Source organism: Hibiscus syriacus, unplaced genomic scaffold, assembly GCF_006381635.1.
Source record: "Hibiscus syriacus cultivar Baekdansim isolate YM2019G1 unplaced genomic scaffold, ASM638163v2 tig00111392_pilon, whole genome shotgun sequence".
NCBI lineage: Eukaryota > Viridiplantae > Streptophyta > Magnoliopsida > Malvales > Malvaceae > Hibiscus > Hibiscus syriacus.
Window position 1 is genome coordinate 1,250,265 of NW_024063078.1, and position 119,297 is coordinate 1,369,561.

General features: G+C 34.2%; 9 protein-coding genes and 4 pseudogenes across 9 annotated transcripts; 7 read left to right on the top strand and 6 right to left on the bottom strand.

Moving 5' to 3' along the window:
* Window positions 1–6,198: 6,198 nt before the first annotated feature.
* LOC120160398 (VQ motif-containing protein 10-like) lies at window positions 6,199–6,693 on the bottom strand. Its single transcript, XM_039170814.1, has one exon. It carries the CDS (start codon window positions 6,623–6,625, stop codon window positions 6,335–6,337), a length of 291 nt encoding a protein of 96 aa, XP_039026745.1. The 5' UTR covers window positions 6,626–6,693; the 3' UTR covers window positions 6,199–6,334.
* A 3,586-nt stretch (window positions 6,694–10,279) lies between these two features.
* Window positions 10,280–13,386, bottom strand: LOC120160195 (polyadenylate-binding protein-interacting protein 9-like). The gene is made up of 11 exons (XM_039170611.1): window positions 13,099–13,386; window positions 12,706–12,816; window positions 12,571–12,615; window positions 12,084–12,156; window positions 11,876–11,988; window positions 11,665–11,724; window positions 11,514–11,561; window positions 11,337–11,405; window positions 10,641–10,702; window positions 10,475–10,554; window positions 10,280–10,420 (listed from the first exon to the last, which is right to left on the bottom strand). Exons 1-10 carry the CDS (start codon window positions 13,369–13,371, stop codon window positions 10,497–10,499), a joined length of 912 nt encoding a protein of 303 aa, XP_039026542.1. The 5' UTR covers window positions 13,372–13,386; the 3' UTR covers window positions 10,280–10,420; window positions 10,475–10,496.
* Window positions 13,387–15,173: 1,787 nt separating this feature from the next.
* Window positions 15,174–17,036, bottom strand: LOC120160584 (receptor-like protein 33). The gene has a single exon (XM_039170968.1). It carries the CDS (start codon window positions 17,034–17,036, stop codon window positions 15,174–15,176), a length of 1,863 nt encoding a protein of 620 aa, XP_039026899.1.
* Window positions 17,037–25,359: 8,323 nt separating this feature from the next.
* Window positions 25,360–26,886, bottom strand: LOC120160585 (annotated as a pseudogene).
* A 12,455-nt stretch (window positions 26,887–39,341) lies between these two features.
* Window positions 39,342–41,585, top strand: LOC120160143 (9-cis-epoxycarotenoid dioxygenase NCED1, chloroplastic-like). Its single transcript, XM_039170579.1, has one exon. It carries the CDS (start codon window positions 39,478–39,480, stop codon window positions 41,248–41,250), a length of 1,773 nt encoding a protein of 590 aa, XP_039026510.1. The 5' UTR covers window positions 39,342–39,477; the 3' UTR covers window positions 41,251–41,585.
* Window positions 41,586–45,247: 3,662 nt separating this feature from the next.
* LOC120160144 lies at window positions 45,248–48,272 on the bottom strand (annotated as a pseudogene).
* Window positions 48,273–50,393: 2,121 nt separating this feature from the next.
* LOC120160247 (probable transcription factor At1g61730) lies at window positions 50,394–51,867 on the top strand. The gene has a single exon (XM_039170659.1). The coding sequence runs from the start codon at window positions 50,501–50,503 to the stop codon at window positions 51,668–51,670; it is 1,170 nt and encodes a 389-aa protein (XP_039026590.1). The 5' UTR covers window positions 50,394–50,500; the 3' UTR covers window positions 51,671–51,867.
* A 5,598-nt stretch (window positions 51,868–57,465) lies between these two features.
* Window positions 57,466–58,388, top strand: LOC120160757 (ATP synthase subunit delta, chloroplastic-like). The gene has a single exon (XM_039171110.1). The coding sequence runs from the start codon at window positions 57,567–57,569 to the stop codon at window positions 58,287–58,289; it is 723 nt and encodes a 240-aa protein (XP_039027041.1). The 5' UTR covers window positions 57,466–57,566; the 3' UTR covers window positions 58,290–58,388.
* Window positions 58,389–59,708: 1,320 nt separating this feature from the next.
* LOC120160759 (CASP-like protein F16) lies at window positions 59,709–60,942 on the top strand. Its single transcript, XM_039171111.1, has 3 exons — window positions 59,709–59,991; window positions 60,381–60,498; window positions 60,596–60,942. Exons 1-3 carry the CDS (start codon window positions 59,741–59,743, stop codon window positions 60,866–60,868), a joined length of 642 nt encoding a protein of 213 aa, XP_039027042.1. The 5' UTR covers window positions 59,709–59,740; the 3' UTR covers window positions 60,869–60,942.
* A 2,511-nt stretch (window positions 60,943–63,453) lies between these two features.
* Window positions 63,454–65,280, top strand: LOC120160586 (annotated as a pseudogene).
* A 9,123-nt stretch (window positions 65,281–74,403) lies between these two features.
* On the top strand, window positions 74,404–84,077 carry LOC120160761 (molybdenum cofactor sulfurase-like). The gene is given in 24 exon segments (XM_039171113.1): window positions 74,404–74,640; window positions 74,800–74,898; window positions 75,321–75,379; window positions 75,626–75,786; window positions 76,000–76,157; window positions 76,561–76,687; window positions 76,854–76,956; window positions 77,086–77,131; window positions 77,621–77,659; window positions 77,733–77,889; window positions 78,165–78,187; window positions 78,190–78,216; window positions 78,219–78,265; window positions 78,617–78,733; window positions 79,059–79,136; window positions 79,251–79,352; window positions 80,167–80,266; window positions 80,726–80,836; window positions 81,434–81,498; window positions 82,607–82,758; window positions 82,913–83,145; window positions 83,252–83,388; window positions 83,536–83,646; window positions 83,740–84,077. Coding segments are annotated over 24 exon segments (2,499 nt in total). The 5' UTR covers window positions 74,404–74,504; the 3' UTR covers window positions 83,851–84,077.
* A 1,648-nt stretch (window positions 84,078–85,725) lies between these two features.
* On the bottom strand, window positions 85,726–87,227 carry LOC120160335 (transcription factor JUNGBRUNNEN 1-like). Its single transcript, XM_039170760.1, has 3 exons — window positions 86,978–87,227; window positions 86,282–86,625; window positions 85,726–86,192 (listed from the first exon to the last, which is right to left on the bottom strand). The coding sequence occupies exons 1-3, from the start codon at window positions 87,168–87,170 to the stop codon at window positions 85,821–85,823; spliced, it is 909 nt and encodes a 302-aa protein (XP_039026691.1). The 5' UTR covers window positions 87,171–87,227; the 3' UTR covers window positions 85,726–85,820.
* Window positions 87,228–103,873: 16,646 nt separating this feature from the next.
* Window positions 103,874–106,942, top strand: LOC120160709 (annotated as a pseudogene).
* The last annotated feature ends 12,355 nt before the right edge of the window (window positions 106,943–119,297 follow it).

The window sequence follows — 119,297 nt, forward strand, 5'->3', positions numbered from 1 at the left end:
GGCCTCTTGAACGGTGGGGGGGAATCTTGAGGGAGAATAGGGGCCTCTTGAATGATTGGAGGGGACTCTTGAGGGATGACCGGTGAGTCGGGCTTCTTCTTGCGGAGTCTTCGCACTATTGGGGTGAACGGAGACGTAATAGCATGTCCACGCCGTCTGATGCGTGAACTCCGTCGTGCAAGGAAAACCCGACGTAAAGCATCCACCTTATCGGGCCGCTAAAAAAAATTAATACATAAATCAGTAAATAAACAGACATGATATTAAACAAAGACAAATATGTTTCAAACTAGCATTGTATTCACCCAAGTCATTATTCTATCATAGTTCACAAAATGCTCAGATAACATTCCAGAAGTAAGCACTTATATAAACATTTCAAAGGACAACATATATAAACATTCCAGAAGAAGAATAGTTTACTTTCGTAACACGAAACTTAAAATCGCAATGCGAAAATGTCTATCGCAACACGGAAATGGCTATCGCAATGCGAAATGAAAATCGCAACGACAAAATCGCAACGCGAAACATAAATCGCATTGCGATTTTCATTTCACGTTGCGATTTTGTCGTTGCGATTTCATTTCGCATTGCGATTTTGTCGTTGCGATTTTCATTTCGCATTGCGATAGCCATTTATGCGTTGCGATAGTCATTTTCGTGTTGCGAAAGTAAACTATTCTTCTTCTGCAAATTGAAACTTGAATGGATTGCATTACTTCAACCAAAAGACAAAAACAAAATCAAAAACAAATACTAACAAAAATAGTTAGGAGTATTGGCAGCAACCGAATGAATTACGAGTATGAAAAATCTTAAACTTACCTCGTTGTGTAGAGTATGAACCTCATTCTGCAACGATGCTACCATCTCACGTAGAGCGGCTACCTCACCGCGTAATGTAGACACCTCAACACGCCATGCACCATCGTCTTTGCGTAAAGTACCGACCTCCTCACGCAAGGCATTGACCTCATCACGTAACTCCCCTAACTCATCCCGTTGAGGTGGAGGTGGAGAACAGGGAGATAAACGTCGTGGCATCTTTGCCGGTCGCCTATCTTGCGGTGATGGTGGAGAAGAGGCTCGATGATGTGACAGAATAGGTGATGGCTGTCGTTGTGGAGGTGTATAGCCGGGTCGATCAGATGATGGCTCTGGGTGAGGTGATAGCTCTGGGCGAGGTGATGGCTCCCGAAGTGGAGGCTGCTCATCAACCGTTCCATCAAAAAAACACTTACTAGCTTGCCACCAATCAGTGGCAAGCTCAGCTTCCGTGGGTGTCAGCCTCTGTAGAGGAGTGTTGGCCTCCTAACAATATAAAAGCTCAAACAAAGTTAAACGTGTACTAGTAATAACTTGTTTATAAACATATGGTAGTATTTATGTTAACTTATATTATTTATTGTCGTATACCGTAGTAAATCTTCCCATTGCAAGGTTCGTTTCCTCTTCCAGGAAATAGCCCTGGGAATATCATTTGAAGTTTTTATTGCATATGTCTTCATGGCGGGAAAGGCCTCAAATATCCAAATCTACAAACAATATAATAACAAACATTAGTAATTGTTAAATAATTACTTATAATTTTGGAAACATCATATAAAAATTCTTACCTTAAAGGCCCAAATAAAGCCTGTCAAAGTGTATTTGGAACCATCGCCATGCAAACTTTTTCAATCATCCAAGGCAGACGATAACTTATTCCATGTAGCTTTCCATAAATACGAGCCCCACGGAAATAGGTTCCACGCATTTAGGTCTTCTACCAATTTGATTAGATCATTTGGAATAGGTTGTCTGGCCTCTCTGCCTAAAAAGCCGGCATGCAAAATAATTAGAAGGCATACTCGGACAACGTCGACGTCATCCATCCGAGTAAAACCGTCTTTATTATTCAACAATCTTGTCAGGTCTTCTACGTGTAGACTCGGCCTCTCCAGCTCAGGAAAAACCCGGGATAGCCATGATGGACGGGTAATGTGTCTAGTGTACCGACCTACATTATCGTGTCCGAAGCGTAGACCGGTGATTAAGCAAAACTCCTCCCGCCCAAAACACGTATACGCCGGTGGAAAATCAAACCATATCTCTTCATCACGATGTTGTATAGTCTCTGGTAGATCGCTAGTCATGGTTTGAAGAAACAGGTGTGTCAACATCGCATCTCCACCGGGATGTTGTACTTTCAGCCATGGCCCGAAGCATGTATCCTCAAACATTTTTCTTTGTGCAGGTGAAAGCTTCGACACAATTGTTTTGGCCAGGCTGACTTTATTTCTCAATGTCAATTGAGCCGAATAAAAGTTCTACAAAAAACAATAAACATACTAAATTAGATATACCAAAAACTACACTGTGAAGATATACCAAAAACAATAATAAACATAAAGAGTAGTAGTTTATTCTTCAAACTTAAATTTGCAACACTGTGAATTTCGTATTTGTCTTTGTTTTTTTGGTTGAAGTAATGCAATTCATTCAAGTTTCAATTTGCAGAAGAAGAATAGTTTCTGAAAATGAAAATCGCAACACGAAAATGACTATCGCAACGCGAATTTGATTATCGCAACGAGAGAATCGCAACGCGAAACTAAAATCGCGTTGTGATTTGCATTTCGTGTTGCGATTCTCGGTTGATTTAATAAGCAATCTAAGTGAAATGGTTAATCTATTATTGAAATTACTAGTAAACTTATCATCAATTTCAATATGAAAAGCCTAATAATAATGCAAAAATTTCAAAAAAGAAAATAATTAAAAAAAACTAACCCTCGTTGGTTGATTTGGTTGATTTTCCATTTCTGATTGTGAGGGTGGCTCTGAGAGATGGAGATAGACGGATTTCGCCGGAGATGGGGACGGATTTCGTCGGAGATGGGTGAGAGAGTGAGAGATGGAGATGGGACTGAGTTGTGATTTTAGGTTTTAGGTTATGAGTTGCGATTACGGGATATACTGTGGACGGTTCAGTGTTCCAATATATTAATATTCGTGTTTGGAATTTAAAAATAAAATACTTGGCCAGGATACTAATGGCGCTTTGAAAATCGCATTGCGATTATGTATTATCGCGTTGCGAAAGTCAGTATCGCGTTGCGAAAGTAAGTATCTCGTTGCGATTTTGTATTATCGCATTGCGATAGTCAGTATCGCATTGCGATTTTCCCAATTTGCGTTGTAATTTACTTATTCGCATTGCGAATTGAGAAAATCGCAACGACACTGTAGACCATCGCAACGCGATTTTCAACTATCGCATTGCGAAAATACAACGCGAATTTGCGATAATGGAGATCGCGTTGCGAATTAGCGATCGCATTGCGATTTTGTTGGTCATTTTGGCAAATCCGGAAAAAGTTGGTTAAAATCATATATTATATGTGATTTTTGGTCACTGAAGTTATTTTCTCTTAAAATAATTGAATATGAATAAAGTAAGCATTTATTATGGTAGCTAGTGTGGTAGATCACTGAGTATGTAACATGCAAGTGCATGTAATGCAACTATATGATCACTTGATAAATATTATAGCATTGAACCATAAAAAATAGCATAACATATTAATTATTTTGGAGCTTTATTAATATTCATAATTGCTATGAAAAAAGTACTAAAATACCATGAAAATTAAATATAACTGAATTAAAAGGGATTGACACATTTAAATTAAATATTCAATTCCAATATTTTCTTCTATATATTTGCCTACTTTGGTCCTCCTTTAAAGAAGGCCATCTGTTGCCAATGGCGATGTACTTGAATAGTCCATATCAACAATTAATTGATTGCTTTATACATTTAATATTTTTCTATTAAAAAATCAGTTATATATTAATAAAACAAATCATTATTTTATTATCATTAATATTTAACTTATTAATTGATTATTATGAATTTAATGATTTAAAAATTAGTATAATCTTAACCTATTACGTAGAATGAGAGATAAACACTAACATATTAACCTATTACGTAGAATGAGAGATAAACACGAACATATATTACTATAAGTCTGTCTGTATAATATGTTTTCTTTTGTCTTTCTGACATTTGTTTTGCCTTTTGGCATTTTTTGACCGTTTGATCATTGTTTTCATTTATCTTTTTCAAATGTTTGATTAGACATCGTCATGACTGATCAAGAAGATGCTTATTTGTTATATTGTTGATCTTCCCTGCTTTGGACACTCGAATTGAATTTGGATACTCGTTATGCTTTGTGGATAGCTTTTCATGTCGCTCGAGTCTGATTTGTAATTTGTCGGTGGTCTTTCAGTAGCTTGATCCCTATTTGTGAATCGTTTGCCGATGTGATCAGATTTGTTTGTATCTATCTTTGCTTGAGTTTTCTTGGTTAGATTTTAATCTTTCATTGTATAGTCCTTATGTGATCTTAAGTTGCTAGTTTTGTTTCAATGATTATAGGAAATTGTCCTAATTATGTGTTTAATTTACGATTATGATTGTAAATATTTATTGTAATTTAGTATATTTCTTATTTTGAATAAAATTAGTAATTTATTTTTAAAAAATATTACTATAAAAATTAAATTAGATAGTATGTATGTTAAAAAAATAAAAATAACAAAAAGAAAGTGATATTGAAGACTTATAGTAGAGTCAAAGTGTTATTGGAGCTTTGAATATTTTATGGTCTTATTAAATTTAAAATATGATAACCTTATTGTTATTGAAATTATTCAAATTACAGAAGGAATGTAGGTCGATGTGGTCCTTCATATATATACATTATTTTTATGAAAAAAGAGGAGGCCAAGTTATTAATAACAAAGGCTAGTCCATGACAAAGCATGTGAAATCCAATACAAGTTGATGAGCTTACCTTGTATCAAGGGAAGACGCTGCATGTGAAATTTAATTGTTTTTCTCTTAATTTTTCAACTACTCTTTGGGCTAAGGATCCTCCCCCAACTAAATTTTTAATGATGAGGCCCACAGTTGACCATCAGGATCGAACAAGATAGATCCAATGGTGACTATACCATCTAATCATAAATAGTCGGTGATAGAACCAAGATTCAAGGAAGGTAATATATAATTATCATAGAAAATAAAGGGGATGAAATCAAAATAAAATTAAAATTAGGAGCTTTAATTTATGATTTACCAATAGTTTTTTTAATAATAAAAAATTTGAGGGACGGTGACTCCTTAAGGATAAGCTATGCTTCGTCCCTGTAAATATTTCTATTTAATAATTATTATTTTTATAAAAATATATAAGTTTTAATCCTTAAATTTTATAAATTTGTTTATCTTAAAATTTTTAAGTTTCACATCAACTTTTACGCTCCCCTACTTAATAGTGTTCTGACGGGTCTAGGTGAGTCGGCTTGGTTTAGGATATTTGGGCCTTTTATTTCTGGATTAATTTTGTTTTGAATTAATATGGGCCTGCACAGAAATTAGTGCCCACACTCCTGGTTCAACACCTTTTGAAGAACTCAGTGCTCACCTTTTATTTTAGATTATTTTATGTATTTTTTTATTAAAACTTTATTTTCGTCCCTAAAATTTTATAAATTAATTCTTCTTATAATTTTAGAAATTTATTTTTTAATATAAAATTATACATCCGTTCCTGCGTCACTTCATCATCATGAAGTTCAGGTTGCCTCATTCTAAGTTGCGCTTCTACGCCGCATTGTTCTTACTGCCAAATTTAAATAGAAAAATAAATCTTTTTTTCTACGTAACGATAACTATAGGATTTATGATTCGCAAAAGGATGAAGTGCGTCTAAATATATATATACGTAACGATAACCACCTCGATCCAACAGTACTCGAGCACTGAGCTTTCAAAACTTTCATTTCACAATTGAGCACTAGCTGAAGAAGGCAACTCATGAAGTAAAGACGAAGACCTTTCCTAGTATCTTCCTTTTCTGAGGCCAAGCTTTGGTATATACTACTTTTAATCAGAATAGATTTTTTAATTCATTCACCTTTCAGTTTGGAACAAAGGTGATTATTGTTGGATTATAATGAAAGCTGGATCATTACGAGTGGCCTGGATTGGCTTATATGTTCTTAAAGGTGATCATACCTGGTAGGCTTAACCCCTTTCATGGCACAACTGAGCTTGGGAAAAGCTACTTTAAACTATAGATAATGAATGAATAATACAAGGATAGTCATTACCAAAACATATATGGGATAAACATGCATGTATAGGTAAAAATAATAATGAATGAATAATACAAGGAATAACTAAATCAATCCATGTCAAGAATGGTCTGCAAAGCCTGCATTTATTAGCGTAAAAAACGCACCATTGCAGCAGCCATAGAAACTATGGGTTATTTCACTCCATCCTCCACCACAAATCATCCGCCGGAGGCATCTCCTTTAGCAGCCTTTCGAACTCCTTGAACTCCCCCGACCTAGAAGAAGCACTTCCAACCCTGGCAACCTGCACTTCTTTCTTGTTTATCTCTTCATGGTAAAACCGGCTCCTCCGCCTCAGCGGATTGCTTGTAACTTCCGAATCTTTTCCGGTCAGCTCTTGTACGACGGACTTAAAGCTCGTGGCATCCGTTTCGACGTACTTTGTGTTGATGATCACCACCTTCACTGGTTCTCTTTCTTTTGACATATCAAAATTAAAGGAAGAATAAAAGAAACCAATAATCCGATTACGCTAAAGGGTAGTTTTGTTTTAATGATTTTGTGTTAGTGTATGCTGTTTCCATATATATAGAGAGAAGTAGATCACATAAGCAATGAAAATTGTACGGATGCATTGGTAGAAGCTGAAGCTGAAGCTAAAACGAGACATGAGACTGTTTGACCGTTATGTTTACAGGCAGTCTAGATGGATAATTTTCTTTTTATTTTATTTTTTTGATTGGGTCAAAAGCGTATATTATTAAAAAGGGCGATTTGAATTCAATGACACATTAGAGGAAATTGCATGTTGAAATGCATTGCATTCGTACGTATGTATACGATTACGAGGTCAGTCAAAGGGCACATGCGTGCCATTGTGGACCCAGCATGGCCCCTTCTGCTTTGACGTTAATACATTTTCAAGCTTCGGCTTCAGTTTCTGTGGTTGGTGAAGGACAGAATTGGACGTAGTAATGGTTAATCAAGTAACGTAAATGATTCAAAATTAGTTACTTTTTGTATAGTATATCAATCACTGTTGATGTCTTCATTTGGATTTTATTTTCTTGTGATTAAATATAAGTTTTGATATTTTTATGATTATAATCATATGGTTGGTCGTTATAAAGTTTTTGTCACTTGTGATTTAAGTAATGTAAAATTTAAACTTGGACAGGTAAATGGTAATTAAAAGTTTTAATTTTGATGCCACGTGTTTGCAGCCCCATGGTAAAGATTTCTTTGAAAGGACAGTCAATATAACATATAATTGTTCCTTTTGGTAATATTAGAAAATGGCAAAAATAATAAAAAATGATTTGAAGTTTGACCACAAATGTTGACTTTGGATGGATCAGAAAAGGTCACTTTTGGCTTTAGCTTGATTTGTTTTCTATTTATACACACATTTTCAGATAAATTCGGATCGATCTGTTACACACTTAATTTTGGTGAGTGAGTCTTTCAACTGAGATTTTCTATATACACAAAGACTCAAACTTAAGATCTTGTTTAAACGATATCAAACTGCTTACCACTTAAATCAATCTATATTGATAAGATTTATATTTTAAAGATTGATATTATCTCTTTCACCTTGGTAAAAAAACATAAATAGCGAGTGTTATGTCATATGTAAATTAATTTAGGTTTTAAAGTTAGAATTAGATTTTTTTTTTTATAAAAATCTTAAAATTAAAATATTGTTATTTTTTAGAGATGTCTTTTGAAGATATCTTTCGGATAGGAGTGTTCATCGTCGGTTAATCGTACCATTTAGTTTAAGTAGTCGGTTAACTGTTAAAAATCGTAATTTAATCATTGAGAAACGATTAACCACTAATGGTTAATCATTATTAGTTATTCGGTTCGGTTAAATATTAACTTATTACAATTTTTTTTAAAGACAACACAACATAAAAGTTTCAAAGTTTCATAAAATTTACGATGATATAAACATGTATATTTGTAAAAATCTTATTTATTTGTAGATGCATTTTATTTTTATAGAAACATATACATTAAAGGAGGTATATTCGTTTTTAATTAAATTTAAAATCTTACGTGCATATCTGCTAATAAACATACTAAGATTAATTTATGATCATAGGTCTGATACCAATCACCCTCTAGTTGAAATATTTATATCCAGAAGAAAGATCGAAAGAGAAGATTCCCTCCGCTCTTTTCTCATTCTTTACTCACATCTTTTTCCTTATATTTTTATCACTCTCACAGAAAAATACTGACTAACAACTATTATCTCACTGATTGACTTTCTATCTAAATTAGAAAATGACGGATACAATTAAACTATTCCTATTAACAAACATATACTTTTCAGTGATCAATGAATATCAATACAAGGGATCAGTTAACATTTACTTGACAAAAGCCTAATTCTCGTTTAAAATATTTCCTTTTGAACCGGCAATTGTAATATTTAATTTGGACAACATAGTCTAAATCTTTTACTTTATTTCAAAGGGTAATTTTCTTCTTCTTTTGTTTGGTTAGATATTTTCAAAGGTTTTGGAAAGCCGTATATGGTTGGTCCCAATTCAAGGATGTAGGGAGTGTCCCACCGTTTCAACTCAAAGATAGATGGATGAGAAACGATTTGGGGTCTTTCCAGGATTGTTCGATTGAAGTAGGTTAACTCTAGGCTGGTGTGTTCATTTCATGGATGATTCAGCATTTATTTACGTTGTTGGACCTAATCATGCAATTAATAAGGGAAAGAGAAAGGAAGAAAATGATAGTTGCCAAGCTTGACCGCTGTTGGGATAGGGACAACATCAAACTAAACTTATTGAGTTTTAGAATGGGTCATTATTCCCGGTATAATCATTTGTTTGAATTTGCATATTTAATTTGTATTTGTAAATAGTTTTTTTTAAGATAATTAACTTTGATTCATGTCCGTGGATGATTGTTTTTCAGTAGTTTAATCAAATGTTGTGATTCATTTACTTATACAGTCAGGTCTATTCATATATATTCTTTTTCGAGTTAATTTCATCACACGTCCTCAAAATATGACCATTATGTTAATTTGGTCCTTAAACTTTTAAATATTCCAATTACATCCCTAAATTATGACTATGATTCTAAATTAGTCATTAAACTTCTGAACATTTCAATTTCACCCCCGAACTATGACTTTCATTCTAAATTGGTCCCCAAACTTTGTAAACACTTCAAGTTCATCCCAAACTATACGTATATAGTAATCACATCTCTTGTTAATAAAATCGTCAGGACAATTTATATTATCATATGTTTTAAAAAATAAATTGTATGTTAAATTATTGTTGAAACCAATTACATATTTGGATGAATTTAGGGATAAAATTGAAATATTCAAGAGTTTGGGGACTAATTTAGAAAGAAAGTCATAGTTTAAGGATGAAATTAGAATGTTCAAAAGTTTAAGGATTAATTTAGAATGAGAGACATAGTTTGGGGATGAAATTGGAATATTTAAAAGATTAAGGACTAATTTAAGATGAAGATTATAGTTTGCGGAACATATGATGCAATTAACTCGAGTTTTTTTTGGATGAATTTTTTAACTTTTCCTTGTATGATTCTTATATGATCTCAAATGACTAGTTACTTGTATCAATGGCTATATAAGAATATCTTAGTCATACGTTTAGTTTATGATTATGATCGTAAATTTTCATTATAATTTTAGATGTTTTCTCTTTTCAATAAAAATAGTTACTTCTATTTAAAAATAATATATTTTGATAATTTAAAATTTAGTCTATCAACACCACTCCCCCACAGCAACAAGGACCTGGCTTTACCTCTAGAAGGTAATGCATCAAAACACAAAAGCCAAAGAAGAAATCACCTTTGGGGGAACCAAACCATTTCATTCTCAGAGCCAGAATAACCCAAACAAGCCTGTACAATTTTAGAAAAATTTAGGGCAAAAGTAGAAATTAAAAATATTTTAATTTGAGTGCCACATCATAAAGATTTCTTAGGAAGGAAGATATCAATAGGAAAGTCAGCATCGCTGTATAAAGATTACTCGTTGCATTGCTAATATTAGGAATGACAAAAATAATAATAAAAATAATTAGAAGGCACACAGTATGCTTAGCAAATATTAGAATATACGGAAACTCTGATATGGGATTGTCAAAACAAGGGCAAAAATCTCAAGGTGAAGCTTCAACCAGAAGCATCACAGTATCTCGTGTCGAAAACAAAAAGGCGGCGGAAAAAGATAGAAAGGATGAAACAAAGGGAAGTACTTAACCATCCCCTCGACACGACAAGGTTTCTTTTGATCGGGAGATCATCTAGTTCCATCCCTCTTAAAAGGCTCGGTTGACGATTGATTAAAGCAATGTTGGACGGGTAACTCGCGGCCTCACGGGTGTTTTTGAAGGACTTACCCTGAAAATTAAGAGTTCAAACATAGAGACATTGGCTTTTAAAAAATGACAGTCATGGAATTTAGTGCAACAAATTTGGAGACATACCTGATGGCCTGGGTTCCTAACACCATCCTGCTACAATTCAGAGCGGTTATGGCACTTTCCGCCTGTACATAAACAGGGAAGACACAAAACATCATGCCGAAAAATTATTACTTGGGAAACAAGTATTAGACTACAAGTTCCTAGCACAATATATGTATAGATGCATGTATAGATCTATTGTTAACAAACAATCAGACAAATGGAGTAAAAGACAGTTTGATCATGCAACATGTTGCTGAAACATCTGTGAAGCTGTTCTGCAATATTTTTTGTAAACTGCGATGGAAGCCACTCAATTCATACGATCACGATCCTACATCCTTAAATCCTTTACGAACAAAAGAAAGAAAATCACTTATATAAATATATATCTCAAAGGGGTAGAGTTATCAATTTCGGCTTTTTACGAAGACATGTCAACTTGTAACATGACATCAAGCAAAGGCTATAGCAAAACATGCTCAATCTCAGGATATTGTAGCATAAACCTTTGTTTGTTAATTAGTTAATAACAGATAACAGCTCTAGGAGATTATCAACTAATTTCAGAGTCTAATGGCTGAAGTCGAGATTATGCTTCTTAAAGCCACAATTCAAAGACTAAAATCTCATAGGTTTCAAGGTATCAAAAACATAATCTGAAATAATTTGAGCCTAGATCTTTTCCAACCTCAGTCCTGAAAATATGAAAATTACCATGGCGAATTCAATAAAAGCAATATGGGTTGAATGCACATTATCCCCTAAAAGCCTCAATCGAGTGACCTGAGAATCGAAAGAAAAACAACGTCGACCTTCAAAACCACTCTACCTTTAGTCTTCTAGTAAGAAACAGATGGAAAAGGGCATGCATGGTGTTGATACAATACTAACCTCACCACAGGCTGATTCGAAGAAATTATTCACTTCAGCTTGAGAAAGCTTCAAATAAAGTAAAAATGTTCCAGAGGATTAATTTGACTACGTTACAGCAGTGATAAAAGTCCAGAACTCAAACATTCACGTAAGCAAACACGGGGTTTACCTTCTTGTCAATATTTGTACAATAAACCGTCCTGGTACACATCTCCCTTTCATCTTCCGACTGCAATTGTAGTTATTATAATGAACAGCGAGTCTAGAAAGAACACTGTAGAGAAACCTCAATAGCTATTTAGCAATGGTGAATTTCATTGGAAACTGAAGTTTTATGAAAAACTGAGATAGCTAAGAGCGAGAATGGTATTCATACATACCCTCGGGAGAAACGTGGGGTTCACAGGGAGGATGGCAGTTTTTGAAGGCAAGACCCTAACTGGATAAAACCCCAACATTATCCCATTGAGGTTCAAAGCAGCCCTTGCACCTTCTGTAAAACAATGTACATATAAAATGTAACATGTGAATAACTGTGCATTGATTTATAAAACAAAAGTTCATGTCCAGTCCATAGTAGCTGCTTACCTTCATCTGCGAATTCCACAAATGCAAACTGAAGAACTGAATGTGGATCAGCACAAACTCGGCAATCAACAACCTTCAATAATAATTTCCAACCCACTTCAGAATTGTCATACGGATATCAGCCTCATAAGCTATCAAAGAAAGTAATTCTATCAAGCAGTATCAACCAAAGACACAACATCCTTTCGTTTTCCCGAGAAGAAAGGAGATACTCAACCCTCGAAATCAAATTTAAATTGAGGTTCTAAATGAAAAAATCAAAATCTGAAATCCAGAACCATGCCTTAATAAGATACAAAAGTGGAAAACAGTCTTGCAAATATCACAGACATAGCTGTTCCATAGACCGAAACGATAAAAGCTAGAACATTATTGTAAATTGTTCCATATGTCTTATGAGAGAAGGAATGAAGTTGTGCAAGAAGCAGAATCACTGAGGAATAAAAAGAATAATAACAAAAACTTTAAAGTCGGCATTTTAACTCACTTGTCCACAATTACTAAATAAGCCAGCAAGTTGCTCTTCAGTAACCTGAAAGAAGTGATTTTCAAAAGTGACTTCACAAATCAGAATGAAACCGAGAAAAGGAAATCACTAAATAGTACTACTGGTTAAACTTACATTCTGATCAATATCAGAAACATATACCGTTTGCCTGATACTATCATCTCGCTGAGCTCGAAAAGCTTTACCATTGAGCCTTCTCCTACCTTGGTTGAAGTTATTTCTTCTCTGAAAAAACACAACTATAACCATTTACCAAATGTAACGGAGAAAATTTAAAGAACAAATGCAAGATCATCACATGTCAATATTGATCTTAACCTTCTTTTTCCCACTAAGTCAGTTAATTTCGTTAATAGAGATCAAACCCTCACAGAAAAGATGATCATTTCCCCCCAAAAAAATAAATAAAAAACACTAAGAATTAGCAAGAAACCATCGTTCAGCCCGTAAAAATAAATAAAAATGCAATTAGAAATAGATGTAATTCAGTTGGTGTAAAAAATATACCCTTCTGTTGGAGTTATTCTTGTTTCCAGCTGATTTGTTATCAACAGGCACCAGATTAAATTTACTCTCATTGTTGGTCTCATTTTGGTGATAGGATGATGGGAAAAATTCTTTGGCCAAAGGATTCAACTTTGTGAACATATCAACCAGATTCTGCACATTGAATTCCTTTGGTTCTGATTTGGCTGTTTCCACCTCCGAATTGTTCTTCTTGTCATTAGCAGCCGCCTCTACTGGCGCTGCTTCACCTGACTTGTCAGCAACTGCAGCCATAAAAACAACCTGATTTGTTTTTTTTTTGTATTTGCAAATTTATTGCCTTTATTTCTTCTTTCTCACTACAGAGCAAAAAAGTTCAGAGCTTAGAGAGAGAGAAAAATTAAGATCGTTGATAATGCCGTATAACAGATACCCATTAAAAATGTCCAGAAATGGAAATAACAGTGAAAATGCAGATTGTGTTTTCGTTTTCTGGCGGGTGTGATTTAACTAAATCAACAAATATATTAAATTTAAGAAATACAGATAGAAAGCAACAAAGTTAGGGTTTTGGAGAAACTGGCATTCAAAGATCAAAGGAAGGAGGATATATATATAGAGAAGAACACAGATTTTTTTCTTTTAATGATTTAAAAAATAAATTGGCAGAGAGAGCTAATGAAGTGAAGAACGTTAAAAATGGGAGAATAACCAACTTTTACAACATAAAGATTATTTTAATTTTTTTCTATTAAAAATATATTTTTCATAAGATGTCAATAATAATTTTAATTTTCTAAAAAAAGTATATTACAAAATATAAAAATATTTTTAAAATTTAATATCAGATTAAGAAGGAGAATATTTAACTCCTACCTTCTTGGGTGGTTACGATTATAAATTAATATTTATATATTTTTAAACTTTTTAATAGATTTTAACTTTTTAATAATCATGCATCACTTCTTGCCAAATAAAATTGAATTAAATATTGTGAAAATTTATTTAGGTTAATTAATTAGTTTATTTAACTACATTCTAATCGAATATTTAAAATTTTGTATTATATATTTATATTAATTATTAAAATTTTGATAGAGTTTAAAGTAAATTCAAATAGAAATATATATCCTTATTTTAAATTATAATAAAAATATTATAAAGTTATTTTATATCCCAATAAATATTATTATAAAAGTGTTTTTAATTTTTTATATTTTTTACAAATCTTCAAATAAATGTATATAAGAAACAAAAAATTAAAAATTCAACTAAATAATTTAGACAAACGATAGATAAAAATAAATATTATTTCGATGATAGGGTAAAAACACCATTAATACTAATGTAAAGATACAATGATAATCATAATGACTTGTTAACAAACTAACATTATTACAACCAGGGATGAAGTTAATATTAAATATAGACAGGGGCTCGGAATATTAAATTATTTAAGAAAAATAAAATGACTTATTAAGGATTCATACTCAAAATTCAGCACGAACCAAACGACTTTGATGATTAAGGAATTATTGTTATCCTTGAGGTCCTTAATTTGAGCATTGCATATATAAGAGTATGAGCATTTATTGCCAAATAATTGAGAGTATTTGTACATATAGTACATTGTATTCACCCAAGATTTATATATATATATATATATATATATATAACTCAAAATTCACAAGACAACACCCGATTTATCTAATATTTAAACTTACAATGACATAAATTGTTACTAGACCAAAAATTTAAGAACACGAGGTTATCATTCTTTAGTTTGACCCCTGCTCGATTAAATATTTAATAAATTCTTATATATTTTTTAAATTTAATATTCATTTTTATATGAATCAAAATAGTATTAAACTAAAATTATATCGAATATACTAAACTTTTAAAAAGGGTCGAGTCCCTTTTAGCCCTAACACAGCTCCGCCATATAGTACACATTACACAACTCTAATAAGAAAAATCATCTATGTTCAACACAATACATACCACAAATATCACAAGCAAATAGTACACAACATAGCAGAAAGACCAGTTACCACTAAATCGTAAACACCAAATCTTCTTGAATTACTCTGCAACTAGTTGCTTCTACGACAGCGTCTACCACTGAGTTTTGACCGTTTCAGCGTTCGGGGTTGAAGTCCTTCAACCATCAGCAGCAGCCATTGAGGTTTCCCAGTTGAAAACACCACATACCCCATAATCAGTCCAAAAATGACTCCACATCCATACCCTAACACTACTACTTTCCACCCGAACTCAAACATTGAACCTGATGAAACATTTTGTTGTCGTGCTGGAGGATGCTGGGTTTCGCTTTGGTTGCACACTCTGGACAATGGAAATCCGCATAATCCCGAGTTTCCTAGATAGGACTCGTTTGAAAATGTATTGAACTGCTTCCCCTGTGGGATTGGTCCCTCAAGTTTGTTGTATGAAAAGTTCAAGACTTCAAGGAATGTCAGATCCAACAACTTTTGTGGAATGCTGCAAGTAAGTTGATTTGAAGAGAGGTCTAACCATTCCAAGTCTGTCAAGGACCCAATTGATGATGGAATGCATCCCATAAGATTGTTATGGGAAAAGTTGAGCCCTTTAAGCGACTTAAGCTTTCCAATGTTGCTTGGAATTTCCCCACTGAATTTGTTGTTGGATAGATCAATGGTGGTCAAGATGGTAAGAATTCTTGTCAGCTCAATATCCATCCCTTTCATGGTAATCTTCACATCATCCTGATAGTAGCCGTCTTCAGGTCCCACGTATTGCAGTTCCCGTAGTTCATAACTGCCCAGGCTCAACATAGCTTTTAAATTGTCGAAGAACCTGGTAGGCAATGAGCCTGTGAATTCATTGTGAGAGATGTCCATGATTCGCAACATAGGAAACCAAGGTTTAGTTTTATGGCTGACTATGGCACCATGGAACTTGTTAGATCTTAAGACAAGAACCCGAAGCTTCGGAAGAACTCCCAACCAATGGGGAAACTGACCACTAATTTTGTTGTTACCAATATCAACAACTTCCAATTCTTTACAATTATGCAGAGAACGTGGCAACGATCCCTCCAATTGATTTCCGTTCAGGGAAAGAGTCATTAAGCTTCCACATTCAGCAAACTTCGTAGGTATTACCCCATGAAAGTTATTCGTTCGTAGATCTAAAACAATCAACGAATCGCTGAATTCTCCCAAACATTGTGGAATTTTGCCATTCAAGTGGTTATCAGACAAGTCAATAATTGAGGCATGGCTCGCATTGCAGATCGAAAGAGGAATCTTTCCAGTCAACTTATTTGTTGACATTAAAACTACTTCTGGCCAATACACTGCATCTGGAAGTGACCCTTGAAGTAAATTTGAGTGGAGATCAATTATGGATAAGCTCTGCCATGGAAGAAATCTTTGGAAACTTGTCATAAGGTTGTGTGAAAGATTCAGATATTCCAACGAATCCTCTCCAAGTCCCCAGAACCACTCTGGTAGACGCCCATGAATTTTGTTGCTCGAAAGATCTAAAGTTTGCACATACTTTGAATCTCTCAAGAATGTTGGGATTTCTCTTAGGTTGCATGAGGACAAAAGTAAGGAATTAAACATGGGGAAGGATAAATTCTGGTTGCTACTAGGAAGGCTCAAGGACAAGTTGTTGTATGAGAGATCAAGAGAGGTAAGATTCTTGAGTTGTGAAATCATCTCTAGATCAAGAAAGCCTGTCATGTTATTTGACGAAAGTATGAGAGTATCCAGGTGCAGAAGCCCAAAGAGTGACCTTGGAATTGGGCCATCGAGCTTGTTGTTGCTTAGATCAACGTAAGACAACTGTGATTTACTCGCATGAAAGTCATCAAGATGGCCATCAAGTTGATTATAACTAAGATCCAAGTATTGTAATGATGGGATAGTAAACAAGTCAGGAGGTACTATTCCATTGAAATTGTTCATCCGAAGATTTAGGACAGACAACTTGGTGAGATTAGTGAATGCATTTGGAATTTGACCAGTGAAGTTGTTACCTGAAAGATCTAAAGAAGAAAGATGCTCAAGTTTACCAATTGAAAAGGGAAGCTGACCTGTGAAGTCCGGACTGGCGAGGTGAATATCGGTGATTTGTGTAAGGTTTCCAATGGATGCAGGGATAGATCCTGTGAAAGAACCTCCTAGAGTCAGGGACTTGAGCGACACTAAATTTCCAATGGAATCGGGCAGTTCTCCTGTGCCTTCAACATTCAGATATTCCAAAAACTTCAAACCCCCAATAGAATCCGGCAATCCTCCTAAGAATGATCTTGTGGCAATTACTTGTAAGAACTTGAGGGGAGCAGTCCAATTAGACTTGGGGAAATGTACTCTCATCATAGGATTGTACCCTAGCTGGATTGATTCCAAGTTTGGTAATTGAAATATATGAACAGGAAATGTTCCTCCATTAGTTTCGCCCAGATGACACGAGTCTAGATTGAGAGACACCAAAGAAGAAGACAAATTGGCCAGAGAATGAGGAGCAACACTATACATGTCCACCTCATTGAGCAAAAACTCCCTTAAATTAGTCATGTTTCGAACCGATCTCTTCATAGAAGCATTCTCCAAGTAGAGACCCCAATTGGAAGAGAGGTCTAAAGAAACAAGTTTGGATAAATGGGATATTTCTTGTGGGACCGAACCAGAAAGATCAGAATCAGATAAATTGAGATGTGTCAAATCAGCTAACTGCGAGATTGTTGAGGGGATCTCAGACTCGCAAAACTCATTGTGAGCCAAGTTAAGCCATCGGAGATGAGAAAGAAGAAAAAGAGTGGTGTCGGAATTGATGGTGCCATAAAGCTGGCAATCCTGAAGGTCGAGGCCAATGACATTTCCGGTTACATTATCACAGGAAACTCCATCCCATAAGCAGCAATCACTTCCTTCCTTCCAAGAAACAATCTTTCTTGGTTCGCTCATAAATGGACCCTGAAAAGAACAGTTATTTAAAGAAATTGTATCCTTGAATTGGAGCAATGCAAGGCTCTGATCTGGAGGACACTGATATGATGAAGAAGAATGAGACACAGAAAAAGCAACTTGAGAGACTAAAATTATCAATAATGGAAAGTTGAGAAACTTAGTGGGAAGTGGTATCAAGATTTCCTCCATCTTCCCCTGAATTGAACAAGAAAACTGTGCTGTGCATATGATTTTGTAATGATTCTATATTTATTAACAATTTATTTATTTAAATGCAAATTTTAATATTGCTAATATATATTAAAATATTTTAATTTAATGGAAAGTATCTTCGTGGACTATGAAGCAAGAAAATAGGAGGTCTTTGTTTAGCTCCCTGAGTCTTCCGGAAATTGTGCAGTTCCGATGGAATCGTCTTCATTGGGCTGCAAATTAGTTCTTTTCAATAAACTTAAAGACCCGCCATTTATCTTGAGCAATCGACGGCTAATAGAGATTTGATAGCAAAGAATTTAAATGTTATCATAGCTCAACACCACAAAATCAATCAATGATCCATCACACTGTTACATTACAGCAACATCAGTAATAAATAAACTAATTATTTAAAGACTTTGCTTTCAGAGTAAACCTTTTTCTTGATCATCTTGATTATGTCTTCAACCCTGCACTAAACTAAACTCAGAATCAGAACGCTTTAAACCCAGTACTTGTAGACTTTGCTAGTCCACTACACAAGCATCCGGAAATTCCTAATGTAATGACGTGAGACAATATGCATATGATGGATGTGATGGTGGTAAATTAGACCCTATTGTACCAACAATCAATTGGTCTAATGAGATGAGGCATTAGATCCTTTAAGTAAGATAAGGTGTTCAAGTCCTGACATTCTAAGATCAATAGATCAGTTACGTATAGTTATATATAAAAAATTAGACCCTACATCTAACTCTTAAATTGAAGTATTCAGTTTGGTTAACGTATAAAACTACGTTGGCAAACACATCTCTTTTAAGTCATTCGGCTCTTTCAAACAAAATCTTCTTCGGCTAAACACTTAAAGTCACCATTGATTCGTCTTCTTTACAATGGGTGGTGCTTTGATTTAGGGTTGAGGTTACATGGATGAAACTTAAATCTATTTCATAATCATGAGAATTGTTAAATATTGACTAAAATTTTAATTTATAATTAAGTTGAATTTTTAGATGAGGAGTTTCATGAAATTAGGTTTTTTGATGATTAAGTATTTGATTCTATAAATATAGAGAATATCTTAACATTTAGAATTATGAGAAAAATAGAGAATTAATGAGAGAAAGGGTGGATGGAAGAGCAAAGGGGAGATCGAGGAATTATTTGGTAGGGAAATAACCTTAGTTTAATTTTCATGTAGATTTCATTTTTTGAATATATATAATATATGGTTTTTTAAGAAAATCCAATTGCATTCTAGTTTATTAGTTTGATTGTGCAGTTATCTTCCATGTATATATCAGATCGTCCAGGAGACACAGAATACAACAAGAACCCATATATGACGGTGATGAGGTCCACTTAAGAACATTAGACATAATTCTACTAAGAACAATCATCTCAGCTCAACACAATACAGACATCACAAATATCACAGGCCAGTAGTACACAACAATATATCAGAAAAATCAGTTGCTACTAAGTCTTATAAATTACTCAGCAACTAATTGCTTCTTCGACGGAGTCTACCACTGAGTTTTGACCGTTTTATCTTTCGGGGTTGAAGTCTTTCGACCAACATCACCAGCCATTGAGGTTTACCAGTTGAAAACACCACATACCCCATAATCAGACCAAAAATAACTCCACATCCATACCCTAACACTACAACTTTCCACACGAATTCAAACATTGAACCTGATGAAACATTTTGTTGTCTTGCTGGAGGATGCTGTGTATCAGTTTTGTTGCACAATTTGGACGATGGAATTCCGCATAATCCCGAGTTTCCTAGCTAGGACTTGTTTGAAAATGTATTGAATTGTTTCCCCTGTGGGATTGGTTCCTCAAGCTTGTTGTACGAAAGGTTCAAGACTTCAAAAAATGTCAAATTCAACAGTTTCTGCAGAATGCTGCAAAAAAAGTTGATTTAAAGAGAGGTCTAACCATTCCAAGTTGAGGCCTTTAAGCGACTTAAGCTTTCCAATGTTGCTTGGAATTTCACCATTGAATTTGTTGTTGGAAAGATTAGTGGTGGTTAAGATGGTAAGAATTCTCTTCAGCTCAATATCAATACGATAGTAGCTGCCTTCAGGTCCCATGTATTTCAGTTCTCGTAGTTCATTGCTGCCCACACTCAACATAGCTTTTAAATTGTCGAAGAACCTCTAGGCAATGAGCCTGTGAATTCATTGTGAGAGATGTCCATGATTCGCAACATAGGAAAGGAAGGTTTGGTTTTAGTTGACTATGGCACTATGGAACTTGTTGGATCGTAAGATGAGAACCCGAAGCTTTGGGAGAGCTCCCAACCAGTGGGGAAACTGACCACTAATTTTGTTGTTACCAACATCATCAACTTCCAATTCTTTACAATTATGCAGAGAATGTGGCAACGATCCCTCCAATTGGTTCCCGTTCAAGGAAAGAGTCATTAAGCTTCCACATTTGGCAAAGTTCGTAGGTATTACCCCATGAAAGTTGTTCATCCGCAGATCTAAAACAATCAACAAATAGCTGAATTCTTCCAATCATTGTGGAATTTTGCCATTCAAGTGGTTATTAGACAAGTCAAAATTGAGGTAGAGACCATGTTGCAGATTGAAAGAGGAATCTCTCCAGTCAACTTATTGTTTGAAATCAAAACAGATTCTGGCCAATGCATTGCATCTGGAAGTGATCCTTGAAGTAAATTCGAGTGGATATATATCAAGTACAGACAAGCTCTGCCATTGAAGAAATCCTTGGAAACTTGTAATAAGGTTGTGTGAAAGATTCAGATATGACAATGAATCCTCTCCGAGTCCCAAAAACCACTCTGAAAGAGCCCCTGAATTTTGTTGCTCGAGAGATCTAAAGTTTGCACATACTTTGAATCTCTCAAGAATGTTGGGATTTCTCTTGGGTTGCATGAGGACAAAAGGAAGTAAACATGGGCAAGGATAAATTTTGGTTGCTAGTAGGAAGACTCAAGGACAAGGTGTTGTATGAGAGATCAAGAGAGGTAAGAATATAAGATTGTTGAGTTGTAATTTCATCTCTAGATCAAGAAAGCCACTCATGTTATTTGACGAAAGTAAGAGAGTATCCAGGTACAGAAGCCCAAAGAGTAACCTTGGAATTGGGCCATGGAGCTTGTTGCTGCTCATATCAACGTAAGACAGCTCTGATTTACTCACATGAAAGTCATCAATATGGCCATTAAGTTGATTATAACTATGATCCAAGTATTGCAATGATAGGATAGTAAACAAGGAAGACGGTACTGTTCCAGTAAGTTGTTAGATATGTCAAGAAGATCCCAGCCTGAATGACTACTTATGCTTGTTGGAATAGGACCTGTCAGCTGATTATTTGAGAAGTACACTGAAATAGGCTGTGTCAGGTTGAATAAAGAAAAGGGCAACTGACCATTGAAATTGTTCATCCCAAGATCTATGACAGACAGGTTGGTGAGATTAGTGAACGCATTTGGAGTTTGACCAGTGAGAGATACAAAGAAGAAAGATTTTCAAGTTTGCCAACTGAAAAGGGTAGCTTACCTGTGAAATGCCCGTTGGAGAGGCTAATATCAGTGATCTGTGTATGGTTTCGAATGGATGCAGGAATAGATACTGTGAAAGAACCTCCTAGAGTCAGGGACTTGAGCGACACTAAATTTCCAATGGAATCGGGTAATTCTCCGGTGCCATGGACATCCAAATAGTCCAAAAACTTCAATCCTCCAATAGAATCCGGTAATCCTCCTGATATTCTTGTGTCCTGTACAACTAAGAACTTGAGCGGGGCAGTCCAATTAGACTTGGGAAAATGGCCTTTCATAGAATTAGAACTTATTTGGATTGATTGCAAGTTCGGTAATTGGAATATATGAACCAGAAATTCTCCTCCATTAGTTTCTCACAGACTACACGAGTCCAGATTGAGAGACACCAAAGAAGAAGACAAATTGGCCAGAGTAGGAGGAGCAACACGAGACATGTCCACCTCATTGAGCAACAATTCTCTTAAATTAGTCATGTTTCAAACCAACCTCTTCAAAGCAGGATTGTCCACGTAGAGATACTGATTGGAAGAGAGTTCAAGAGAAAAAAGTTTGGATAAATGAGATATTTCTTGAGGGACCGAAGCAGAAAGATCAGAATCAGACAAATCAAGATGTGTCAAATCAGCCAACTGCGAGATTGTTGAGGGGATTTCAGACATGCAAAAGACGTTGCCAGCCGGGTTTTGCAATCGGAGATGAGAAAGAAGAAAAAGAATGGTGTCGGAATTGATAGTGACATAAAGCTGGCAATCCTGAAGGTCGAGGCCAATGGCATTTCCGGTTATATTATCGCAGGAAACACCATCCCAGAAGCAACAATAATTACTTCCTTCCTTCCAAGAACTAATCTTTCTTGGCACGCTCCTAGATAGGTTACGTAAAAATGGACTGTAATTAGAACAGTTATTTAAAGAAATTATATCCTTGAATTGGAGCAATGCAAGGTTCTGATCAGGAGGGCACGAGTGTGAAGATGAAGAAGACAAAAAAGCAACCCGGGAAAGAAAAATTATCAAAATAGGAAAGTTGAGAAACTTAAAGAGAAGAGGCATCTCCATCTTCCCCTGAATTGAACAAGAAACTAGTTTATGTCTATAATTTGTAACGAATGTATATTTATAACCAAAAAATGAAGTCTTCGTAAGCTATTCAACAAAGAAAAATCATCAGTCTTTCTCTGCTCCTTTGCTTGGTTTTCCATGCATAGACGTATTGCTTGGGTCGGATTTGGAATTTCCCCTTTTTTTTTATTTAACTCAAATATATTTAATTAAAAATAATATGTTTCAAACACCACAATATAATTCGGGAATTTTTTTAATAATGTGAATAAAAAAAATCATAAAATAACATGGTTCTGAAATTATTTGTTTAAATAGAATATTTGTTATAGGGAGACGCATAGACCATCATGCGACCTTCAAACTTGAATAAAAAAAACGTCAAGATTACAATGCGTCTCCACCAACTTAATCATATAAAATATTTACCATGTATAACATGATAATAATTTTGAAAAATTACCAATCTTTCTACGCCAATATCTCCATATATTAGGTTAGATATTTTGATTGCAATGCAAAACTTTGAGAGTGCAATGCGACTCATGAGAGTCGCCGGGAACACAATGTGATTCCGATTCCTACTATAACATTCATTCTATCCGAACAAATAATCTAAAATAGACATTATTTCAAAAACTAAAAAATCCCATAACATTATTTAAAAAATTTTGCCCAAGGTAATTGTATGAGAATATAATTATTTATGTAATTACTTGAAAATTTTGCCCAATAATCTAACACTTAATTAGAGTGATTAACGGATAATTTATAAACCGCATGGTACTCAGAGTTTGATGTTGATGTTTATTAATTAGAGTAATTGACGGATAATTTATAAATGACTAAAAGAATGATGTAACGAGATTAGAAGGTTTAAGTTCGAGTTTGAGTTTCAATCTAGTTAAGTCTAAGAATGGTTCGTGTTCAAGTTTTTTCGAACTCGAGTTGAACTTCAATTTTTTATTTCGAGTTCGAGCATATCTTGTCAATTTTAAGTTTATGAGCTTTCGAGTCGGTATGAAATAGCTCGTGAGTTTTTAAGTGAGTCGAATTCAAAAATTTAAACTTTATGAATTTATAAATCGAGTCGAACTCAACATGAAAATTTTTAAATCAACTTAAACAACAACTCAACTCTTTATACTATTAGAGCAAGTGGCCGATTCGGTAGCCCGTGAAGCCTCTGTTGAGATAGTCTAACTCTAATCATGTTCTAAGCACACACAAAAAGAAAAAGAAAAAAAGGGAGAGAGTACGTTCATTAAATAAATATGAATTTAATATTTTATGGAAATTAAATTAATATTTTATTTAAAATATAAAAATTAAAATAAACTAAAATCTTCAATGAAATTATGTAAGGTTAGTTGTTTCATTTTGCTGTTGTACAAGAAACCTCTACAAAAAATCATTTGCCGGTTTTTATTATTTTGCCCCAACTTCTCCATTTTCCTTTCAAATGCTCTGCTTCAGCCTGCCATATGCACAGGGTACAGGCTACCCCATCCAAGAGAAATTCTTTCATGCCTTTCATTTTCCCCGTCATCGGTCCGTCACCGTCCGGAACTCTCGTCTGTGTTTAAATTGCCTAAAAAAGAACTCGAGGCTCCAGAAGATCCGATAAAACACTTCTCATCTTATCAAGTGAAACAGGTTTCAATATAACACCATCCATACCGACCCTCGTGCACTTCTCTTTTGTCACTTTGTCTGTGTTTCCAGTGAGCGCTAATATTATCGGCCTCTCGTGACTTTTTGTAAGCTTCTCGTGTATGAGGGTCGCGATTTCGTAACCGTCCATACTTGGAACACAAATATTGTCCATGAAAACAACCTTGTGCTCGTGAGAAACCACATGCAAACACTCGTCACTGGAGCTTACCATTGTCACATCGCACCCTAGATGCACAAGAAGCCCCTTGGTCACCTTCCGGATAACCCTGCATTACAACATAACAACTAAATGTTCATACTCACTTGGCGTGGAAGAAAGAAGTAACCATTAATGCATAGAATATGGCATACATGAAAAGAATTTGTAACTAAACGAGCAACGACCACCGGACATATCTTATTACCCGTAACTACATCCATAACCAGAACTTTAAGCCCAGGAAAAGCTGTCGGACCATGATTTGGTGGTACTTAAGGCATCAAAGCAAGTTTGGATTCATTCAACCTTTCCAGGATGACGAGTTTTACCATGAAGATAGCAGTACATCCCTTACCAAGACCTTCACTCTCGATCCAAATATGTCCTTCCATTAGATTTATAAACCTGATCACATAATGAGAAAAGGCAAAACATTATATGGATAACTAAAAACTCGAAACACCAGTATAGGGGTTGGCCTGAAACCGAGATGCTAAGTACTTGGAAAAAATTGTATATCTCTTGCAAATTGCAAGGCCTAGATCACTGCCACCAGAATTTCGTGTTGCTGTTGATTGAGTTTGTGCAAATTTGGTAAATAACTTGGGGGCTAATTCCAATGCCTGAATCTTTCACCTACACCAGAAGCAAAGAAGCATAAACATCATCGACCTATAAGATAAAACAATTACAACAGGTACCAACGAAACTAACCTGTTGGCGCAAATAAAAGTGATTATCGCTAGGCATGGGGGGAAATTCAGTGGTTCGAGAATCTCTTAGTAACTCTGCTTTTGCAACAAAAGCTGTGATCTAAATGCTACCGTCATTTGAAAACTTCACAGCATTACCAACAACATTTAAAATCATTCGCATCAGCGCTTTTAGTCACCAACGGCGTATTCAGGCAAGTCAGAAGCCAGATTTAATGAAACATGAAGCTTTTTAACAGACGCAATGGGTTTGATCAAGTTAAGAACCTAACAACACAATAAATGCATCTTACTAGAATGAAAATCACCGAGCAAAACCTATAAAAAAATTCAAAATTCAAAATCCGAAAATGAAAATGAAAATCTACCTCTCTAAATACAGCACAAAGGTTAAAAGTTCCAAGGTCTAGTTGAAGGCTGCCATCTTCCAGCCTTGAAAGATCCAATACATCATTTATTAGGGTAGAAAGAAGTTTACTACTCTTGAGAATTGTTTCAACCATCAGACGTTGTTCGGGTGTTAACTCAGTTTCTTGCAACAAAGAAGATAGAGCAATAATAGCATGCATTGGGGTTCTCATCTAATGATTCATAACAGCCAAGAAATAGTTTCGAGCACGGATTGCCGTATCTGCTTCTCTTCTGGCCAAATCAAGAGCAACATTCTGCTCCATAAGAAGATCCCTAGCCCTCATCGACTCTTCTAAAATTGCAGCATGCGAAAGAGCAACTGCCACCTGAGATCATTATACAAATTATGTGCTTTTAGAAACACTAATATCCAGAACATAAGCAGCAATCGAAGAGCGGCATACAATTCCATAAATGATTTAGTGTAATAACAGTGTCAAAAATGAGAAGGGGTTGTAGAAAATATATAGTTTAGAAGCAAAACAGGACAACTATACCTGGTCAGAAACTACTTCAACAAGTTCCAGCTCGTGGATATGACATTGCCTGGAGCTATCTGAAGGAAGCATCAAAACCACCAAAGCATATCGTTTTGTAAAAAGTTCTGGCCAATCATTAATTTGGAAGTTAGAGAGATGCAGGAGCGGGACACGAACAGCAACCACCTCCCCAGGCATGTACTTCCCTGCAGGGCGTATTCTTGCCACCGGACAGTTCGGGGATATTTTTACCGCATGACTGCTACTAAATACTTTATTGATCATAGGGTGATGGATTGGCACTCTATATCCAACCGGATTCTGTTGACGGAGAGTGTAAGAAAGTTGGAGCTCGAGCCCAGTACGTGTCGGCATCCACAGGGCACATTCTTCTAGTGCCAAAGTTCGACCCAATTCAACTAGAGCGGTTTTCAGTATTGTATGTCTATCCAAAGTGCTCCTGATCTCATGAGTGAACATCCTGACATGTCGACCTGTTTCCTCTTGTGTACGAATCTGACCCATTTCTCTATCAAGCTACGCGGCCTTATTTTTCAAAAATAATTCCAAAAACTAAAACTTACCCAAAAAAAATAATCAACCAAGTAAAAAACTCAAGTTGAAGCGTCAAATCAAATTTTACCAACAAGCTGTCCCACAAAGAAAATGGATGTCAAAATTGAAAAAACTATATCCAAATAGCAAAATTACCTTGTTGAATTATGTCTTTTTAGCAGCTTTATTGCAACTTTTCCCCCATTAAGACAACCTTTGACAAGCTATATATATACGGGAACTTGTCTTTGTAGACAAGGAGCAGAAACTCGAATGCAGACACACCAGAAAGAAGTATGCGGCGTAATGATTTGTCCCTTTTTTTTTTTTTAATATTTTCTGTTAAAACCGAAAATGTTACCAAAAAAAAATATAACATTTCTGGTACCAATAAAAAATATTAAAAATTTACGTTTTAGGTTGCACAAATAACATCTTAAGTCGTGCTCAACAAAAAAATATTAAACTTTTTTATAATATTTTTAATTATATTTTTCTTTAGCTTTAATTAAACCGTCGTTCCTCATACATTCCCTTATCACTTACTCGCGAGTTTTGGTTTGGTAATTGACACTCATCAACGAGGTCATGATGAATGGTGGCGATTACGTTTGACCTTGACAGTTGAGTAATTTTAGATTATTTTAATCTCCCTAAAACGAAATGGATTGGATGACAACTTTATTTTTTAATTTCATTTAGATTATTTATTATCTTTGCATTACTTATTTAATATAAGTTGAATTTCTATTGTATATTTGTTATAGAACACCTTGGAGTATTTCTTTTCTTCTTTGTGAAGATAACCAAATATAGAAGGAAGTGATGTTGTGATGTATGTATTTATAATTTTTTTTGTTTAATCATATACTTAAACTTGATTTATTGTTTTAAATTAGATTATTTTAAATTTAAATTTATTTAAGTTCATGAACACTAAAAATTTCAATAGTTTTAAATATTTATAAAAAATTATATTTTTATTTCAAATATAATAATTAATTAGACAAAAAATCATAAGTATCAAATTGAACTAAAAAAATCAAATTCAGATATTGATTTGAACCAATAAATCAAGTTCTTAAAATAAATAAATAAAAACTAAATTTGAATATTTAATTTGATAAAAAAATCTTAAAATCAAATTTAGATATTAGAATATATATATATATATATATATATATATATATATATATATATATTGATATACAGATTGCATTAAATTTCTTTTACATAACTTATCTATTCTACTTCTAAAACCTAAAACAATAAAATACTTAAAATTATAAACTTTAAATAATACACACAATATTAAATATATATATATATATATATATATATGACATACCAAATTAGCTAAAAATAAATTGGGTTTTTTTATACTGAAAACAAAATATTTGAAAAAAATGGGAGACGATAGGCCCATTGACCCAACAAATCAAACTCATAAAACTATTATTCAACCACACAAGCCCAGCAAGCTCTAAAATAACCCTTTTTAGAGCCTTTATGGACTTGGTATCTCAGCTGTGCCGGAACCCAACTGCATTGATTTTGAGACTTTATAGTTTTTTTTTTAAATTAATCTGAGGTAAATATAAGGTAATATATGTTCAAAGGTCAATCATTTGACATTGAACGCTCATACCCTTAGCATTTATGATGCTTGAACCTGGAACCTCAAAGAATAATAATAATTCTTTTACCACCAAGATCGTTTGGTTCGTACGTCTTTATAGACTTCATCTATTTATTTTGGGATTCTTTTTAATATTAAATTTATATTGGGGTCTATAACAAAGTTCATGTGGGTTCACAAAATATATTATGACACGCAGATTGCGTGATAAATTTAGGCACGAAAAATCGTATTCCAATAGCATCTTAATGATGATGCGTAACTTAATGCGTCACTACAACGTACCATATACGTCCATCCTTTAGAGGTAACCTCTTTTCCTATTAAAATTTTATCAATGATTATCAATATCAATAACATAATCATTAGCGATAACTAGTTAATCTTGTGAGACAAGATACTATATCTTTTAAATAAGATTAGAGGTTTAAATCTTGACGTTTACGAATAAAACAAATTATATTAAAAGAGTTATCTTTATATAGTATTCCACCTGAATTAATTGCATAAAAATAGAATTAGATATTGGTGACAAAGTGTAAATCAAAAACAAAGTGTGGATTGGACAAAAGCAAAAAGTATTGAGTTTGAGAATTATAAATGGGAAGTGGAAAGACAACAAATCCGTGTTGAGTTTCTTTTTTTTTCTTTTCCATATATTGAATCTTAGAAATTTCCATAAGCTTCAGTCCAACGACTATCAACAACAAATCAAGAGGAAAAAATGATGAGAAATTGACAAGTCTTTGAGTTAGGCAATGCCATGAAGGATTCTCAACAAATAATCTCTGTTAACTTTACATCTCAATGCTACACATGTTCCCTGTCTGTCACAGTCAATGTCGTGTGCAGCTTTCCAAAAGGAAAGAGCACCAACTCGTAGTGCGGTTAGTTTTAGATGGTGTTTGAGTTGACTGGCTCGGCATGAGTCGCTTATTACCAAGTCAAAACTCGAGGCATTTTGACACGTTTCCATCCATGTGTGGCCGAAGATGCATGGATTTGTTGGAATATCCCAACATGGGATTACATGGCGATAGATGAACGGATTACTGTCGTTGGCGGCAGGGTCTTTTGGAAAATGTAAAAATGGTTTTGTCTGGTTAGGGTTACTTTTTATGACCAAAACGTGACAATTAAAAGGAGTAATGATGGGCTATCATTGGTTATTGAACTTAACCTAGAAGTAAAGGAATGACGGTGGTTGATTGGACACATGTTAGGAGGATTTGAAAGAATAAAAGATAAAGTTATATAGTTCATCATTTAATTATCTTTTCACTTATACTTGGATCACTTCAATTTTAAATTTTCAATTAAACATTTAATTTTGTAATTATTATTATTTAGTCACTTTAGGATGACATATGTTTTATTTTATTAATATTTTATGACATATTCTATTAATATTTACATATGACGTAACATAATCTTATTAATATTTAATGTCATGTAAGATTTAAAATAAAAATAAAAAAATTTAAAATACTTAAATTTCAAACTTTAAACTGCAAATCAACAGTCTAAACCCTAAATCAGAATCTCAAAACCCTAAAATTTATATGGCATCCAAGTTGATACCCTTTCATTTCCAACCATCCAAACTTATAACCCTCATGTTCAGTGCAATGAGATAAGGGTTAGAACAATGAGGGTGCAATCGATAATGGTGAAGGTTAAGGTTTGGGGTGTGACCGACAAGGGTGAATATGACTATACGAGTGTTTGAGATTTGCAGATTAAAGATTAGAATTTGTAGATTAGGGATTGAGATTAATGCATAAATTTTATTTTAAACCTTACATGGCAAAAATATTGATAAAATATATCATGTTATAGGAAATTATTAATAAAAAATTTATGTCATTCTAGAATGACTAAAAATAGGGGTGATTCGAAGGTTGAATGATTAAATTGATTTTTTTTGAACTTCAGTAACCAAAATAGAAATAAGAAGATTAAGTTTAGTTAAATATAGGAATATGGAGAACTTTTGATAACGAGGATTGCATTTGCACAAGAGACCTCAAAGTTTTGACAAATTAAATAAAATATTAACCAAAAGTGATCATCTATGAATGATCACTTTAGAAGCTCTTAACTTGAACGGCTTGTTTTAGCCTTATCTTTATCTTCTCATTCAATTAAACTAAAAATAATTAATTAATACATAGAATGTGTTAATCAAGTCTAAAGGTAAAGATTCTATAATACCAAAACTATCCAATCCCTAATCACTTATAAACACGAAGATATTGCAATTTTAAGTATAAATATTTTTTTATAATTATGGGGTGAATATAAGATAATATATGTTTGAAGATTTTCAACTATTTGACAATAAAGACTCATACCCTTGGCATCAGGGCGGAGCTTGAAAATTTATTTTGGGGTGTCAAATTTTTTTAAATCGTGTGAATAAATTATTTTTGAGTGGATAAAAATGAACAATGAGTGTCAATTTATGTTTAAGGGTGTCAATATTCTTTTAAAAGTATAATAATTTTATATATTTTTAAATATTTTAAATTTATATTAAAATTATATTCATCGTAACTTGGTGCCAATGCTCGACATATGCGATGATCAAATCTAGAACTTCAAGGGATAACAACAAATCTCTTAACTACTGAAGTCGCTTGGTTCGTATAATTTTAAATTTACCTAAATTCATGTTTTTATATGTTAAAACATCAAGGATGTAAATTAAATTAAGACGTAAATGCCGTATCAATGAATTTTTCTTTGTTTATATATATATGACATAAATTTTAATTGTTTATTTCCATTTAACCAATGTATTTTAAAAATATATAAAATAAAATAAAATTTACATAAATATAAATTAATCCTAATCATATATGCATCAACTTATAGAAGGTTTCTCATATAACATTTTACACGTGGCATGAGGTTTTTTTATATATATAAAATATTTGTAAAAGCTCAAAGAATTGGTGACTGCGGGCAGCAACCAAGAAGTCATATAGGGACAAATATAATAACGGCCTGTTTGGAGAAGAAAACAAGGAAGAAAATGGACCAGTGAAATGAACCTGCCATGGTTTCTATCCAAACAGGCGTGCATGATTTGAACATAATGTGGATTGATTTGACCCTTCCAAACACGTCCCAAATAGTTAACCGCTTATAATCTATGCTGCTTTTTGCCGTCTCCATGCCCATTGGTAGGACGGCTTCCCATCCAACAATGTGGGTCTACACTTTTGTTTTTCCAAGCCCATTTTGTCACTATTCTAAATACAAATTCCTCATTTAAAAATATTATCAATTAAATTTAGTTAGATTGACATCGTTGTTAATATATTATGTATAAGGTTATACGATCAAATAAATGTAGACGTTTAATATCTTTTGAACAAAAATAAAAGCATGAGAAGCAAAGCAAGAAGGACATCACTTTGCACCAGGGGAAACAAAGGGAAGGTACGTCTATGACTTGAGATACGCATTTTACTACAAGTGGGAAGGGTGGGAAAGTTCAATGCAACCAATCCAAGTCATCGCCTCGTCCACGTCAGCCGGCCGACATTTTTTGACACGTGAATATGGTACATTCTAGATGTTCCGTCTTATATTCTCGTATATTTCGTAAATATGTATCGTAGTGTTTTTGCTTTTAATTTCGTTTCACACACTAATTATATGTGCACATTAGTTGAATGGGATTCAGATATTCAAGTACGTCACGAAATTGTTTTACTTTTACTATTCTACTATTAAAAGAAATTATGTTAATTAATAAATTAATAGGAATAAAAATAAACACTTTCGGTCATCATTAGCAATAACATAACTCGATAAAAAAATCACTATACGACACTAATATTTATCTTGTAACATAATTTCAATGCATTACTTGTATGCAATAAAAACAAAATGAATGTTTTTTTCTTTTAAAAATGTCTCTTATTAAATGCGTGATGGTACACAACATAGCACAAACTAGCGCCCGCCAATTTTGTTTTGGGTAGCCACCCACCTCTCCTTTTGCTACCAAACCATGTGCCCTCCATGTGCCTTAATTCAACACACCCCTTTCATATGGGACCATATTGAAGACCAATCATCAATGCAGCTGCCTTTCCCTTCTCTTAACTAATTTTTCTTATCATTCATGTTCATCTCGTCGTATATTAAGGTCACCTAAACAATATATCGTAAACGGTCCGCATAAATATTGATTCAAATAATTGAGGCCTACACATGCTACTTTTTAATTAATGTAGTGTTTGTATTGTGTGCGCGTTATCAATAAATTTAAAAAATTATGAATAGTTCATTTTTTGTTTAACAGGTTAAAAAATATAGCATCTTATGTATTTATATATATAATATATTTTATATTTGTTTAACAGTTCATATTTAAATTTTGAACTTAAACTCTTTTCTTAAGAGTGTAATGTGTCTTACAATTATATCTAACATTTGTTGGTATGTACAGAGACGAAAGTACATGGAGAGTCGAGGGGTTCTTGGCCCTTCCAAATTTTTTGATCTAATAGTATTTTAAGTCCTTATCAGTTTAAATTTAAGTAAGATTAGACTTTTGTCCCTATATTTTTTTAGACTAAATGCCTAATAAGTTTATATTATTAAATAATAAGATAATAGATTAATCTTATAGCACTTATTAAGGGCAAGTTTTAAAAAAATAAAGATGGGATTAATGATAATTAGTGTTTCATAAACTTTTTATTAAAGTGCATGCACTTTGTAATTATTCAAGCTTATAGGCTAAGCATTGGTGGGTACATAGAAACAATATATAATTATTTGGTATAGTATTAATTAAGGATAATACACACAAAAGGGAAGGGATAGTTGGCAGTTGGCCGTTTATTCAGGTAAAGTCTGTTGGTCGAATAGTTTTTAAATTGAATTATTCTTTGAAAGGATTTTCTTCCATCACCATTGGAGACACTAAAAGACTATGTTGTTTATTCACCAGCCCCTTTAAGTTCAGATATTTTTACCTATTGGTAATGCAAGTTGCACAACATGTCAAATTAATTAATTCCAATTTCAATAGTGACAACTAAAATCACATGTATCCGATCTATTGATCGATTAATTCGGATCGGATACTGCAGAGGCGAGGACGACCCTCTCAATCCAGTTTGCTCCATTCACAAACGTCATAATTCGAACCTCTAACCTTGCTTAAGGGATCTAGTGTCTTATCTCACTAGACCAACTAGTTGTTGGTTTGAAATTTCTATGATAACTTGATTCAATTTTTAATTTTTTTATATTAATTTTGAGTTTTAAATGTTTTGACATTTTTTAAAAAATAAAACAACTTTATTTTATTGTTTTTAATATTATTTGATAAAGTTTTAAAAAATATTTAAATATTTTTTAAAATAAAAAAATATTTCTCAATATTTATTATTTTTTGTCAAATTGGTCCTATATAAAAAATTATCTCTCGAAAGTTAAATTGCTCTAAATTAAAGAAGATAATTTAATTTTGGTATAATGTTAGAATAAGTCCCCCAATGTTTATTGAAATAGTCATTTTGGTCCTTATTTTTTTGGGAACATTTTGACTTCCAACGTTTAATTTTAGGGGGAAAATGCCCATAATATTTGATTAAATAGCCACATTGGTACTTATTCTTTTTTTATATAGCATTTTGGCCCATGACGTTTCATTTTAGGGGTAAAAAACTCCCTATTTTGAGGCATTAACATTTCGTTAATTAACGGTTTCCATCCACATATGAGTCTTTTTATCTTAAAATGAAATATTGAGCGAGGGCTAAAATGTTCTAAGAATAAGGCCAAAATAACTTTTTAGTCAAATATTAGGGTTTTTTTTACATTATGCCTTTAACTTTTCATATATTTTTTAAAAGTATTAGTTATTGGGACGAGACATTAGACCTTTTAAGTATAATCGTATATTTTAAAAAAATGAAGGTTGAAAATGAAGAAAAATATTTTTATAAAATTTAAAAACATGTAACACACTTTCTAATATTTTCATTATAACATTTTTAGCAAATATAATATTCTATACCATTTTTTTCTTATTTCGATATCTATTTTTTAATATATATATATATATATATATATATATATATATATATATTAACCTAACTTGTTAGATAATAAATAATTTTAAATTCTTAAGCTTATTTTTTAAAAACAAAAGTAATACACTCAACGTGCCACATCCGACAATGATAACTAGAATCTCGATTTTCTCGTTATCTATCGTCAATCATATAACTAACAAATAAATTATGACCATAAATAATTTTTTAAAAACCCTAAATTTTAATAATTTATTTAGATAAGATATCGTGTCTTCATATAGAAATAATTACAATCAAATAAACAGAAATCAACATTCCGTTTGAAATAGGAATTATTAAATAAACAAAATTAATATCTATAATTAATTTAAAACAACATTATTTTTTCCAACATGATTTTGCGTGACGACTTCATACACTAAAGCAATCAATAATGTTTCTATTTGCCAAAAATATAACATGTGAGTGCTTTACAAATAAACCCAAAAAATGAAAGACGTGCACGTGTATATGCTCTACATAATTTATATAGTGGGTTGAATAACATGGCTTTAGGTGGTAATTAACATAATTTAATTCCTTAACTTTCTACTTAATTAACCAAATTATTGATGGACACGTTAAAGTGTTTGAGAATGCTGTATTTTATTCTAAATTAACCAACCGTCAGCTTTTAATTAAGTTTAATAATATTATCATAAAGTGAAAGAATATATTATTAAATTGTTAAGTGGTTTACGAGACAACCTCCCATTAAATAAATAAATAAATAATTTGCAAGAAGATGAATGGAGATGTGGTTGTTACATGTTAGCCTGTTATTTGAAGTTTTATGTTAAAAAAATATTTACCGCTTTCTTGTTAATGGTGGAAAATAAATTGGAAAGAAATCTTTCCTACCTGTAATTATAAAAAAAATAATTAATTGGGTAATATTTTATTTGTAACCAATAATTAAAAGATTATTTATTAGCAAAATCTTTCTCCAAAAGATATGCTGATTAATTAATATTAGAATTCAGACTTGAGACACCAAATATTTCAATATCTCAATTAGGGATGAGCTTGGCTTAAGGTCATGCGAAATTTTCGACATATCCGAATATAGTCGAGTATTGTATCCTTCATTCATTATCCGACCCAAACAGTGGCGGAACTTGGTGATAAAGTTTAGGAGAGTCGACTTAAAACTTTACAAAAATTTAGAGGTTTGAATTAAAATATTTAAAGAGTTTTGTTTCCATTTTTTTAAAGATTGGGGTCTAATTAAATTTTTTAAATTTTTGAGAGGCTTAATGAGAATTTTTAAAAATTATGAGAGGGGTTTAATTAAGAATAATAAAAATTTAAAGCTTAATATGAATTTCTAAAAATTCTATGAGGGCTAATTTTTTATAAAAATTTTAAGGGTCTAAAATTGAAATTTCTAAATTTTTTGGGAGGCCATGGCCCTCACATGTCTCCACTTAGTTCCGCCTCTGGACTCGAGTTTAGAGAGGCTCCAATCGATTCAAAACTTGACCTAATTCTTGAGATTAAAACTCGCTCACAATCAATCCAACACATATATATATATATATATATATATATATATATAATGTTATTCGGTGAAATAAAGACCTAGTTAAAAAATATAGAACAAGGGAGATTATTATAATTTTTCTTATATGTAACGGGTGATTACACTATAATCCCAGGCCAGAATGAGATTTTTTCACCTAAATTTGAACCATACCTAGCTCAACTTTATCCTAAAAAAATTTAACTTGACCCGGCTTGAACCTAATTTTATTTTAAAATAATTGATCTTATAAAATTTAATTAAATCGAAGCTCGACGAATCTGAATTCCTCGTCCATCCCTAACCTCAATCCTAATTTTAATAACATTATTGTTAAGATTTAAATTTCAATCTTATTTTTAAAAGAGCAATAGTTTCAACCCTAAAATTAAGTAAAAGATGTATATACAAGGACAGTGCCGTCAAATAGGATACCTAACTATTACCTGTCTGCCGTCCCCCCAGTTTGGATTAATGGATTAATTTAAATAACTTAGGTAGTGAGTGTCTGAGTGATACACAACAGCAAATATTATAGGGTTTTTGGGTAAAATTGTTTTTTTACTATACTATTTTATGAATTGACCCAACTTAATGTAATACTTTATGTTGTCTTACGTAGGCTAATATTCTATGTTTTTCCACTTAATTTTTTATACACAAGTATTTCTCCACTATCACTTATATGGTCCTTGCTGCCACGCGTGTTTTGTTAATTAGACAAATTGAAAATTATCTATTATCTTATTTAGTTAAAAATACATATTTTTTTTGTAAATTTACTTTTATTTTCAATAGGGTCAAATGTAAATTCATTGCTCAATTTTGACTATATTCATGTTTAGATGATTAAATTTTAAAATCTTCATTTTAATCATTATATTTTTTATTATTTTATTTTTGTCACTCATGCATTAAATAAAAAATAACAGGGTGACACAGTCAGTTTTATGCTGACATTGACTAAATTTTATTGACATAAAAGTCGGTTATTTACCACGTCACTTTTTTTCTTTTTTTCCCCTTTCTTTTTTTTTTCTCCACAAAGATGAAAACTCTATTTCTCTGTCACGCCACATTGAAATCATCATTCTCCAACATTTTTGTCAATCACATAAGACACCAATGAATTGTCTCATTGTGCCCTACCACTCTATCAGTTAATTTTTTCTCAAAAATCTCTTTAAAACTCTAAAATCTCAACCCTAAATTCACATAAAAAACAACTATGATGTACAATTTTCATCATTTCGATCAATGTAAAATCAAGATATATATAGCTCATCTCATAATTTACCGACCCTTCCAATGTTAGAATTTTGAAGAAGATGTTTCATCATTGGGAAATCAAAGAAAAACTAAAACTATGAGTTTTTTTCACACAAAAAAAACGAAAGAAGTTTTGAGGTATTTTCATATTTTTAAAAGACAAATATCAATTCATAACACTGTTAATTATTAAATAATAAAAAATTGAACGGTTCAAAACTTCATTAATCAAATTATTTTTTAAAATTTAATAAATAAAACAAATTTATAATAAAAAATGAATAATGAAATTTATAATTTATCTTTTTTATTTTAACAACCGGGTAATATTTCGGGCTTCTCAACATCTTTAATTAACAATAATTACAAATAAAATTATTTTATGATTAATTAAACTTGTCCCATTTCACAAACAAATATGCCTTCATTTCTCATGATTTATTCGACAAATTGAAATATAAATTCATAATTACAAACATAGGATTACTTACATGAAAAATATCTTTATTTTTTAATCAATATCGATTGGAAATATCTGTCGATGGAGCACAATACACAACCATTTCAACACGACAGAGAGTTCATGACTTCATGTTTAAATTGTTGAAGAGCAACGATTAATTATATTGATTAGCATTATATATTTGATGTAACACATGTCATTCTCCTTATAAAGAACTCAACCTGAGTCATCACTGCTTCATACTTATGGATTTTGATATTTTCGATCACTAACAAATAATATAAATAGGATTAAAAATAATTTGAATTTAATTTATTAATCCTTTTTTTAAATTAAAAAATTAAAAATTTATAATAAAAATAATTCTTTAAATTCAGTTTTTTTTTCATAAGATCAGAACTTAAATTTTTAATATTCTTTAAATGATTTAATATTTCATTTCGATTAACTAATAAAAAATAGTGTTTGTTTTAATTAATTTAATTAATTGGTATTGTTGGAGAAGAAGAGGGGAAGCGTGTGGGACAAATGATGTGACTTAGATTTGGGACTTGAAAAGCAGCAAAGGCCACGTGTTGCCCTAAACCACTCCCGTTTGAGGATGAAACGCGCTCTGCCATCCCTACCTATAATGCCATTCTCTAATATTCCATTTCTATTTTTTTTAAAAAAAAGATAAAACGAATTTAGGATATAAGAATAAAGATAAGTTAATAAAATATTTTAATTCTATGAATTATATTTTTTTTCTTTTTAGTTCTCAAAGTTTCGTCTTGATTAATCTAAATCGACCTGAGTCAGACATTTGATTTTGGTGAGTGAATCTCCTAATAGGGATTTTCTGCATACATAAGGACTCAAACTTAGATCTGCTTAAGCGATATCAAGTTGCTTACCAATTTAACTAACTCTGTTGGTTACAAATACTATTTAAATATTATTATACGACAATAGTAAATATTAAAAAGATTAATATTTATTAGTTATAAAATAAATATGAACAAATTTGAACTAGATTTGAGATGTACAACCAATTAGAATTTGAAATTGATTTAGTGATTTTAGTGATAAAAGATAAAAACACTCTCCCTTAAGGATTCATATTCGAACAATTATGCTTATAGAAGATGTATACGTTATGAATAGACTAAGAAAATTTTGAAAGAATAATATTTTATAGTCAATATCGAAACTATTAAATAAAAAAAAGAATTTGAGGAGTACTTAAATTCCATTCCCTTTAAAACTTTGGGATGTTTATAGAAAATAAAGAAAAATAGATTAGAAAAAGTGGGCGATCGTGTCAAAGGATTAAGCAAATATGTCCCGCAAACCCGCACTGGTCTTCTCCCCAACTCAAATGTAACACGTGGTCTCCTCTTACATGTCTCCACTGGATCTCTCCCTCCTTTTCTTCTCTATATATACCTTCTTCTCTCTCCCCGATTTCCCTCATCACTCACTCCACTCAACATTTTATCTTCAACCAAACATCACCTAAGCACACATTTCTCATAATCTCTTATTTTTCAAATTTGTTATTCTTTTCAAGAGCCAATCAAGTTTCACCATTCATTGCAAAGAATAGTGATTGGCCCTATGGCTTCTTCATCAGCGTCATCAGTTGCTAGTGGGAGCTGTTGTCTTAAGGATACTAAACTTCCTGTTTCCAAATCTTCTTCTTCTTCTTCTTCTGTAGCGTTCAAGAGATACATTTCGTGCTCTCTTCAAACCCCTTCGATTCTTCATTTGCCTAAGCAACAATCACCGGCTTTCCCTCCGACGAAACACACTTCTTGTGATGATGAGAAAGCTCAATCCCGGCAATGGAATTCTTTGCAAAAAGCGGCGGCTATGGCTTTAGATGCAGTAGAGAATGCTTTAGTCTCTCACGAGCGTCAGCATCCTTTGCCGAAAACAGCCGACCCCAGGGTTCAAATTGCAGGTAACTTTGCTCCTGTTCCTGAGCAGCCAGTCAAGCAGAGACTTCCCGTTATCGGTACAATCCCGGAATGTATACAAGGAGTCTACGCTCGAAACGGAGCTAACCCGCTTCATGAGCCGGTGGCCGGACACCATTTCTTCGATGGGGATGGGATGGTTCATGCGGTTCAGTTCAAAAATGGCTCGGCTAGCTACGCTTGTAGGTTCACCGAGACGAGCCGTCTTGTTCAAGAAAGATCTTTCGGTCGTCCAGTTTTCCCTAAGGCTATTGGTGAACTCCATGGCCACTCAGGCATAGCAAGACTGTTACTTTTCTACGCTCGTGGCTTATTCGGACTAGTCGATCCGAGCCATGGGACCGGCGTTAGCAACGCCGGTCTTGTTTACTTCAACGGCCACCTCCTTGCGATGTCGGAAGACGATTTGCCTTACCATGTTCGTATCACACCGTCCGGTGACTTGAAAACCGTTGGCAGATATGATTTTGATAGCCAGTTAAAGTCTACAATGATTGCTCACCCCAAAGTTGATCCACAAACGGGTGAACTCTTTGCTCTCAGCTATGATGTTATCCAAAAACCATATCTTAAGTACTTTAAATTCGCACCCAATGGTTCGAAATCACCCGATGTCGAAATCCCGGTCGACGGTCCGACAATGATGCACGATTTTGCAATCACCGAGAATTTTGTGGTTATCCCGGACCAGCAAGTAGTTTTCAAATTGGGTGAAATGATTCACGGTGGTTCACCAGTTGTGTATGACAAGAACAAGGTGGCAAGGTTTGGGGTATTAGACAAGAATGACATTGATGCTTCCCGGATTAAATGGATTGAGGCACCTGATTGCTTTTGTTTCCATCTTTGGAATGCATGGGAAGAGTCGGAGACCAATGAAGTCGTCGTGATCGGCTCTTGCATGACGCCACCGGATTCGATTTTCAACGAATGCGAAGAGAATCTCAAGAGCGTTCTCTCCGAAATTCGATTGAATTTGAAGACCGGAAAGTCGACTCGTCGAGCCATTATTTCAGAATCCGAGCAAGTGAATTTGGAAGCAGGGATGGTGAACAAGAACTTACTCGGAAGAAAAACTAAATTCGCATATTTGGCACTAGCCGAGCCTTGGCCTAAAGTGTCGGGATTCGCCAAAGTCGACCTCTCCACCGGAGAAGTTCATAAATATATCTACGGAGATCAAAGATACGGCGGCGAGCCTTTGTTCTTCCCTCGAAACCCGGATTCTCCGAATGAAGATGACGGCTATATTCTAGCCTTCGTTCACGATGAGAAGACATGGAAATCAGAGCTGCAAATCGTGAATGCCATGGATTTAAAGCTCGAAGCCACGGTTCAACTTCCGTCTCGAGTTCCATACGGTTTTCATGGAACATTCATAATCTCAAAGGACTTGGAAAAGCAGGCCTAAAGTTCATCAGCCATTTTAGATGATTAAAAAGAAGAGATTTACCAGAGGGATGCTTTACACATGATTGTCCCCGGAATCTCTTCCTCTGTTTTTAAATCCTGTTTTTAGGGTTACTCCACTTCCATAACTCTTTTTTTGTTACCATTTTACAGTGAAAAAGATTTAGGGAAACACAGCTCGTAGCTTTTGACTCGAAGCTCAGCTGGTTTCTGCATATTATTTCACTTTGTGTTCATTAAACAGTACATAAAATTACAGGAAAAATAGTATTTCCTCTGTAATTCTCTGTTTCCTTGTGAAGACTTGAAATTTACAGTACATTTATATATTTTTTAAAGACATTTACTTTGTGTATTACCATTGAATATATACCCTGTACGAGGAAAGTGCCTGGATTGTATTTATATTTGCATAGACAGCCGACGTGACAGGTCCATTTGTTCAACATATCTAATGGTTAGGTCAATTTTTGACAAGAACAATTAAGTTGAATTTGTTAGAATCAATGAACAAATGAGAAAGAGTTAAATGTTAAATCATTCAAGGAAAAACGACAGATTGGACATTTTTTTAATGTAATTTTTCTGAATAGCCCATTTTTTAATCTGAATTTAAGGTTTAAGGTTTAAGGTTTAGAGTATTATATATATAGATATCTTGTAATCGTGTCGTTGATTCTCGAAGGAAAAGAAACTCGGACTGTCGTATGCGATGTCCCGGAACCAGATTTCGTTCTTAGATTAAGATTCGAATATCAGACTCATTAAATATTAAATAATTATCTAAATTAAACTTAAATTTGTTTGGAAAAGAAAACTTATATTTGTCATGTTGAATGTTTTTATGAGGGGCTGCATGAGAGGAAGGAAACACATACCCTACATATATTAAATTATGGTGAAAGGAAATTCAAAGGCTGCCCTACTTGGGGGCGAAAAAAAAACAGAAAGCAATTTCCAATTACAATGAGTCATGGTTTATTCTTCACATAAAGGGATGGTGTACCCTACATCTTAAGGGTGTGAAGTCAATTTCTTTGATTAACAATGCCTGATTGCCAAGGGACAACACATAATCTTTTTATTGTGGTATAATTATCGTCGTGCATTTTCAGATTGTTTTTTGCTGTTAATCTATATACATCGTTAAACTATCTCATCATTTTCTTATGATTTCATAGAATTAGATTTCCTCAGAATCATTTTACAATTCACAAAATTATACACAAATATCTATTATTTTTGGAGTTTGAAGACTTTCTCGATTTTGTGAGGTTTGGGTGTTTGTTCTAAAACTCAAACGATGAGAAGATTCTTTCGAAAAGACGAATAATATATCTTGAAATTATCCTCATCAAACGACCATTAGAGGAGATTGGAGCTTTAAAACATCAAACGTTAAGATGGGTTTTTGTCGGCGTTTAGTTGATTTCGTGAAAAAATAATTTGAGAGGAAAAATTAGTGAAATATAAACATTTTGATATCTATCTTTTTATAAATGATGAGCAATGTTAAGCGACGATTAACCGATAATGAAGACTAAAAGAGTTGATGATTTTTTACAAAAAAAGAGGAAGAGACGAACACATCTCGAAACAACAATGATTTAACAACCCAATGACAAAAAAGTTAATGTCGAAAGTTTAGTGTTAAAATTGAAACGTTTTAAAATCTAATGACTAAATTGATATATAAACTAAAATTCAAGTGTTAATAGAATAGTTTACCCCTAATTTTAATACGATGGATACTAAACATATATGAATGCATAATTCCAAAATTAAACCCAATGTTTATTAGAATAATTATTTTGACTCATATTCTTTTTTTGGAATATTTTGACCCCAACATCTCATTTTAAGATAAAAAGACCACTAACGTTTGACTAAATAGTCACTTTGATCCTTATTCTTTTATTATGGAGCAATTTGACCCCGAATATTTCATTTTAGGATAAAAAGCCCCTATTTTGGAGTACTAACAGTTTGTTAACTAATGGTTTCCATCCATGGAGGGATCTTTTTGCCTTAAAATGAAACGTTGGGGGATCAAAATGCTAAAATGATAATTTTGATAAACGTTGGGGATAATTTCAGTATTATGCCTAAATAAAATAAATGAAAGTGTACAAGTGAAAGATGATCATCAATTCAAAGGTGGGAACGAAGTTGAAATCGACTTGATATTGATATGGAATTATAGATAGCGTACCAGCCAACATTTCTGTAAACCTCAATTACAAAATTAATCACTTTATACCAATTAAATTGTCTAATTTCTGCTGCTAAAATATCCCCTTAATCATTTTTACCTATTCTTTTTGTTTCAATTATACATTAGAATATGGACAGTAATTCTCTTTGTATCATGACATATATATGTTGTGGCCAATAAAAAGATGCAAATGAACTGTTAACTTCAGCTGCCATTGTCATCGGTTGAATCCTTATCCAGAAGTTTGCCTGGCTGATCGGAAACCTCTTCGATTCGAACTAAAGTCGATCCACGTAATATATAATTCGTTTTCGATCTCCGGATCACGACATTTTAGGTATGGTGATATTACATCTTTTATACTAAAAAAACAAAGGCATCAATTAATTTACAATGGACCAGGGAAGGAGCCGAAGGAAAATGAAAGAGATAATATTTCAGGTGAAAGCAAGTGATGAGGAATAAGGCAATGTAAAGAATGCCTTTTAAGGGAGGGTATATCCTAATATATATAATATGCTTTAATGTTAATGGTCCTAAGACTTTCAAATCAGTTTCTATTTCTTTCTTGTAGGCTGGAGCATGCGTACAATACAGCCTAATATAAAGAGACAAATTTTTGGTATCATTTGTCCACTTAATGTACAAATAATTGGTCCCCTCTCCCTTAAAATCAATGTTGACATGCAATGACATAAAAAGAAATTTTCAGAGCCCTTTTCATATTATTGATGAAATAAAATAATTATATTGGTCGTTAACGGTTTACTCCTTTCGAAAAACTATAGTCAGTAATTTTATGGTGATTTAAAGAAGGATTATTATAGGAAGTGGCACCCTCAAGAAGAAGATTCAAAAGCCCCTTTTTAATCTAGCGAAGCGGAGAGGGTTTTATAGTGATCATTAGTGTTAGTGTCAAGTCAAGGGTTATGATGTGTATCTATAGGTTAACATAGTCAATGGATACGATTGTTAGATAACAGATTTGACAGATGACGTAAACCTATTTGTGATTATATCAAGGGATCGTGGTTGCTCAATGGATGTAAAGTTCTGGATGCTTCAAAGGATTTCAGATATATGACACATAATTCATAATGTGTGATCTCTTGATTGACTCAAATTTATTCGGTCTTTAAGAATTTTTTTTAAGTAAAATTATTGCAATGTTGCTTGCATCATGCAAGGCTCACCCACATGGTTGGCTGCATTAGTAAATGTTTAATTTTGTACACAAAATGAATGAGAACAAATTCTTATATGCTTTTGGCATTTAATGAATGAAAATGATGTTTGAAGGGTAAAGCGATCCAACGTGAGGAATAGGTGAAGGAAATTGCTAGCAAATGGAAACGAGAAATCGACAAATCGATCGGAAACCGCCGCCTACCCGAACGCGAAGCAACTAAGCTAAGAGGAAGGCTTAAATGCAGACTTCAATGGTTGATGAAGACAAGTTTATGCTTTTCTATTAAGTGGGTGCCTTTGATGAAATGTGTTTGATTAGTGATCTCAAATTAGTGAAATACTTTTAGAGGCATTCGGCTTTTTATTTGATTCGAGATCTTTCGGTTTTTTGCAGTATCGTCCGTAGGATAGTCGATCGATTTTTTTAACAATAATTGATATTATATTCTTGGAATACGTATATGTGTGCTTTGACAATTGATTAAATTTTAATTTGTAGGTTTGATTCATTTAAAAATACACGAAGTAAAGATGATGAATATGACATAAATGTTTCCAAAGAAAAAGACAGTAACATATGACATAGGTGCAATGCAAATGCTAATTCTCTTGAGCCCCGACTAAGATCGTTGTGCGGTTTGGCAGGCTAAAGTTTCAGGCCCGTGATGTATTGCATCTAGCCGTCTATAGTCTCGGAACCGGACGAGGAGCATCCCAGTCGGTCGTGATGTGCTCACGAGTGATTTCTTTGAGCGAACGACAACCGCTAAGGGCCATGGTTAGTTCGAACTCCTTGCGTAGCATCGGAATTACTTTCCTCACACCAGCTTCTCCTTCAGCAGCCAATGAGAACACAACTGGCCGGCCAATCTGAAATTTGAACACCGTTGGCGATTTGTCATAACATGAGTAGCATGTAGACTTTCAACTATTGCAACTTTGTGTTTCAGCTGCAATATGCCTGTCCATGAGGCAATTGTAATGTTGCATACTTACAAATATACCAGAGGCTCCCAATGCCAAAGCTTTGAAAACATTGGTTCCACGTCGAACACCGCCATCCAAGAAGACTGGCACCCGGCCTTGTGCAGCTTTGAAAACCTGATAGTTTGTGAAACATGAAGTTTTTGACATTGTTGTCCCATGGCGAAATTAAGTCTGACACCGTTGGCTTACCTCTTCCAGGGCCATGATAGTGGCAGGAACGTAATCGAGCTGGCGAGCTCCATGGCTGGAGACGATTATCCTGGCTGCTCCAGCTTCTACTGCTATCCTTGCTGCAAGAGAAGCATATGTATAGTTCGAAAATCGGTATATGTTATCGGAATGGCCTGTGGAGCAGAGAGGAATTTGAGGTTTTTCTTCTTACTATCTTCTGCAGTAAGCACTCCCTTCACAAGAATTGGCAATTTGGTGATTGTCTTAATCCATGTCACATCCTCTGCATAGACAAAAGAGTTCACTTAATGCCATTTTAATTTAAAGAATCTTCGAACACGACTACCAACAACTATAGCATATAGACTCGAAGATAACCGGGAAAAATTTCCGTATCGACTCATGCATACACATACCTTCCAGCTAAGGGTGCGATCAATTTGTCCGGCAACATACGAAGAAATCCCAAGTCATCAGCCTGTATGGCTCAAAATAGCAAACTAAGCATCAGAGGAAACAAAAGCTCATCTCATTAGTAGATTGATTAACTGTAGAGTTAAAAGGACCACTCACTTTATCCATCTTGCCAAGGTCCAGGCCTTCAAAGTTCTTCAATGTCAAAAATGGTGGTAAAGTGAATCTGCAAGGAAATATTGAAACAGAAAACTGTGTGTGTGTAACTTGAATATATACAGATTAAAAATATTACGAAGAATGCTTTTGAGGGCTCCGAATACTCCGAGTGTTAATACGACCTGTTCTTGATATCGGTTTCCCTGCGACCGAGCCTTGGAGTATCAACTGTAAGAGCAATTGCCTTGAAGCCGGCCCTTTCGGCTCTTCTCACGAGCTGCGCAACCACATTCCTGTCCTTGTATACCTTGACATTGGAGACCAGTCATATGAAAATGTGTCAAATTGGTCTTAAAACATACAACAGCAAAGTATCATGTTCTAAACTTACATAGAGTTGGAAAAACCGAATGCCGGGTCCGGTCGAAGCAACCTCCTCGACACTAGAACTAGCCCATGAGGATAATGTCTGAAATGATCAGCAAGCAATTAACGAGTGAGTTAGATTGGATAATCTGGTTCGATCATGAAGAACACATGAAACATGAACATATCATGTAAATGAAGAGATTCTATTTAAGGTACTAAGAAACAAAGATGGTTATTCTAGACTGCAAGTTCATAACTAGCCATAGCAACAAAACTGCAGTAAAATAAATGTATTTTCCTTCTTTTTCACAAAAAGTGTTGGTATTGGATTAGCTAAGGATAAAAGTTCATATCGAAAGTCCGGAATGAGAAATCAAACCATGATTGTTCCAGCAGCTGATGCAGCCCTAGCTGTTGCACACTCCCCTATCACAGATTGAAGGATCTCACCATTAGAGACTGTCAATCAAATTAACTTCCATGAAACTACAAAGCTTCGTTCCAAATTATGTCTGCAAACAAGTTTAGTACTAATGATGGACAAATAAAATGGATCGGTTGCAGCAGCACTGATCCGATTACACCGCTTCCGGTAAATGCCATAGGATCTATCATGAAAGAGGAAAAAACTTTTAAAAGAATAGTTTCATACCTTCAGGATGAGCCATTTTCTGCATGGCTGTTGGGGCAAGCATGATGGGAATTGATATCTTGAATCACAGAACAGTTGTAGTCATGTCGATCTAGCTTACATCGATAAGAATGCGAGGACGGAACCTATGCATTATATGAACAATGAACTAAGAATGTCAACAACTTAAGGTCTAAGCTTTTTGGCAATGACAGGTTGAAGAAAAATGCTCACAGGATCCTCGAGAATGCATTTTTATTCTCCTGCGATGTCCACTGGTCCTCTGCACCAGATGCATAGTAGTCATATACCATTTTTGGTAACTTTTGCTTTGCGATTGCTTCATACTCGCTCACATTCGTTATCTCCATCTTCGCGGTGAAGCATTCAATCTTTTTTCTGGCCGGAAAACATTTTACCGGTTAGCATCAAGGACAAAAAGAATGTAAACGAGACTAAAGGTTTACTCATTAGGACAATTTTACAATCAAATGCTAGAATTAGACCTATCTATGTTACAAAAACAGATTGAAAACACATAGACATAAACTACATACTACATAGTAAACTGAGAAAAGTGTTGAGGATAAAACATTTATGTTACATGATTTTTTCGTTTCTCTAAAATATTCATATGCAATTCATATTCGAATATAGACACACACTCAATACTCGAAATAGATTTGAAATAATAACATATCGAAAACCGGATCAAATACTTCATATTTAGGTAACATAGTAGCACATAAACATGGGAGTAAAGAGAAAACCAATGAAATAAAGTAGAGAAAAGCATACCCTTAGGTTCCAAGACTATGCAGTAGAGTGCATGGAGAGAACTAAACCAGTTATAGATAAAACTCAGCTTATTTAACGTTAGAGAAAGGAAATGATTGGCAATGGAAAAGGATATATAAAAACGGTTTTCTATATTAAATAAGACATGTAAGAATATTATATATATATATATATATATATATATATATATATATATATATATTTGAAAGAGGGAAAACTACAAGTGGATGAGCATTTGGAGGTGAGAAATTGAGACCAAATCCTTGTTAAAGAGTATTGGGGAACTCTCATCCACTTGTCCTTTGGGTGTTTCACAGTGTTTCTTTCTCTATATTATCATTTCTCATCCAAAAATAAATAAATAAAAGGGAGGCGATCCTTTTAATCCGGTTTATTCAATTTAAAAATGCTAAAATCTGAACTCTTAACCTTACTTAAAAGATTAAATGTCTCACCGCACTAAATCAACTTGTTAATGATTTATCGTCACGTAATTCGATTAAATAAAACATCTTTTATGGTGTTATCAAATGGACTCGAAAGAAAGGATGGATAAATATAAAAAATACAAATATTACAAGGACAGGAAGCAATAGACCAAAAAGTAAAGCCCAACAGCCTAAAAGTGCATGAAAATATATAATGGACCGCTAGCAAAATGCTAAAAGCCCAACAATAGCAAAGATCCGCCCAACATCTAAAGCCCATTCTGAAAAAAGCTAACGGGTAAAATATGAAAATAATTCCCTTACTATAGGGCACTTTTTTTTTGTTTCTCAATTATAAAAAATTATAAATTGCTCATCCAATTTTTTTTAAAAACAAACTAATCTATTAAGAATTTAAGAAACATGATGTGACAATAAATAAAATTGACAATATAATAAATTTAATCACAATAAATAAAGTTGATGATTTAAACGATGATCATTATAATTTGAAAAAGAGTTAACTATGCGAATAATTCCTTTTGTTTAGGGTCTGACCAACTATGGTCTCCTATTTAAAAATTAAGGGTAAATGACCCTCACATTATCGGTCCGTCCGGTATAAGTCTCTCTGTTATTAATTTTTGTTAACCTCTTTTGTTTAAATCCCTTTTGTTTTGGTCTCTAACATAGCCGAGGGAGTAAAATCGAACGGGAGTTAACAGTTGGTGGACTAAAATCGAATGGATCCATAACGTTAGAGATCATTTTTCCTTATTTTTTAAATTGGTGACCAATTTCGGTCAGACCGAAAAATAGGGGTATATTCACATAGTTTACCCTTTGAAAGAAAATAAAATTTTGAAGTTAAAAGCTGATTAGTATAAAGAAAAGAATACATTTTCTTATTTAAAAGTGAATAATTAATTTATAATTTTTTAGAGGTTATCTAAATTTCTTATAGAAATAAATTAATTTATTATTAATTTTGAAAAAGAATGAAAAATTAATTTATAATTTTTTATAATAAGGGTAAATTACACTATTTCTCACTAAACTATACTCTCTCATATTTTTCTCATCCAACTTTCAATTTTTTTAATTTACTCACTGAACTTTATAAATTTAATCATTTTGCTCACTCTGCCATTATCTATTTAACGGTGTTATGGCATGGTACAAGAAATGTCATCGGCCACCATGCTATTTTCATTCTGTCCACCAGCTACCATCGTTGATGGTGGTCGTTCGATCCCAAATTTCATGGGTCGATTCATATTGACCCGCTGAGTTTGAATCTGGTGGTTAATTCATCGAAAAATATCACAAACTATGTGAATCTGGATTGAAACGTTTCGGCTTCCTCACTTTCAATCTCAAAATTGTGGACTTCAGAGCAAGTTACGGCAAAATGGATGTTGGATTCAGACTCACGGTATTGAGGTGAAGTGACCCATGAAATTTGAGACCGAACGATTACCATCTGCGGTGGTCGACAGTGACATCCTTAGTCTTTTTGTCAGTGACGTTAGAGAGATAAGAGGAGAGTTAACAAAATGATTCAATTTATAAAGTTCAATTAGTAAATTAAAAAAATTAAAAATTATGTAAGGAAAATAGGAGAGAGATTATTATTCAACGAGGAACGGTGTAATTATTCCTTATAATAATAAGAAACCGAAAAGAGGTACCTTGGAGATTATTTAAAGATTTAACACAAAGTTAATATAGGAAATCAAAATCGGAGGTGAGTTGGACTCGGATACTCCGATTGGATATCTATTTTCTTTTGTGCGTTCGATTCAACTTTCCACGCATCTATTCCCTATAAAACCATCAAACCGAAACCCTAATCAGCCTTTCTCTCCCTCTTTCTCCCTATTGAAAATCGATGGCACCGAAGCGTTCAAACCCCATTGAAGTCCCACCTGCCGCTTACTCTTCTGAGGAAGCTGAGGAGACTACCTCCGAGGACGAAGAAGTGGGATCTTCAGCCGAGGAAGAAGAAGAGGATGAAGAACCCCAAACCCAGTCTACTCCATTGATCCAAAAGAGCCCACCTTCCGGGAAGCCTGAGCCCGCGACAGCCGTCTTAGAATCTGAGGAATCCGGTACTGAGTCGGAATCCGAATCCGAATCCGACACGCTTACGCCGAATGTCAGGCCTCTTGCGACGAAACCCATGGAAGACATGAACGCGAAGAAACCCAGATCCAACAAACCCTTGGCTTCTCCCGTTAGGCCTTGTTCATCGAAGAGGCTTGGCGAGACGGAGCTAGATGCCAAGGAAGCGAAACGACCCAAGAAGAAAACCGTTGAAGAAGGGAATACCATTACTCCTTCTGTTGAAGAGGTGAAAAAAACTGGTGAAGATGCGAAGAAGCAGCTTTTCCAGCGGTTATTCAGTGAAGACGATGAGATTGCTCTGTTGAAAGGTATGTTGGATTACTCTGCTAAAAAAGAGGCTGATCCTTGTGCTGATATGAATGCGTTTTATGATTTTGTTAAGAAATCGATTCATACTGATGTTACGAAAGCACAGTTGATGGATAAGATTAGAAGGTTAAAGAAAAAGTTTGAGAACAATGCCGGGAAAGGTAAAAAGGGTGAGGATCGAACTTTCTCTAAAGCCCATGAACAGAATGCATTTGAACTGTCGAAAAAGATATGGGGAAAAGAGGGGATTAGTGGAAAAGTTGAGTCTTCAGCTGCTAAATCCAATGGGAAAGCCAAGGCAAATAACAAGGCAGTGGTTGCATTGAAAGCAGAGTTGCATTATTCACCTGATAAGAAAGTAGATATTGGGGTGCCAATGGAGGTCGATAAGGTGCCTAAGAGTTCGGTTATTAGTTTGTTTGATAAGAGGTTCGGTGTGTCTGGCTTAGAAGAGGAAGTTCTAAAGCACGGGTTAGATATGGTAGACAGCGAAAGTAAGGCAACTTTGGAGGCTAGATGGAGGAAATTGCAAATTGCCGAATTGGAGCTGTTCATTGAGCGAAGTGAATTGGTCAAGGAGCATGCCAAGTTGATTCTGGAATTTTACAAGTCCGAAGACAAATAGAGCGCTAGTATAATAAGTGATTGATATTTTTATGTGCATTTTGAAGAAAGCTAACTTATTGTGCTTATTAGATAAGCTTGATTTGAGTAGCCAATTGTGGGGTATCTGTAGCGCTTCTCATATGAATCTGTTTCTATGTTTTTCGGGTGCTTATATGCCTAATAGCATACGCACTTAAGCATATTTTGTTATGTTTGAATTTGCTTAATCTTTTTTATCCTATTTTCTTTGATGTGAATTTGTCTCATGATTTTTATTCCATCATATTTTATGGTTTTCTTGAAGAACAATGTTTATAATGTAGCGTGTTTCAGGATGGTGGCTTTTGATGCTTGACTATCGTCGTGCAATTCTTTTATTCCCTTTTCTTTGTTTACTTGTGTGAACTGATCCTTTCATGAGACTGCCATATTTTCCTTTTGATCCGGCATTCGCAGGCTCTTTGATTAAATTCTTCCGCTGTGAATGTATCATGCCATGCTCCTTATAGCCATTATTGTGTCTTCTTTTTTAAGCACGGTCTCGTCTAGTTTTTTCATTCGTGCCAGCATAGTTGTAAAAAGCACGCCTAAGGCGCGCCTGAGGCGCAGAGGCTCACTGAACGGGGCTTTTTCAACACTGAAGCGAGGCACGTAGCCTAGGCGCACCTAGGCTCAGTGAGGCACAGCAAGGCGCGAGGCTCAGTCGAGGCGCGATGTGGGCTTAAAACCTTGTGTTCCTTCATCGGAATCCCCATCGGGGTTTGCAAATCGGGCCTCGACTCAAAGAACTCGATGATTTTCTCTTGTGTTTCCCTGTTTTTCCCTCTCATGTAGCTCTTCAGGGAGGCTTCGTCAACCTCGAGTTTATTGGTCGACTTGGCGTATGTTAGCATGTTGAGTTGGTGTGAAGGTTGGAGCGGTAGAAGTGGGGTCAGGTGAAGGGACAGACACTGGATACGGCGGTTCACGACAGCGATGGATAGGTGTTGTTCATCCTCAGCTGTCTTATTTGGATTCATTTTCTACAAAGAACAAAAAGGTCGGTGAGGGGGATTTTGAACGGTGGTTTGTCTTCGTACGAATAAGAATGTGAAGAAAAGGAGAAAGTGACTAGTGAGTAATTTTAAACACAAAAGCTATGGTAACGTGTCGTATTTTGATTGGCGGGAAGAAAAATCTTTAGTTGTCGCGGGTACTTGTGGGGAATGGATAAAGTCATGACGTAGAACGTTTTGTGACCGGTTGATGTAGATATTTGTTTATATTAATTTAATCGTAATTAAATATTTACGTCTAACAACATTTCTATATTTTACCTTTTCTAAATAATGATTAATATAAAATTAAATGTCTAAATCATATTTAAAATTAATTTTTGATGTTTAAATTTTTTTATTAAAAATAAGTGTATAATGTTTCTTCCGTTACACTTTCAGGTTTCTACTGTTAATAAAAACGTGAGTGACATGTGTCATGTTTGATGATGATTATCACTGACTTTATTTGATGTTTTGTTTATGCATGTTGGATGCTTTTGTTAAATTTAATACTTGATTATGCTTGTTGATAGCTTTTATGACGTTAGGTTGGTATTTGAGTTTGAGAATGAACTCTATTTAAGCCTAATATTGGGTATCTATGATTTGAGTTTGATTGCATTAATATATACATGTATTATAATTTTTTGGATATCATGCGCCTCGCCTTTGTGAATTCCGTGCCTTTCATGCGCTTCGCGCCTCAAGGCTCTAGGACACTTTACGCCTCGATACGCCTTGAGCCCTTGATAACCATGCGTGCCGGGACCTTGATAATAGTTGATCCCTCTGATTATCAATATGGCTTCTAAAAATAAATGCTACAACATAAAAGGTTCTCTTAGCTATATGAATGTGTCTGATGATAGTTGCATTTGCTATGGTTTCGATTTTATTTTATTGTAGTTTATACTTGCATTTGTTTTGTCATATGCTCTGGCATATTACATTGTATCTATATATGCAATATTTATCTCCCTTTGATTTTAAAACTTGAACCATTTAGCTAATGCCTGGCCAAATCTTATGATGCAATCTGAAATGTCTTGGTTGTCTCCTTGTGATGCTTATTGAACATCATCATATCAAGTTGGGGCTTTTCAAGGTGAATATTTTAGTTTGCTTTTCTGGTGGCTGTTTGTGTTTTTTGTAGAGGAGTGTAGTGATATTTGAACCATAGGAAATGAGTTTATATTTGATCATCTCTCAGTATGTAAAATGAAGAGAAGTAAAAGAACTGGAATCTTTATTGCTGGTATCAACTCATGAAACTCAACATTAACCTCATCTGCAGTCAAGAAAATTTCCAGGAAAATTAAAAAAAAAAAAACAGATGGAAAACAATGTAAACAAGGCAAAAACATCTACTTATTCATGTCATTAAATTAAACCATTATTAAACCCCCTCAAGCAACCATTTTTAGTAACCAAGCTGTTCAGTTTCAATTTGTCTTAGCCATTTGCACGAGGAACAATAGCATCGAGCTTTCGAGTTGCCTCGAAAGACAAACTTTCTCTTTACCACACATTGGCGATGAACACGTCCGTGGTCCTTTAACAACTGCGTCGTCACCAAAATCTTTTTCTTCATCTGCTATGGTGTCCAACGTTTTCATCAGCGGACGCTTGGGAACGGAGATGAATCGAGGTGGAGCAACTTCATTTGTGAACCGTTCGAGGTTTCGGAACTTCCCCATTGTTGTTTCTACCATCTGACAGGTGAAAATACCAGCAGGTAAATGGATTGACGATGGATGAGAGTGGGAGAGAAAGGTATGGGAAATGAACATGTAGAGGAAGGCTCGTATAAGGTCATAAAATGTGAAGATAAGGGTTGAGAAAAGAAAGAATAATTCATGGAGTCCACAAGCACTAGAGGCATTGAATTTATACAGGAAGAATTGAGATGATGGAAGCGTGGCATTCGTAATTCCTCGTGCAATCCAAGCAATGCCTTTAAACGGCATGTCTATTGGCAATACAAAATTGACAATTGAACTATTAATTATAAAAGATATCGCAAAAGATTGTTTTGGCCATGGGGAAGGGACCGTCTTTCCTTCGACGAAAGGGCTTCTGTCACACAAAAACATCACGAGATTTCCTACATTTCAAATCCGAATCATAATATTTGTAATCATGTGACATTAACTTATGGTTACATGTCAACGTCACTATTAATTTTTTAACGATGAGCGATCAAAACAGAACAAAAACACCAGTTTAGGTATGATTTAAAAAAATATAATTGTGACTAAATATGTAATTTACCCTATTTATAACCATGATTTTTTATATTTGTTTTATTATTTATATTCTACATTTATAATTCTTTCTCCACACATTTATTGCAAGCATTGCTTAGATTATGGATGCAAATTAGATTGAATTTTTGTCTCATCCAAACCTGATACGAGTATAACACCCTTCACCTGTCTTTCGATATGAGTTCAGAAAAATCGCATTCGACTTGAAATCCAATCCAAACTTTAGCGTAAAAAACCAGCACAACACACACACACACATATATATATATATATATTATACATTTTTTATTTTTATTAAGTAAAATAGAAAACATAATTGAAAAAAAATACATAGAGATAAATATTAAATTAATTATCTCTAAATATATAAAGGTAAATTATACCATTATTTTTGGGTTGAGTATTTTTATCCTAAACTCGAACTCAACTCAATCTTACCCTTCAAAAAGACCATCCAACCTGAACTCGAATTTTCAAAAAGAAAATGGTCCTCGATTCGAACCGAAATCCATTGAATTCAGATCAAATACCCATCCCTAACTTAGAATTTTGCTTGAAAATTCTATGGCATGTTGCAAAAAGAGTGAAATATTCTTTTGATCCTTACAAAGTTTTTTGTTCACATTCTTTGAAGTGGATGACCCTTCTTATTTTGGGTCCTTTCAATGACATGATGTTATAAGAGTAAGTTATGCGACACACTTTCATAATATCATATTGTTAAAATAATTAAAAATAAAAATTCAAAAATAAAATTATCCCCTTGAAAAAGTAAAATAGAAGAGGTCATGAAGTTCTCTTATTGATGACCCAAGGTATCCCCAAAGGCCATTTTTGACGGGAGAAATTAAATAAATTTTCACATACAAGACTACTCATTATATAAAAAAGGATTGGAAAAGGGTAAGGATGGATCAAAGGAGGAAGAGTGGGGATAGTCGTCCTTATGAAAATTTTAAATTAATATATACCTTAGATATTTTATTTATATTTTCAAAGGAAAATATGATTTCGTCTCTATAAAACTTTATAAATTTGTCAATTCTTAAAATTTAAAAAATTCATCCCCTTAATATAAGATTTTACATCAATTCTTAAAAGAGGGCACCTTAGGTTGAGTCCACTAAGTGCAAAGGCATTGTCCTGTAATGTACAGAAATGAATTTCATTGGCAGAGATGACTGCAATATTCAACTGCAAGGACTGAACGGTTTTGAGTCTGGGCAATTTAGCAACCATCCAAAGGTGTGTGTGATAATGAGCCAATAGACAGAGGGACCAAAAACACTGTGGTCGAGAACTATGACTGCATCAACACGTCATTTGGGAGGACAAAAGAGGGGGTAGTGGGTGTGTTGGAATTGTCAATCAAAACGTTGGCTGTTTTGTACCCTTTTTTCTTATTTCAAATTGTTTTCACCATTGCGGCCCTTTGAATGCACATCATGGAGTTTATTTTCCATGCATGTTGGCTGTTGCAGTAAATGTTACGTAGGACAAAATCTTTTGTTGTTTAACTTCTGATTGGTTGCTACAAACATAGCTCATTGATCTTACACTTTCCACGCTCTATCGTTTTGTCTGATCAAATTCTTATTAACAATGGTATTAATGTAGCTTGATTTGGTGTGTTTATTTTAGAATCTTTTATTATGGAAATAGTTACTATAAGTATACATCACAATCAATTAGGTATAATGATAAAGTCTATAATGATAAAATTACTCTTAATATTTGCAAGAAATGTTCACTTTATATCTTATTATTTTTTTAACATTTTATTCTTTAAAATTTCAATTTCTTATCAAAATATTAGACAGAAACCATTAGTTGATTAACAATCAATCTATATTGCTTACATAATTTTTCTGTGTCTAATTACTAATGACACGTGCTACGTCATCATTTTGGTGATGTGGCACATTACATATTACACATCATCAATTGGACATGTGTAAATGTTTGGTCAATAATATGAGTTGGTCGTTAGTCAATTAACAATTTTCATTCAATAGAGTATGTTTTAACAAAAAATTGAAATGTTGAAGGTAAAATACTCTAAAAAAAAGTGATCATTTGTGTAAATGTCGGGAAGTATTTTAATCATTATGCAATGATAAAATTAGCCTCTATCGTTTGAACAAACTTTTATTTTGGTCCATATTTTCGTGAAGCACATTGACCCTCACATCTCATTCTGAGACAAAATATTACTTAATTGGACGAGAACTATAAATTTACTAACAACAAGAGCTAATCAGACACAACCATTTGATCTGCATACTATTTGCATTGTGCACCTCATGCTTTTTTTTGGAGGCTTAGACGCTTAGTAGGCTCTTTGTGATGCTTAAGCCCAAAATTGGGTCCTATATGGATCATATAAGCCCAATATAATAGAATTTGGAAATAATTTTATTTAAAATACAAACCAAGTGGCTCTCCAAGTCCAAGTATGTTTGTGGGAGTCAACATTTTATCTTCCACAATCCAATAAGTGGCCCTCCTCCTCGAATTCAAGATAACCAACCCCCACAAATCAAGATCCTCCCTTTTCCTCACCATCTCAATTCTCAATCAAATCTCATCCCAAAGTTTCAATCTTTCATCCATGGCTTCCCTTCAGCAACCTTCAATCTCCCTTCAATCAAAGCTCCTCCCATCTTCCCAACTCACCAGAGCCCTTCCCTCCCTCAACCTCTCCTTCTCAGCCACTTTCCCTTCACTCAAACTCACCACCTCTCGCCCTCTCCATGGCGGCGCTAAAATGTCCGCCACAGCCGCTTCCAGCTATGCCACCGCTTTAGCCGACGTAGCCAAGTCAAACAACTCCCTCGACACCACCAGCTCCGACGTCGAGAAAGTCGAGAAAGTCTTCTCCGACACTCAAGTCCTCGACTTTTTCACTAACCCCACCGTCGATATCCTCAAGAAGCGTCAGGTTTTGGACGAAATCGTCAAATCATCGGAGCTTCAGCCTCACACTGCCAACTTCTTGAACATCCTGGTTGATGCCAAGAGGATTGACCTCATCAAAGAAATCGCCAAGGAGTTTGAGATGGTTTACAATAAGCTGACGGATACTGAGTTGGCCGTGGTGAGTTCGGTGGTGCCATTGGAGTCTCAGCATTTGGCTCAAATTGCTAAACAGGTGCAGAAGCTAACCGGTGCTAAGAATGTAAGGATTAAAACTAAGATTGACCCAAGTTTGGTAGCTGGGTTTACCATCAGGTATGGGAGTTCAGGGTCAAAATTGATTGATATGAGTGTTAAGAAACAATTGGAGGAGATTGCTGCTCAGCTTGAAGTGGGTGATATTCAACTTGCTGTATGAGCTTTGCATTCTTTTTGAAAATTCGGATTGGAACTTTTTTGTTCTTATTGTAATTGAAATTCATACTCTTAATGTCAAATGTATGAACTTTCTCTAAGCCTAAGATTGTCTGATCTAGGAGAACTCACAGTGATTTGAGGTTAAGTGGTGCTAAAGGTGAAAACTTTGAACTGTAAGTTGTGGAGAATTTTTCAATTGTCAGCCATGGATTTCTACTTGAAGGTACGTAAGCTAGAAATTTCTTGATCAAGACTGTGAAAAAGTATTTGAAACCTTTTTGCTTCACTTGTTCTTCTTCTATCTCTTTATAAAGACATAAGATTTTGAATCATTAACTGTGGTTATCCACCTAAACCAGAAAAGATAAATGTCTATAATCGCCGTGCTCTACTTGTTCTCATTAACAAATCCTCATTACAGTGTGATATAAATAAAGAAATTTGTATCAAATAATGTTGAAGAACCAGAACTCAGTCACCGTTGGAATGCAATGCATGTATGGTTAAAGAGTTAAACATGTGAAATTGAGTAATGGTGAAGAACCTGTTTAGTATTGTCATTACATAAAACGTAGCTCTTAATCTGGAAAGCAGTGCCAACAATATTGTTTTATGAGTTCTTTGAAATGGAATCTTAGATTCCGAGCAACTTTCAATGGAGTAAGGATGAGAGAAAACATTGTGAAATCACCATTGGTTAGGCATCCTCGACACAAATCATGACGTCGAGGATGTTTTACCATTTTTGGTCTAAAGAACCTTAGCTCGTAGCCACATGGTACCAAATATATTCAGAATCAAATCAAATCAAATTTTTAAACAAGAAGTAGAGTTATTTTAATATTGTTTACTTCATCTATAAGATTCAAATTCGAACTTTGTTTAAAGAGTTATCAAGCTACGTATCGCTCGACCTAATAGACATAAGTAAGGATGATTGAGTAAGCTAATGGGTAACCGTAATCATGTCATGGGTCTGGGTTGGGCTTCCTTTGGCCCATGAATCATTATGTGATGGTTCTAGTGAGTCCTGAACTAGAAGAAAAAGGAGAGGTCAATGCCATATTGGAATGGAGACCATTAGCTAGATAGATTCCAATTGATAAGGACATTAAAGAAGTTACTTAGAAGTCATTGAATGCTTGAATTGGACACATGATAAATGGAAATGGAGAGCCGGTGGTAACATGAAATCTTATGCATTAATGGAAATTTGATGGGAGAAGGAAGAGAAGCATGGAAGATGGTAACTAAGCCATAACACCAACCATGTGAGAGAGAGAAAGGCTTGTTTTAGTTAATGCACTTAGGAAAGCGTGGCCTGCATGCCTTGAGTGCCATTCATTGATTGCAGCATCTACCTTACCTAAACCCCATTAATAAGGGTATTCATCCACAGCACTATACATATAGTTTCGGAACAAGGAGGAAGAAGAAGAAAAAGAGAGAATAATGGAGAAGAGTAGTGAAAAGGGTAATGGTGTTGTTGCTACTGCTGCTACAACAAGGTCTCCAATGGCTTTAATGGGGCCGTCTTCAAGAAATGGAAATGAAGAAGAAGCGAACACTAGCATGAGAACTGCCGAGACCATGCTGCGGTTGGTGCCCATGGCACTAGGGGTTGCTGCACTCGTTGTAATGCTCAAGGACTCTCAGTCTAATGAGTTTGGCTCGGTTTCCTACTCGGATCTTGGAGCTTTCAGGTTCTTCTTTATATCTTTTTTCATCACTCTATAAAGATAAGCTAAGATACATAATCCCTTTACAAATTCATATCATTCTCCGGTAAGTAACTAGCTAACACCATCCACTGCACTTAGCACCACCAACAACTTGAGTCTTTCTAAACAGAAATAGGGGATTCTAAACTTTAACTCAAGTCTTTCTCCAGAGGGTTAAATAAAAACCCATTAGGTCAAACAAAGTCAATAAGTGGCCAAATATACTATCCAATTTAGGGTTAAGATTAGGTTGAACAAAATTCGACTCAAGTTAAAAAACATGAAATCTTTTTTATTCAATTTGATGTTAAAAAATTCGATTAGACTAATAACTGGCATCAAAGAATTAACCGGGGTTTCACCATTTTCAGGTATCTGGTGCATGCAAATGGAATTTGTGCAGGCTATTCCCTTCTTTCAGCTATTATAGCAGCCATGCCTCGTCCCTCCACTATGCCTAGAGCTTGGACTTTCTTCCTCCTCGATCAGGTCATCTAATTCAACTTCTTTCTGAATAATTAAACCAACCGTTTATCAACTAAAACATCATAATGAATGTTTTTATCTGGTTTTGATGTTCCTGCAGATGCTAACGTACATAATCCTGGCTGCGGCTTCCGTTTCAACGGAGGTGCTGTACTTGGCAAACAAAGGGGATTCGGCCATCACATGGAGTGCTGCTTGTGGATCATTTTCCGGTTTTTGTCACAAAGCCACAACATCTGTGATCATCACATTTGTCACGGTGCTTTGCTATGCGGCGCTGTCACTGGTCTCTTCCTATAGGCTTTTCACCAAGTTTGATGCACCGGTGAACTACACCAGCAAGACAATTGAAACTACCGTCTTCCATGGTTGATTTATAATGTTATTATTACTGATGACTTAGTTTCACGTTCTGCTTGTAATAAAAAAAATAGTGTGTTTATGCCATGGAATTGTTTGTTTTGGAAGATTATCAAAAAATGAAAAGCAGACTAATATTCAAGGTTTATACTTATCGGCAGCAAAAGAAGCACCATGTTTAAATTGTTCATCTATTCAACGGAAAATTCTAAAATAGGATTTTATAAGGTAAAATTTATAAATAGATATTAAACTATATCAAAATAATTATTTTAATCACCAAACTTTTAAAAGTTATATAATAGGATTTTAAATTTTATTACAACATGAAAGAGATGATGTGACCTGCTAAATTAACAGAAAATATCTCATTGACCCTTTAATTGTAACTAAAATTTCATTTTACTATTAATTTTAATTAAAATAATTTTTATTATGTTCCTGATAAGTGGTTTATTTAGTTACTATTTTATCTTTAATTTGCTCCTTGATTATTACTTTATATTGTTAATTTGGCCGCTTTAATTCATTTTCTGTACAAGACATCAGATTCTAGAAATCGCACTGAAAGGGCAAAGTGCTATATTTTTTTTTGGATTTACTTTTGTTCTTTGCTTTGGGGTTTTACCCTGAGAGACTATTTATATCTTCCTAAAACCCTAAAAATGATAAAAGATAATTCTAGAAAAATATTCAAATTAAATCCTTAAAATAAGAGATAATTCCTAATTCGAATTTCAAAAATGTGGATGAATCGTTCGTCCTTCTAAAAGTGCTTAACTAGACCTTCTGAAAGCTGCTAACTGGATGCCACCTCAAACACATCATACCCACTAATTCAGGCTTGACTCCAAAATTAAAAACAACAGCAGAACTTCGCCCTTTTAATGCAATATCCAGAATCTGATGTCCTGCACAAAAAATGAATTAAAACGACAAAATCAACAACATAAACTAATAATCAATGAACAAATTAAAGATAACATAGTAACTAAATAAATCACTTATCAAATTTCCCTTCACTTATTCAATGTTTGTCCTCAAGCATTCCTCAATTAATACATCAAAATTACAAGTTGTCATCTTAAATCTCACTTTATTCCTCAAACTTCTAAATGAATTAAGACCATAACAATTGTCGAAATTAAGGTACAATCAAGCAAAGACGCAACTAATAAGAATTTTAAGCAAAGCAATATATCTCAATTATTTTCCAACATCAGTGAAACATAACTCAATATCTCACAAAGATTCACTCATTTAGTATGTCATGTCAACCCATTAATAATATTGCATGATCGCTACTTATTTTTAAATAAAATATGAAGTCTAATGTTTATTTTATAACTTTTAAAAATTCAATGACAAATTAAATCATTTAAATAAATTTAATGACCATTTATGAATTTTACTATATTATTATATTAGTAATACATATCAGTCCACATCATTAGTGGTGCACACTCACTCTAGACTCTTCCTATTCATCTCATTATATTTTTCAAATAGTGAAAAATAGGTTTTTTTATAGTGAAAGCAACAAATCGTTCCATTTTGGTTATTAAATTAAATATTTTTCAATTAAAAACATTAATGTTAAGAAAAAAACTTTTTTTATCAGGAAAGTGGCAAATCTTTTCATTCCGATCTTAAGCTACCATTCTCTCTTTTCTTCTTCCTTACTTTTTGTTTCACATGTTGAAGTCTTCGACGCCAAATCAATCTCTTAACTAATTAAATATATTTATTTATTTATTTTTGATAAATTTGAGGTAAGTAAGTCTAAGTTTATTTTATAAGTTTTCAAAATCTAATGACAAATTAAATCATTTAAATAAATTTAATGACCATTTATGAATTTTATCATATTTTTATATTAGTAATACATATTAGTCCACATTATTAATGGTGCACAACAGTGTGTCATTCACTATAAACTCATCCTATTCAACTCATTACTTTTTGCAAATTTATATTTTTTTAATTTCTAATTAAATATATAGTGAAAAATATGTTTTTTTATATAGTGAAAGCAACAAATCGTTCCATTTTGATTATTAAATTAAATATTTTTTAATTAAAAAAATTATCGGGAAAGTGGGGCAAATCTTTCATTCCGATCTTAAGCTACCATCATCTCTTTTCTTCTTCCTTAATTTTTGTGAAGTCTTCGACGCCAAATCAATCTCTTAACTAATTAAATATATTTATTTATTTATTTTTGATAAATTTGAGGTAAGTAAACTCTCAACCTCTCGATATTAAACGCTCACACTCCTGACATCTATGATGTTCGAAATTCTTTTACTATGGAGGTCACTTCGTTTGTGCATATATTTATATATAAACAATATTTAATTAGTGTTAAATAGTCTTTTACATCAAATATATAATTATGGAGTATATAATTTACGTGAATAAAATATAAGATAAACAGATGAATTATTAAGATATTAATAATAAAAGATTATGCATGTAAAACTAAAAGGTCATGATCTCTACAAATACACACCGTCACCTGGTTCCATTGACGAACAAGAACAGTTAGGTAATCACATAGTAGTATAATTTGTATCCTAACCATTATTTTTCATATTAAAACCATGCTCAAGAGAGAAAGCACTACTTCATTGTATATTGAAGACAATGAAAACAACCCAAGGTCTCTTCAAGCAGGATTCATCCATCCTAAGCCGAAGAAAGATGGAATCGGAATTGAAAATTTTCTTAAAGGAAAGGTTATTCTTATCACTGGTTCAACTGGATTCCTCGCAAAAGGTACGTAATCTTCTTTCTTTCTTTAATATAATCTTAAAGAGTATAACATTTGATGTATTTGAAATGCAGTCCTTGTTGAGAAAATTCTGAGATCGATGCCGGATGTGAGTAAGATTTATCTTATGATCAGAGGAAAAGATATGGAAGATGCACGACAAAGATTGAGGAAGGAAGTATGTTCTTTATTCAACAATATTTTTATAGAGTTTTTCCATTTTGAGAAACATTTGTTTAATCTGGGTTTTTTCAATTAGATTGTGGATATAGAGCTTTTTAAGTGTGTAAAGCAAAAACATGGGAAACACTACGAAGCATTTATGTGTAGTAAATTAGTTCCTGTGGTTGGAGATGTTGGCCTTCCTACTCTTGGGATACAAGAAGATTTAGCTGTTGAAATTGCTAAAGATGTCCAAATCATCGTCAACATTGCAGGTGACGCAACATTTGATCAAAGGTTAGATCATAAAAAGGGCATGAAAGATTCGATACGATATAAATTTTGGTAATAACCAAGTAAAATGATTCTGCAGATATGATGTTGCTCTTCAAGTAAATGCAATGGGACCTTGCAATCTATTGAACTTTGCCAGCAAGTGCAAAAATATCGAGCTCTTCGTGCATACATCAACAAGTATGAAGAAAAGAAATATATATTTTTTTGTGCTTTTGACATCTAAAAGTGGAACGTTTTTCGTTATGGGATATTGCAGACTCTGTTAAAAGATATTCAAGAGAAGGAAGATTCATGGAGGAAAAGGAATGTTTTAGTCCGAGAGATAGCATGGGAAGACAAGTCTGTGTTCTGTCTGAAACAGCCGTGTTGGAGAATGAAATGAGGTTGGCTTCGGATTACAAAAAACTTCTCAAACCCAACGATATGTCCCCAAAAATGAAACAATTGGGGTTGATAAGGTGATGATGCCTGCCTTCTTTGATATAAAATAATTTGAAAAACAAATTATAGGTATCGAAAAAACAGGGCAAAAAAATATGGGTGGTAGAATAGCTATGGGTTTACAAAGGCTCTGGGAGAGATGTTGATTGACAGTATGAGAAGCAAAACATCAGTGCCCATAGTAATAGTAAGACCCAGTGGAATCTTAAGCACTTACAAGGAGCCTTTTCCTGGTTGGATTGAAGGAATCAAGTACATATAATTTAATTAACACTTACTGTATATTCATTATTACTGTTTATATTAACTATCTTTTACTATTCTTTCAAGGATGGCCGATCCCATAATTATATACTATGGTAAAGGGAAGCTAACTGGTTTTCCGCTAAATCCCAACAATTCCATTGACTTTGTAAGTGATTTCTTCTGTTTTCCTTTCTTCTTCTCCTCCTTGCTTATTGTTTTCTTAATGAAAGAGTTTGTTGAAGTAGATTCCAGCAGACATAGTTGTTAATACAATGTTGGGAATAACGGCTAAGCATGTTTCAATGGCCAAGAAAGCAGAGACGAGTTTCTACCACCTTTGTTCTTCTTCTTCAAACCCTATAGTTTTTGAGGATTTGTTTTACTTAATCTACCAACAGTTCAAATCCCATCCCTTCTTCGATTCCAATGGTCGACCAATCCGAATATCAGAAATGATATTCTTTAACTCACTGCAACATTTCTCAAATCATTTGGATGTGATGTGAAAAGCATAGACTGGAAGGATTACATTGTGAATGTTCATATTCCTGGTTTAAGGAGGCATGTCTTAAAAGAGAAGCCCTCATCTAAAATATAAATGTATATATACTTTTAAAAATATCTTAAATTATTCTGATTTCATCTTTATCTCTGTAAACACTGTTAATCAAATTCATATCATGCTTGTGGCATTCGGCTTAGCTTATTTGGTGAGAAATGGGATTGTGGCAACTTCCTTGAATAATTAGATTGCTAAATTTCTTCAAAGATAAAATCATTGTCATGCCCATTACATCGTCTTGATGAAAACTTCAAATCCATTCGTCTCATAAGTCAAAAAGTTTTGGAATGGAAAGACTAACAGTGTTTCCGCTAAATCCCAGCGACGATGAGGCTCTTCACCAGTGGCCTGTAGAGTGCAGGTAATGAAACACACCTTGTTCCTTGCCACTTTAAAACTTATTTAGTAGAGATTGATGTCGTTATTAAAAGTAATTTCGTCCGAACTGGTATTATCACTATTATGAACATTGTCTTTCAAGATTGATATAATAAGCAAAATTCATACACCCGAAATGAAAAGTAAAATCCATTGTTGTTCTTTTCAACAATTTTTTTTCCCGAGAAGAACAAAATAATCATCAAATGTGTGAGTCAATAATGGAGAGGGACTATCCCTTTTATAGGAGTAGTAGAGAAGTAAAGTTGTCAAATGACAACTACACACTCCAATCACTCGCTAAATGTGGGTAATCCACCCCTAAGATTAATCTCACTATTTGCATTACTTACAATACCTTACTAATACAAATAAATAAAGAATTTTGAATGAGAGAAAAGAGCGATATTGAAATTAGTCACTTAAGTATTAGTGAAATGAACAATTCTTATCTTAACAAGTAAACTAATTTGGAACTTGTTAAAATAAGAGTAAACTCATAACACACAATTAACTTCTTCACAAAGGGAGTTCTGGATATATCAATAAAATTAGTCAGTATACTTCGGGATGCTGGTAAGTGATCTAGAAAGATCACACAAAGATTTTCATAAAAGGCGGCTAATCATTCACACTTACATATATGATTTTATCAAATCTATCTCAATATAGACAACTGAAATTAGGGATATGAAATCATTAAAACTACGATGTTAGATAGGGAAGAACTTAAAACTTTATGTTAGAGATACGGACATATAATATTTTATGGGGGTCAAACTTATAAAATTTTATGAAGATGAAAATAAATTATAAAAAAATATTTAAAATTTAAAATAATTTAAAAATTCCATGAGCGATCACCGCTCGATTCATGATTGATGCCAAGTGTGTAAAGGGATGAAAGATATTTTCCATTTGAATTCCTAATATCATTTAGCCATTGAGATTAAAGAGAAGAAGATATGCATGAGTTGAGTTATCAATATGTTACGCGAAAATCTCTACTTCTCCATGTCCAGTAACTCCTCGGAGATCTTTGACGTTAATTGGTTCATATAATCTTTGTCAAAACTATAAAGCAGCAGCTGCCAAAATGGGAAGGAAGAGTTGGACTCCATGCACCATGCGTGTTCCAAGGAAATGTAGTGTAAGATGCATGCTATACCAACGTCGTGTCTTGCCCGCCGTGGAAACCTTTGGATGGAAAAGAATAGTAGCTAAAAGGTTAAAACTTGGTGATGCATGGGAAACCTTTGCACCCATATGAACGCCAATCCAATCTCTTAACTAATGAAATATATTTATATATTAATTATATTTAATTAATGTTAGAAAGTCTTTTACATAAAATATATATTTTATTTAAAATTAAATACATTGTTGAAAATTGGCACACCAAATTGCATCAATTGTCAACATTATGGGTGGCAATTTGGTGGCATTAATGGGGTGACAAAATTGGTCAAATTTGGCCACCAAATTGTTGAAAATTTTGGATGGTAAAACTATGCAATTAGTCATTGTAATTTAGGGTATTTACAAATTAGTCTTTAAAGCTTCAACTATAAATACCCTAGCTCATTTAGCTTCAAAACCATCCCAAAGCATTCTAGCTTTCTTCTAATACTAGAGAGATTTTAGAGAGTTTCTTGAGAGTTGTTTTCTCCTTTTTTATATAGAGAGAATTATCATTGTTTTCTCCTTGGTAGATTGAGAGAGGTTGTAATTCCTATTTTCTCATAGTGAAATTCTTCTACCGTTGCCCGTGGTTTTTACCCTATATTTTTAGGGGTTTTCCATGTAAATTTTGTGTCTCTGTTATCTTTATTTTTATTTTCTCAAATTATCAGTTGCGATTTTGCTTTATCCGATAGCCGTCTTCCGCAACAATTGGTATCAGAGCTAGATTAGAGTGTGTAATATCTGCTTATTGACTTTGTGGTTGCCACCAAAAGGTGGATCCTCCAACATAAGAAAGTAAGAAGTTATTACCCATTCTTTGAAGGTTTCAAAGAACTATTCACGATAGTGAAATAGTGGGAGCTATCCGTAAACGAAGCAATGGAAACAAAATTTGATATTGAAAAGTTCAATGTGAGAAATTTCTCATTGTGGAAATTGAAGATGAAGGCCATCCTGAGGAAAGACGGTTGTCTAGCAGCTATCAGCGAAAGGCTAGTAGATTTCACAGATGACAACAAATGGATCGAAATGGACGGGAATGCTATGGAAAACTTTCATCTAGCATTAGCAGATGAAGTATTGTCAAGCATCGAGGAGGAGAAGACAACTAAGGAGATATGGGACCATCTCACCAAATTGTACGAGGCCACATCGCTGCACAATAAAATTTTCCTTAAGAGAAAATTGTACACTCTCCGTATGCTAGAATCTACTTAAGTGACGGAGCACTTAAATACACTGAATACTTTATTTTCTCAGCTTACATCCTTAAGTTGTAAAATAGGAGAACAAGAACGTGCTGAACTTCTACTTCAAAGTCAACCGGATTCGTATGATCAACTCATCATCAACTTGACAAACAATATTGTCACTAGTCTAGTCTTTGATGATGTTGCAGCTGATGTTCTACAAGAAGAAAATCGGCGCAAGAACAAGGAAGACAGAAAAGTAAATATGCAATAAGCAGAAGCGTTGACAACGATGACAACGATGAGAGGGAGATCAACAGAACGTGGCCAAAGCAGCAGTCACAAACATGGTAGATCGAAGTCGAGGAGCAAGAAGAATTTAAAGTGTTACAACTGTAGAAAGAAGGGTCATTTGAAGAAGGATTGTTGGAGTCTAAATAAAAACTTCAATCCACAAGGCAATACCGCAAACACTTCAGATGATGGAGATGCTCTATGATGTGAAGCGTCAACCACCGTGGAAGGAAGAAAACGATTTGCAGATATATGACTCATTGATTCGGGAGTAACATATCACATGACCTCAAGAAGAGAATGGTTCCATCATTATGAACCTGTCTCAGGAGGATCTATTTATAGTTGCAATGATCATGCCTTAGAGATCGTTGGCGTGGGAACCATCAAATTGAAGATGTATGACGGAACAATTAAAGTTGTTCGAGATGTGCGGCACGTGAAAGGCCTGAAGAAAAATTTATTATCCTACGGATTGTTAGATAATAATGCAAGCAAGATTGAAACACCATAAGGAATCATGAAAGTGTTCCGTGGAGCGCTTGTGGTACTGAAAGGCGAAAAAATAGCTGCAAACTTGTACATACTGAAGGGAGAGACTTTGGTAGAAGCAAAAGCCTCTGTTGCCTCATGTAGTTCAGATTCGGCAATGCTATGGCATCAGAAACTTGGACACATGTCAGAACAAGGAATGAAAGTCCTTGTGGAGCAAAAGCTACTTCCAGGCTTAACAAAGGTATCACTTCCTTTGTGTGAGCATTGCATAACAAGTAAGCAGCACCGGTTGAAATTCAACACATCAAATTCTAGAGGAAAAAGTGTTCTAGAATTGGTTCACTCTGACGTATGGCAAGCACCAGTAACGTCCTTAGGTGGAGAAAAATACTTTGTCTCATTTATTGATGACTACTCCAGGAGATGTTGGGTGCACCCTATTAAGAAGAAGTCAGACGTGTTTTTAACTTTCAAAAACTTCAAAGCGCGGGTGGAACTTGATTCTGGAAATAAGATCAAGTGTTTCAGAACAGATAATGGAGGAGAATACACAAGCGAAGAATTTGATGACTTTTGCAAGAAAGAAGGCATCAAAAGACAGTTCACAGTGGCGAACACTCCTCAACAAAATGGAGTGGCAGAGCGGATGAACAGAACCTTGTTAGAAAGAACAAGAGCAATGTTGAGGGACGCAGGCCTAGAAAAAATCATTCTGGGCAGAAGCAGTCATACCGCCTGTTTTGGTGAATCGAGCTTCATCAACTGCAATAGAGCTGAAGACACAAATGGAGATGTGGACTGGTAAACCAGTTGATTATTCAAACCTCCATGTATTTGGAAGTATTGTGTACGTGATGTACAACGCCCAATAAATTTCAAAGCTGGATCCAAAATCCAGGAAATGCAAATTCTTGGGGTATGCTGATGGAGTATAGGGGTATCGCTTGTGGGATCCCACTGCCCGTAAAGTGATCATTAGCAGGGATGTTATCTTTGTAGAAGATAAACTACAAAGAAAAGAAGACGATGATAGTGCTGAAAAGTCAGAGACTACTCAGATACATGTGGAAAAAGAGTTTTGAAGAAGCAGATTCTTCTGAAGCAGAACCAGCACATGATGAACAAGAACCAGAGAGTTCTGAAGCTCCAACAACTCGTCAATCAGATCGTGTGAGAAGATGTCCCAATTGGCACTCAGATTATGTTATAGAAGGTAATATTGCATACTGCCTTTTAACAGAGGACGATGCGCCATCAACATACCAGGAGGCAATAAACAGCTCAGATGCTTCACTATGGATGATGGAGATGCAAGAAGAAATCGAAGCCCTTCATAAAATAATACATGGGACCTTGTGCCACTACCACAAGGAAGGAAGCCAATTGGTAACAAATGGGTTTTCAAAATCAAGCGAAATGGTGACGATCAAGTGGATAGGTATCGTGCAAGACTGGTGGTAAAAGGATATGCTCAGAAAGAAGGTATTGATTTCAATGAAATTTTTTCTCCTGTGGTTCGACTAACAACAGTTCGAGTAGTCTTGGCAATGTGTGCTACATTGAATTTATATTTGGAATAGCTAGATGTTAAAACAGTTTTTCTTCATGGAAATCTTGAAGAAGAGATTTATATGCTCCAGCCTGAAGGTTTTGAAGAAGACGAAAAGAATAACTTGGTTTGCAGGTTGAACAAATCTCTGTACGGTCTAAAGTAGGCGCCGAGGTGTTGGTATAAGAGATTTGATTCCTTCATTATGTGCCTTGGATACAACAGACTTAATGCAGACCCTTGTGCTTATTTCAAGAGGTCTGGTGATAACGATTTTGTTATATTGCTGTTGTATGTGGATGGCATATTGGTTGCAGGACCCAACAAAGATCATATTGAAGAATTGAAGGCACAACTGGCTAGGGAATTTGAAATGAAGGACTTGGGATCAGCAAACAAGATCATAGAGATGCAAATTCACCGAGACAGAAGTAATAGGAAGATTTGGCTTTCACAAAAGAATTACTTGAAGAAAATCTTGTCACGATTTAGCATGCAAGATTGTAAGCCAATTTCTACCCCTCTTCCTATTAACTTCAAATTATCCTCCAGTATGAGTCCTAGCAGTGAAGAAGAGAGGATGGAGATGTCTCGAGTACCGTATGCATCAGCAGTGGGAAGTTTAATGTTCGCTATGATATGCACAAGACCAGACATTGCACAAGCAGTGGGAGTGGTTAGTAGGTACATGGCGAATCCAGGCAAAGAGCATTAGAATATTGTAAAGAGGATCCTCAGATACATCAAAGGGACCTCAAATGTTGCATTATGTTACGGATGATCAAACTTACTAATCAATGGGTATGTAGATTCTGACTATGCAGGGGATTTGGATAAAAGCAAATCTACTACAGGATATGTGTTCAAAGTTGCTGGTGAAGCTGTAAGCTGGGTTTCAAAATTGCAGTCAGTTGTGGCTACGTCCACAACAGAGGCATAATATGTAGCAGCTACACAAGCCAGTAAAGAAGCAATTTGGTTGAAGATGCTATTGGATGAGCTTGGGCACAATCAAGAGTATGTCTCTCTATTTTGTGACAGTCAAAGCGCCTTGCATCTAGTAAGGAATCCATCATTTCATTCAAGAACTAAGCACATACGAGTTCAGTACCATTTCATTCGTGAAAAGGTGGAAAAATGAACGGTAGATATGCAGAAGATCCATACCAAAGACAACATAGCAGATTTCATGACGAAGGCAATCAATGCTGATAAATTTACCTGGTGTCGATCCTCCTGTGGCCTGTCAGAAACGTAAGCAACATGAAAGGTACAAGGTAGAAAGAATGGTGTGAAGATATGATTGTTCCAATCAAATCTTCAAGTGGGAGATTGTTGAAAATTGGCACACCAAATTGCATCAATTGTCAACATTATGGGTGACAATTTGGTGGCATTAATGGGGTGGCAAAATTGGTCAAATTTGGCCACCAAATTGTTGAAAATTTTGGATGGTAAAACTATGCAATTAGTCATTGTGATTTAGGGTATTTACAAATTAGTCCTTAAAGCTTCAACTATAAATACCCTAGCTCATTTAGCTTCAAAATCATCCCAAAGCATTCTAGCTTTCTTCTAATACTAGAGAGATTTTAGAGAGTTTCTTGAGAGTTGTTTTCTCCTTTTTTATATAGAGAGAATTATCATTGTTTTCTCCTTGGTAGATCGAGAGAGGTTGTAATTCCTATTTTCTCATAGTGAAATTCTTCTACCGTTGCCCGTGGTTTTTACCCTATATTTTTAGGGGTTTTCCACGTAAATTTTGTGTCTCTTTTATCTTCATTTTTATTTTCTCAAATTATCAGTTGCGATTTTGCTCTATCTGATAGCCGTCTTCCGCAACATAATCAACGTGAATAAAATATAAAATAGTCACTTGGTTCCATTGGCAAATCAAGAACAAATAGGTAAGCACATGGTATTATAATTTGTATTCATACCATTATTTTCATATTAAAATCATGCTCAAGAGCGAAAGCACTACTTCATTGTCTATTGAAGACAATGAAAACAACCCAAGGTCTCTTCAAGCTGGATTCGAGCGGAAGAAAGATGGAATTGGAATTGAAAATTTTCTTAAAAGAAAGGGTTATTCTTACCACTGATGCAGCTGGATTCCTCGCAAAATGTATATAATAATCTTTGTTTCTTTAACATAATCTAAGAGATTTGCTAGAGTTATAACATTTGATGTATTTGAAATGCAGTCCTTGTTGAGAAAATTCTAAGATCAATGCCGGATGTGATCAGTAAGATTTATCTCATCATCAGAGGAAAAGATATGGAAGATGCGCGACAAAGATTGAGGAAGTATGTTCTTTATTCAACAATAGCTGTATAGAGCCTTTCCATTTTGATAATCACTCGTTTAATCTGGGGGTTTTCAATTAGATATGGAAGATGAAATTTGGATGTGATGTGAAAAGAATAGACTGGAAGGATTACATTGCAAATGTTTATATTCTTGGTTTAAGGAGGTATATCTTGAAAGAGAAAATCTGTCTAAAATATAACCCCAGATCCACCTGATCTCTGTTACATCTATCTTATGACACACTTTATATGATATAAGTATTAATTAATTAAATCGTTTCTCAAATCCATATCATTAAGGATAAATAAATTATATCCTAAATCATTACAAGTATTCAATAAATTCTTTAAAAAATAAGTTGAGGGTAAGATAATACGAAATCTTGAAATAATTTAGTTAAAACAATATGAGAGCTCCATTTTTAACGCTATCGTCTAAGATGGCAATGGCATCAAGGAAATAACATTATATTTGTTTAAAATTTTTAATTATTTGATATTGAACGTTCACATCATTGCATGTGTGGTGCTCGATCTCAAAACTTTAAAAATAACAGTAATTTTGTAATCATTCAAATCGCTTAATTCTCGCAAATAATTTAATTTGAATAAACGCAAGAAACGAAAATTAGTCTCCCAGGGTGCATGTGTTGACTGTTGACCCCATCTAGATTTTATGTGCTGATGGAGATCGAATTAAAGAAAAGACGTGCACGAATAGATTGTTAAATGGATGAGTGGTTGTTTATCCCTCGACGCTTTAGAAAAATTGTTTCAGTCTTTAGATTTTTTAGCCCAACTTTTATTTTATTTTATTTTTGTTAAATTTAATCAATCAACTAAAAAAGTAACATATATTTTTTAATATTTTTATACTTAATTTACAATTTTTCATATTTTCTACTGTTATAATTGTCTACAATTTATTTTCATTTTTTTTAAATTTTTAAATAAAATATTTAAGGGTAGATGAAAAATATTTAAGGACTAAAATGATATTCTGTAAAAAAGCTTGAGGGTTTAAAATGTGATTAAACCTATGTAATATATAAATAATAAACATTCTAATGAATTATTAAAGAGAAAAAAATTAGGGTAAAGTTTGCAAATGATCCCTTAACTATAGGGTACTATTTTATTGAGTCACTCGATTATTAAAAGTTATACAATAGTTATCTAACTATAGGGAATTTCTTTATTGAATCCCTTGACTATTAAAACTTACAAAATAGTCACCCGACTATTCATTATATTCCAAACTCGTCATTTTTCGTTAAAAAATTAACTGTACTCTTAGCTGAACATTAACATGCTGAGTGAGATATGATAAAATATGATCTCATAATCTCAAACTACTATCATATCTCAATCAACATATTAACGTCCAACTACAAAAAATGACGAGTTTAAACATAATGATTAGTTGGGTAATCATTTTATAACTTTTAATAGTTGAGGGACTCGACAAAGTAACATTTTATAGTCGGGTGACTATTTTGTAACTTTTAATAGTCGAGAGACTCAACAAAATAATTTTTTATAATATAGAAACTATTTTATAACTTTTAATAATCGATAAACTTATAACGATAATAACCTATAATTGAGCGATCATTTGTGTCAAAAAAAAAAAATATTGAGGTAACGTGCCTGAACTTTGAAAACATTAAAGAGCTCCGGAATCCAACAGGAAGAAGCTAGAGGACCGACTCCCTCACCTAATTCAATCCTTTTGCTGCTCAACATTATTGAATTTTTATCGCCATGTCTCTCCCTGAAAATTCTCTGCAAATGAACGACAAGGAAGAATTCCTCAAGGAATTCGTTGACTATTACGGATACCCAAACGCCTCTAAATCCATCGACGAAATTCGTGCCTCCGAGTTCAAGCGATTAGATGGTAGCTCTTTTCTTCTTTGATTCTTTTTTATATTCGTTTTATAGGATCCAAGTAAGAAATATTTTAACTTTTCGAAGATAGAAATGGAATTTCGAGTTTTTGTTTGATGCTTTTGGGTTGGGTACTTTGATTAGCTATTTTGAGCTTTGGGTATTGTAGATACTGTGTATTTGGACCATGCTGGAGCAACCCTTTACTCCGAGTTGCAGATGGAAGCAATCTTCAAAGATCTTACGACTAGTGTTTATGGAAATCCTCGTATCCTCTTAACTTGAAAACATTGTTTTTTTCTCTGAATTTGATCAAATTCCAACTGTTGCTATGCTTTATTCATTGGATTATATATGTTTCATGTTGACTAATATCTTCCATACTGCAGTTGTTTGGTTTCCATCTAAAGATGTAATATTTTTTTGGAAAGAGAAGCTAGAAATTAATTCTGTTATTCTGTTCTGGGAAGTATTCTCTTACCCATGATTCGTGAATAATAGTCCTTTTGAAATTTCCCGTACTGTATTTGTTTGTTTTGGATAATTGATGGGTTTTTTTTTTTGGCTGAAAAGGTAAAGGTACTACTGTTGTTTAAGATTTGGTCATAATTGGATTGTCTTACCCGTTCTTGGAAATAATAGGTTTCATATAGAACCATAGCTTATGTTCTTCTTGACTAATTTTGTAAGATAGCCAAAGCGATTCAAGTTCAGCCACCAGTGACATTGTAAGGGAAGCACGCCGACAGGTACCATGAATGTCACTTCACTCTGTTTTCTGTTGCAGTCCTTAGTTCTTTGCCAAGCTTTGTTTTAAAGGCCAAGCATTGTTTTAAAGGTTTTACATTTTGTATTGTCTATGAAGAAATAAATGATTACTTTATATATATTGGTAATCGTGCTCTAATTTTATGTGTGCCTGTAAATAAACTATCTTGCTGTGTCTGTGGTATCAAAATCATTGTCTTCTTTTGTTTATTTTTCTTCCTAAATAGGTCCTTGATTACTGCAATGCTTCTCAAAAGGATTATAAATGTATATTCACTTCTGGGGCAACTGCTGCATTGAAGCTTATAGGGGAGAACTTTCCCTGGAGCTGCAACAGCACCTTTATGTACACAATGGAAAATCATAATAGTGTACTTGGTCTTAGAGAGTATCCTGCCAGTTATACTTTTGGGTTTGCTATTATAAATTGAGTCTGGTGCACTCATGTTATGATTTTTCTTTTTCTAAATTCATCTAATATTTCCGGTGATATTAATAGTATATTGTGTTTTTGTTTGACTATATGACTGATCAGGATCGCATTTATGTTCTTTCCCTTGGTATTATTGAATCTATAACTTTGTCCTTAATAATTTATTAGATATGCTCTCAGTAAAGGAGCTGCAGCGTTTGCTGTAGATGTAAATGAGACTGTGGAGCAGGATGGATCACCTCAAAACTCTTCGACTTCAGTTCAGGTATCACAGCATTCAGTGCAGAGAAGAAATGAACGTAAAGTTTTGGAAGGGGTGATTACAGGTAACATTTTGATAAATATGTTAACTGAAAACTACATATACCTGTAAGAGAAATGATTCGGGATGAAATAACTATTTTTTGTACAATTAGCTGAAAGAAGACCTTATATAAAAGTTTATGGCTAGGGATCTTGATAAAGACATAAATATTGTTTTTAAAAAGAATTTCGGTCTTTTTTCTTTTCAGATTTTTGCTCAACCAAAAGATTTTTTAATAAACAGCAAATACAAAACATACAAGGTTTTCCTTGTTGGATGCATGACTAAAGAAAATGATATTGTTGCTTTCAAAATAATTATAATAATTCGTTTTCTTCTTGAAATATTAATGTAAGGAGGAGGAAAGCATATGGTGTCCTTTTCCTTGCCACCTTTTAGCTTCGTATCATTTTTTATTATTGCAGGTGATGCTTACAATTTGTTTGCCTTCCCCTCTGAGTGCAATTTCTCTGGAATGAGATTTAGCCTCGATTTGGTGGATATTGTTAAGCAAAATGCAGAAAATCTTTTGGAAGGCTCGCCATATTCAAAGTATGTAGTTTCCTTGAAATCATTATTTTTAAATGTACCCGTGTTTCTTTGATGTCTCTGTTTTAAATGTGCGTTTTTTATGCAACTTTTTAGACATTAGTTTTTAAGCATTGCTTCTTTACATTTCCATGGCATAGATTTGGTAATCATCACTTTGTATAATCAGGGGACGTTGGATGGTCTTAATTGATGCTGCAAAGGGCTGTGCAACACAGCCTCCAGATTTGTCACTGTATCCTGCAGATTTTGTTGTCATCTCATTTTATAAGGTAAATGGATGAGACCATTCAGGACTTTTTAGTGAGTATTAACTCTTTGTTTATCCTTAAATGGTAGAAATCAGAAGAAACTAATCTAACAACATAATGCTGTTTTGCAATTGCATTGTCATTTTGAAGTTGTTTGGCTATCCAACTGGACTTGGTGCTCTCATAATTCGAAATGGTAAGTGGCTGAGTCTGTAGATTACTGGTTACTGAAGTTATACCCAGCTGGAGTAAGGAGTTTTTTTTTTTTAACACAATAGTAAGATAGATCCGTCAGATATTTTGGCTATGTGCCTGTGCCTAATTGGTTTGTTGTAATGAAGAAAGGAATATGTTTTCCATTAAGCTTCATGATTTACACTTCTAATTCTTTGATTGTAAGCATGGACTTTCTTTCTTTCTGTTTTTTTTAAAGCATGAGTCATTGAGATTACTATGCATTTCAGGAAATAGAAAAGTTTCATGAATTGTGAAAGAAACAGATATGATGAATTTTCCATTTTCATTTCTCAATGTGTTTTGGCATTCATTGATTTATTGATTTATATTTCCCTGTCTTTAGATAGCCTTTAGAAAAATCCCGATTAAGTAAATCAAAGTTTAAGAACAGGAATCTTTTTTTTAATATGGTTTTCTAATATCCATTTTTCTTTTCTTTTTCTTTCAGATGCTGCTAAGTTATTGAAGAAGACCTATTTCAGTGGAGGTCTGTCCCTAGAAATCTTTTTGATGGTTACATATACAGAAATTGTTTTGTTAGTTAACTATAAGTGTTACAGGCACCGTTGCTGCTTCGATTGCTGACATTGACTTTGTCAGAAGACGGGAAGGTGTTGAGGAGCATTTCGAGGATGGCACCATTTCATTCCTTAGCATAGCATCTATTCGTCATGGATTTAAGATATTGAATACCCTCACTACATCTGCAATGTGCCGGTATGCAAATTTTTATTTCTATAACACTGCAAAGTTCAAAGATTTTATTAGGGTTACCGATTTTGTTTTCTATTATATATCTTACATCGTTGTGAATGTTCATATGATAGCATGTTTTCCTCAATTATTTTACTTTGTTCATGTGTATTCGGTTTCTGTTTCCCATGCTTGGTTATCTATTTTACATCCTTTGTTTCTTTTTGGCCAATAATGGTCATTTTTAACTCCTATTTACATATTGCTGCCTACCCTTTTCTAACTCCGTTCTCTTCTAGGCATACTATGTCACTTACCATGTTTTGAAAAAGAAGCTCTTAGATTTGCGACATGAAATGGAGCAAGTGTCTGCACTCTTTATGGCAATTGTGCTCTGAAGGTTAGTTACATAACTTAAAGGCAGTAGATGTCCCCAAATAAGCATTAATTATGACATATTATTACTGCTTCAGATGTACTTGAAATGGAAAAAAAGACGGGAATCTTCTCATGTTGCTTTTTTTCCTCTTTAAAATCTGTATCATGTAAAGCATTTCAAGATTTCAGGTTGAATAAGGCATATTACTTTCTGGGTGGGATTCCAAGAAGTTTTTAGCTTATATTTTCTTAGTCTGGTCTATTTGGATGTTTGAAGTTTTACACTATAAGTTGCTTTGATTGTGCTTTCCATTCTTTCCATTTTTTTTTAATTATTAACCTTCTTTTAAATGTTTTGCAACTCTTCTCATAGGTTTCTATGCATGAATCTGGCTCCATTGTCTCATTTAACATGAAAAGACCAGATGGCTCTTGGTTTGGATATCGGGAGGTGGAAAAATTGGCATCCTTATCTGGGATTGAGTTAAGGGTAAACTCTGAGAAAATGTCTAGAGCAAGCACAACTTTATAAACAAATAGTGATTTGTGTTATGGTTTAGTGATTGCTTGCTAAGTGCCTTTTTTTCATGTTTTCTTAAATATGTTGTTTATAACCTCAAAATGCTTTGTTATAATAGGAGGCAATTTTCTAGCTTTCTGCTACTGTGTCAATTTATTTGAGGTTTGCTTATACAATTTTCTAGGAAAACCGGTGTTATTGATCTTGATTCAGATTAAAGCAATAATTGACTGCACTTGTGTTACTAGCTTTGTGATGGTAATTCTTTTGTCCTTCCGTTGCTGTTTTGTTGTAGACGGGATGCTTTTGCAATCCTGGTGCCTGTGCAAAATATCTTGGCTTGTCTCACTCAGATCTTCTTTCTAACTTAGAGGTATGCCTTTCTTTTGCTTGGTTGATAATCTTTTTAATATATTTTAGTGGTTGAGTTATATGGATGTGGTTGATTTACGGGAAAGAAATACAATAACTTTTGCTTTGAGTTCAGGCTGGGCATGTTTGCTGGGATGACAATGATGTAATAAATGGCAAACCAACTGGAGCAGTTAGAGTATCTTTTGGTTACATGTCAACTTATGAAGATGCTAAGGTAGGGTTTTTTTTTTGTTACCTTTTGAATTCTGCCCTTTATTTTTATTCTAAAAATAATAGGTGATCTTTTTTTATTCTTTTTATTATATCCATGCATCAGCTGTCAAGTGAAATGGAACATAGACGGTTCCAACATAAAGGATACTGATCTATTAGAACTTCTGTCGGGACTGTTGATTTCCATAGATAATAAAATGTTTTTTTTTATAGGAATTGAGGCCTCATTAAAAAACCCCTTCATGATTTAAGGAACTCATATTGAATTCCTAAATCGGAGGAAGGAGGAAAAGAGTGCCTTAAACTTTATTAATAAAGATACATAAGATACAATAATAAGATAAAACCCTTACAAACAACCTAAAAACCCAAAATAAAATATCCCAACAACAAAGAAAAATTAACCAATACCAGACTTAGCCAACCCATCAGCCTCAATATTGGCTGTCCTAGCCACCCATCTAATAACTCCCTCTACTTCTTTGAGTTTAACAGCTACCCCACTAACAATGGAGGCATAGACAACAGGACAACAAGATCCATCCTTAATCCAATCCACTACCATTTTACAATCTGATTCTATAATCAATCGACCCTTAATACCTCCTCTCACTGAGTGAAAGAAATTTAAACCCTCCTTAACAGCCTTTAACTCCATCAGAATAGGTGGACCCAGACCAGAAGGCATCTTAAAAGAACCTAAAAGTAGACCTTCTTCATCTCTTAGGATAACATGTTGAGCATATTTGGTGCTTGTTTCTGTCATTCTTTCTGTTGGATGGTATTTAGTGACTGTTACTTTTTCCTCCGTACAGAAATTTATTGATTTTATAAGAAGTTCCTTTGTATCCATGCCAAGTGAGTTCGGGAAAGGGTACCTGCTCAGATCAAAGTCAATTCCATATCCAATTGAAGGTTATTCAGTGTTTTGGTTCATTTTTATTGCCAGGGAAATGAAAACTGTTTGTTAGATTTTCAAGTTATCCTTTGCTTGATTGACAAATCATTTTTTCTGTAAAGTAATTCTATTAGTACTATGGTGTCATTTAGACTGTCAAAGACCACAGGAATTTGAATGGCACATGGTGTCATATAGTACAATTTTATATGGATTCTGATTTTCTATGTAGATTAATCACTTTATTTTCTTATTTGGTACCTTGAATACATGTACTTTTTTAATCTGCCATTATACAGATACCACTATACTTCATTAAGTTTTGCATGGTGCAGCACTTCCTTTTCTTTTAAGAGGAGGGGCCTTCTATATCTATTCGTAATTTTTTGTATGAAAGTTGCAAATGGCATCAAATTGTCTTCTGGTACTGGCTTTTTTATGTTTGTGGTATAACATATTGTTGTTTCTGAATGCAGGCCTTGAAGATCGACTATCAAGCTCTGGTTGTTGCCTTAAGTCCATAAACATCTACCCAATAAAATCATGCGCAGGTTTCAGTGTGAAAAATTGGCATCTCAGCAATACTGGTAACCTGTTGTTATCTTTATGGTTGGGACATTGGCTTCTTTAGTCGTTTATTGTTAAACCAACATTATATTTTTATTTTTGCTCCATCCATATAGCAAAAGGTCAAACTGAAATTTTTATAACCAAGTTGATGGTTTTTTATGTTTATATGTTATAGTTTCTCTTTTATAAAATGTTATTTCCCATGGTGAGAACACTATTTTATACTGGCCAAAACATATGATAAACACTGCCTCCTTATGATCATGTACCATCATAGTGTTTACACAAATTTCTACCTATGGTAGTATTTTTAAATCAGTTGAGCCCTACTCATTTGTAGTGGCAATAAATTATGAAGGAATTAAATGTTGCTGAAGCAAATGGATAATGATACCTTAACTAAATTGAAACTATCACCATTGTTTGAGGTCTTACATCTCCAAACTTGTGTATGCTCTGAATGAAAATGAACAATGCTTTTCTGTTATGAATTCTTTTTAATCTCTCATTTTTCCTTTTGTGAATGCTCGAATGGAAGATCTTTGCTTGCCAATTTCTTTCCCTGTCTCGTATGTAGAAGTTAAAGATCTGTTCACTATTACCTGTCAATGCAGGTTTGCAATACGATCGAGAATGGCTTCTTAAAAGCTTGAGTGGCGAAATTCTTACACAAAAGAAGGTTGCCTGTACCTCTTAGTGCTGTTGTTTTTTGATTTATGTTTTTTATCCTAATTATTGGTTGATATTTTACATTTTATGCAATGAAAAATATGGTGACGTACTCGGAGGATATTATTCTTTGATAGTTTGAATACTTGGAAATTCTATTTGTTATTTCTTTGATAAGATTGATGAAAAATATTGAATATCCTCTGCTTGAGCAGCTTAGTACGAGTCGTTTGAAAGAATGTGTCTTCCAACAGCTTTAGCATGGACCTATGTTAACATGAAAGTATTCCTTGCATTAAGGTTATTCCTTAGAGATATATATGCCCTTAACCAATACAAAATAGCTATAGAGATTAGAATCGATGTGTCTGAAAGAAAATGGGATAAAGGCTTCCATTAGGAGGAAACATTAGGAACTAGGAAGGATCTGTTTCTGAAATTTGTACGCACCAGAACAATGTTATTAAGTAATCCGACAGACTGAAATGGAGGAAAGAAAAAGAAAAACTCGTTTATTTGACAATCTCTTCGGTCCAGTTTTCTTGTCACTGCTTTCTTACTCCTTTCTTTAATGACACATGGATACTCTATATTATGATTGCTTCGTTTGATTGACCGGGAATGCGGTGATGAATGAGATTCAATACTATGATAATATGATGACCGTGAACAACTAACTTATACATAATAATCCCGGTACCAGAATAATGTTACTTGAACACGGGCATGAGTGTTGGATACTAGTGTTTTCTGAAACAGGCATGTTTATTTTTCCCTCCAAGTTTTCTATGTATTAGAGGGTTTTTGAAAGGTAAACCCACGTTCGGAAATGTGTCAGACACGTGTACTTCTATAAAAATGAAAAGTCGGAACAAAATAGTCTAGAGCCATGTGAAATTGTGTCTGGTTGGTATATAAATATACCCTATAATATATGTAATATAAAATTTGTTGCAATTAATATATTTATCTGGTGAATTAATGAATGTTAGATTGTTCAGAAGTTTTCTTTCGGGAAAAAATTTTAATGCATGCGAGTATCTATTTTCGGACAGGAAATTGTTTTTCCAATGGGATTTTTTTGGAGAAATTCATTTTTATCCTGTTTTGTTTTGTAGGTTCCTGAGATGTCCCTCATTAATACCTTCATTAACCTCAAGCAGCAGATATTGTCTGTAGATTCACCCCATTGCAAAAGGAAATTGCAGATCAAACTAGACCCTGATTCATATCTTTTTAGGAAAGAAGAGTTTTATTTGAATAATCAGAGGTGCGATATGATCATAAGAGTCTTCGTTTCTCTTATTATTATTTTTAAGTCGCGTTCTTAACATTGTTGGAGTTTGATTTGCATTTAATTTCAAGCTCCAAAAGTTCTTTGAGTTAAAATTTTCCTATTAAAGTACTTGTTTCCTGATTATCAGATATGAAGTCCTATGTTACGAGAACGAAATCAATCAATGGTTTAGTAATGCTGTTGGTCAACCTTGCACTTTAGTGCGATGTTACCAGTCCGAGTACTGCTTCTCTTTGAACAACAACAGAAGTGTGGGTATGTGCAGAGATGTGGATAGCAGGGTGAATTTTACGAATGAAGCTCAGTTCTTATTGATTTCCGAGGAAAGTGTATCCGACCTCAATAATAGACTATCCTCGAGTATGATTTTCAGTGAACTCTTTTATTATCAAGCTAGAAGCTGAAATTGGCATTTCAGTTTAGATTCTTCATGGTTTTAGTGAATTTTCTAATTTTGTGGTCCCAGATACTCAAAAACTCTCTGGTAATGGCACACCTTACGTCAACCCGATGAGATTTCGGCCCAACCTTGTCATATCCGGAGGTGAACCATATGCTGAAGATGGATGGAGGAGTCTCAGAATTGGAAACACATATTTTACTGTTGAGTTCTTCACCTTTACCTGCTTTCCTATATCATCCGGAGTGCAAATATACTACTCCAGATGGCATTTTGTGTTTTCCGTTTTCAAAAATCCAATAAATATATGGTATACATGTCCCGTGTTTCTTAATAACTATTTCTTCCAGTCATTAGGTGGCTGCAACCGTTGCCAGATGATTAATTTTTATCAGCAAACAGGGCAAGTGAAGAAGACAAATGAACCTTTGGCAACTCTAGCATCATACAGGAGAGTCAGGGTTAGCTTCCCTAATCTAAAATCGATAATTGTTGCTTTTTTTTCTGTTCTTCAACTGCAATGCGAGTGATATTAAGTTCTTCAATGGATCCAGGGGAAGATTTTGTTCGGGGTATTGCTGAGGTATGATCCTGGTAGTAAAGCTGAGTTGGATACAAATTCATGGCTCAAGGTAGGAGATGGAGTTTATCCAAATTCAGAATAGAAAGGAGATACAACAAAACAACAAAAGAACATAATAGAAGCATGTATAGGGTATACTGCATACTCCGAACACGACGATGTACGCATACTACATAACATAAACACGGGTCGGACGGCACGAAAATGATTTTGTTATCGCATTCGTAGCTGTGCGATAAATGTCAAACAATGGATGACTTCCAGATGTCTTGTAATGATGAAATAAATTTTTTTTTTCTTTTTTCTCCAGTTGATGCAAGTTTTCTGTGTGTATTGCTTTGAACTGTGTTACTTTCAATGCTATCAGTATAAGAGAATAATTCATATATGTATACACGTCCATGACTCATGACTTTGACTTGACTTTTCTCTTCTTCCCTTTTTATTGTTGGGATAAATTAATTTTTAGTCTCTGGAGTTTATGACTTTTCTCAATTTAGTCCTTAAGCTTTATTTGTTCATATTAGTCGTTTAGACATTTGATCGTTTTGATGACGTGATGTGTTAAGATTATTAAAAGTTAATTTTAACCCTTTTAACATATTACATCATATGAGTTCATGCATGACTCAAAACTGACTTTTTATCTTATTTCCTTTTATTGTAATTTCTTCATGCAATTTTGACTTTTTATATATGATTAAATTAAATAATAAAATCTCTTTTTCTTCAAACCCTAAATTACAAGTAGGCTCAAGTTTGGATGATATTGCTAGTGATTTCATCAGCATGCATTAACCTTACTATTTTCTAAGCACATACGTAACATAAAAGAACTATATATTTGTTTAGCTTTATTTATTTATTTATTGCTGTCTTAATCAGAATCAATGCAAATAAAAAAAAATGATCAAATGGTTAATTTTGGATAAGTCTCGACGTTCACGTGGTTTGAAAGTTGAAACAAGTTGAAAGGCTCTGAGAGTAGTATTTTTCTTCAAAGTTTATATATAGCTGAACAATCAACAAGCATGTCCTTTTAATTATAATTATGCATGTATTATGCAGCCGAGTTTTAACTTTTTTTATTCTAATCCCTCCAAATAAAACGGATTAATTAATTAATTAATTGATTCTGTTGCCAAAAGCAGTTTATTTTCAAGTCTCAACGAGGATTCCAAGATTCTCACGATTCAGCATCGTTTTTGACTTGAATTTTGGAATCTTATCAATTGGTCAAACAAGGTGTACATAGAATATTCATTATCAACCACCTTCAGTATCTACGGGCTTTAAGGCACATCGAATTCAAAAGTGCAAAGATACGTGGAGTTTAAAAAGTAATTAGATCATAAATTTTGAGAATCGGGATTTGATTTTATAAATTTTAAAACTAACAAAATATTAAAAAATAATTAAAAGAAATTATGACTTAATTTCAATGATTTCAAAACTATTGGTGACTTGAAATGCAATTAACCCATCATTGCTGGAGCCATGGCCCTCCACCTACAACATAAGCATACATCATTACGAAGAAAAAGACAATGAATTTAGGTTAATTAATACACATTACTAATGAACCACATATTACTCCTATATTATAACACCCTGTTACATATTATTATCGAATTTTATAAACAATATTATTTTTTTAATAATCTATGATGATTACAAGATAATATTTGTTTATAATCTTTTTTAATTATTGACAACGCATGTACACCAGAAAAACGCAGTTGTTCAAACCAACTCCGGAAAGAACACTCCCTTTAACCACTCGAGAAAATATATTAACTTATATAATGTTTCGATTTTGCATGTACGGTGAGTTTATGCATGAGTTTGAATTCTTCTTGATTTATGCATGCATAAATGCAAAGATTAAATCTGAGAATTCCTATAAATATTACATGTCTGGTTCAAAAGAAAAGAAAAAGTATTACATACAAAGAAATCCAACTCCTAATAAGTCAAACTGGGCTACTCCATGTCTTATAGAAATTCAATAATCATGGAATTAGCAACTAATTAACCCTATAAAACCATCATTTACATAGGAAAGGGCTCGAGAGCATACTCCACAACCGATTTCAGCTCATCCCAATTAGCATCAGTGAAGAAATCATTTTCGGTACATATCGAAAAGTTCGAAGACGACGCCATTGATGAAGGTATTTGAGCTACTGCACTCATTTTGTCTGCAATCTGCCATTGGCTTCTTCCATTGATGACATGGTAATCTTCTTCCATTGGAGAACCGAAGCTAATGTAGTTCCCATGGCTGTTCGAAACAACACTGCATGTTTGAGAGCTAATTTGTGTGGCATTTGAACCCTTTTTTGCTTCGAGTTGTCTCCAATCTGGTCTGATTTTTCTGAGCGACGAATTTCGCTTGAAAATTCGACATATGGTCCATACTTCCTGCAATCACAATAACGTAATAAAATTGTCTTTGATTCATATAGAACCATATCATTCATTAATCCTAGTTGAACAACATTTTCACTTACAGCTTCTTGTGCTACGATTTTCGGGCTCGAAAAGCCGACGACGACATTACTATTATCATCGGTAGGAAGTCGAAACTCGTGCATCATCCAATCGGTTTTGGTCCCTTTGCTGGCGGCACCGCGGTAATACACTAAGGTTTTTTTTAGGCCAATGCAGGCATGGCCTTGACCTGGTGACGAAGTTTGTGCATAAACAGGCTTGTCGATGCCGGTTGCTTTCCAAAAACCAGACCCTGTGACCCTGTTTGGTCTCACGCTGTTTCTGTATTTCCTTCCTCGTTTGCAGAAGAAATATGATACCGTCTCTCCACCGCCGCAGCCGCCACCACCCACCATGGTAGTTTCTGCTTCATTGCATCATTCATTTAATTCAACTTTATAAACTAGAATTTATATTCGATGCACTTACAATGAATAATTTTATTAATATAGATCAAACAAGCAGTAGAGAATTTAACTCAAATAATCAAAACAAATTTATTATTCGAATTTCTATATCTGTAATCGTTTTCTATACTCTCATATATAATTCTACATAGTTTTGGTGGGGAAAACATGAGAAGTAGAAATCTGCGAAACCCTTTTCCCTTATTGAACACCAAGACACACATATACATGTACATATACATATACATATGTATGTATGTATATATACATGTTATCATTAATAATGAAAGAAGGTAGCTTAAAACATACTTGGGAGATCCCATGGATCAAACTTGTAAATATCAATCTGTTTGATCAGCTCGATTCTGAGGGGTTTCTTGTCAACTTTCCGGCGAAGATAAAACACTAGGAGCTCTTCATCGGTAGGATGAAATCGAAATCCCGGAAGCAGAACATCTTCGTCGACGACCTTGTTATTACTAACACCTTGATCCACGCTCATCTTCTTCAATCTTTATCCCCGGAGCTGCCTAAGCGTTAATCATTCAATTTTGGTGGTACAGTGCATGAACCGGAAAGCCCTAGCTTTGAAAAATATTACAGAAGTTTCTTAAATAATGTGAATTTGGAGTTGTCCCACTTGCTGGTTCGTTCGGGTCAAAGTCAAATTATTGACTCTTGTGCCACTAAATGAACCCAATCAATCACCGTAGAAAAAGTCTTTAATTTCTTTCGAGTTTTTTTCCCGTTTTTATTAAGCTAGAGGTGATTACAAAATAGTATATATTCTAAGTATTTTTAATCATTTGATAATGAACGTTCAATCACCCTTACAGTCTTCGATGCTTGAACTCATGACCTCTAGGAACACCAACAATTCCTTTAACTACTAAAGTAAGTTGGTTCAAAGACCTTTGATATCGATATTGATATCGCTACTATTGGTAATATTTAAGAATTTGTAAATTCTATTACGTTTGAATATGTTTTATTTATACGTATAAAGATAAGCTTTTGAACATTATTCAATATATATTAAGGTATGAGCGTATGTTAGGAATATAAGTATCGTCAAAAGATTGAAAATCTTTAAATAAATATTATTTATATTCATTTAAGATTTGTTAAATATATATATATATATATATATTATGATAAATAGGACTATTATTTAATGTATTGATATTGATGTGCAAAGTTTTAATATGTTTTAAGGTGACAATATTATATATTAAGATTATTATTTGATATATTGCTAATTAACATTTTTTAATTCTATAAATAATATTAAGAAATTATATATTAAAATTTAATTTTTATCCTAAATATTAATTAAAAATAAAGATTTGTTAACTTACTTCTAGAATTTAACAATATGAATTAAAATTATATGAAATAATTATATATAGAGAAAATCGCCTCAGTGACCAAAAAAAAGTTATAATATACGATTTTAACCAACTTTTTTTGGATTTGCCAAAATGACCAACAAAATCGCAACGCGAAATAAAAATCGCAACGCGATCCCCAGAATCGCAAATCAGTTTCCAGAATCGCAACGCGATTCTTGAAAATCGCGATGCGATAGTACAAATTCGCATTGCGATTTTCCATAATCGCAACGCGAATATGAAAATCGCAACGCGAACACATAAATCGCAACGCGTATCCGTAAATCGCAACGTGTATCCGTAAATCGCAACGCGTATGGGTAAATCGCAATGCGTATCCGTATATCGCAACGCGTATCCGTAAATCGCAACGCGTATCCGTAAACCGCAACGTGTATCCGTAAATCGCAACGCGTATCCGTAAATCGCAATGCGTATCCGTAAATCGCAACGCGTATCCGTAAATCGCAACGATAATCCGTAAATCGCAACGCGTATCCGTAAATCGCAACGATAATCCGTAAATCGCAACGAGAATCTGTAAATCGCAACGATAATCCGTAAATCGCAACGAGAATCTGTAAATCACAACACTGAAATTTTGGGTATATAACACTGAAATCATAAACTAAATCCCTAAATCGCAACTCATTCCATCTCCATCTATCACTCTCTCCGGCGACATCCGTTCCTATATCCAACGACATCCTTCCCCATCCGGCAACAGGTCTTAGTTTCGCATCTCGTTTGTTTAGTTACAACCATGAAATCATCTAATGTTGATCATGTTTGGATAGATTTGTGTTTTGGAGGGTCATGGGATAATGTTAATGGTGTTTTACAATATATGCCTTTACCCATAAATCTTCAACTAAAATTGTCTTTACAAAAGTTAACTTATGAAACTCTAATGCTACGTGTTTCAAATAAATTGAATTTAGAGCCCCTAAGTGGATTTAGGCTATCTTATCAGAGAAATGGTAAAGTTTATTTGTTAACCGACAATGAAGATGTTGAACGATTCATTGCTTACATTAGTGTTTCACAAGATGATGTTACATTGTATGTTGTTGAACCTAGAAGTAGTATTGTTGGGTCAGTAGCGGGTAGTAATCAACTAAGTTTTTCTCAAAACCCACAACCTTTCTCTAATCCAAATCCCAATCAACTTTCAGCACCAAATTCCGGTTTTCGTATTGACCAGTTAGACGATGATGAGCCAACAGAAAAAATTGTGAGTACTAGTCAGTATTCGAAATTTGGTCTTGGTCAATATCCGGACTTTGATATTGGTCAATACACGGATTTTGATGATGTTTCAGAAGAAGAAACAGACCATGCGTGTAATGATATTGATATTGGTCAATACCCGAATTTTGATGATGAAACAGCTGTTGCCGAAGAATGTAATGTTGATGATAATGAGGAGGAAGTTACGACTGTGAATGAACATGTTGAACATCCATTCTGTAATTCATATAATCCTGAAGAAGAAAAAGAAGAAGAAAAAGTCCCCGAAGAAAAGAAAATGCCACGGGCGTATAACTGGAATATGCCAGAATTACTTCAGATACCGGAAGAAGAGTTGATAAAGAAAGCAGTTGATTGTTACACAAAAGTTATTCGTATCAAGAAAGATGATTGTTTTGATACAAAGGAAGACTTGAAGATAGCTTTATATACGAAATGTGTGGAAGATGGCTATCAACTAAAAGTTAACAAATCAAGCAAAGATCGTTTCGAAACAAGGTGTATGATTGACAAAAACTGTACGTGGCGTATGATTGCAAAGAGAATAAAAGATTGCAAAATGTTTCAAGTTAGGACTTTTATTGATAAACATACATGTTCAAGAACCCAAGTTTTTCCTCACCATAGACAGGCAAACAAAAAGGTGTTGGGTGGTTTTCTGGCTGAGTTAATGTTTTTGAATGGCAGGGTATATCGGGGACATGAAATTATGACTGACATGAATGCTCGGTTCAAGATTAGTATATCATATTCTCAAGCTTGGAGAGCCAAATGTTATGCCTTGGAATTGTTGAGGGGGTCGCCAGAAGCATCGTTTGCCCAACTGCCGGCTTATTGTCACAATTTAAAGCTGAAAAATCCTGGGTCGGTAACTCATATCAAAACAGATAGAGATGGACGCTTTGAGTTGCTGTTTATCGCCATTGGTGCTACGGTTAGTAAATCAATATAATTTTGTTGACTCATTTTTGTTAGTTACATGCATTTCACATTTAAATGATTATATTTCTTGTGTATATTATTTTGTAGATTCGTTCGTTTATTACTTGCATGCGCCCAGTTATTATAGTTGACGGAGCACATTTGAAAGGTCGATACCTTGGAGTAAACTTATTAGCAGTAGCCATGGATGCTAACAATGGGATATTGCCAATAGCTTACGGGGTTGGCAAATCTGAAACCTCTGATTCATGGACATGGTTTATGGGGCATCTTAGGGATTGCATAGGTCCTATTAGCAATCTGACAATCATATCCGATAGGGCAAACTCAATTGACAACGCTGTTAGAAGGTGTTTCCCAGATGCTTTTCATGGACTTTGTGGTGTTCATTTGTATAGAAATCTAAAATCAAGGTCTGCTGGTATAAAAAGCACAAATGGACATACTGGAAGGCTGTAAAAGCTTATCGGGAAGTGGATTTCAATAAGCATATAAATTGTTTAAGACGTGTTTTGCCTCAGTGTGCTCAAACACTAGAAGATGTCGGGTTTGAAAGATGGTCAAGAGTACATCAACTTGGAGCAAGATATGGTTTCATGACGTCTAATAGTGCAGAATCAATCAACGCTCTAAGTCGTCATTCCCGGAAATTACCCATTACTATGTTAATGGAGTTTTTTCGAGCCTCTATTCAACAGTGGTACTACAAGAAAGAAACCATGCATGTATTATTTCTTTGAATTCGTAACTTATCATATTTATATTTTACTAAGTATGTTTATTTAAATTTACAGGAACATTGGAACATCGTGTTACACCATGGACTGAAAAAAGATAACGAAACGTGTTGTGAAGTCAACGTCATGGAGAGTTGAACCATGTTCAAACACTTTGTTTCAAGTACTGGATAATAACTTAAATGGGCTAGTCGATCTAAATGCAAAGACGTGTAGTTGTATGAAATGGCAAACATCTGGTTATCCGTGTGGCCATGTTATAAAAGTTGCTCTTCATTTAAACCAAGATGATTCAAGCGCATACGCTATGGATTGCTACACTACAGAAGTTTATCGACAGACTTATGCCGAGATTGTCTACCCTATTCCACATCCTTCTGAGTGGGACATACCAGATGACTTACAAACAGTTTTGCCACCAGCCATGGACAGAAGGCTACCTGGCCGACCAAAAGTCACGATCGTATACCGTCTAAGGGTGAAGAGAAGAAGAGATCGACATGTAGTCGGTGCAAGGAAAGTGGTCATACAAGGTTGACATGTGGATCACCAGTGCCATCAAAATCATCTTTTCCTCTACCAAAATATGGATCCTCATCAAAATCCAAAGCTCATATGGTGTGAACTTTGTATTATGTAAACGTTGTTATTCAGTTGTATTATGTAAACGTTTTAACATTTAACATTTTATGTGTATTATGTAAACGTTGCCATCAAAAGCTCATATGCAAACGTTGTATTATGTGGATTTTATGTGTGAACTTTTAACATTTTCAGTTGAATTAATGACTCAGGCCAACCATTTTGACTTAACCAACTCTTGTTATTCAGTTGTTATCACTATTAGGCATGCATTTGACTATCGCAACACGGAAAATACAATCGCAACGCGAAATGAAAATCCCAACATGAAAATCGCAATGCGGAAATGAAAATCGCAACGAGAGAATCGCAATGCGAAATGAAAATCGCAATGCGAAATGAAAATCGCAACGAGAGAATCGCAATGCGAAATGAAAATCGCAATGCGAAATGAAAATCGCAACGAGAGAATCGCAATGCGAAATGAAAATCGCAATGCGAAATGAAAATCGCAACGAAAGAATCGCAATGCGAAATGAAAATCGCAATGCGAAATGAAAATCGCAACGAGATGATCGCAATGCGAAATTATAAACGCATTGCGATTTTCATTTCCGCATTGCGATTTTCATTTCGCATTGCGATTCTCTCGTTGCGATTTCATTTCGCATTGCGATTTTCATTTCGCATTGCGATAGTCATTTTTGCCTTCAACATAATGCATATTGAAATCAACAAAATCAACCATTACATTTCAATCAATTAAACAAGCACAAATAAGAATTATGTTCGCATCAATTACACAAATCAACTTTTACAAATCATCTTTTACAAATCAATTAAACAATCAAAAATTGAATCAACTTTTACAAATCAATTAAACAATCAAAAAACAATCAATTAACTATTGAATCAACTTTTGCAGCTCGACATCATTTTCACGCAGTTCACTTCTGAGATTAACCTGCAGAAACCAAACATTTGTTCAAACAACACTTTCTACGCAAATTATTGAATTCTAATTACTTAACCAAACATTTTCATTTATAAGTATATAAACTTACCAATTGTTTATGGACATTTTTATAACGCGGATGCAGGTAGGCAGCGTCTCGTATATATCGATTTAGCCATATAATGCCGAAACCACAAGCCTACTGCAGCTTTATCTCTATCGGTGGGAGGTAGATACTTGATGCTTCCCGTCGTCAAACGCTCCAACGCCAAGCATACGAGAGGACCACAATCTCCTCTGGCTCCGCTCGTTTGTTGTGGCGCGGTCTCGTCTCTAATAACTGTAATATTGAGCTTCTTTGGCTTCTTGTTTCCAGAACGAGTCCAATAATTGATCGCATCCAAGAATTTAGCCAAATGAGAGCTCCATCCCTTAATAACATCTCTTAAATCAGCCAATGATATGTAATTTATCATGCTGTCATACACTATTGTCTTAAGGGATGGGAGCTGAAGCTCGACGAGAATCCAATGTTTACGTTCCAAAACAGGGATAAACACCTGCAATCATAAGTAATAATTCATTCATTTGCGCACTTATTTCATAAAACCTTTAAACTCAATCTAAAATAAATACTAACCTTATCGACCTCCCACCATGCAGGATAAAGTTTAGCTTGTCCATTGCCCAAATCAAATGATTCATCTCGTGCATTCTTCAAGTGAACGGCGTGAAAAGACGTCGGCATTATTGTATATCGTATATTTTTATTTTTCTTAAGTTTTCTTATTATTAGAAGACGTGTCACCCACGCATCGATATGCTGTTTTACAAAAAAGACATATATTAGTGACTTACATAAATTTAAAAAAAAATTAATCAAATTGAAATATAAGAAAATATAAGACTTACCCCCCCATCGAAATAGCCATTGTCTTCGACCCCTAATAATACGCCCCACCAAGGCCGTTCAAGCAACAAAAAGATATCATCGGTGAGCTTGCATATGTCAGTGAAACACCCCTTGCTCCGCTCATGTAGATAAAAATCAACTGCGGTCTTAGCCCAAAGGGTGTTATCCAAAATTGTGTCCGGTAGTTGTTCCCTCTCCTCTTCAGATACCGGTATGGTACTGGCCGGTAACTCATACGAGAGCCAACTCTCATCCATCATGTCCGGAACCGGTGGGGGTTTCTCAATACTTCGATATATTACCCCATGTGAATCGGGCTCTGGAATGGTGGGAGGGACCTCTTCAACGATGACAGTTGCCTCTTGAACGGTGGGAGGGGACTCTCGAGGAATGATATGGGGGGCCTCTTCAACGATAGGAGTGGACTCTTGAGGGATGACAGGCGAGTCGGGCTTCTTCTTGCGGTGTCTTCGCACTATTGGGGTGTACGGAGACTTAATAGCACGTGCACGCTGTCTGATGCGTGAACTCCGTCGTGCAAGCATAACCCGACGTAAAGCATCCACTCTATCGGGCCGCTAAATAATTAAATACAAAAATCAGTAAATAAACAGACATGATATTAAACAGTGAAAACAAAGACAAATATGTTTCAAACTTGCATTGTATTCACCCAAGTCATTATTCTATCATAGTTCACAAAATGCATCAGATAACAAAGAAAAATATGTTTCAAACTAATACCCTGGAGTTAGTATTTGTCTTTGATTTGTCTATTGGTTGAAGTAATGCAATCCATTCAAGTTTCAATTTGCAGAAGAAGAAATTTACTTTCGCAACACGAAACTTAAAATCGCAACGCGAAACCAAAATCGCAACGCGAAATGAAAATCGCAACGACAGAATCGCAATGCGAAATGAAAATCGCAACGAAAGAATCGCAACGCGAAATGAAAATCGCAATGCGATTTTGGTTTCGCGTTGCGATCTTGTCGTTGCGATTTTGGTTTCGCGTTGCGATTCTTTCGTTGCGATTTTCATTTCGCGTTGCGATTTTGGTTTCGCGTTGCGATTTTAAGTTTCGTGTTGCGAAAGTAAACTATAAATTCTTCTGCAAATTGAAACTTGAATGGATAAATTTACTTTCAACCAAAAGACAAAACAAAGACAAATACTATTTCACAGTGTTAAAGAATACACAGTTTAGCAGAATTGGCAGCAACCGAACAAATTTACTTTCAAGCAAAAGACAAAACAAAGACAAATACTATTTCACAGTGTTAAAGAATACACAGTTTAGCAGAATTGGCAGCAACCGAACAAATTTACTTTCAACCAAAAGACAAAACAAAGACAAATATATTTCACAGTGTTAAAGAATACACAGTTTAGCAGAATTGGCAGCAACCGAACAAATTTACTTTCAACCAAAAGACAAAACAAAGACAAATACTATTTCACAGTGTTAAAGAATACACAGTTTAGCAGAATTGGCAGCAACCGAACAAATTTACTAAGCAATCTAAGTGAAATGGCTAATCTAAGTGAAATTACGAGTAAATTTATCATTAAGTTAAATATGGAAAATCTTAAACTTACCTCGTTGCGTAGAGTATGAACCTCATTCTGCAACGATACTATCATCTCACGTAGAGCGGCAACCTCACCACGTAAAGTTGACACCTCCACACGCCATGCACCATCGTTATCGCGTAGAGTACCGATCTCCTCACGCAAGGCATTGACCTCATCACGTAACTCCCTTGACTCATCCCGTTGAGGTGGAGGTGGAGAACAGGGAGATAGGAGTCGTGGCATCTTTGCCGGTCGCCTATCATGAGGTGATGGTGGAGAAGAGGCTCGATGATGTGACGGGATAGGTGATGGCTCTCGTTCTAGAGGTGTATAGTCGTCACGATCGGGTGATGGCTCTAGGTGAGGTGATGGCTCTCGAATTGGAGGAAGTGGATGCTGCTCATCATCCGTGCCATCAAAAAAACTCTGACTAGCTTGCCACCAATCAGTGGCAAGCTCTTCCTCCGTGGGTGACAGTCTTTGTAATGGAATGTTGGCCTCCTAAAATATAAAAACTCAAACAAAGTTAAACGTCTACTATTAATAACTTGTTTATATATTATATGAAAGTATTTGTGTTAACTTACATTATTTATTGTGGCATATGGTATTAAGTCTTCCCAATCCAACAGAGTTTTCCTCTTCCAGGAAATAGCCCTGGGAATATCATTTGACGTTTTTATTGCATATGTACGCATGCTGGGGAAAGCCTCGAATATCCAAATCTACAAACAATATAATAACAAAATTAGTAATTATTAAATAATTAATTATAATTTTAGAAACATTATATAGAAATTCTTACCTTAAAGGCCCAAACAAAGCCTGACAAAGTGTATTTGGACCCATCGCCCCGCAAACTTTTGCGGTCATCAAAGGCAGACGACAACTTAGTCCAGGTAGCTTTCCATATATACGAACCCCACGGAAACAGATTCCATGCATTCAGGTCCTCTACCAATATTATTAGCTCCCGATGAATAGGTTGTCTGGCCTCTCTGCCTAAAAAGCCGGCATACACAAGTAGTAGAAGGCATACTCGGACAACATCGACGTCTTCCATCCGAGTGAAACCAGCTTTCTTATTAAATAATTTCTTCAGGTCGTCGACATGTAGGTTCGGCTTCTCCATTGACTCATCCGGAAAAACCCGGGATAACCATGATGGGCGGGCGATATGACGAGTGTACCGGCCTACATCATCGTGTCCGAATCGTAGACCAGTGATTAAGCAGAACTCCTTCCGCCCAAAGCAAGTATACGCTGGTGGAAAATGAAACCATATCTCTTCCTCACCACGTTGTATACTGTCGGGTAGATTTGATGTCATGGTCTGAAGCCACAAATGGGTCAAATTAGCATCTCCACCCGGATGCTGTACTCTCAGCCATGGCCCGAAGCAGGTTTCCTCAAACAATTGTCTTTGAGCAGGTGAAAGCTTCTTTGCAATTGTAGTGGCCAGGCTGACTTTATTTCTCAAGGTCAATTGAGCCGAAAAAAATTTCTACAAAAACAATAAACATACCAAGTTAGATATACCAAAAACTACACTGTGAAGATATACCAAAAACAATAACATAAAAAGTAGTAGTTTATTCTTTAAACTAAAATTTGCAACACTGTTTTGTCTTTTGGTTGAAATGAAAATCGCAACGAGAGAATCGCAACGCGAGATGACAATCGCAACGAGAGAATCGCAACGCGAAATGAAAATCGCAACGAGAGAATCGCAACGCGAAATGAAAATCGCAATGCGATTTTGGTTTCGCGTTGCGATTCTATCGTTGCGATTTCATTTCGCGTTGCGATTCTCTCGTTGCGATTGTCATCTCTCTCGTTGCGACAGTCATTCTCTCGTTGCGATTTTCATTTATCTCGTTGCGACTCTTCTGCAAATTGAAACTTGAATGGATTGCATTACTTCAACCAAAAGACAGAACAAAGACAAAGACAAATACTAACTTGAAATCGGAACGAGAGAATAGCAACGCGAAATGAAAATCGCAACGACAGAATCGTAACGCGAAATGAAATCTAAGTGAAATGGTTAATCTATTATTGAAATGACCAGTAAATTTATCATCAGTTTCAATATGAAAAACCTACAATAATGCAAACATTTCAAAATAAAATAATTAAAAAAACTAACCCTCGGAGGTTGATTTTCCATTTCTGAATATTGTGAGGGATTTCTGACCGTGAATGGTTGTGAGGGATTTCGCCGGAGATGGGGACGGAAATCTTCGGAGATGGGGACGGATTTCTTCGCCGTAGAGAGTGAGAGATGGAGATGGGACTGAGTTGTGATTTTAGGTTTTAGGTTATGAGTTGCGATTACGGGATTTTGTCTTAATATTCTTTTTGTAATTTGAAAATAAAATACGCGTAGCGATTATAATGGCGCTTTAAATATCGCGTTGCGATTTACGGATACGCGTTGCGATTTTATGTATTATCGTTGCGATTTACGGATACGCGTTGCGATATACGGATACGCATTGCGATTTACCCATACGCGTTGCGATTTACGGATACACGTTGCGATTTACGGATACGCGTTGCGATTTATGTGTTCGCGTTGCGATTTTCATATTCGCGTTGCGATTTTGGAAAATCGCAATGCGAATTTGTACTATCGCATCGCGATTTTCAAGAATCGCGTTGCGATTTTGGAAACTGATTTGCGATTCTGGAAACTGATTTGCGATTCTGGGGGATCGCGTTGCGATTTTTATTTCGCGTTGCGATTTTGTTGGTCATTTTGGCAAATCCAAAAAAAGTTGGTTAAAATCGTATATTATAACTTTTTTTTGGTCACTGAGGCGATTTTCTCTTATATATATATATATATGAAAAACACTCATGTTTTATTTTCAACAATTCTGGAGAGGGTTTTTAAAGGTCAATTTTGTCCTTGTCTTGTACATTTAAGAGCCCTTTTTGACCTTGGAAAAGAAAGTAGAGCAAAACTTTTATTTTTTTAAAGGTAAATGGCACTCGTTAAAAACCTCTTTGTAATTCAATCGAACTAAAATTTAATCAAAACATTAAAGAGAGAAAAGAATGTCCATAATTTTATTATCATGCCAACCATTACACTCGAACCAAATATGACAACTTGAATTACGTAAGCTTGATTTTTTTAATTTGATTTATGTTCAAGATTTATGATCATCTTTATTAACAAAGTTATTTCTAATATTAGAATTAGAATTTTTATTTACATATTATTATATCTAATAATTACTGATTCATAATTAATATTATTAGTACTTATTAAAGTTCGATTGAATTTAAAAGAGACTATAGTGTAAACCACAACAAAATGTTAAAGGATTACTGATATTCATGCTCAATTTCAAAATAAGGTTCTATGTATGACATTAAATATCAATATTTTTTTAATTAATTTGGGGTGAGTATAAAATAGTATCTACTTAAAGACTATAAATTATTTGACATTAAATGTACAAGTTATTGGCATACATTATGTTCGAACCTAAAATCTCTGAAAATAATAATAATTATTTAATCGTCGAGATCGTGATATTAAATATCAATATTATAAGTAGTTGCGTTTGAAATGAATATAGAAATATGTAAAGTAATTCACAGGGTGCTAACTTTTGACCTTCATTAGAGGGGAATACAATAAAAATAATATAAAACAAGAGTAAATGTTCCCTCCATGAGTATCCAAGGCAAGCAAATGTCTGCTGATGAAGATGATTACTCCATTAAAATATTTTCCCTTCAAGACTTGACCTACAGGTCAATTGTCTAGAATCATTACTTCACACTTTAACATTAAATTAAAGTGTTGATTTGATTGCTATTTCTTGTATTTAAAATTAAGGCTGCAAAGTTAGGATTATATATTAGGTTTAATGGCCCAAAATTCAAATTAATACTTGACGTATTGTTTCTATTTTATATACAATCTATTGATTATAAATTTTTGAGTTTCATGTTGGAGCTCATCTTAAGAAGATTATGTGATGGTTCTCTTTAACTTTTTTGTTTGTTTAAGTTCCATATATATATACATTCACACATAAATTATCTAGAATTATTATCCGTATTGTATCACTTTCAATTTAATGATACATGCGGTGGTGGAAATTGGTGATAGAGTTTGGGGGTCAATTTAAAATTTTTAAAAATTTAGAGATTTAAATTAAAATTTTGAAAAAAATTGAAGAGTTTAATTGAAATTTTTTGTAAAAAACATTTGGGGTCTAACTAAACTTTTTGAAAGCTTAATGAGAATTTTAAAAAATTATGGGAGGAGTTTAGTTAAGAACATTCAAAAAAAATTAAAACTTAATCTAAATTTTTAAAAATTTGTGGAGGAAAATTAAAATTTTAAAAATTTTAAGGGTCTAAATTATAATTTTAAAAATTTTGGGGCCCGTGGCCCCACTAGCCCTCACTGTGTTCTGCCTCTGGATACATGTACTTGTTAATGGGAGTATAAGCAGGAACAGAACCACGATGAAATTTTAAGGTGGCAAATATAGATAGGAATAAATTGATGGTCAAAGTCTATTTGTTAACCTACTAATTTAAAATTTAAAAAATAAGGTTTATGAACTAATTTATTTAATTTTAAAACTGAAAGGGGTTCAAAAAGTATTTATACCGATAAACAGTAGGCCAGGGCTTAATTTGCCTAGTAAACAAAGAGGGACTTAAAAAGCATTTTTACTCAAAAAAAGGTGTTAGGATCTAATTCACTTAGTTTCAAAATTAAGAGGATCTAAAAAGCAATTGAATCCAAAAATGAAGGGGCAAGACTTAATCTATCTAGCTTCAAAAGTAGGAGGGACCTAAAAAAGATTAAACACGACATTTTTGGGGAGGCATGGCCTCTCCCAAGTGTAGGTGTAGCTAGGGGGTAAGCTAGGCACTTAAATGGAACAATAGCAGTTTTAATCCCTCGTAATTGTCAGTAATTCAATTTTTAGCTTGTGAACCACTTTTGAAAAAAAAAGTCAAATTCCAAACCACGTGCTTAGATGACTTATAATTCCGAAATTTTGCTGAATGAATTACAATTTTTTTACTTGGCGTATGAGAACTGGAAAAAAGAAAGTATGTCAGTCCAGGTTGAATTATTGATTTATACAATCAAATCAAACAAAACCAATCCAGGAATGTTGATTAGTTTTGACAAATTTGCACATTTTTAAGACTTTATATAATAATTTTAATTTCCATAATATATTAATAAAATGTTAGAATTTTCTTTAAGTCTTGTTTATATTATTTTCCTCCATACATAATTTTGTAAAACGAATTTGATATTAGGGAATAATATTGATTCTTTATTTTAAATGTTTTAAATATACAATATTTAAGACACTAGAATAAATTCTTAATTTTTAGGGTAAATTATGCATTTAGTAATAAACTATTAGTTTTGATCCGTTTTAGTATCTAAACTTTTAATTTTTTCAAAATCATACTTAATATTTAGTTTTTTATTTCATTTTAGTACCCCTTCGTTAAAAAATTAATTCGTTTAGTACCTAAACTATCAGTTTTGGTCCTTTTTAGTATCTAAACTTTCAATTTTTTAAAAACTTAACGTTAAGTTTTTAATGGGATACTAAAATGAAAGGAAAATTAAGTGTTAGATGTGGTTTTGAAAAATTTGAAAGTTTAGGTACTAAACGCGTAGTTTAACCATTTTTTTTAATATAAGTATCACTAGATGATAAAATAATTTAAAAATAATAAAAAGGGAAATTGAATTAAGTTTAGGGGTGATTATCGAACGAGTCGATTGGGAGTTAAGTTGTGCTCGACTCGTGCTCGTTAAAAAACTTATTGCTCGACTCGTTACTCGTTAAGCCTGCTGCTCATTAAGTTCGATGCTCGTTGCTCGCCTCATTGCTCCTTAAGCTCAATGCTCATTGTCCGCCTCATTGCACATTAAGGACAATGCTCGTTGTTTGCCTTGTTGCTCGTTAAGCTCATTGAAATTTTCATCTTATTTTCTTAACTATAGGTAAAATCTACTGATACACTATACATAGCTTAATATAAACACAAATTAATAAATTTAACCAAGAAATTATCAAAAGAGTGTATGAAGAATTTTCAAAGTCTAAAGTATGAATCCACAAATACATTGAAATAAAAATAGGGTTTGATTTTTTTAGTGTAGTAAAATATTAATTAATAATTTAGTATTTTTTTTGTTGTTTATTAGAAAATTAATAGATTAACAATTTATCATTTTTTATTATATATTAGTAAATTAGTAATTTTTTTTGAATGAAATAAATTTTTAAGACAACTACTAAAAAATTAACGAGCTATTCACGAACTTATCGAGACGAGTTGAAATTTGCTCGATTCAATTCGTTAAGATCTCGAGTCGAGCTCGAATTTGATTCGTGCCAACCCGAGTCGAGTTTTGACCGAATCGAGTTCGAGGTGTTCAACTCATTAATCACCCCTAATTAAGTTACTGATTATTGTCTGCTAAAATTTGTTTAATTTGGTATGCAAATTGACTTCTAATTATATTCATTCATCTTTCTAGACAATGATGGATCGTAGTGATGAATCAGACGTGTTGAAGGGTGAGATGGCACTCTTAAAAAATTTAATTTTAATATAATTTCAATATTTTTATTATTAATAATATAATTTTGTACTCTCTAAAATTTTATTATTTATATCTCTAAATTTATAATATATATTCTTAAAAAAACAATTAACATAAAATCTTCCGCTTATTCTTGTTTCTAATTCTAGACATACCAACTTAAACAAACATTGAATATTGTTTGTATTTTATTTTATCTTGAATATGTAATATTTTAAAAATATAATTTTTTATTAATTTTTATATATATTACATATATATCAAATTTAACACATAAATCAAGACAAAAGATATTCTCATAAATTAAGTTTGATCTAAGCGTGATACGAAAAGTTTCAAAGTTTTGAATATTTTTAATTAAATTTCTTAAAAAATATTAATTTTTTACTAAGCCTCCTAATTTTTTTGAAAATTATAATTAATTTATCATATTTTTATAAAAAAAATCTCATTAAGACTCTTGATAAATTTTAAAAATATAATTGATTTTAAAAAAATTTATTGACGTCACATGGATTATGGTTTGCCACAGCTGTATAATACCACTTTTATACGGGAAGGGACATAAACATCACTACAAGCCCATGCCCAAGCCCAAGCCCAACAAGAATAAGAAAAAAGGTACAACACATTTCAAGTCACTCAATTATATGTATGATAACAAATGAATCACTTTCTTTATCAACAGTATAATTTAATCAATTAATTAAAATTTTATTTGATATTAAATGAAATAGTGATGTGATTTAATATAATAATATTATAATTTCTAAAATTATACATTTTATTGGTTTGTCTTAATTCAATATAGTTTAATAAATTTAATTATTCGTATTTAATTTTTTTTTATCAATTTAGTATTTTTTTTTCTTCTCTTAAATTATTTGTTCTTCATTAATAAATGTCATATTACTTTTTTGGTATAATAAAAATTTAAAAGTAACGTATTTTATTACAAAATAAAATTATTCAATTGTTGATAAGATGGACTCTTTTAATTTGACAATATCTTAAAAATGGCTAAATTGATGATTTTTTTTTAAATATAAAGCTTTTAAGGTATTAAATCATTTCAATTAAGACTATATTGATAGGAATAAATAATTTTAAAACTAAAAATATTATTATATCAAGTCGCATGTTTCAATTTTAACTATTAATGATATATTTATAATAATATTTTAATTAAATTATAATTAAAAAATAACTTATTTATTATTGAACAAAATAGGGTAAATTTTTTATTTGGTCATTCATCTATTACTTAATTTTTTATTTGGTAACTCAACTATTATTTTTTTAAATCATATCAAATGTTACATTTTTTTAAATAATATCAAATGTTACATTTTGGTTATGTTTTGATCACCCACCGTTAATTTTTTAATGATGATACTGATGTAACATTATCTTATAATGATATTTCAATATCACTGTTAATTTTTTAGCAACGAATGATCAAAACATAATCCAAATGTAGTGTTGGGTATGATTCTAAAAAAATAGGTTGATGACAAAAATAAAAACTAAGTAATAGATGAGTGACTAAATTGGTAGTTTACTCAATTAAGTATTGAGTTATTTGAAAGGGGGGGGGGACAAAACAAAACCCTAGCTTAGAGCCGCTCATGCTCAGTCTCAAACGAACTACTTGCATTTCCTCGACCATAAATTTCCAATATCCTCCACTGCCCTCGAATTCTTAGTCTTCTTTTCTTTCTATTGCCGCCTTTCTCGGTTCCTTAGGTTTGCCCCTCCCCTTTCATCTTCATCAAGATCTGTCTTGTTTCTGATCCTTATATCCATGTCTTCTTGCTTTTAATCTTAGATCTTGGTTTCCTTTTCATTTCTCAGATATTGTAGGAAATATGAATGCTTTTAGTAGTTAATTACCTCTAAAATGTTTTTGACTGTGTTTGTAATCTGGGTATTGATTATGTATAGCTACCATGGCTTCCTTTTCCTTTCTTGGATGTTATAGAAAATATGAACGTTTCAAGTGGCAAATTATGATGTTTCTTAGCTCAAAAATATTTGATTTTTTATCTGGGTATTGATTATGTATAGCTACTGTTTTCCTTTTCATGAATATTATAGGTAACATGTGTGATTCAAGTGGTAAATTATGATGTTTCTTAGCTCTAAACTGTTTTCGAATGTTTAGATTGTGCTTATTCTGATGTACAGTGTATGTTTTCCTTTGAGCAAGATCAATAATTATATTTGTCTTCTGTTTGCTGGGCAGTTCGGGGTATTTTAAAGACAAGTCAAGATGTTGAGTTGAATGAATATTTTCTTCTCGTTCTTTGGATTTATCTAAGTTTTTTTTTCTGTGACATTTTGATTTATATCTTTTTGGATGTGTTGCAGGTGAAGTTTACAGCTGAGGAGCTCCGGTTTATTATGGACCGAAAGCACAACATTCGTAATGTCTGTTATTGCCCATGTGGTTCATGGTACAGATTTGTTTTAATTCATGTTTGTTATCAGTTAACGTGATATAAGAGATCAAAGCCTTTTTGAGTAATTTATACTGCTATAATGGTTGCTTTTTGTTCATGCTTGATTGTCACAAGTTGAAGTATAGAATTGCATCTATGTTGGATTTTTCTGTAGCTTGAAGTTGCTTTAGATTAACTGCAAATTGTGTGCTATTTTTGTTTATTATTAAAGTTATATTTTTGCTTCTTCATGATTGACAAGTGTTGGTGCTGTTGTGAGATGTTGATTTTGTAGGCATTAGTTCTGATTTAGTGTTTTTTTTATGCAGGTAAATCAACTCTTACCGATTCACTTGTGGCTGCTTCTGGTATCATTGCCCAAGAAGTTGCTGTTGATGTTTGTATGACAGATACCCGTGCTGATGAGTCTGAACGTGGTATCACAATCAAGTCTACCGGTATCTCTTTGTACTATGAAATGACTGAAGAATCTTTAAAGAGCTACAAAGGCGAGAGGCAAGGGAATGAGTACCTCATCAATCTTATTGATTCCCCTGGGCATGTTGACTTTTCGTCTGAGGTCACAACTGCTCTTCGTATTACTGATGGTGCCGTTGTGGTTGTTGATTGCATTGAAGGTGTCTGTGTGCAAACAGAGACTGTCCTCCGCCAGGCTCTTGCAGAAAGAATCAGGCCTGTCTTGACTGTTAACAAGATGGACAGGTGCTTCCTTTAGCTCCAGGTTGACGGTGAGGAGGCTTAGACATTCCAAAGAGTGATTGAAAACTCTAATGTCATAATGGCAACCTATTAAGATCATCTACTTGGTGATGTTCAAGTCTACCCAGAGAAGGGAACAGTTGCTTTCTCTGCTGGTTTGCATGGTTGGGCTTTTACCTTGACCAACTTTGCTAAAATGTATGCCTCAAAATTTGGAGTTGATGAATCGAAAATGATGGAAAGACTTTGGGGTGAGAACTCTTTTGATCCAGTTACCAAGAAGTGGACCACGAAGAACACTGGGTCTGCTACCTGCAAGCGTGTATTTGTTCAATTCTGTTATGAACCCATCAAGCAGATTATCAACACTTGTATGAATGACCAGAAGGATAAGCTCTGTCCCATGTTGCAAAAGCTTAATGTCACCATGAAATCTGATGAGAAGGACTTAATGGGGAAGGCCTAATGAAGCGTGTAATGCAGACTTGGGTTCCTGCAAGCAATTCTCTCCTTGAAATGATGATCTTTCACCTTCCCTCTCCTAGCAAGGCTCAAAAATATTGTGTTGAGAACTTTTATGAGGGTCCACTTGATGATATCTATGCCAATGCTATCAGGAATTGTGACCCTGAGGGTTCTCTTATGTTTTATGTTTCAAAGATGATTCCTGCTTCTGATAAGGGTAGGTTCTTTGCTTTTGGCCGTGTCTACTCTGGAAAAGTTTCAACCGGTTTGAAGGTTAGGATCATGGGTCCAAACTATGTGTCTGGTGAGAAGAAAGATTTGTATGTTAAGAGTGTTCAGAGAACTGTTATTTGGATGGGAAAGCAGGAAACTGTCGAGGATGTGCCTTGTGGCAACTCAGTGGCCATGGTTGGGTTGGATCAGTTTATCATCAAGAACGCTACTTTGACTAATGAGAAGGAAGTTGATGCTCACCCAATTCGTGCCATGAAGTTCTCCGTCTCTCCTGTTGTTCTTGTTGCTGTTCAGTGCAAAGTTGCGTCTGATATTCCTAAACTTATTGAAGGGCTGAGCGTTTGGCCAAATCTGATCCTATGGTTGTGTACCATTGAAGAGTCAGGAGAGCACATTGTTGCTGGCGCTGGTGAACTCCACCTTGAGATCTGTCTCAAAGATTTGCAAGAAGATTTTATGGGTGGTGCTGAGATCATCAAGTCCGACCCTGTCGTGTCATTCCGTGAGACTGTCGTAGAGAGGTCTTGCTGGACAGTGATGAGTAAGTCTCCTAACAAACACAACCGTCTGTACATGGAAGCTTGACCCCTGGAGGAAGGTCTTGCTGAGGCTATTGATGAAGGGCGTATTGATCCAAGAGATGATCCGAAGATTCGGTCCAAGATTTTGGCTGAGGAGTACGGTTGGGACAAAGATCTCACTAAAAAGATTTGGTGTTTTGGTCCTGAGGCCACTGTTCCTAACATGGTGGTTGATATGTGTAAGGGAGTTCAGTATCTGAATGAAATTAAGGATTCTGTTGTTGCTGGGTTCCAGTGGGCATCAAAGGAAGGTGCCCTGGCTGAGAACATGAGAGGTATCTGCTTCGAAGTCTGTGATGTGGTTCTCCATGCTGTTGCTATCCACAGAGGTGGTGGGCAGATCATTCCAACAGCTAGGAGAGTTTTATGCTTCTCAACTTACAGCCAAGCCAAGGCTTCTTGACCCTGTTTACTTGGTGGAGATCCAAGCCCCTGAGCGGGCACTTGGTGGTATTTACAGTGTTCTCAACCAGAAGCGTGGACACGTATTCGAGGAGATGCAAAGGCCTGGTACTCCACTTTACAACATCAAGGCTTATCTTCCTGTCATCGAGTCCTTTGGATTCTCTAGCACTTTAAGAGCTGCAACTTCAGGACAAGCTTTCCCACAATGTGTGTTTGATCATTGGGATATGATGTCATCAAACCCATTGGAACCAAATTCCCAGGCTGCTGCTCATGTTGCTGAAATCCGCAAGAGGAAGGGATTGAAGGAGCAGATGACCCCTCTTTCTGAGTACGAAGATAAGCTTTAAGCTTAGAGAAGAAATAACTGAGATTCTGAGGCATAACTTCTGCTATTTAGTTTTGTTTTACTTTCTGGTTATTTTCTGTCGGGTCATTTTTGATGTTCGTGTTTTTATGATGATCAAGATTTATTCCAAAATACATTGCCTTTTTTCGAACTTATAATATTTTTGTTATCCTCGTATGCCTACTTCGTTTACAGGTAGTACGAGTAGCTTTAAGATTACTAACCTTGCCTGTGCATCAAGTGAAAGGTGAGGCTTTTGAGTTCTAATCGTATAAAGGAGAGCATCAAAGTTTTTAATTGAGTTATATATATGGAAGTTGAAGCAATTTGAATCTGAAAAATGATAAACCTAGGAGTCTAGGACTGATTGATGGACATGAATGCCAGAATTACTAACATTTTGGCTTCAAACATGGTATGTTTTGGGCTCAGCTCTTGTCGAATTTAAAGAGTATAATTTCTAATCCGAATAAATCAATAAAAATGTATATGGTTTCAGTGTCTCTTATTCACATTTGGATGTGATTTCCATTAGTTAGTTTTGTTGTGCCACAAGCTAATTTAAGACATGTTTAACCTAAAAAAAATATTATTATTTTCAATTTAAAAAGTTATATATAAATTTATAACATTTTTTATTGCAACTGAAAAGTTATATTTTGGGTTTACAACTGAAAATGTTTTGAAGAATACAACATTTACGAACCTGTCCAACCTAAAAAGTTATGAATCAATAAAAAGTTATATGATTATAGTGTCTACTATTCACATTTGGATATGATCCTAATGGCATCAACTCTATTTGGTAGCATTTCATTGACCATTTCTTAAATTCATAGTTAAGTTCTTGCTGAGTACGTAATTCTGTAAGCTTTGGTTTCAAATGATTCTAGAAAGCTGAACCAATGAAGGTTGTATCTTTCAAGTTTTAATCCTGATAGAATCCCTATACCACTGAACCATTGCTTCCAACGTATGTATTTCGTGGCTTACTGCTTAATCATTGAAGTGAAATTGATTGTCTTTTACTAAATCCCACGTTAGTTTTTAGTATGGGGACTATGACTGCACATCTTCAACATGTAAAGCAAAAGATGCATATACCATAAATAAATGGCATTATGAAAAAAAATATGTGAAGTGCTTATAGGAACTTATGATGAAGTGGTCAAAATACATTAGGCCTTAAGCAATTAGTGATCAGTAGTAACTTGTGATGATGTATGTGTCATCTGTTTACGTTGAAATGGTCTCTTTTTTCTGGGATCAAATCACTTGATAGGAAAGCATGTGGGGATCATCCATGTGTTTGATAATATGCATGATAGAACTGTTTAAATACTTTAGCCATGTAAACGCAAAGTAGTACCCCATGGTTAGGGGTTTTTCATTTTTTTGGTTTTAACCGAATTAATCGATCGAACCGAATTAGTTCAGTTAATTCGATTGGTCACCGAATTAGTTCGGTAGGAGAACGGTTAATAAATTTTTTAGAATTTGATTAACGGTTAATTTGGTTCGAAATCGGTTAATTAACCGAAATTAAATTTTAAATTTTAAATATATTATATATAACAAATGGGCTCAACCCAAACTATTTAGAACCCAATTAATAATTTAAGATCTAATAACTTTTAAACTTAAATCAATATTAATTAATTAAAAAATCCATATAAAATTTTTATTTTATAATTATATATTATTTAAATTAATTGTAAATTGTTTTTTGAATTAAAAAATATTCAATTTTTATATAAATTAGAAAATTTTAAAAAAAATCGGTTAATTTGAAAATTAATCGAATTAACCAAAATTTATTCGGTTCGGTTAATATTTTTAAAAAATGTTCGGTTCGGTTAATGGTTAAAGAAAAAAAAAATCGATTAATTCAGTTGATGGTAATTTGGTTCGATTGACCACCGTTTTAACCGAATGAAATGCTTGCAGCCTTGCTGAAATGATGGCGTTCTTCAAAATGAAGGCAATCATATTTGACTGAAAACAGATTCCTTTTTTAATGGTTACACTTTAACTACCCATTGCCAAGATTGTGTTTTGCAATAAAGCTATGCATGATGGTATGAAAGGACTATAAAATAGCAAAAAATAAAAAAAAATATAATAAAGTGAAGGTATAAAGCATCACTGATATAATGCCGAGTGCTATCATATTCTGCAGAAGATAAGTGAACCTTAGCTTGTTCTGATTAGTTAAGAATACTCCACTTGCTGACAAATTGCTAAAATTTAGAACTTTCATGATATTTAGTTATTTGGCACTAAAGTTATATGCCAATATTCCCTTTAGTTGAAAGTATTCTATTCACACAACATAATCAAATGGTGTTATATTCAACTTATTTTACTTTGTTCAAGCTTTACCTAATTCTATCTTTGGCAGGGTGAGTATGAGTTCCATATGATGTTATTCGATCTGGGATTAATGTTAGAGTACCCGTACTCGAATACGTGTTTTATATGTACATCTAACACGAATACTTTTAAAAAAAAGGCCTAAATCCTAAACCCTTTTCTTCATTTAAAAGCTTTTTTCCCTAGTAAAAGTGGACTTGGTACTTGCAAATTTGTACTGTTGAATGCCTGGGTCAGCCATAGAGTTGATGGAATGATGGGGAAGATTAGCTTTTTATCTTTTGAGTATCTTTCTTTTAGGTAGGCATGTTTTGAGGATAATAAAAAACCCCACTTTATTGGTATTATTTAACATTTCTTTTTTAGTTTTTCACTCAAAGCAGCCTTGCATGCACTAAACTCCTCTCTGTTACCAGTAGGCTTAAAATAGGTGTTAAAGTTTCTTTGGTAGCATTAGGCATGAGAAAAAAGCAACAACTTTGTTTTAAAGGAATGGGAATTCATCTGCATGCGCTTCAACACCTGCAGTAGCACTCTTTCAAAGGCATATATTCTCTGAAGAAAATCATCAACCTTGTTCTTTCACCTATTTCATGGCATCAAAATTAATGTGTATTATTATTTAATCCAGCACTTAGTTACCAGTGATTGAATGATTGTTATACGATATACACCCTTCAACTTGTTTCAATGTCTCAGGTTCTTAAATAAGTACCCCATAACTTATAACTTGTTTCAAGGGTGTGTTCACTGTTCCTTGGCTTTGAAGAAAGTTCAGAGACAGCTTAAAATACTGAAGAGCGAGAGCATGACACCATAACCGCTAAAAAGCTAGCACGTGGTATAATTCAAACCCATAACTTCTAGCATATAGAGAATTCATGAGAAACAATAGTACTACTTGGACTAACCTCCCCCCCTCCCACCCAAAAAAAATATGACATTTTTAAGTTATCAACATCATGTGCTCTAATGAACATCATTTCCGGATATTTCTACATCTATAGCTCTATGCAGCACATGTAGTGAAAACACATCATGAATAACCTTGGCAACACCGACACTCAAGTATCAAACAGTTTGGCATGAACATCAAAAGAATTGAAGTGGGGATCTAGAATTTGATGTCTTGTTCAATGATAAACATTCAATAGTTTTACATGTCAGAAACTCACATTGAAGTTGTGGTTATATTATATTATCATATGATGTAATCCAAAACTATATACATCTGCTGCATCATAGTCTGCTATAGTTTTTTAGGAAACGAATGATGACAGATGAGAAACAAACAGTGTATGCCTTGCTGTGTAGAATAAATGAGCCTTTCATTATTATTACAACATCTATGTCTGCTTCTCTGAATAATGAAAGGGTCCAACGGGTGGGTGGGCAGGTATCTAGCATGTGTCATCACCGTCCACCATTTCCATTATAACACTGAGAGTCAGATTTGAATAAACAAAGCCGGTGGGTCTGATTAACAGATAAGTCGGGTAATAATTAAATACCATTCATGGTGGATCCCAATCCAAGGTCCCTATGTATTTATTAACTCACACCCTCTTCTGTTGTTTTCCATATGACCCTTTTGGCTTTTCTTTAAATATGGGCAGCCTAACCCTATTGCTGTTAAAAAAAACATGTTACCATGTCACATGATAGTGATAAATTTGGAATCAAAAACTCTCGTTTTCACTCATCTCCTTAACAATGTTGTCTTATCCTTGTGCTGACACATAAATCGAAAAAAATGAGCCTAATAAGTAATAGCCATATATTGTAGTTTGTACTTGCAAGTTTCCAACCATTTCTAGAAAACCAGTTGATAATATAGAAAAATTAGAAACAACTTGCTGAAAACCTGTTATGATAGCGGCCCAAGAGTTTTAAATGATAGCATTTAGCATCCTCTCCTATTACTAGACAAAACACAAAAAATAATTCTTTCATGTGAAAGATAAACAAAAAAGTGGATGATAGTGTTTAATTATATTCACATGTTTGAAATTACCTTTCAATCTTCCAACATGTTTGATTGATCGAATAATGAAAGATGTATCATCATTTGATGTAATCTTTAAGATTTGCATTGATCCTTCCACTATTACGAGCAAAAAAATAAATAAAGATTGATTAGACAGATAAAGTGTCATTAAAGTGGGGGCAGCTGGTCAAGCTTTTTCATATAGATAGAGAGAAAATTTGAGCACTGCCTAAGCATATACATGTATATGTATATTATGAGTTCAGAAAAGCATGTTGGTGAGAAAATCATCTATCTGGAGTTGTGATTTTTTTGGGGACAAGAACTTTTGCATGGTGCATTCCATTATTGGTGGGCCAAAATCTTTCCCCTCTCCCTCTGCATATGCATAGTGAATTGTCTATAGGGACAGCACACTATGTTATTATCATGCATTTGTGATGTTGGACAAATAGTACCATACATATTTTGAGATGGCCGATTCTTTTGTAATGCCATCTTCAACTCCATGCTCATGTCTTTGTCAGTGTTAAGATGTACAACTTTGAAAGAAAGGGAAAAAAAGACAAAAGGAGACAGAAAATTGGGGGAATACAGATGAAAATAACGTAGTACGAACCATCCATCTTTTTTCTTGAAACAAGTCATTGCATTTACATCAGGAAATCACTTCAACAATTGTAGGTGTTGTAGCTGTAGTCTGTCCAATCCAATGTCATCAAAATACCCTATTCAATGCTTTTTAGGTCAAATAATAGACATACTGATACCACTCAAGTAAGATCTCTAATTTAAATATGATGAATAAAGAAATAAATTTTTATCGAATTTACTCTCGAACCGATATCTAGCTCCACTCAACTTGAGACATTTATGCTATTATACATATGAAAATCTAAGCATGTTAGATATCATGTCTGCCAACTTTCCTTAACCCCAACGAGACTACATGAATGATTTGTGGTTGGCTTTTTACAATGGTTGCCTAAGGTTGACCAAGATGAAATTATTTACAAACATCTTTTAGGCAAAGCTTCCACTCATGGATAGATATTATATATAGAGATACAATTTAATTACACAGTAGAAATTTTTTAAATTTTACATAGATTTAAGACCGTTAAATTAGTAAAATAAAATGAGATTAACAGTAGAAAATTATAAGATATTCAGTGAAAAAATGACTTAATCTTAACTTTCTATTTTCACTCATCCAACTGTCTTAAATCTATGTAAACTGAAAACTATTTTACACTGTATAAATGAATCTTATAATTACATAGATTTAAGACCACTAAATTAGTAAAATATAAAATTAAGATTAACCGTAGAAAATTATAAGATATTCAATGAAAAAATGACTTAATCTTAGCTTTATATTTTCACTCATCCAACTGTCTTAAATCTATGTAAACTGAAAATTATTTTACACAGTATAAATGAATCTTAACCTATATATATATATATATATATAGGGATATGATTTTGTTACACAATGTAAAACTCTTTTAGTTTTACTATATTTATGATCGTTGGATGAGTGAAAATATATGACTAATATTAACAGTAGAAAATGAAAAAATATTCACTAAAAAATAAAGAATTAATTTCAGTTATCTATGTTCACTTATTTAATGATCTTAAATCTATATAAAACTAAAGAGTTTTACATTATATATATATATATATAAAGGATATTTTTAGCCGCCGGGGGAGGGGGTTGCTAGCATCCATATGGCACATGAATTCATTGAGTTAGTGGATGTTTACACTTGCACAACAATCTATCACATTTGCAATAAATAAATGCCTTTTCTCTAATCTTTAGCCTTACTCCACCCAATGGTAATCCTATGTTAAAAAAAGTAATCATTGAAATTCCCACAAAAAGGGCATAAAATAAAAAATAACTCTCATTGTGCAAGGTATGATTTCAAGGTGAATGGTTTTAAGCACACTTCCTTTTGGGAGTTTGTGGGATGCCATGACCCACCAATTCCTTTTTCAAAAAGAAATTCATGTAACCCATCACAATTCCTTGTTCAATCAAGTTAGGGTTTTTATAAACCCTAAAAAAATTGTCATGATAACTTGAAAGCAAAAGCTCCCACTCCCCACCCAACAAATAAATGCCATTAAAGATTGGACCTTCTTTCTTTATGCTCCCTACCATTGACAATGAAGAAATGAGCTGTAAAATTGATTTTATTCCCATAAACTCAATTGTAATATTCCCTTTGTTATTCTGAACACCAATACAATAACCTTTCTTTTTCCATATGTTTCTCACTTATTAACAAATAATACAATGTGGTCCATCCCAATTTTAATTTGACCTAAACTATTATCATAATTCACAACTTATACATATAAATATCATTATTCGATATTAAAAGAAACAAAACAAATCTCATAGTAGTCTTAACCGATCTACAAATAAACTTTACCTTATTTTTCACCTATAACGGCTCTACGTGGTTATAAGGACACTAAATATATAAAGAATTTCTTTTCTAGAAAGGAGGCCTTCAAAGAACTTGGGACATTGTTCCTCTCTATCTTCTATGTTCTCTTCATCAGGTTCAAGTCATCTGGTCAAGAGTTTAAACTCTGATCTCATTTCAAATGATCATGTACATAAATTTTTACTGAAATAAAAAATAATGAAACCCCAGACACGATTACAATCATTATCTTCTAATATTATACATCAACAAAAATGATTTTACTTAAGTTTGAATTAAAATCAGATTGGGCTTGTTTTAAAAGGCAAATTCTATTTAATATTATTTTGTCATTTACAAAATTCAAACTTAAAGTTGTTCTTAAGAAACATCGAACTCCTTTATCGATAAAGACTTCTCGTCTTAAGTATAAAATTCAGAAAATGAAAATATTTAGAGAAAAATAAAGGAAGAAAGCAACAAAAATCATTTCCAAATGATGGAGTTAGTGTTGGTTTTTGGCAAAGTCCCACATTGGTTGTGTATAAGGAGAAGAGGAAATTCTTTTATTATAAATAAAGTCATCCTCCTCCTTAGTTAATCATCCCTCAAATATAAGTCTTCTTATATATTAAAGGCTATTTGTATTCTTTCTTTCTCTTTGTAATATTTCCTCTACTAGTGAAATATTATTTTAGTAGTGTTCGAGGAGGTAGGCTTAATTTTTGGCCTAACCTCGTTAAATATTGGTGTTCTCTTTATGTCTATTTAATAGCTATTGTCTGGTATAATTGTTGTTAATTATTGTCCTATTAAAATTACTTGTCTTGGTAGTTCTGTCTAAGGAAAGTGGGTTTTAAGAGGGACCATTGTGACCCCTCCTCTTTCCTGGGAATCTACCTTGGGGTGATTTTTAGTACAATCATTTTCACACTAGTCATCTAGATAATAGTTTAAAGGTGAATTTGTTATTGATGGAAATTAACCCGAATAACACAACAATTGGTATCAGCGCTCTTGGTTTATTTTAGTATGCTCTGTGGTTGCGGCTTAGGCTGATCTTCCACATCAGAAAAAAAAAATTCCTTGGGATAATTGGCATTCTGCATTGACAGCTATTAAATAGAATTTGTAGCAGAAATGACAGACGCAAAAACATCCACATCGTCGTCAACAGCTGTGACAAATGTTATATTTGCAGTGGAGATTTTTTATGGCACCGATCATTTCGGCATGTGGCAAAGTGAGGTTCTAGATGCCCTATTTCAGCAGGGTCTAGACATTGCTATTGAAGGAGAGAAACCAGATGATGTTGAGGAGAAAGAATGGAAGAGGATCAATAGATTGGCATGTGGTACTATTCGATCATGTCTTTCTAGAGAGCAGAAGTATGCATTTTCTAAGGAAACTTCTGCAAATAAATTATGGAAGGCACTGGAGGAGAAATTTTTGAAGAAAAGCGGTCAGAACAAGCTCTACATGAAAAAGAGATTGTTCCGCTTCAACTATATACCAGGTACCACTATGAATGATCACATTACTAGCTTTAATCAGCTAGTGACTGATCTGATGAATATGGACGTGACTTTTGAAGACGAAGATCTGGCTCTGATGTTGATGGGATCACTTCCTGATGAGTTTGAGTATCTTGAAACTACTCTACTTCATGGGAAAGTTGATGTGTCTCTCAGTGAAGTAACTGCTGCCTTGTATAGTTATGAATTGAGAAAGAAAGACAAACAAGAAAACACAAGTGTCGAAGTAGAAGCTCTTATTGTTAGAGGCCATTCGAAGAGTAATAATAAAGGAATGAGAGGGAGATCGAAGTCAAAGTCTAGATTGAGCAAAGATGAATGTGCCTTTTGTCGAGAAAAAGGGCACTGGAAGAAAGAATGTCCCAAGCTAAAGAACAAAGGCAAACCTGAAAGGGGAAAGACTGTCTCAGAATCAAATGTGGTCGAGTATTATGATGCAGATTCAGATTTCGTATTCACTGCTACGCCATCAACCAGTTGTTCCAGTTCATGGCTGTTAGATTCAGCTTGTAGCCACCATATGACCCCCCATAGAGAATGGTTCTTTGATTTTAAAGAACTAAAAGGTGGAATTGTCTACACATCAAATAATTCCCCTCTTGACACACTTGGGATTGGTTCAATTCGCTTGAAGAATCAGGATGGATCAATCAGAACCTTAACAGGTGTCCATTATGTACCAGATTTAATGAGAAATCTCATCTCTGTGGGAACCTTAGAGTCAAAAGGTTTAGAAGTGAGGGAAAAAGATGGGATTATGAGGATTATCTCTGGTGCACTGGTGATAATGAAGGGAATCCGTAAAAGAAACAATGTGTATTACTTTCTGGGTAGTACAATTGTTGGGATAGCAGCAGTGACAGCTTCTACTGATGAACATAAGTCAGAAGCAACCAGGTTATGACATATGCGCTTGGGGCATGTTGGTGAAAAATCCTTGAAATTACTCATAGATCAAGGATTATTGAAGGGTGCTCAGACTTGCAAATTAGCTTTTTGTGAGCATTGCATCAAAGGGAAGAAGATGAGGGTGAAATTTGGAACAACAATCCATGATACTAAAGGTATTTTGGATTATGTTCATTCAGATGTATGGGGGCCTTCCAAGATAACTTCATTGGGAGGAACACACTATTATGTCACATTTGTTGATGATTTTTCCCGGAGAGTTTGGGTGTATCCAATGAAGACAAAGGATGAGGTGCTAGGATTTTTCCTTAAATGGAAAAAGATGATGGAGACTCAAACAGGCAGAAAAATCAAACGTCTCCGTCAAAAAATGGTGGAGAGTACAAAAATGATCCATTTCTGAAAGTCTGTGAAGAAGAATGTATTGTCAGGCACTTCACTGTCAGAGGTACACCACAACAGAATGGGGTGGCAGAGCGTATGAACCGGACATTATTGGAGAAGGTTCGGTGTATGTTGTCTAATGCTGGGTTAGGCAAAGAATTTTGGGCTGAGGCTTTGGTCTATGCTTGTCACCTTGTCAACCGCTTACCATCGACTGCTATTGGTGGTAAAACACCATTAGAGAAATGGTTTGGAGTACCTGCTACAGATTATGATTCCTTACATGTGTTTGGTTCCACTGCATACTATCATGTTAAGGAGTCAAAGCTGGATCCAAGAGCAAAGAAGGCGATCTTTATGGGGATCACCTCTGGTGTGAAAGGCTATCGTCTTTGGTGTCCAGAAACAAAGAAAATAATCTTCAGCAGGGATGTTACCTTTGATGAATCTACCATGTTGAGAAAGGTGACTTTAGAAAAATTGGACCAGACAGATAGAACTCCCAAACAGATGGAGTTTGAAGGAAGCAAGATTGTCCCAACCAGTAAAAAAACTGATGTTGACTCTCCTATGGTAGAAGAAGAGTCAGATGAAGAAGAGGTTCAAACCCAAGAACCTCCACAGCAACATGAATCAATTGCACTCATAAAGGGAAAGATGACCATTAGACAACCTGCTCGTAATGCTGATATGGTCTCTTTTGCATCACCAATTGCAATTGATGACGTTCCTGCCACTTTTAATGAAGCAGTTCAAAGTTCAGAACATAAAAAATGGAGGATCGCCATGAATGAAGAAATACAATCCCTTCAAAAGAATCAGACGTGGAAACTAGCTAGTCTTCCGAAGGGAAAGAAGGCAATTGGGTGCAAGTGGGTATATGCAAAGAAAGATGGATTTCCTGACAAGAATAACATTTGCTACAAAGCAAGATTGGTAGCTAAAGGCTACGCTCAAATGGAGGGAGTTGATTATAATGAAGTATTTTCTCCAGTTGTAAAACTTTCCTCCATCAGAATTTTGTTGGCTTTGGTAGCGCAGTTGGATTTGGAACTAGTTCATATGGATGTAAAAACTGCATTTTTACATGGAGACTTGGATGAGGAAATCTACATGACTTAGCTATATGGATTCAAAGTTTCTGAAAAAGAAGAGATGGTGTGCAAATTAGAAAAATCATTGTACGGATTGAAGCAATCTCCAAGGCAGTGGTACAAGCGATTTGACAAGTTTATGATAGGGGAAAAGTACACAAGAAGCAAATATGATCATTGTGTGTATTTACGCGAGCTAGAAGACGGATCCTATATATATCTTCTTCTTTATGTTGATGATATGTTGATAGCTTCCAGGAGTCAGACAGAAATTGCGAAACTAAAGACTCAATTGAACAGGGAGTTTGAGATGAAGGATCTTGGTGAAGCGAAGAAGATTCTAGGCATGCAGATATCAAGGGATAAGAAATTGGGGAGGCTTTGTTTGTCTCAGAAAGAATATCTGAGGAAGGTACTAAAACGTTTTGGCATAAATGAGATGTCAAAATCAGTTAGTACACCTCTTGCTCCTCATTTCAAGCTCGGTGCATCAATGTCACCTAAGGATGATGCAGAACGGGAATACATGTCAAAGGTTCTGTATGCAAGTGCTATTGGTAGCTTGATGTATGCAATGGTGTGTACGAGACCTGATATTTCACAGGCAGTTGGGGTTGTGAGCAGGTATATGCATGATCCTGGAAAGGAGCATTGGCAAGCTGTGAAATGGATTCTGCGGTATATTCTGAACATCGTAGATATTGGTTTGGTCTTTCAGCAGGACAAACAAGACGGTCAGTGTGTAGTTGGGTATTGTGATTCAGACTATGCATGTGATTTGGACAAGCGTCGATCAACTACTGGTTATGTGCTTACATTTGCAAAGGCACTAGTCAGTTGGAAGTCCACCTTACAGTCAACAGTGGCTTTGTCTACTACAGAGGCAGAGTATATGGCAGTTACAGAGGCTGTGAAGGAGGAAATTTGGCTTCAAGGGTTGCTTGGTGAATTGGGAATGGAACAAAAGCACATCAAAGTGCACTGTGACAGTCAAAGTGCTATTCATTTAGCAAAGAACCAGGTTTACCATGCAAGGATGAAGCACATCGATGTTCGATATCACTTTGTACGAGAGATTCTAGAAGAAGGTGGAGTCATAATCCAGAAGATTCGGACCACTGAGAATCCTGCTGATATGTTGACAAAAGTGGTAACTGCGGTCAAGTTTAAACATTGTTTAGACTTGGTCAATATTGTTACAAATTAAAAGATTGTTTTTTTAGAGATGTGTGTGGAATTTGCCAAGATGGAGATTTGTTGGTTTTTGGCAAAGTCCCACATTGGTTGTGTATAAGGAGAAGGGGAAATTCTTTTGTTATAAATAAAGCCATCCTCCTCCTTAGTTAATCATCCCTCAATTATAAGCCTTCTTCTATATTAAAGGCTATTTGTATTCTTTCTTTCTCTTTGTAATATTTCCTCTACTAGTGAAATATTATTTTAGTAGTGTTCGAGGAGGTAGACATAATTTTTGGCCTAACCTCGTTAAATATTGGTGTTCTCTTTATGTCTATTTAATAGCTATTGTCGGGTATAGTTGTTGTTAATTATTGTCCTATTAAAATTACTTGTCTTGGTAGTTCTGTCTAAGGAAAGTGGGTTTTAAGAGGGACCATTGTGACCCCTCCTCTTTCCTGGGAATCTACCTTGGGGTGATTTTTAGTACAATCATTTTCACACTAGTCACCTAGATAATAGTTTAAAGGTGAATCTGTTATTGGTGGAAATTAACCCGAATAACAC

Coding starts and splice junctions, on each gene's coding strand:
- LOC120160398 (XM_039170814.1), bottom strand. CDS start 6,625: ATGTCAAAAGAAAGAGAACCAGTGAAGGTGGTGATCATCAACACAAAG.
- LOC120160195 (XM_039170611.1), bottom strand. CDS start 13,371: ATGGCTGCAGTTGCTGACAAGTCAGGTGAAGCAGCGCCAGTAGAGGCG. Junction 11,725..11,875: donor ACCCCACGTTTCTCCCGAGG/GTATGTATGAAT, acceptor CTACAATTGCAG/TCGGAAGATGAAAGGGAGAT. Junction 11,562..11,664: donor GTACAAATATTGACAAGAAG/GTAAACCCCGTG, acceptor CTTTATTTGAAG/CTTTCTCAAGCTGAAGTGAA.
- LOC120160584 (XM_039170968.1), bottom strand. CDS start 17,036: ATGAACAATTTCAATGGAATAGTACCTCCTGACTTGTTTACTATCCCA.
- LOC120160143 (XM_039170579.1), top strand. CDS start 39,478: ATGGCTTCTTCATCAGCGTCATCAGTTGCTAGTGGGAGCTGTTGTCTT.
- LOC120160247 (XM_039170659.1), top strand. CDS start 50,501: ATGGCACCGAAGCGTTCAAACCCCATTGAAGTCCCACCTGCCGCTTAC.
- LOC120160757 (XM_039171110.1), top strand. CDS start 57,567: ATGGCTTCCCTTCAGCAACCTTCAATCTCCCTTCAATCAAAGCTCCTC.
- LOC120160759 (XM_039171111.1), top strand. CDS start 59,741: ATGGAGAAGAGTAGTGAAAAGGGTAATGGTGTTGTTGCTACTGCTGCT. Junction 59,992..60,380: donor TCGGATCTTGGAGCTTTCAG/GTTCTTCTTTAT, acceptor CACCATTTTCAG/GTATCTGGTGCATGCAAATG. Junction 60,499..60,595: donor CTTTCTTCCTCCTCGATCAG/GTCATCTAATTC, acceptor ATGTTCCTGCAG/ATGCTAACGTACATAATCCT.
- LOC120160335 (XM_039170760.1), bottom strand. CDS start 87,170: ATGAGCGTGGATCAAGGTGTTAGTAATAACAAGGTCGTCGACGAAGAT. Junction 86,626..86,977: donor TGATCCATGGGATCTCCCAA/GTATGTTTTAAG, acceptor GCAATGAAGCAG/AAACTACCATGGTGGGTGGT. Junction 86,193..86,281: donor AAATCGTAGCACAAGAAGCT/GTAAGTGAAAAT, acceptor TTGTGATTGCAG/GAAGTATGGACCATATGTCG.